The 143,805-nt window shown below is 46.6% G+C and overlaps 1 protein-coding gene, 1 long non-coding RNA gene and 14 other non-coding genes across 16 annotated transcripts; 14 read left to right on the top strand and 2 right to left on the bottom strand.

Annotated features, from left to right (window-relative positions):
• The first annotated feature begins 61,826 nt into the window (after positions 1-61,826).
• Positions 61,827-61,898, top strand: TRNAI-UAU (transfer RNA isoleucine (anticodon UAU)). The gene has a single exon. It is a non-coding gene; the product is annotated as a tRNA-Ile (tRNA).
• Positions 61,899-64,562: 2,664 nt separating this feature from the next.
• TRNAI-UAU (transfer RNA isoleucine (anticodon UAU)) lies at positions 64,563-64,634 on the top strand. Its single transcript has one exon. It is a non-coding gene; the product is annotated as a tRNA-Ile (tRNA).
• A 1,432-nt stretch (positions 64,635-66,066) lies between these two features.
• On the top strand, positions 66,067-66,138 carry TRNAI-UAU (transfer RNA isoleucine (anticodon UAU)). The gene has a single exon. It is a non-coding gene; the product is annotated as a tRNA-Ile (tRNA).
• Positions 66,139-72,223: 6,085 nt separating this feature from the next.
• TRNAI-UAU (transfer RNA isoleucine (anticodon UAU)) lies at positions 72,224-72,295 on the top strand. Its single transcript has one exon. It is a non-coding gene; the product is annotated as a tRNA-Ile (tRNA).
• Positions 72,296-80,583: 8,288 nt separating this feature from the next.
• Positions 80,584-83,250, bottom strand: LOC142817931 (uncharacterized). The gene is made up of 2 exons (XR_012895424.1): positions 81,384-83,250; positions 80,584-80,779 (listed from the first exon to the last, which is right to left on the bottom strand). It is a non-coding gene; the product is annotated as an uncharacterized LOC142817931 (long non-coding RNA).
• Positions 83,251-83,268: 18 nt separating this feature from the next.
• On the bottom strand, positions 83,269-84,997 carry LOC119175530 (uncharacterized). Its single transcript, XM_075895937.1, has one exon. The coding sequence runs from the start codon at positions 84,880-84,882 to the stop codon at positions 83,509-83,511; it is 1,374 nt and encodes a 457-aa protein (XP_075752052.1). The 5' UTR covers positions 84,883-84,997; the 3' UTR covers positions 83,269-83,508.
• Positions 84,998-89,624: 4,627 nt separating this feature from the next.
• On the top strand, positions 89,625-89,696 carry TRNAI-UAU (transfer RNA isoleucine (anticodon UAU)). Its single transcript has one exon. It is a non-coding gene; the product is annotated as a tRNA-Ile (tRNA).
• Positions 89,697-103,413: 13,717 nt separating this feature from the next.
• TRNAI-UAU (transfer RNA isoleucine (anticodon UAU)) lies at positions 103,414-103,485 on the top strand. The gene has a single exon. It is a non-coding gene; the product is annotated as a tRNA-Ile (tRNA).
• A 4,032-nt stretch (positions 103,486-107,517) lies between these two features.
• Positions 107,518-107,589, top strand: TRNAI-UAU (transfer RNA isoleucine (anticodon UAU)). The gene has a single exon. It is a non-coding gene; the product is annotated as a tRNA-Ile (tRNA).
• Positions 107,590-109,293: 1,704 nt separating this feature from the next.
• TRNAI-UAU (transfer RNA isoleucine (anticodon UAU)) lies at positions 109,294-109,365 on the top strand. Its single transcript has one exon. It is a non-coding gene; the product is annotated as a tRNA-Ile (tRNA).
• A 3,207-nt stretch (positions 109,366-112,572) lies between these two features.
• TRNAI-UAU (transfer RNA isoleucine (anticodon UAU)) lies at positions 112,573-112,644 on the top strand. The gene has a single exon. It is a non-coding gene; the product is annotated as a tRNA-Ile (tRNA).
• Positions 112,645-114,624: 1,980 nt separating this feature from the next.
• On the top strand, positions 114,625-114,696 carry TRNAI-UAU (transfer RNA isoleucine (anticodon UAU)). The gene has a single exon. It is a non-coding gene; the product is annotated as a tRNA-Ile (tRNA).
• Positions 114,697-118,040: 3,344 nt separating this feature from the next.
• TRNAI-UAU (transfer RNA isoleucine (anticodon UAU)) lies at positions 118,041-118,112 on the top strand. The gene has a single exon. It is a non-coding gene; the product is annotated as a tRNA-Ile (tRNA).
• A 4,443-nt stretch (positions 118,113-122,555) lies between these two features.
• TRNAI-UAU (transfer RNA isoleucine (anticodon UAU)) lies at positions 122,556-122,627 on the top strand. Its single transcript has one exon. It is a non-coding gene; the product is annotated as a tRNA-Ile (tRNA).
• A 2,387-nt stretch (positions 122,628-125,014) lies between these two features.
• Positions 125,015-125,086, top strand: TRNAI-UAU (transfer RNA isoleucine (anticodon UAU)). The gene has a single exon. It is a non-coding gene; the product is annotated as a tRNA-Ile (tRNA).
• A 1,977-nt stretch (positions 125,087-127,063) lies between these two features.
• On the top strand, positions 127,064-127,135 carry TRNAI-UAU (transfer RNA isoleucine (anticodon UAU)). Its single transcript has one exon. It is a non-coding gene; the product is annotated as a tRNA-Ile (tRNA).
• The last annotated feature ends 16,670 nt before the right edge of the window (positions 127,136-143,805 follow it).

The following is a 143,805-nucleotide window of genomic DNA, read 5'->3' as shown; positions in this document are numbered from 1 at the left end:
TTGGTTATGGGCCCAGCTCACTTCCACTGCACCACTCTGCTGCACTCTAGTTACTTGAAAAAATATGCAGTAAAAAACTGCGCACTAAAGCAAAAGAACATAAAATTAGTAGAGCGTGGTTTTGATCCACGGGCCTCTGGGTTATAGACCTAGCACGCTTTCATTGCGCCACTCTGCTGCATTCTAGTTACGTGGAAAAATGGTCAGAGAGAAAGTACGCACTAATGCAAAAGAAAATAAAATTAGCGGAGCGTGGTTTATATCCACGAACCTCTGGGTTACGGGCCCAGCACGCTTTCACTGCGCCACTTTGCATCATTCTAGGTACGTGAAAAAGTGTGCAGTAAGAAATGGCGCACTAATGCAAAGGAATATAAAGTTAGCAGAGCGTAGTTTATATCCACAGAACTCTGGGTTATGGGCCTAGCACGCTTCCACTGCACCACTCTTCTGCACTTTAGTTACGTGGAAATATAGGCAGTAAGAAAGTGCGCACTAATGCAAAAGAAAACAAAAGTAGTACAGCATGGTTTCGATCCACGGACCTCTGGGTTATGGGCCAAGCACGCTTCTACTGCGCCACTCTGCTGATCTAGTTGCATGGGAAAATGTGCAGTAAGAAAGTGCACACCGAAGCAAATTAATATAAAATTAGAGGAGCGCGGTTTTGATCCACGGACCTCTGGGTTATGGGCCCAGCACGGGTTCACTGCGCCACGCTGCTGCACTCTAGTTACGCGGAAAAATGTGCAGTTAGAATGTGCGCACTAATGCAAAAGAACATAAAATTAGTAGAGCGTGGTTTTGATCCACGGGCCTCTGGGTTATAGACCTAGCACGCTTCCATTGCGCCACTCTGCTGCATTCTAGTTACGTGGAAAAATGGTCAGAGAGAAAGTACGCACTAATGCAAAAAATATAAAATTAGCAGAGCGTAGTTTAGATCCACGGACCTCTTGGTTACGGGCCAAGCTCACTTTCACTGCACCACTCTGCTGCACTCTAGTTACGTGAAAAAATATGCAGTAAGAAACTGCGCACTAAAGCAAAAGAACATAAAATTAGTAGGGCGTGGTTTCGATCCACGGACCTCTGGGTTATGGGCCCAGCACGCTTCCGCTGCACCACTCTTCTGCACTCTTATTATGTGAGAAAATGTGCCGTAAGAAACTGCGCACTAATCAAATGAATATAAAATTAGCAGAGCGTGGTTTCGATCCACGGAACTCTGGAATATGGGCCCAGCATGCTTCCACTGTGCCAATCTGCCGCACTCTAGTTACGTGGAAAAATGTGCAGAAAGGAAGTGCACACTAATGCAAAAGAAAATAAAATTAGCAGAGCGTGGTTTCGATCCACGGACCTCTGGGTTAAGGGTCCATCACGCTTTCGGTGGGCCGCTCTGCTGCACTCTAGTTCCGTGAGTAAATGTGCAGTAAGGACGTGTGCACTAATGCAGAAGAATATAAAATTAGCTAAGCATGGTTTCGATCCACAGAACTCTGGAATATGGGCTCAGCACACTTCCACTGTGCCATTCTGCTGCACTCTTCTCACGTGAGAAAATGTGCAGTGAGGAACTGCACACTAATGCAAAAAAATAAATTTAGCAGATCGTGGTTTCGATCCTTGGACCTCTGAGTTTAAGGCCCAGCACGCTTCCACTGCGCCACTCTGCTGCACTATAGTTGTGTGGGAAAATGTGCAGTAAGAAAGTGCGCACTAATGCAAAAGAATAGGTAATTACCAGAGCGTGGTTTTGATCCATGGACCGCTGGGATAAGGCCTCAGCAAACTCTCACTGCGCCACTCTACTGCACTGTAGTTTTGTGGGAAAATGGGTAGTAACAATGTGCGCACTAATGCAAAAGAAAATAAAATTAGCACAGCGTGGCTTTAATCCACGGACCTCTGGATTATAGGCCAAGCACGCTTCCACTGCGCCACCCTGCTGCACTCTGGTAACGTGAGAAAACATGCAGTAAGAGACAGTGCACTAATGCAAAAGAATATAAAATTAGCAGAGCATGGTTTAGATTCACGGACCTCTGGGTTATGGGCATAGAACGCTTTCACTGCACCACTCTGCTGCATTCTAGTTTCGTGAGAAAATGTACACTAAGAAAGTGCACACTAATGCAAAAGAAAATATATCTAGCACAGCGTTTTTTTGATCCACAGACATATGGATTATGGGCCCAGCACGCTTCCACTGCGCCACTCTGCTACACTCTACGTACGTGAGAAAGTGTGCAGAAAGGAACTGTGCACTAATGCACGCTCTGCTAATTTATTTTTTTTGCATTAGTGCGTACTTTCTTTCTGGCCATTTTTCCACGTAACTAGAATGCAGCAGAGTGGCGCACTGCAAGCGTGCTAGGTCGATAACCCAGAGGCCCGTGGATCAAAACCACGCTCTACTAATTTTATGTTCTTTTGCATTAGTGCGCAGTTTTTTACTGCATATTTTTTTACGTAACTAGAGTGCAGCAGAGTGCTGCAGTGGAAGTGGGCTGGGCCCATAACCCAGAGGTCCGTGGATGTAAACCACGCTCTGCTAATTTTGTATTCTTTTGCATTAGTGCGAAGTTTCTTACTGCACATTTTCCCACGTATTTAGAACGCAGCAGAGTGGCACATTAGAAGCGTGCTGGGCCCATAACCCAGAGGTCCGCGGATCGAAACAACGCTCTGCTAATTTTATTTTCTTTTCCGTTAGCGCGCACTTTCATTCTGCACATTTTTTCACGTAACTACAATGCAGCAGAGTGGTGCAGTGAAAGCGTGCTGGGCCCATTGTCTAGAGTTCCGTGAATTGGAACCGCGCTCTCCTATTTTTATATTTTTTGCATTATAGCGCAGTTTCTTACTGCACATTTTCTCATGGAACCAGATTGCAGCAGAGTGGCGCATCGGAAGCGTGCTTGGCCTATTACCCAGAAGTCCGTGGATTGAAACCTCCCTTCGATAATTTCATTTTCTTTTTCATTAGTGCGCACTTTCTAACTGCACATTTTTCAACGTAACTAGAGTTCAGCAGAGTGGCGCAGTGGAAGCGTGCTGAGCCCATAACCCAGAGGTCCGTGGATCGAAAGCACGCTCTTGTAATTTTATATCCTTTTGCATTAGTGCGCAGGTTCTTACTGCATATTTTCTCACGTAACTAGAGTGCAGCAGAGAGGCGCCGTGGAAGTGTGCTGGGCCCAAAACTCAGAGGTCCGTGGATCGAAACCACGCTCTGCTAAATTTATTTGTTTTTGCATTAGTGCGCAGTTCCTCCCTGCACATTTTCTCACGTAACTAGAGTGCAGCAGAATGGCACAGTGGAAGCGTGCTGAGCCTATATTCCAGAGTTCTGTGGATCGAAACCACGCTCTGCTAATTTTATCGTCTTCTGCATTAGTGCACACTTCCTTACTGCACATTTTCTCACGCAACTAGAGTGCAGCAGAGTGGCCCACCAAAAGCGTGATGAACCCTTAACCCAGAGGTCTGTGGATCGAAACCACGCTCTGCTAATTTTATTTTCTTTTGCATTAGTGCGTACTTCCTTTCTGCACATTTTTCCACGTAACTAGAGTGGGCAGAGTGGCACAGTGGAAGCATGCTGGGCCCATAATCCAGAGTTCCGTGGACCGAAACCACGCTCTGCAAATTTTATATTCTTTTGCAGTAGTGCGCAGTTTCTTACGGCAGATTTTCTCACGTACCTAGAATGCAGCAGAGTGGCGCAGTGAAAGCGTGCTGCGCCCATAACCCAGAGGTCTGTGGATATAAACCACGTTCCGCCAATTATATTTTCTTTTGCATTAGTGCGTACTTTCTTTCTGACCATTTTTCCACGTAACTAGAATGCGGCAGAGTGGCGAAATGGAAGCGTGCTAGGTCTATAACCCAGAGGCCCGTGGATCAAAACCTCGTTCCACTAATTTTATGTTCTTTTGCTTTAGTGCGCAGTTTCTCACTGCATATTTTTTCACGTAACTAGAGTGCAGCAGAGTAGTGCACTGGAAAGGAGCTGGGCTCATAACCCAAAGGTCCGCGGATCTAAACCACACTCTCCTGATTTTATATTCTTTTGCATTAGTGCACAATTTCTTACTGCACACATTCCCACGCAATTAGAATGCAGCAGAGTGGCACATTAGAAGCGCGCTGGGCCCGTAACCCAGAGGTCCGTGGATCAAAACCACGCTCTGCTAATTTTATATACTTTTGCATTTGTGCACGATTTTACTGCAATTTTTCTCACGACACCTAAGTGCAGCAGCGTGACGCAGTGAAAGCGTGCTGGGCCCATAATCCAGAGCTCCGTGGATTGAAAGCACGCTCTGCTAATTTTGTTTTCTTTTGCATTAGTCCGCACTTTCTTACTGCTCATTTTCACAAGTATCTGGAGTGCAGCAGTGTGGCGCAGTGGGTGTGTGCTTGGCCCATAACCCAGAGGTCCGTGGATCAAAACCACGCTCTGATAGTTTTATATTCTTATGCATTAGTGCGCAGTCCCTTTCTGCATATTTTTCCACGTAACTAGAGAGGGCCAGAGTGGTGCAGTGGAAGCGTGCTGGGCCCATAATCCAGAGTTCCGTGGAGCGAAGCCACGCTCTGCTAAATTTATTTAATTTTGCATTAGTGTGCACTTTCTTAGTGCCCATTTTCCCACGTAACTAGAATACAGCAGCGTGGTGCAGTGGAAGCGTGCTTGGCCCATAACCCAGAGGTCTGTGAATCTAAACCACGCTCTGATAATTTTATATTCTTTTGCATTAGTGCACAGTTTCTTACTGCACGTTTTCTCACTTTACCAGAGTGCAGCAGGGTGGCGCAGTGGAAGCGTGCCGGGCCTATATTCCAGAGGTCTGTGTATGGAAATCACGCTGCGCTAATTTTATTTTCTTTTATATTAGTGCGCACTTCCTTACTGCAATTTTCCCAAGTGTCTGGAGTGCAGCAGAGTGGCGCAGTGGGAGTGTGCTGGGCCCATAACCCAAAGGTCCATGTATCGAACCCGCGCTCTGATAATTTTATTTTATTTTGCATTATAGCGCACATTCTAACTGCACATTTTCCAACGTAACTAGAGTGCAGCAGAGTGGCGATGTAGTAGCGTGCTGGGCCCATATCCCAAATGTCCGTGGATGGAAACCACGCTCTGGTAATTTTGTATCCTTTTGCATTAGGGCGCAGTTTCTTAAGGCACATTTCCTAACGTAACTAGAGTGCAGCAGAGTGGCGCACTGGAAGCGTGCAGGGCCCATAACCCAGAGGTCCGTGGATTGAAACCACGCTCTCTTAATTCTATATACTTTTGCATGTGTGCGCAGTTTTTTACTGCAAATTTTCTCACGTAACCTCAGTGCAGCAGGGTGACGCAGTGGAAGCGTACTGGGCCCATTACGCAGAGGTCCGTGGATCGAAAGCACGCTGTAATAATTTTGTTTTCTTTTGCATTAGTGCGCACTTTCTTAAAGCATATTTTTCCACGTAACTAGAGTGCAGCAGAGTGGTGCATTGGAAGCGTGCTTGGCCCATAACCCGGAGGTCCGTGAATTTAAACCACGCTCAGCTAATTTTATATTCTTTTGCATTAGTGCGCATTTTTTTACTGAACATTTTCCCACGTAACAAGAATGCAGCAGAGTGGCCCATTAGAAGTGTGCTGTGCCCATAACCCAGAGGTCTGCGGATTGAAATCACGCACTGCTAATTTTATTTTCTTTTGCGTTACTGCGCACTTTCTTTCTGCACATTTTTCCACGTAACTAGAATGCAGCAGAGTGGTGCAGTACAAGCGTGCTGGGCCCATAACCCATAGGTCCGTGGATCTGAACCACGCTCTGCTAATTTTATATACTTTTGCATTTGTGCGCAGTTTTTTACTGCACATTTTCTCACGTAACCTGAGTGCAGCAGGGTGACGCAGTGAAAGCGTGCTGGGCTCATATTCCAGAGTTTCGTGCATTGAAACCACGCTCTTCTAATTTTATTATCTTTTGCATTATAGGACTGTTTCTTACTGCACATTTTCTCACTTTACTAGAGTGAAGCAGAGAGGCGAAGTGAAAGCGTGCTGGGCCCATAACCCAGAGGTCTGTGTATCGAAACCACACTCTGCTAACTTTATATTCTTTCGCGTTCGTCCACACTTTCTTACTGCACAATTTCTCACGCAACTAGAGTGCAGCAGAGTGGCGCAGTGGGAGCGTGATGGGCCCGTAACCCAGAGGTCTGTGCATTGAAATTACGCCCTGCTAATTTCATTTTCTTTTGCAATAGCGCGCACTTTTTCACTGCATAATTTCTCACGTAACTAGAGTGCATCAGAGTAGCGAAGTGGAAGCGTGCTGGGCCCATAACTCAAAGGTCCGTGGATCGCAACCACGCTGTGCTAACTTTATGTTCTTTTGCATTAGTGCACAATTTCTTACTGCACATTTTTCCACGTAACTAGAATGCACCAGAGTGCCGCAGTGGAAGCGTACTGGGCCCATAATCCAGAGATCCGTGGATTAAAACCATGCTCTGCTAATATTATTTTCTTTTGCATTGGTGCGAACTTTCTTTCTGCACATTTTTCCACATAACTAGAATGCAGCAGAGTGGCGCAATGGAAGAGTGCTAGGTCTATAACCCAGAGGCCCGTGGATCAAACCATGCTCTACAAATTTTATGTTCTTTTGCATTAGTTCGCAGTTCCTTACTGCATATTTTCTCACGTAACTAGAATGCAGCAGAGTGGCGCAGCGGAAGCGTGCTGGGCCCATAACCCAGTGTTCCGTGGAGCGAAACCACGCTCTGCTAATTTTATTTTATTTTGCATTAGTGTGCACTTTCTTACTGCACATTTTCCCACGTAACTAGATTGCAACAGATTGGTCCAGTGGAAGCGTGCTGGGCCCATAAACGAGAGGTCCGTGGATTGAAACCACGCTGTGCTAATATTATATTTTTTTGCATTAGTGCACACTTTCTTACTTCACATTTTCTCACGTAACTAGAATGTAGCAGAGTGGTGCAGTAGAAGCGTGCTGGCCATAACCCCGCGGTCCGTGAATCTAAACGACGCTTTGCTAATTTTATATTATTTTGCATTAGTGCACAGTTTTTTACTGCACGTTTTCTCACGTTACCAGAGGGCAGCAACTGGCGCAGTGCGAGCGTGCTGGGCCCATAACCGAGAGGTCCGTGAATCGAAACCACGCTGTGCTAATTTTATATTCTTTTGCATTAGTGCACACTTTCTTACTGCACATTTTCTCACGTAACTAGAGTGCAGCAGAGTGGGCAATGGAAGCGTGCTGGGCCCATAATCCAGAGATCCGTGGATCGAAACCACGCTCTGCTAATTTTATTTTCTTTTGCATTAGTGCGTACTTTCTTTCTGCACATCTTTCCACGTAACTAGAATGCCGCATAGTGGCGCAATGGAAGCGTGCTAGGTCTATAACTCAGAGGCCCGTGGATAAAAACCACGCTCTACTAATTTTATGTTCTTTTGCATTAGTGCGCAGTTTCTTACTGCATATTTCCTCACGTAACTAGAATGCAGCAGAGTGGCGCCGTGGAAGCGTTCATGGCCCATAACGCAGTGTTCCGTGGAGCGAAACCACGCTCTGCTAATTTTATATTTTTTGCATTAGTGCACAGTTTCTTACTGCCCGTTTTCTCACGTTACCAGAGTGCAACATGGTGGCGCAGTGGAAGCGTGCTGAGCCTATAATCCTGAGGTCCGTGGATCGATGGAACGCTGTGCTAATTTTATTTTCTTTTGCATTAGTGCGAACTTTCTTACTGCACATTTTCCCAAGTATCTGGAGTGCAGCAGAATGGCGCAGTGGGAGTGTGCTGGGCCCATAACCCAGAGGTCCTTGGATCGAAACCTCGCTCCGATAATTTTATTTTCTTTTTCATTAGTGCGCACTTTCTAGCTGCACATTTTTCCACGTAACTAGAGTTCATCAGAGTGGCGCAGTGGAAGCGTGCTGAGCCCATAACCCAGAGGTCCATGGATTGAAACCACGCTCTGGTAATTTTATATCCGTTTGCATTAGTGCGCTGTTTTTTACTGCACAATTTCCCACGCAACTAGAATGCAGCAGAATGGTGCAGTGGAAGCGTGCAGGGTCCTTAACCCAGAGGTCCGTGAATCTAAACCACGCTCTGCTAATTTTATATTCTTTTGCATTAGTGCACAGTTTCTTACTGCACATTTTCTCACGTAACCAGAGTGCAACAGGGTGCTGCAGTGGGAGCGTGCTGGGCCCATAACCCAGATGTCCGTGGATCGAAACCACGCTCTGCTAGTTGCATGTTCTTGTGCATGGGTGCGCAGTTTCTTACTGCAAAATTTATCACGTAACTAGAATGCAGCAGGGTGACACATTAGAAGCGTTCTGTGCCCATAATTCAGAGGTCCGCTGATCTAAACCACGCCCTGCTAATTTAATTTTATTTTGCGTTGTGCGCACTTTATTCTGCACACTTTTCCACGTATCTAGAATGCAGCAGAGTGATGCAGTAGAAGCGTGCTGGACCCATAACCCAGAGGTCCGTGGATCTAAACCACGCTCTGCTAATTTTATATACTTTTGCATTTGTGCGCAGTTTTTTACTGCACATTTTCTCACGTAACTGGAGTGCAGCAGGGTGACGCAGTGAAAGCGTGCTGAGCCCATAACCCAGAGGTCCATGGATTGAAACCACGCTCTGGTAATTTTATATCCTTTTGCATTAGTGCGCAGTTTCTCTCTGCACTTTTTCTCACGTAACTAGAGTGCTGCAGAGTGGCGCAGTGGAAGCGTGCTGGGCCTATATTTCAGAGGTCCGTGGATCAAAACTACGCTCTGCTAATTTTATAATCATTTGCATTGGTGCGCAATTTCTTACTGCACACTTTCCCACGTAACTAGAATGCAGCAGAGTGGTGCAGTGGAAGCGTGCTGTGCCCAAAACTCATAGGTGCGTGGATTGAAACCACGCTCTGCTAAATTAATTTTTTTGCATTAGTGCGCACTTTCTTTCTGCACATTTTTCCACGTAACTTGAATGCAGCAGATTGGCGCAGTGGAAGCGTGCTGGGCCTATAACCCAAAGGCCCGTGGATCAAAACCCCCCTCTACTAATCAAATGTTCTTTTGCATTAGTGCGCAGTTTCTTACTGCACATTTTCTCACGTAACTAGAGTGCAGCAGAATGGCGCAGTGGAAGCGTGCGTGGCCCATATTCCAGAGTTCTGTAGATCAAAACCACGATCTGCTACTTTTATATTCTTTTGCGTTATAGCGCAGTTTCTCACTGCACATTTTCTCACGTAACTAGTGCGTAGCAGTGTGGCGCAGTGAAAGCGTGCTGGGCTCATAACGCAGAGGCGGTGGATCGAAACCACGCTCTGCTAATTTTATATTTTTCTGCATTAGTGCACACTTTCTTACGCACACACATGACACGACGACGACGAAGATAGAGAAGAGGCTTGATGCACACAGGCTCCGCTGTTTCGCTGCAAAACGTCAGCTATTCTGTCTTCCGGCTCTCCGAATTTATTCAGGGGTTGCTTTCGAACACCTTGGGATTCCGTTCGACATGGACTCGAGGCTCTCTCAGTGGCCATTCAGCCGCAATTACCAGTCGTACTATTGGCCGCCGGCTGCCGGTTTCAACATGGCTGGCTCATACCCGCTCAGGTATGTCTGAGCCACAGGCCGTTTCTGTACAGCCTCCAATGGCAGGCAGTCACCCTGCTCCGGGGGATTCGCCTCGATCGAATGTTTCGACATTTTCGCCGGACGGGGACAGGGCGCTGCTCGATGTAGATTTGGAGAATGCGCCAGTTACTTCCGTTCCCGCAATCATCGACGTTCCTGACATCCAGTTGCCTGCTGCAGCTGGTGTGGCGCAAAATGCAAGGCTGCCTGCCGAAAGTGGTCAAATGACGCAAGCTTCTTTTCACTGCGTGATTGCACATCAGAAACAGATCCACGATATTTTATTCGATGCCTCATGTAAGGTACCTAATACCCATAGGTCCCAGATCATTGGTTTGCTCCGACAAATTGTACAGGAGTGGCTGATATCCGAGCAATTGCAGAAAACCAGGGTGGGCGAATGGACGAACTTCGTCACCAGTTGGCCCTGTCAAGACATTCGGCTTCTCTCGGTGCGGCACTCTCGGTTCCTCGTCCTGTGACTTATGCGGCGGCAGCCGCGCGGAGCACGGCGTGTTCTACCGCGGTCCCGCCCGTTTGGCCTGAGACTTGTTCTCACCCTGTACTGCCATCGCACTGGTCTGAAATATCTGACCAACACACAACGCACACCACCAGGCGAGAGCATGAACATATTATGTTTCTAACCCCACTCATTCCGTCTACCAGTCCTGCCAACGAGGTCACGAAGATTATTAAGTCAAACATTGACCCCATTAGGGAAACCATTGGCGAACTGACTATCAGAAAGACACGTCATAGATTAACAATATTAACAAACGACCATAACGCCATTACTGGGTTAAAGAATGCACTTGAAAAGAACGCAATCACAAGCATGTCATTATCAGTCCGATTGCCCCAAAAGCGAATACCCCGCGTCAAAGTCACTGGTGTAGACTCCGATATTCCAGCCGCCAACATCATCTCACAGCTAAACATGCACAATCCGAACCTACATTTATACCCGACCACATGCCGAGTGGCGGTATCGTACAAGGAGCGATCAGGCAACTTTACACATGTGCTCGAAGTGGATCCTTCCACCTGTCGCTCACTGCTTGCTCAGGAACAAGTTCGTCTCCGTTGGACAGCATGTAGCGTGAGTGAGGACTTTCATGTGCCATTGTGCACATATTGCCGTGAACCATGCATTGGGTTTGTTTATTTGTGTTTTATTTTTTCGGCCTGACTCCGCCGGCCTGTGCTATTGCCGTTTTTACAGCGTTTCGAACAAACGCTATCGAACAACGCTTCAGGCGTTGTTCGATAGAAACAACGCTTCAAGCGTTGTTTGTTAGAAACGCTGTTCGAACGAACAGCGTTTCTAACAAACGCTATCACGGCGTTCTCGATACAATTCGACTATTCGAGAAACCCTCGCGCCGAGGGATAAATCCCGCACAGCCGATGCCGCGTCATTCGATCACCGACGCTCACTAGCGTGCCCGTCGTTTTGCTGGCCGCTGGTTCGCCGCCTGTGTATTTTTTCAGTTGTTAGGGGAGCACAGGTTCGCTCCAATAAACTTGTTTTCCTCATAGACAACTGCGTCGTCCTTTGCTGCGTGATATCTGGTGGAGGTGCGGGGTACATGAACCTTAAGCCATTGCCAAGCCGACAAGCACGCCCAACTCGTGTCAGCCGCCGACAGCAAGGCCTTCAGCCAGAGTTTGGACTGCTCCCGGATAAAAAAAGGAAAGAAGACGTAAAAACCATGATGATCACGCAGGCACCATGACCAGCGCTACCAACCCTCCCGTCGTTCTGCAACAGCCTCGTGAGCCCCCATCATTCCGAGGATCTCCTGGTGAAGACCCGGAAGAGTGGCTGGAGAAGCTGGAGCGCATCCGCATCTTTAACAGGTGAAATGATGAAGAAACGTTTCGTCATGTCTTCTTCTACTTGGAGGATGCAGCTCGAACGTGGTTTGAGAACCATGAAGGCTCCCTAACCGACTGGACTGTCTTTAAGAGTGAATTCCTCAAAACGTTCGCTACGGTTGTGCGGAAAGAACGAGCCACCCTTTTGTTGGAGACGCGAATGCAACACCCTATCGAAGGTGTACTGTTCACTGAGGATTGAAGATGCTGTTCCGGAAAGCTGACCCCGAAATGGCAGAAGAGAAGAAGGTGCGCTTTCTGAGGCGGGGAGTTAAACAAGAGCTCTTCGCTGGACTCATCCGCAACCCCCCTAAGACCGTCGCTGAGTTCGTCACCGAGGCTTCGATGATCGAGAGGACATTGGATATGCTTTCGCGGCAATACGATAGACCACTCAACACCCTTTCGGTGAACCCGGTAAACGCCCCTGGATTGGCGACGGAAGACTTGCGGGAGACCATCCGCGCCGTCGTTTGCGAGCAACTGAGGAAATTGTTCCCAGCAATGCCGCAGCCCCAAGTCGCCTCCCTCACTGACGTCGTCCGCGAGGAGGTTCAGCAATCACTGGGGAATTCCACGCCGTCGGAAGCATCTTGCGAACCACAAGCGATGACCTACTCCACTGCTGCTCGTCGACCCCGACCCGTCCCAACCCGTTATCAAGAGGCCCCGCCGTACCGCCGCCCAATGTCGCCCGCCCGACCCCCTGTAACCCGAAACCAGGCGCCCAGGAAGACCGAGGTGTGGCGAACGCCAGATAATCGTCCGCTGTGCTACCACTGCGGAGAGGCCGACCACGTCTACCGCCACTGCCCGTACGAGAGGCTGGGTTTGCGTGGGTTCTCCGTCGACGCACCCAGCCCGCGAGCCGGCCAGCGCCCATTTGAGATCGAAGAATACCTGTCGAACACCAGCCGTGGACCAACCCGTTTCAACTGTTCGCCGTCGCCCTACCCGTACCAATCCCCCAACCGTCGCAGCCATGCTGACTTCGCCCGTGGAAGGTCCCCCAGCCCACGAGGGGGAAACTAAAAGCAGCAGCTTCTGGAGGTGAAGTTGCACAACGGCGAGAAAATGAAAACCCTCCAACGACGCAAGACCGTGACTCACGACATGCCCTCATCCCGACGACTCGACGACACCCTGACGAGACCCCCGAAAACGACGACAGCTACGCTGCGCGACGCGTACCCGAAATGACGAAGCCTGCGCTGAGAAGACGACGATGACGACGCATAGTGCCCGACCATCAACACGTGCAAGCCGCGATACGACGCCCCGACGCACCCAAAATTCGAGGAAAGCGGCATCTGACGTCCAGTTGTCCATCGACGGCCTTGACCTAGTCGCCCTCATCGACACGGGAGCCGACTACTCGGTCATGAGCGGGTCATTCGCGTCCAAGCTAAAGAAAATTACGACCAGATGGGACAGTCCGCACATACGCACATGGCTGCTTGAACCGGCGGTTTAATGGGAGTGGACTTAGCGCGAGGACTAAGCTTGGACGTAGCTGGCGTAGCCACCTGGACAGAGGAGGCAATACCGGATGGCCTTGCAGTACACTGTTTTTGGGGTTGAAGTCGCTTATTTAAGAGTTCGAGTTGTTTAGTTAAAAGAGAATTTTGCTTTTGAAGTGCCGCAACTTGCTGGCGAAGGGCCGCAAGTTCGGGAGAAGGAGGATCGACAGAAGGGGGTGAGAGAGGCTTAGAAGCAGCTTTCCCTGCCCAACTGCTCACCTGAGGTACCGCCGCTGGTGCTTCGAGCAGTGAGAATGCTTGAGTGTCGGCGTGGAGTGGTGGAGCCGAATGATGCAAGTTGGTGCTGCTGTCTGGCTGTGACGAACATGAGGTGGTCCTTCGAGGAGGTGTTGAGGGCTGCTTGCGTTTCCGATATTTTTGATATTTTGCCGTGCAGCCACTGGTCCCAGTCTCATGGGCGCCGTGGCAGAGGATGCACTTGGGGTGGCAGTCGTGGGCATTGAGACCTGCAGGTGCGGGGGTTCCACATTTGGCACACTGGGTTAGAGCGGTGTGAGGACACTGAGGTGGTCGATGACCGATGGTACTGCACTTGGTGCAAACAGGGACCGTTTTCTTGTAGGCGCGGATATGCGTCGCCACGCAGTGGTAGAAGAGAAAGCGGGGTAACTTCGTTCCCTCGAAAGTCACCACCGCCGCCGTGGAATCTCCGAGTTTGTGAACCGCAAGGATAGTACCTCGAAGCCAATACAGTTCAGACTTTATCTTCTCCGGGCTTTCAGCAGGGCTTACGTTGATGACGCCCTTGCATGCATCCCCTGGTGCCTTGGCGTGGCCTCGAACGGGCAGCTGCTGATCCCCCACTTGCAGCTGGAAGTCCCCGAGGAGTCGCGGTGCCATAGGCAAAATGATGGTGCTACAGATCAAGATGTTTTGTTCCCAGATTGGCCACACTTGAATTTGCGTGGTAGTCCGGTCGCCGAGGTAGCTGCGGATGGCGTCGCCCACGCGATCGGCAGGGACGAATGTGCGTAGCTCGCAGGGAACGCGAGGTTTCACTATTACGATGTAGTCGTCGCGAGAGAGGCGAGGAGTTTGACGCGGACGCCACTTGCGTTGCTTCGCTGGCTGCGAGGACGGAGCAGAGGTAGGCACACCACCGGAGGGATGGCGCGCCGGCGTTCCTTGCAAGGCTGGGGAATGGTGGCCTGCCGTGGCGTCTCGTTGTTGTTGAGACGCAGACTTCGATTTCGCTTGCTTGCGTTGCCACAGTCTCACCATGTCTTCGAGGTATTCGTCTTCTGATGGCATACTGTTTACGGAGGATGAAATCTCCATGGACTGCATTTGGCTTGAGGTAGGATCATAGCCCGTAACCACGTTAGCGGCCGCCATCGCCGGGCTGAGAGCCCTTAGCGAAGCGGCGTTGTAGCCGGAAGTGAAGGACGTCCCTCAAGTTGTCAAAACTGGACCCACCTGGACGAAGGTGTTGTCTAGGCGAAGCGGAGAACTTGGCGGTGACGATAAATCCAAGTTTCAGGGGTACCAAGGTGGATGTCCACAGAAATAGCATAAAATCTACGGAGGCGATGTGGAGTGCGTCCGTCACCATCGAGCGCTCGCAGCGCCCCCCCCCCGTACCCTTCGGAGTTCGTCATTTTGCCTAACTGCTCCCGCGACGTAATTCTCGGAATGGAATTTTCGACGGACAATGGCGCAATAATTGATCTTCAGACCAGGTCGATAACGTTTTCTTCCGATCACTCCACGACGCCGCAGCCGAACCTCGGACACCATGCTGCTGTAAGGATCGCCGACGATCACGTCACCCTGCCACTCCGCGCAAGCTTGATGATCGCCGTCTATTGTGAAGGTGCTGCTCCTGACGTCGACGCTATCGTGGAGACTGACCAAAGGTTGCTTCTAGACCGTGGTGTCTGTCGCAAGAGGCATTGCGCGGTTTATGCAACGCAGATCCCACGTTTTGGTCACCAATTTCACCGAGGAGTACCAGCATCTAAACAAGGGCGCTGCAATTGGGTTCCTCGAAGAAACGCAAGAAGCGAGTCAAGTGATCGCGGTCGCCACCTCTGAACGCGCACGCGCAGATGCTTCCAGGCTGCCACATTCTTTCGACGTGAACCCTGCGCTGTCGCAAGAAAATCGGGACAGATTACTGAAGTTGCTCTGTCACTAAAGCGAGTGTTTTTTTCGAACTCGAAGTTACGTCAGACACCTTTGGCGAAGCACCGGATAATAACCGAAGATGGAGCCCGACCTACCAGACAGTCACCATACCGCATTTCTTCACACGAGCGTGAAACCATCCGGACTCAAATTGATGACATGCTCAGCGACGACATAATACAGCCATCAAAAAGTCCATGGGCTGCGCCGGTTGTACTTGGGAAGAAAAAAGATGGCACTTTAAGATATTGCGTTGACTACCGGAGACTAAACAAAATCACCAAAAAGGAAGTGTACCCCCTGCCACGAATCGATGACGCCCTCGACCACCTCTGCCACGCCAAGTACTTCTCATCCATGCATCTGAAGACCGGCTACTGGCAAATTGAAGTGGACGAGAGAGACCGAGAGAAGACTGCATTTATAACCCCGGACGGTCTATACGAGTTCAAGGTGATGCCGTTTGGGCTGTGCACGGCGCCCGCAACGTTTCAGAGAGTCATGGACACTGTGCTAGCAGGCCTGAAGTGGCACACTTGCCTCGTATACCTCGACGACGTTGTCGTATTCGCCCAGACTTTCGACGAACACCTCACAAGGTTGGAATCTGTACTCGAGGCCATTCGTACGTCGGGGTTAACGCTGAAGCCTGAGAAGTGCCGTTTTGCGTACGAGGAACTCAAGTTCTTGGGTCACGTCGTGAACGCCGCGGGAGTCCTACCTGACCCGGCAAAAACATCAGCCATTGCGAACTTCCAGAGGCCGAAAGATAAGAAGGGTGTGCGAAGGTTTCTCAGACTGTGCGCATACTACCGGCGCTTCGTCGCAAACTTCGCACGCATTGCAGAGCCACTCACGCGCCTGACGAAAGAAAGCACCCCTTTCAGCTGGAAAAACGACCAAGAAAAGGCATTCTGCGAGCTGCAACAACGCCAGCAAAACCCGCCCGTGCTCGCTCATTTCGACGAAAACGCCGAAACGGAAATGCACACGGACGCCAGTGATATCGATTTGGGTACCGTCCTCGTCCAAAAGCAAAGCGGTTACGAAAAGGTAATCGCCTATGCAAGCCGTGGTCTGTCGAAGGAGGAGAGAAACTACTCTGCTTCCGAGAAAGAGTGCCCGGCTATCATATGGGCCATTTCAAAATTTCGCCCATACATCTATGGTAGACCGTTCAAGGTTGTGACAGACCATCATGCGCTGTGTTGGCTCGCCAATTTGAAGGACCCCTCTGGCCGTCTTGGGCGGTGGAGCTTGCGCCTGCAAGAGTTTGACGTTACAATATTCTACAAATCCGGCAGGAAACACTCCGACGCCGACTGCCTGTCCCGTGCCCCCGTTGACCCATCACCACAGGACTCCGATGAAGACAGCACGCTCTTCGGAGTCATGACAGAGAGCAACCTAGCCGCCCAGCAGCGTGCCGACCATGACCTGCGCGCCATGATCAACTACATCGAAGGACGCAACGTCGCCGTGCCTAGGGCGTTCAAGCGCAACTTACCAGCATTCATCCTCAAAAACTCCATCCTAGTGAAGAAGAATTTCAACCCCGGAACAAGAACGAATTATCTACTTGTCATCCCCGCAGACCTTCGTGACGAAATTTTGGAAGCGTGCCACGACGACCCGTCTTCCGGACATCTCGGAACAGCTCGCACGATTACAAAAATCAAGGTTAAATACTTCTGGCCCCGCCTTACATCCGATGTCACCCACTACGTCCGGAGCTGCCGTGACTGCCAGTGACGAAAAACACCACCAACGAGACCAGCCGGACTTCTGCAGCCGATCGCCGTCCCAACGAGGCCCTTCCAACAGATCGGAATAGACCTTCTGTGCCCGTTCCCTACATCCCGATCCGCGAACAAATGGATTGTCGTAGCGACAGACTACATGACACGCTACGCAGAGACCACCACTCTTCCTAGGGGAACTGCACAAGAAGTTGCAAAGTTCATTATTAACCAAATTGTGCTGCGTCATTGAGCCCCTGAGGTCCTAATCACGGACCGCGGAACGACCTTCACTGCGGAGCTCATGCAAGGAATCTTAAGCTACAGCAACACAGATCACCGAAGAATGACGGCGTACCAGCCCCAAACGAACGGACTAACGGAACGGCTCAATAAGACAATCGCGGATATGCTGTCTATGTACGTCGACGTTGAACATAAGACGTGGGACGAAGTCCTCCCGTACGTCACGTTTGCGTACAACACGGCTATTCAAGAAACCACGCAGATGACACCGTTCGAGCTCGTCTACGGAAGACGGCCAACTACGATGTTCGACGCTATGCTTCCGCACGTAGAAGGCGACGACCTCAACGCCGGCGTCCAAGGATACCTCCAACGTGCGGAGGAGGGCAGCCAGCTCACTCGAGCTCGTATAACGGACCAGCAACTGGTGGATGCCAGACGCTACAATCTCCGACGCCAAGACGCCGAGTACCATCCTGGAAATCGTGTGTGGGTTTGAACTCCCATTCGACGACGTGGACTCAGTGAGAAACTTCTACGACGCTATTTCGGACCCTACCAGATTCTACGACGTATTGGCGAACTAACGTACGAAGTGATCCCCGACGGGGACTCCCGTACATCACGACGACGCACGCGGCCCGAAGTCGTCCATGTGGTTCGCTTAAAACCTTTCTATGGACGATGACAAACTTTTAATTTGTGTGGACTGTCCCTTAGGTTAGCATCGGGTCGATGCACTCTTAGAGGGGGGGGGGGGGGGGGTAATGCCGCGAACCATGCATTGGGTTTGTTTATTTGTGTTTTGTTTTTTCGGCCTGGCTGCGCCGGCCTGTGCTATCGCCGTTTTCACAGCGTTTCGAACAAACGCTACCACAGCATTTCGAACAAACGCTATCGAACAACGCTTCAGGCGTTGTTCGATAGAAACAACGCTTCAAGCGTTGTTTATTAGAAATGCTGTTCGAACGAACAGCGTTTCTAACAAACGCTATCACGGCGTTCTCGATACAATTCGACTATTCGAGAAAGCCTCGCGCCAAGGGATATAAATTCCCGCACAGCCAATGCCGCGTCATTCGATCGCCGACGCTCACTAGCGTGCCCGTCGTTTTGCTGGCCGCTGCTTCGCCGCCTGTGTATTTTTTCAGTTGTTAGGGGAGCACAGGTTCGCTCCAATAAACTTGTTTTCCTCATAGACAACTGCGTCGTCCTTTGGTGCGTGACGATATTGTGCAACGTACGGCCATACAAGAAAGTCCTGTCCTGTTGCCAACGAACCTGACAAAGTGGTGTGTACGAAGTGCACGGGTACACATCTCGGCGAAGCATGCACTCTTAGAATGAACGATCCAGGAACTGTTTGCAACGAAAGCGAAAAGGTCGCAAGACTTAGATCCAACTGGACACGAAATGTGTCCGATAATACGAGAACGTGTCGCCCGCATGAGGGCCAGAACAGACTATGGATAATCTAGGAGGCGTGTACATCAAAGAAGGACGCAGCGGCCTGTATAACGTGCAGTGTTATTTACGGTTCCCTGCCTTAGTGCCCGCATCCATTTCGACTCATTTATATGGACCACATGGAGGTCGCTGCTTTTGCCGCTATTCTTCTAATTACGGCATATCCATACACGAAATTACACCATATGACACACACTTACAAGTAACTACACATCCCACAAAATTACACAATATTTCTTTCCTCAAGATATTTGCTGGTTGCGTGGGTCCCACTGCAATACATGAAAAAAGGCTCCTTACAGCTTTTCGCATTGTTGTTTTAGGAAAGGCGTTGCGCTTATTATTTAATATTGATCAGAACTATCATGACTCACAGTAATAACATAAAAATTTTACAGACTAATCTAGACCATACACGTGATGCCACAAAATTATTGATAGAACACATGACGCAACAACACTTCAATTTCGCCTTCGTGTGTGACCCGCACATCTGCGCAGGCACTGTTCAAGGCATACCACACACCATAACAAAGTTCCACGCACCAAACGATTCTCGCGTCATGCTCCTAGTACACAACACTAATTTTGACTTCTTCTCATTACACGTAACAGATGTGGTTGTTGCAGTAAAGTGTGAAAGCCATGACCAAACATTAATACTGATAGCTGTGTATGCACCGCCGCAAAGACCTATTGACCCCGTTCTGGATGAGTTGCAATGTGTAGTTTCATTGATTACAGGTTGTACTGTTATCATAGCCGGAGATTTCAATTCTAAGCGTAGAATGTGGGTGCCAGCTATAGGGGATGTTCGAGGCTCTCAAGTAGTCCAATTCGTAACGGCGAATGACTTAGTCTTATTGAACAACCCCAACTCCCCTCCAACTTTCACAACTCCGTATGCAGATTTATGGATAGATTTAACCATGGTTTCGCATAACCTCACTCTCGATGCTTACCGTTGAAAGGTTCTCTAAATTCCTACCCTCTCGGACCACAACTACATTGAATTCTCGTTCTCGCAAGCCCATACCAGCAGTGCTAAACGATTAACTAATCTAGAAAGAGCGAAAATTCTTAACAACAAAAAGGACGACACTTGGTTCACAAAGATACTTGGCTGCAACATTGGCTCACCTGAAGCCCTAACATGGTTGTAGACAAGTTTTATTCCATATACTCCGCTTTAAGCCAACGTTACTCACGACGCATAACATCGCGTAGTAAATTAGGTAATGGTGGTGGACACCAGAATTGACTATTGAACGTAAGCGTGTTCGGACTATGCGACGACGATACCAGCGAACAGCTGACCCTCTCCTTCGAGACATCTATCGCAAATTGTACGTTGATGCATTCTCAACCTACAAGGACAAAATCAGGAAAGCAAAATCATCGTTTGATAAAGACATTTTTGACTTTATCTGTAAGAAATGTTTATATGGTGATGTTTTCAAAACCGCATTTCAAAAACACCACCAAGTAACTTTCCTTCCTCCTCTAGATTTACCTAACGGCACTCGCACAGCTTCTGTAATTGAGTCCGCCCGGCTACTACTCAATACATTGGTAGTAGTGGACAGCTGTTCTGAAGACAACATGCACCACACTATCATGCGTAACATTGCGGCTAGTCCTTACCCGTAGCATACTTCTGACCCTCCTTTTACAATATCTGAGATCCTGGACACGACGGATTAACCTACTTGTTCATTAAAGGATTATTTCAATACCATCCTCAATTTTTCTATTTTATCTTCAATACCGCCTTAAGAATCGGACACTTCCCACAGGCTTGGAGTAGAGGGAAAGCAATATTCATACCAAAGCCAGGACGTCCGCTCCATTCGCCTAATGCATATAGACCAGCAGTTATGAACTCTGTATTCAGTAAAGTGTTAGAAAGACTCCTAAATGCTCGTCTGTATTATTTCCTGCACAATAATAATCTTCTTCACAATAATCAATACGGTTTTACGCATAATAAAAGTGCTACTTTAGCACTATACACACTGCGAAGCAAATTGGCTGCATACAAGGCAGCCAAACTTCCTACCATACTCATATCTCTTGATTTTGTAGGAGCATTCGATAGTGTTTGGCATCGTGCAGTCTTGAACTTTTTACGCAAGCACAGGTGTCCACAAAGCTTGTACTTTCTACTCAAATCCTCTTTATCGAACCGCACTGTAACTTTTTCAACCAACGTTGCAGAAGAGACAGTTTGTACAACAATTGGCAGCCCGCAAGGATCTCCTATCAGTCCGCTACTGTGGAACATAGTCATATACAGCTTACTCAATCTTCCCGTGCCACCCGACGTACACATACAGGCGTACGCGCACGATACCATCATCGTTATCACAGATAAGTCAAGACTCCGATTACAAGCAAAGGCTGAGCATATCCTGGCTTTGGTATCTGGTTGGGCACGAGAACAAAAAGTTACCGTAAGCGCCGAGAAGTCGTTCTTTGTGTTCTTTAATAACGTACACATGGGTACATCAAAACGCTGCCCATCTATCCGCATGGATGGCATTTTTCTCAAACAAAAGAAAAAAATTTATATTCTAGGCGTATTATTTGACCCCTCTTTAAATTTTCATACCCACATTGACTATATTAAAGGAAAGGCTGAAGTGTCCACGTCCCGGCTCCTCGCATTTGTTAAATCGCACCGTTCAATAAAAAGTACACTCATTAGACGACTCCACCGTCAAGTGATATTGCCCTCTCTCACGTATGCCTCTCCGGTATGGTGGCCTATGTTCCCATCAAAATTTATTAGGGCGCGAGTTTTATCAGTTCAGCGAACCGTCTTAATTTCCTTAACAGTTGCATTTTACACCACACGTACGTCATCTCTACAGATTCTTGCTAACGCGCCTCCGTTACCACTAGAGTTGGACAGACAATCTGCGGAATTTTCCTTTTTCATACTCCGGAACGTAACTTATTATGGTGTAAAAACATTCAAACCGGCTGACATACTTTATCCATGCAGTCCGTGGGCTCATCACCCCAGTAAAAAATATAAATTTACTTTCACTAAACTCTCACCATCACAAGAAGCGGTTATTTTTTCAAACAAAAGCAATTCACGTATACACTGACGGCTCATACACGTCCTACGCGGCGGGTGCGGCATATATTGCTTTGACAAAGGATGGAAAAATCATAACTGTTAGAAAATTTCAGATCCGCAACGCTTCAAGCGCATACGACACGGAATTATTAGCATTCCAAGAAGCCTTTCATTTTGTTTTTACAAACAATTTTAATACGCCAGCCCACATTTACACAGACTGTCTATCGCTTCTAATGAAACTTTCAAGTCTCACTGATAACGATGAAAGAATTCGGAACATTAAGCTGCTTCTTAACCATATAATCTCGTCAGGCAAAATTATAAAATTGTTTCATATACCTGGCCATATGGGAATTTTGGGAAATGAGCTAGCTGGCGCTAGAGCTGCATTAGGAGGGAAATCAGGCTTCTTGCGTTACGCCAAAATATCTATTCGGTCAGTATGAACTCAGTTCCATAAAATCTTGAATTCATATTGGCACACCCATTGGCAGACTGAGGGACCTGAGACAACGCTATTTCATTGGATCATAAGTCCGTACAAAATTCCCCCCTCCTAAAAACCTAACACACTTATTATCTGGTCACGGACACTTTCAGTATTATCTTCATCGATTCAATATAACTGCATCAGACCGGTGCATGTGTGGTGCACCTTGCTTGAGTGAACAACACTACTTTAACGAATGCCCAAACACGCAACACATTGTGACCCATTTACGCGTGCACAAAAGTGATACAACATTACGTGCGCATTATTATGAGCTATTTACCAATAGAAAATCTCGCGCGTATCTACTTCAGCTAATGACTGTCATGCGCAACTCTGTTTCTATGATATCCACATGACACGCATTAGCTACCAACACTTTATCAGGACGTCGCTTCATACTCCGAATCACCTCCCTATCACAACTTTTGCGTAAATGCTCTCGATTACAGTTGCAGTTATGCCAACAAAGGTGGGGGAAAACCTCGGCGACTGATAACGATAGCACCACTGCTCCATTTTCCCTAAGTACTCGAACCATAGCATTCGCAACGCTTGCGCAAGTACCTAATCCTGCCCACCCCCCCCCCGCCTTTTTTTTAAAGCTTGTTACTATTGCGAATGGCGCCTTGTCTAAGTTCGCAGCGGCAAACAGGCTGCCCAAGGTTCCCTGCTGCATCGCTCGTTAGAACGACAGATCGACGCGCCTGGCTACATGACTCCTGGTGAAGAAATGGGCTTCGACATCACAGAGGCCACTGCTACCATCCTCGTCAACGTTTACCCATCTTCAAGACCACTGGCTCGCATCCCACTTCGTTGTTTGTTTTTGGACTTTCTGCATTCGACGACAATGCGTTTAAAACAAACACACACACACAACACACACACACACACGCACACACACACACACACACACAAGCTCAAGTGGGGGAAATACATTGCTGCTGCATATCGACCTGCTCACTCCTGAGAAGCTAACTTGTTTATTTATTACAGTTTCATGTTGCACTCACTAGGTTTTACCCATGTTAATTTTTTAACTAACTGGCTTTTTCAAAAAAAAATTTGGGAAGTTTCCCCTCTTCATTTATGTTAGAATGGCTTGAGCCCGTTACACCTCCTGATGGTACGGGCTACCCCCCTTTTTCCTTTTAGTCATTTTTAAATATAGAGGGGGAAAAACACACACACACTTTCTTACTGCACATTTTCTCACGCAACTACAGTGCAGCAGAGTGAACCACCGAAAGCGTGATGGGCCCTTAACCCAAAGGTCCATGGATCAAACCACGCTCTACTAATTTTATGTTCTTTTGCATTAGTGCGCAGTTTCTTACTGCACATTTTCCCACGTAACTAGATTGCAGCAGAGTGGTGCAGTGGAAGCGTGCTGCGCCCATAACCCAGATGTCCGTGAATCTAAACCACGCTCTGCTAATTTTATATTCTTTTGCATTAGTGCAAAGTTTCTTACTGCGCATTTTCCCCAGAAAGCAGAGGGCAGCAGGGTGGCGCAGTGGAAGTGTGCTGGGCCCATAATCCAGAGGTCCGTGGATCGAAACTACGCTGTGCTAATTTTATATTCTTTTGCATTAGTGCGCACTTTCTTACTGCTCATTTTCACAAGTATCTGGAGTGCAGCAGAGTGGCGCAGTGGGTGTGGGCTGGGCCCATAACCCAGAGGTCCATGTATCAAAACCACGCTCTGATAATTTTATATTATGCATTAGTGCGCAGTTCCTCAATGCATATTTTTCCACGGAACTAAAGTGCGGCAGAGTGGCACAGTGGAAATATGCTGGGCCCGTATTCCAAAGTTCCGTGGAGTGAAACCACGCCTTGCAATTTTTATATTCTTTTGCATTAGTGCGCAGTTTCTTACTGCAGGTTTTCTCACGTTACTAAAGTGCAGCAGGGTGGCGCAGTGGAGGCGTGCTGGGCCTATAATCCAGAGGTTGGTGGATCGAAACCACGCTGTGCTAATTTTATTTTCTTTTGCATTAGTGCGCACGATCTTACTGCACATTTTTCCGCGTATCTAGAGTGCAGCAGAGTGGCGCAGTGGGAGTGTGCTGGACCCATAACCCAAAAGTCTGTGGATCGAAACCATGCTCTGCTAATTTTATTTTGTTTTGCGTTAGTGCGCAGTTTCTTACTGCACATTTTCCCACGTAACTAGAATGCAGTAGAATGCCACATTAAAAGCGTGCTGCGCCCATAACCTAGAGGTCCGTGGATCGAAACCATGCTCTGCTAATTTTATTTTGTTTTGCGTTAGTGCGCACTTTCTTTCTGCATATTTTCTCAAGTGACCTGAGTGCAGCAGGGTGACGCAGTTAAAGCGGCTTGAGCCCATATTCCAGAGTTTCGTGGATTGAAACCACGCTCTGCTAACTTTACATTCTTTTGCATTAGTGCGCAATTTCTTTCTGCACATCTTTCCACGTAACTAAAATGCAGCAGAGTGGCGCAATGGAAGCGTGCTAGGTCTATAACTCAGAGGCCCGTGGATCAAAACCATGCTCTACTATATGTTCTTTTGCATTAGTGCGCAGTTCCTTACTGCATACTTTCTCACGTAACTAGAATGCAGCAGAGTGGCGCAGTGGAAGCGTGCTAGGCCCATAACCCAGTGTTCTGTGGAGCGAAACCACGCTCTGTTAAATTTATTTTTTTGCATTAGTGTGCACTTTCTTACTGCACCTTTTCCTACGTAACTAGAATGCAGCAGATTGGTACAGTGGAAGCGTGCTGGGCCCATAAGCCAGAGGTCCGTGAATATAAACCACGCTCTGCTAATTTTATATTCTTTTGCATTAGAGCGCAGTTTCTTACTGCACATTTTCTCACGTAACTAGTGTGCAGCAGAGTGGAGCAGTGAAAGCGGGCTGTGCATATAACTCAGAGGTCCGTGGATCAAAACCACGCTGTACTAGTTTTATATTCTTAGCAGAGTCGTGCAGTGGAAGCGTGCTGGGCCCATAACCCAGAGTTCCGTGGAGCGAAACCACGCTCTGCTAAATTTATTTTATTTTGCAATAGTGTGCACTTTCTTAGTGTACGTTTTCTCACAAAACTAAGAGAACTTGCTGTTGGGCTAGTTGGTAGATCATTTCGAAAAGTTAATTAGAGCACGAAAACTTGACACGATCACTCACACACGCACACACCCATGCATCAAACACACAGCGCTCACTTCCAACTGATTTATTCATAGCTCGAAGGCTTGAATATATACCGGACACATTGTGCACACACACACCAAAGAAGGCCAACAGCATACATTATCAAAACGTAAAGGTAATCAATGTCATCGTCTTAGAGCGATAAACTGATGTTCGTTTGTTAACAACGAAATTGAAGGGGCGCTTACACAGTTATCTTTATTTTTTCAATGAAAAAGGCTTCTAACACTTCACGTGCAGTTTTACTTGCGCTTCTGCCCAGAATTTTTGTTTCAGAAAATCGTGTGTCACAACCACACGAGATGACATGCGCAACCAGGTGCGCATACTTGTCATCTCTTTTCGTTATTTTTGGGCGTGTTCCCTTAATCGGTCATTAATACACCGTTCGGTTTGGCCAATGTTCACTTTTCCGCAGGATAAGGGTATAGAGTACACAGCCCCCATGGAACACTTAACAAAGGCCCTCTCATGTTACTTCTGACAGCCGCGCTTCTTTCTATCGCACACATTTTGGCACAGTCTTCCAATTTTTTCTGGTGCGGAAAACACCATCGGTACGCCGTGCCTGGCCGCGACTTTCTTAAGGTTGTGCGAGACCTTATGAATATATGGCACAACTTGTGGCCTACTCCTTAAGGGCTGGGTAGCAGTCATCGCTTCCCGTGTTCCACGTTTAAACTTCTGCAGAAGTGATTCAGCAACGGCCGTAATGACCGATCGAGGGAACCCAGCAGCCTCTAGTCGGCTCACCTGATTAAGGAAACTAAGTTTCATGCTGTGTGGGCACGACCTTTTTAGCGCTGATTCTAAGCAAAGAGACGCAACGCCCCTCTTCACAATCTTTCAGTGGGCAGAATCGTACGGCAACAGCTGCTTCTCAACACGAGGATGATAAGACCACCACATATGCTTATCGTTCTACGTGAGGATTAAGTCTAAAAACTGCAGACAAGCTTCTTGAGGCAATTCGACATTAAAGGAAAGCCCTCGTCCTAGTTTTATGAAAATGTTTAAAATAAAATCAGGGGATGTAAGGTCACCTTGTTTATCTAAAAGAATTAAAAAATCGTCAACGTACCTAAAAACATTTAAAACCTTCCCCCCTTTAAAAGCATTGTCCGAATCCCTGTCTACATCCGCTAGAAAAATACCGCAAATGACCGGGGCAACACAGGAACCAATGCAGATTCCTTGCCGCTGAAGAAAGGGCTTTTCGTCAAACATAATAAATGTTGCATTCAGATAAAATTCTAAAAGCGATAAAAAATTGTCTACATTAACGCCCGCGTCATTCATAAAATCGACGTCACCATTCTCTCCTATGCAGGATTTTACAGAGGCTAGAAGCTTGTCATGCGGCACGGAATAATACAGATCTACAACATCCACTGAAAAGGCCTTGCCTGTGGTAACGCGAGACCGCAAAGAGTCGCACACATCACTTGAGCCCTTCGCACGGAAAGGGTCATTCACCACGAGATTCTTTAGCTTGCTCTGAAGAAATCTGCTAACGTTAATCTGCCAAGACCCTCCTTCACTAACAATAGTGCGAAAAGGTACATCCGGTTTGCGTCTCTTGGCCGAGAAAAAAACGTTCAGGTTGCTCCCTTTGCTGTTCTTTATGTTCTTAGCTAACGTTGTAAGCCCAGCATTCTTGCAAAAATCAGCGAACTTAGACTTAACGCGAGTCGCTCCCAACTTAACTGGGCGGAAGTTCTTCTTGATAGCCGCTAAAGCCTTTTCTTTGTAAGCTCCCTCAGGCATGACCACAAAGCAACTTTCTTTGTCGGCTAGCAATAATGTTAATTTCTGGTTTTTAAAGAACGACACGATGTTATTCAAGCCTGTAACTTTCGATCTATCTTGATTATGCAGTGCACATTTCGATAAACAGTTCATACCATCTTGTAGGCATCTGTCCCGGTCTTGGTTGGAAGACTGTGCCAAAGTGTGTGCGATAGAAAGAAGCGCGGCTGTCAGAAGAAACATGAGAGGGCCTTTGTTAAGTGTTCCATGGGGGTTGTGTACTCCATACCCTTATCCTGCGGAAAAGTGAACATTGGCCAAACCGAACGGTGTATTAGTGACCGACTAAAGGAACACGCCCGAAAATTAACGAAAAGAGATGATAAGTATGCGCACCAGGTTGCGCGTGTCATCTCGTGTGGTTGTGACGCACGATTTTCTGAAACAAAGATTCTGGGTAGAAGCGCAAGTAAAACTGCACGTGAAGTTTAGAAGCCTTTTTCATTGAAAAAAAATAAAAATAACTGTGTAAGTGCCCCTTCAATTTCGTTGTTACCAAGCGAACATCACTTTATCGCTCTAAGGCGATGACGTTGATTAACTGTACGTTTTGATAATGTATGCTGTTGGCCTTCTTTGGCGTGTGTGCGCACAATGTGTCCGGTGTATATTCAAGCCTTCGAGCTATGAATAAATCACTTGGACGTGAGCGCTGTGTGTTTGATGCATGGGTGTGTGCGTGTGTGAGTGATCGTGTCAAGTTTTCGCGTTCTAACTAACTTTTCTCACGAAACTAGAATGCAGCAGAGTGGTGCAGTGGAAGCGTGCTGGGCCCATAACCCAGAGGTCCGTGAATCTAAACCACGCTCTTCTAATTTTATATTCTTTTGCATTATTGCACAGTTTCTTAGTGCACGTTTTTTCACGTTACCCGAGTGCAGCAAAGTGGCGCAGTGGGAGTGTGCTGGGCCCATAACCCAGAGGTCCGTGGATCAAAACCACGCTCTGCTCATTTTATTTTCTTTTGCCTTAGTGCGCAGTTCCTTATTGCACATTTTCTCACCTAACTATAGTGCAGCAGAGTGGCGCGGTGAAAGCGTGCTGGGCCCATAACCAAGAGATCTGTGGATTGAAACCACGCTCTGTTAATTTTATATTCTTTTGCATTCTTGCGCATTATCTTACTGCACATTTTCCCACGTAACTGGAATGCGGCAGAGTGGCGCAGTGGAAGCGTGCTGGAACCAGATGCCAGAAGTCCGTGCATCGAAACCACGCTCTGCTAAATTTATTTTATTTTGCATAAGTGTGCACTTTCTTAGTGCACATTTTCCCACGTAACTAGAATGCAGCAGAGTGGCGCAGTAGAACCGTGCTGGGCCTATAATCCAGAGGTCCGTGGATCGAAACCACGCTGTGCTAATTTAATTTTCTTTTGCATTAGTGCGCACTTTCTCAATGCACATTTTCCACGTAACTAGAATGCAGAGCATGATGCAGTGGAAGCGTGCTGGGCACATAACCCATAGGTCCGTGTATCTAAACCACGCTCTGCTAACTTTATATACTTTTGCATTAGTGCACAATTTTTAATGCACTTTTTCCCACGTAACTAGAATGCAGCAGAGTGGTGATGTGGAAGCGTGCTGGGCCCATAACTCAGAGGTCCGTGGATTGAAACTACACTCTGCTAAATTTATTTCCTTTTGCACAAGTGCGCACTTTTTTTCTGCACATTTTTCCACATAACTCTATTGCAGCAGAGTGGCGCAGTGGAAGCGTGCTGGGCCTATAACCCAAAGGCCCGTGGATCAAAACCACACTCTACTAATTTTATGTTCTTTTGCATTAGTGCGCAGTTCCTTACTGCACATTTTATATGTAACTAGAGTGCAGCAGAGTGGCGCAGTGGAAGCGTGCTAGGCCCATATTCCAGAGTTCCTTGGATCAAAACCATGCTCTGCTGAGTTTATATACTTTTGCATTATAGCGCAGTTTCTTACTGCACATTTTCTCAAGTAACTAGAGTGTACCAGAGTGGCGCAGTGGAAGCGTGTTGGGGCCATAACCCAGAGGTCCATGCACCGAAACCACGCCCTGCTAACTTTATTTTTTTTGCAATAGCGCGCACTTCTTACTGCTTATTTTCACAAGTATCTGGAGTGCAGCAGAGTGGCGCAGTGGGTGTGTGGTGGGCCCATAACCCAGACGTCCGTGGATCAAAACCACACTCTACTAATTTTATGTTCTTTTGCATTAGTGCGCAGTTCCTTACTGCACATTTTATATGTAACTAGAGTGCAGCAGAGTGGTGCAGTGGAAGCGTGCTAGGCCCATATTCCAGAGTTCCTTGGATCAAAACCATGCTCTGCTGAGTTTATATACTTTTGCATTATAGCGCAGTTTCTTACTGCACAATTTCTCAAGTAACTAGAGTGTACCAGAGTGGCGCAGTGGAAGCGTGTTGGGGCCATAACCCAGAGGTCCATGCACCGAAACCACGCCCTGCTAACTTTATTTTTTTTGCAATAGCGCGCACTTCTTACTGCTTATTTTCACAAGTATCTGGAGTGCAGCAGAGTGGCACAGTGGGTGTGTGGTGGGCCCATAACCCAGACGTCCGTGGATCAATACCACGCTCTGATAATTTTATATTCTTATGCATTAGTGCGCAGTTCAGTTCCTTACTGCATATTTTTGCACGTAACTAGAGTGCGGCAGAGTGGCACAGTAGAAGCATGCTGGGCCCACATTCCAGAGTTCCATGGATCAAAAGCACGCTCTGCTAATTTTATATTCTTTTGCATTAGTGCGCAGTTTCTTACTGCACATTTTCTCACGTAACTAGAGTGCAGCAGAGTGGCGCAGTGAAGGCATGCTTGGCCAATAACCCAGAGGTCCTTGGATCGAAACCACGCTCTGCTAATTTTGCATTATAGCACAGTTTCTTACGGCACGTTTTCTCACGTCACCAGAGTAAAGCAGGGTGGGGCAGTGGAAGCTAGCTGGGCCTATATTTCAAAACCACGCTCTGATAATTTTATATTCTCATGCATTAGGGCGCAGTTCAGTTCCTTACTGCATATTTTTGCACGTAACTAGAGTGCGGCAGAGTGGCACAGTAGAAGCATGCTGGGCCCACATTCCAGAGTTCCATGGATCAAAACCACGCTCTGCTAATTTTATATTCTTTTGCATTAGTGCGCAGTTTTTTACTGCACATTTTCTCACGTAACTAGAGTACAGCAGAGTGGCGCAGTGAAGGCATGCTTGGCCCATAACCCAGAGGTCCTTGGATCGAAACCACGCTCTGCTAATTTTATAATCTTTTGCATTAGTGCACACTTTCTTACTGCAAATTTTCTCACATAACTAGAGTGGAGAAGAGTGGCGCAGTAGAAGCGTGCTGGGCCCATAACCCAGAGGTCCTTGAATCTAAACCACGCTCTGTTAATTTTATATTCTTCTGCATTATAGCACAGTTTCTTACAGCACGTTTTCTCACGTCACCAGAGTAAAGCAGGGTGGGGCAGTGGAAGCTAGCTGGGCCTATATTTCAGAGGTCCGTGGATGGAAACAACGCTGTGCTAGTTTTATTTTCTTTTGCATTAGTGCACACTTTCTTACTGCACATTTTCCCAAGTATCTGGAGTGCAGCAGAGTGGCGCAGTGGGAGTGTGCTGGGTCCATAACCCAGAGGTCCATTGATCGAAACCACGCTCTGATAATTTTATTTTATTTTACATTAGTGCGCTAATTCTAACTGCACATTTTCCCAAGTAACTATAATGCAGCAGAGTGGCGCAGTGGAAGCATGCTTGCACCATATCCCAGAGGTCCGTGGATAGAAACCACGCTCTGCTAACTTTAGTTTCTTTTTCAATAGTGCGCACTTCCTTACTGTACGTTTTCTCACGTCACAAGAGTGCAGCAGAATGGTGCAGTGGAAGCGTGCTTGGCCAATAACCCACAGGTCTGTGGATCGAAATCACGCTCTGCTAACTTTATATTCTTTTCCATTAGTGCACAGTTTCTTACTGCACGTTTTCTCACGCAACTAGAAAGCGGCAGAATGGTGCAGTAGAAGCGTGATTGGCCCGTAACCCAGAGGTCCGTGGATCGAAACCACGCTCTGCTGATTTTATTTTCTTTTGCATTAGTGCGCAGTTCTTACTGCACATTTTCTCACATAACTACGGTGCAGCAGAGTGGCGCAGTGGAAGCGTGCTGGGCCCATAACCAAGAGGTCTGTGGATAGAAACCACGCTCTTTTATTTTATTATCTTTTGCATTGGTGCGCAATATCTTACTGCACATTTTCCCACGTAACTGCAATGCAGCAGAGTGGCGCAGTGGAAGCGTGCTGGGACCATATGCCAGAGGTCCGTGCATCGAATTCACGCCCTGCTAACTTTGCTTTCTTTTGCAATAGCGCGCACTTTCTTACTGCACGTTTTCTCACGCAACTTACGTGCAGTAGAGTGGCGCAGTGGAAGCGTGCTGGGCCCATAACCCAGAGGTCCGTGGATCGAAACCACGCTCTCCTAATTTTATATTCATTTGCACTAGTGCGCAATTTCTTACTGCACACTTTCTCACGTAACCAGAGTGCAGCAGGGTGGCGCAGTACAAGCGTGTTGGGCCCATAACCCAGAGGTCCATGGATCGAAGCCACGCTCTGCTAATTTTATTTTCTTTTGCATTAATTCGTACTTTCTTTCTGCACATTTTTTCACATAACTAGAATGCCGCAGAGTGGCCCAATGGAAGCCTGCTAGGTCTATAACCCAGTGTTCCGTAGAGCGAGACCACGCTCTGCTAACTGTATTTTCTTTTGCATTAGTGCGCACTTTCTTACTGCACATTTTCCACGTAACTAGAATGCGGCAGCGTGGTGCAGTGGAAGCGTGCTGGGCACATAACCCATAGGTCCGTGAATCGAAACCACGCTCTGCTACCTTTATATACTTTTGTATTAGTGCACAATTTCTTACTGCACTTTTTCCCACGTAACTAGAATGCAGGCGAGTGGCGAAGTGGAAGCGTGCTGGGCCCATATTCCAGAGTTCCTTGGATCGAAACCACGCTCTGCTGAGTTTATATACTTTTGCATTATAGCGCAGTATCTTACTGCACATTTTCTCACGTAACTAGAGTGTAGCAGAGTGGCGCAGTGGAAGCTTGCTGGGCCCATAACCAAAAGGTCCGTGGATCGAAACCACGCTCTGTTAATTTTATATTCTTTTGCATTGGTTAGCATTTTCTTACTGCACATTTTCTCACGTAACTAGAGTGCAGAAGAGTGGCGCAGTGGACGCGTGCTGGGCCCATAACCCAGAGTTCCGTGGAGCGAAACCACGCTCTGCTAATTTTGTTTTATTTCGCAATAGTGTGCACTTTCTTAGTGCACATTTTCCCACTTAACTAGAATGCAGCAGAGTGGCGCAGTAGAACCGTGCTGGGCCTATAATCCAGAGGTCCGTGAATCTAAACCACGCTCTGCTAATTTTATAATCTTTTGCATTAGTGCACACTTTCTCACTGCACTTTTTCTCACGTAACTAGAGTGGAGAAGAGTGGCGCAGTGGACGCGTGCTGGGCCCATAACCCAGAGTTCTGTGGAGCGAAACCACGCTCTGCTAATTTTGTTTTATTTCGCAATAGTGTGCACTTTCTTAGTGCACAATTTCCCACGTAATTGGAATGCAGCAGAGCGGTGCAGTGGAAGCGTGCTGGGACCATATCCCAGAGGTCCGTGAATCTAAACCACGCTCTGCTAATTTTATAATCTTTTGCATTAGTGCACAATTTCTTACTGCATATTTTCTCACGTAACTAGAGTGGAGAAGAGTGGCGCAGTGGACGCGTGCTGGGCCCATAACCCAGAGTTCCGTGGAGCGAAACCACGATCTGCTAATTTTGTTTTATTTCGCAATAGTGTGCACTTTCTAAGTGCACATTTTCCCACGTAACTAGAATGCAGCAGAGCAGTGCAGTGGAAGCGTGCTGGGACCATATCCCAGAGGTCCGTGGATCGAAATCACGCTCTGCTAATTTTGTTTTATTTCGCAATAGTGTGCACTTTTTTAGTGCACATTTCCCCACGTAACTATAATGCAGCAGAGTGGCGCAGTGGAATCGTGCTGGGCCTATAATCCAGATGTCCGTGTATGGAAACCACGCTGTGCTAATTTAATTTTCTTTTGCATTAGTGCGCACTTTCTCACTGCACATTGTCCACGTCACTAGAATGCAGAGCATGGTGCAGTGGAAGCGTGCTGGGCACATATTCCATAGCTCCGTGGATCTAAACCACGCTCTGCTAACTTTATATATAGTTTTGCATTAGTGCAGAATTTATAATGCACTTTTTCCCACGTAACTAGAATGCAGCAGAGTGGTGATATGGAAGTGTGCTGGGCCCATAACTCAGAGGTGCGTGGATTGACACTACGCTCTGCTAAATTTATTTTCTTTTGCACAAGTGCGCACTTTTTTTCTGCACATTTTTCCACATAACTCTAATGCAGCAGAGTGGCGCAGTGGAAGCGTGCTGGGCCTATAACCCATAGGCCCGTGGATCAAAACCACGCTCTACTAATTTTATGTTCACCCGCAGGGGCGCCTGCGCAAGTAGGCGTTTGGTGTGTAGCGACACCACGGACCCGAGCTAACGGGGGAGTTTCGGCTCCCTCCCATGCCTAGCCGTGCGTGGCTTTGCCGTGTCCGGGGAAAAGGGGATCCTGGGGGTTGAGCCAAAGCTGGGTGATTGGACCTTGAAGGCCCCCCGGCAGAGGCAACACATCTCTTTGGCCCCGGCTTCACGTAGACGGCACCCCTGGGCTGACCCACCCAGGGGAAATCGGCAGTCGCCTTTTCCTATCTCTCTCTTCCTACATCTTAGTCTTTTCTCGTCTTTAAATCTGTCCTGTCTTCTTCTCTCTTCCATTTACTTCCAATTTTTCATGGCGGCAAGGGTTAACCTTGTGTAATTACTCAACCTTGAGTAGTTATAGTTGGTTATAGTGGCAATGTACGGCTGGCGTCTGCAGCCTTATGCTATTAAGTGCTTCAGCATCCCCTGGTTGGACTCCATGGTGGGTGGTCGCCATTGCTGCCGAACAAAAAGTACACTACTATGGGAACACCTGCATTTCCCCGTCTCCTAGATCGTCTCCCGCCTAAGAGGGGACGCACCGATGACATATCAATTTTCAGCCAACCCAGACAATGCTTTCCCAAATTCCATGTTGTGCACAGCGAAAACCCAACAAAACAAGCCAGAGTAATATCTCCATTTCTTGTTGCTAAATCCCTGACAGAGGTCTTTGGCCCAGGATACAAGGTTACAAAGATGGCTAGCGGAGACCTTCTCCTTGAGCTGTTTGAAAAACACCACTATAAAAAACTTGGCAGTCTCGTAGCATTTGGAAATATCCCAGTATCTATTTCACCTCATAGATCAATGAACACCTCACGCGGAGTTGTTTCAGAAGCAGACCTTCTTGAAATGTCTGAACAGGAACTGCTTGAAGGGTGGAAAGAGCAAAATGTCACAGATGTGAAACGAATCGTCATCAGACGAGACAACAAAGAAATACCTACCAAACATTTAATACTCACCTTCGCATCTAGCACACTGCCTTCATCTATAGACACAGGATACATCAAACTCTCTGTCCGTCCCTACATTCCCAATCCAAGACGGTGTTATAAATGTCAACGATTTGGTCATGGCTCGCAGAACTGCCGGGGTCAGGAAACTTGTGCAAGATGTGGTAGCCACGGCCACCCATCTGATAACTGTGTTACTACGCCTCACTGCGTGAATTGTGACAGGGAACACGCCGCGTATTCGCGTTCGTGTCCTAACTGGAAGAAAAAAAAATAATCACTCTTAAAGTCAAAGAAAACATCACATTCAAAGAAGCAAGACGAAGAGTGTCGCCATTCTACGGCGCAACATATGCGGATGCGGCGCGTCAGGGGGCAACGCCGCACCAGCCCTCGCCACCCCTTCGGCCTGCGCAGAGCGAGCCGTCGGCTGTGGCACCTGCCCCCAAGGCGGCTGTAGCCCAGGCTACACCGCCTACTCCCAAACAGAGACCGGAGACTCCAGAGTCTTCGGGTCTCAAGGCCTCCCCTCACCAGGCGAGGCCCAAAATCCAAACTAACAGCCCGCACGTGCGGGCATCCAGTGCCTCCGAGAAGGCAATGGATACGTCGGCACCCTTGGTGCCGAAAGAGCGGCGTGGCTCCTTGGAGCGCGCCAAGAAAACAAAAAAGCAAATAACAAGCAAGCGGTGGATGTCTGTACCCGAGGCGGGTCGATTTTGGATTTACTCTTTCTAAGTGAAATATTTTCTGTTGGCCATGTTGCAATCGAACCGGGCATTTCTGATCATAAACTGATTTTTTTTACTTGGAATAAGGCTTTACATCATGCTAAAAATACTCAGCCTGCCACACTTATAAAGGAATTTACTAGGGCGAATGATGTAGCTATAATTGACTACCTTGAAACGCATATCGGATCCTTGTTACACAATGTTGAGACCTCTTGGCAATTGCTTGTTAGAACCATACGTCATTGTGTTGAAAATTTTGTACCGTGTCGAAAAACTTATAAGCATCGTGCAAACCCTTGGATTAGCCGTGAAATAATCCACATGAAGCGTAAAATTAAAAGGCTTCGCAAGAAGCATGTGCCAATGACACCCCAGCTTAACGTACTGAAAGACAAACTAAAAACAAGCTTGGCACATGCAAGAAACACTTTTTATAGTAATACGCTGACTGAATTTCTTCAGAATAGCCCTCAAAAAGTTTGGAGGTATTTAAGCGAGTCTAAGACAGGGAGTAGTAAAATGAAGGTTAATGGTGTAATAATAACTGATGCTCCAACTATTGCTGAACACTTTAATACATACTTCCAGAGCGTTTTTTCTCAAACCGATGATTATGAACTTGAGAATTCATTCGTTGACTCAGACAATGACCTATTAGTGACGCAAGAAGGCGTTTTGCACATGCTATTACAACTTGATCCCAAAAAACCTCCGGGGCCTGACGGCATTCCTAATGCTTTTTTTTACCGCTACGCTGAATACTTATCGGAATTCCTAACTGGACTTTTTAATCTTTCAATTGCTACGGGGGAAATACCGGCTGATTGGGGTATAGCACGTGTGAAACCAATTCATAAAAAAGGTGACCCCTTATCATTTGAGAATTACCGCCCTATTTCTATTACGAGCAGTTGTTGCAAGCTTCTTGAGCACGTTATTGCTAATTACGTGTATGAATTTCTCAGTGAACACAATGTTCTATCAAAGCATCAGCATGGCTTCAGAAGGGGGTTATCTACTGTTACCCAGTTAGTTACAACTGTCCATGAGTTTGCACGTGTGCTTGATGTTTCTGGGCAAACCGATGTACTGTTTTTAGATCTTTGTAAAGCCTTCGATAAAGTGCCACACGGGAAATTGTTACACAAATTACAGCGTATTGGACTACCTACAAAAATTGTTCTGTGGATTCAGGCTTACCTTCAAGATAGACGTCAGTATGTAGTGATTGGTAATTCTTCATCGACTGTTCTTCGTGTGTCCTCTGGAGTCCCACAGGGAAGCGTGCTAGGGCCACTTTTGTTTTTAATTTATGTTAATGATTCAGCTTCTCTTATTCCTGAAAATGTGTCTGTGCGTTTGTTCGCGGATGATTGCGTTATTTTTAAGCAAATTTCCTCACCGTGTGATCATGTGGCTTTACAAGATGCACTTATCGCTATCGATAACTGGTGTCAGAACGGGGGCATGCAGTTAAACACTAACAAAACTGTGCTTCTGCGCATCACCAGGAAGCTACGTCCTAGTCAATTCCACTATACTCTAAGAGGCACTAACATAAATAATGTAGACAAATATAAGTACTTGGGCGTCACACTCTCAAGCAATTTAACTTGGTCGACCCACATAACTGACATTACCACTTCTGCATTACGTAAGCTATGGTTTCTAAAAAGAAAACTAGCATCTGCACCCTCGCGTACTAAAATTCTAGCCTATATTGCCTGTGTTCGTTCTAAGCTTGAGTATGCTTCTATTATCTGGGATCCGCATACCAAGAAAGATATTATGAATCTGGAACGTATTAACAGAAAGGCTGTAAGGTTTATTTTTGGCAAATATTGAAGGTTTGATTCCCCGACCACCTTAATGCAATTAAACGACATTTCTACTTTAGAAGCTCGGAGAAAGTTCAGTCGTCTTTCCTTTCTTTACAATTGTTTGTGTGGTATTGTAAAAATTGATCTCCCTGACTGTGTTAAACCGCTCTCAGTACGACGTACTCGTCATGGTCATGAACATGCTCTAACCCCAATTTTTGCCCGATCAAATGCTTTTAAATATAGTTTTTTTCCTAGAACTGTCGATGACTGGAATTGTTTGCCGTGTGACATCTTTCATTCTAATAAGTTTCTTGTTGACCTTGAGCGTCACCTTCTTTCTTAACCTTTTGTTTCTTTTGCATTGTTGTCTGTTGTTTTCTACAATTACGTTTTGATGTATCCACTCCTGCTTGGGCCAGCACATTGGCCTGCAGTATTGTGAAATAAATAAATAAAAACAGGGCCTGGTGACGGCCCTGTTAAGTGAACTCAAACTCCCCGTCTAAACAGCCACTCGCTTTTCGTACACACAGCATTATTTTACATTCACCATGAACACTCAAATTATACAATGGAACCTCAGGGGCCTTCTCAGAAACCTTGACGACATCCAAGAACTCCTACACGAACACTCACCAAAAGTGCTGTGTGTACAAGAAACACACCATAATTCAAAACACACAAATTTTCTTCGCAAATACGTTATTTTTCGAAAGGACCGTGATGATGCCATGACATCATCCGGAGGTGTTGCCATCATAGTGAATCAAGGAATTGCATGCACACACTTACAACTCCAAACACCCCTTGAGGCAGTGGCTGTTCGAGCAGTTCTTTTTGATAAACTGATCACAATCTGCACTATTTACATTCCTCCTAGCTATCAGCTGCAAAACCGCAATTTACACTCTCTAATTGATGAACTTCCGGAGCCTTATGTTCTCCTTGGAGACTTTATTGCGCAATGCAGGCTATGGGGTGACTCTCGGTATGACGCGCGAGGTCGACTGATCGAACAGTTCCTTATCTCGTCGAGCGCGTGTCTCCTAAATCGAAAAGAACCAACCAATTATAACCTCGCTAATAACACCTACTCCTCCATAGACCTGAGCATAGTATCTCCATCTCTTGTGCCTCTACTCCAGTGGAAAGTCGTCAGTAATCTGTACGGAAGTGACCACTTCCCCGTAGTTTTGAGCACAACGACAGTAACTGAGTGTCCACCACGTGTTCCCAAGTGGCTCATAAACAGAGCCGACTGGGAACAGTTTCATACTATCGCTTGTCTAGGTTGGAATGACATCTGTACTCTGAACATTGATGGCGCTGTGAACTACTTCACAGCGTTTTTGATTGATGCTGCAACAAAATGCATCCCACAAACAAATGGACACCCTGGAAAACGAAGTGTGCCATGGTGGAACTCTGAATGCCGAAACGCGCGCAAACAGCAAAACAGAGCTTGGAGGCTGCTTCGGAACTCGCCGACAGCCGAAAATCTTGAAATATTCAAGAAAATAAAGTCTCAAGGCAGGAGAACGCGTCGGCAAGCCAGAAGAGAAAGCTGGCAGAAGTTTTTATCAGGGGTTAATTCATACACACAGGAGCCTAAAGTCTGGAGCATGGTCGGTAGGATAGCAGGGAAACAAGTACACACACTTCCACTCGTAAACACTCAGGGTGATACCTTGGAAGATCAGACAAACTTCCTCGGTGCACACTTCGAACAGGTATCCAGCTCATCCCACTATACTGACACCTTCCAAAAATACAGAACAAGAATTGAAAAGCAGAAACTCGAACAAAAATCCACCAGATACGAGGCATATAACCAAGCTTTCAGTCTAGCTGAGCTCCGAACATCTCTAAACTCCTGCAGTACTTCTGCCCCAGGTTCTGACCGTGTGATGTATGAAATGTTAAAAAACCTACCAAACGAAACCCGAAAAACCTTACTTTGTTTGTACAATGCTATTTGGTCTTCTGGCACTATTCCTACCTCCTGGAAAGAGGCTATTGTTATTCCCATTTTGAAAGAGGGCAAGGACCCTTCTTTACCCTCGAGTTATAGGCCTATAGCACTTACAACCTGCTTGTGCAAAGTCTTCGAAAAAAATGATAAACTGCCGACTTGTACATTTTCTTGAAACAAATAATTTGCTCGACCCATTTCAGTGCGGGTTTTGAGAAAATAGATCCACCACAGACCACCTTGTTCGTATCGAGGCACAGATCAGAGACGCGTTCGTCCATAAACAATATTTTCTCTCAGTGTTCCTCGATATCGAAAAGGCTTATGATACAACATGGCGTTTCGGAATTCTAAGAGACCTGTCCCACCTTGGTGTGCGCGGAAGAATGTTTCATATAATCGAAAGTTACCTGTCAAACCGGACATTCCGTGTCCGTCTGGGCAGTGTGCTCTCCCAAACATTTGTCCAGGAAACAGGCGTGCCACAAGGTGGTGTGCTTAGTTGCACACTTTTTATTATTAAAATGAATTCTTTGCACTTGTCCATTCCCTGCAAGATGTTCTATTGTACATATGTCGACGACGTCCAGCTTGGCTTCAAGTCATGCAACTTGGCCATGTGTGAGCGGCAGGTGCAGCTGGGTTTAAATAAGGTCTCTAAATGGGCAGATGAAAACGGATTTCGACTTAACCCACAAAAAAGCACGTGTGTCTTGTTCTCTCGAAAGAGAGGCATGCACTCGGAGCCCGACATTCAACTGAACGGGCAACAACTGTCCGTCAAAGCTGAGCATAAATTCTTAGGCTTAATCTTGGACAACAAGTTGACCTTCGTACGCCACATAAAGTATTTAAAAACAAAATGTTTAATAATAATAATAATAATAATAATAATTTTTATTTCCATCAGCGATGGAGGAGACTGCGGGTAAAAGTTGCTTGAAGGCACAAGCAACTTGACAGAGGCCCGCAGCCACCCCTACAGTGCAGGCAGCGATGGCAAACATTCACATAAAGAGAAAAAAGAAAATCACAAGAAACACATATTCGGCATACAGATATGTCTAAAAAAACACATCAGTAAGGAAGAATGAAAAAAAGCAATATTTTACACTATTTACTATGTTAGCATGAATTGATGAAATGCTCGCGCAGTGTTCGTGCAGAAGTTATTTTCAATTCAATGTGTAATTTATGAAATGAATTTAAAAGGGTTGGCAGCGTGTATGATAGCTTCTGCATAGAATAGCTTGTCCGCGCAGTGACCACCTTCCACTGTTCTATGTAACGAGTGCCGTATGAATGGGTGTTTTTGGCAAGATGAGATAACTCGTGGAAAAACTTTAGGTTTTCTTTTATCTCTCGTTTGAACGCTATACTTAACTTGTAATTGTATAGGGTAAACACGCGGATGACATTTCCCTTCAAGAATAAATCTGAAGTATGGGAATTGTAGGGTACATTGAAAAGCGCCCGTAGAAATTTTTTCTGCAGTACATGAAGTCTTTCAAGATTTGTATATGTCGTCGTACCCCATACCAAAAAACAATAATACAAGGAAGAAAAAAAGAGCGCATTGTAAACAAGAAGCTTTATTTTAAAAGGTAATATCAATCTGTGACGCGCCATCATACCAACCACACGAGATAGCTTGCCTAAAACTGATTCGATGTGTAAATCCCAAAGCATATTTTGTGTGAAGGTAACTCCCAGTATTTTCACACTACTCACTATTTCTATTGCTTCATTTGTGTAAAGAAGGGTGATGTGATCGCAGGTTATCTGCTTAGATTTTGGTCTGAAAATCACGGCTTTTGTCTTTTTAGTATTAATTTGCAAAACGTTTGCTGCTGACCATTCTTGGAGCGCCCTTAGAGCAGTGTTGGTGTTATTCTGAAGGCTACCAAGTTCAGGTGACGAAAAAAATAGGCTAGCGTCGTCAGCGTACATAACGTATTTCGCATCACTGTAGATATTTACTAGGTCATTGATGTAAACTATAAAAAGAAATGGGCCGAGAATACTACCTTGAGGAACGCCTCTGCTGATGTGTTTTAAGTCTGAACGGTAATGCTCAATCTGGACGTACTGATGGCGATGATCTAGATACGACTTCACGAGGTTTAAGCAGTGCCCGCAAATACCATAGGTTTCAAGTTTTTTAAGTAGTATGGAATGATGGATACAATCAAATGCTTTACTGAAATCAATGTAAAGGCCGAGCACAAGATTCTTGCTTTCAAATTGTGTTAAAATGAATTCTTTTTGTTGTAGCAAGGCTAACTCAGTAGAAAGGTGTTTTCTAAATCCAAATTGGGCTGTAGATATAAGATTGTGCTTATCGAAAAAATTAGACATTTGCACGTGTATAAGTTTCTCCAGCCCTTTGGATAATACTGGTAATATCGAAATAGGTCTATAATTTTTGATATCGTTTATGTCACCTTTCTTAAAAAGCACAGAAACTCTTGCGATCTGCATCCTCCTGGGAAAGATAGCGCTCGCCAAAGACAGATTAAAGATGTAGGTAAGATATGGACAAACTAAATCAAGCACATACTTGATTGGACGAACCTGCATGCCCTCAACGTCACAACTTGAGCTATTTTTAAGCGAAAGAAAAACTGACAGTACTTCAGACTCTGTAAATGGGCGAAGGAAAAAGGAAGATGGATTGCTATCAGGCATAAATTTTGTAATATCAGCAGATGCACAAGAATTAGAATTGCTCACAAAATAATCATTAAATGTATTCGCCAAATCATCGCCCCATATTTCGTGGCCACCAAGAAATAGCTTTTCTACACGTGGAGACGATTTACGGCGATTTAAGACAGTATTAAGTTTGAATGTTATAAAAGTGTTGTCACGTACTACGTGGGGTAGTGACAAGAAATGCCTCATGAACCTGTATAGAAGCCTTATTTGCACCCGCTTAGATTATGGGGCCATTATTTATCAGTCAGCGACTCAAAGTGCTTTGAAGATGCTGGATCCCGTGCACCATTCGGGCATCCGCCTTTCTACGGGTGCTTTTCGCACCAGCCCCGTAGAAAGCCTTTACGTTGAGTCAAATGAGGGGTCGCTTCATCTGCAAAGAACCTACATGTCCTTTGTATATTTCCTTAAGGTGAAAGCAGACAAGAGGCACCCCTCATACTCTACTATTAATGACTTGTCGAGCTCCATTCTTTTTCAAAACAGGCCTTCAATGAGGCAGCCCTTCTCAGTTCGCCTGAAGGGTCTAGCTGAGGACACTGGAGTGTCACTCGAACACAGTTTAATGGCTCCTGTAGCATACCCGCCACCATGGCAGTGGCAGACTATAGATTGCGATGTGTCTTTTTTAGAAGTTACTAAACATGCGCCTATTGCCCATATTCGAACATACTTCTTGGAACTTCAACACAAATACACACGTCCTGAGTTTTTTACAGATGCCTCTAAGTCTAACTCCTCTGTGTCCTACGCTGCTGTTGGCCCTTCCTTTTCGGATGCTGGCCCTCTACATCCAGGCACAAGTATCTTCACAGCGGAAGCTTACGCGATACTTGTGGCAGCTAAACACATCAAACAATCACAAATACAAAAAGCAGTAATTTATACAGACTCCCTCAGTGTGGTAACGGCTCTGCACAGTCTTAAAAACAAAAAAACCCTGTCCTAGTTTCACTTTACTCCATTTTATGCACCCTCCACACACTCAACAGACATGTTGTTGTGTGCTGGGTGCCAGGGCACCATGAGAATCAAGGCAACGTGATGGCGGATCCGCTTGCTGCATCCGCCCACGAAAGCACCGCCATTACACCGACATCAATCCCGGCCCTTGATCTTAAGCCGTCTCTCAAACGAAAACTCAGGGACTACTGGCAGAGCAAGTGCGATACACACACACAAAACAAACTACACGTTATCAAGCCACACCTTGGCCATTGGCCACCAGTATCAAAATCACGTCTAACAGAGGTAACACTAACAAGACTCAGGATAGGACACATATACACGACACACACGCATCTTTTGTCCGGTGGTGATCCACCATTGTGTGACAGATGTGGAGAGGCATTGACGGTCCTTCACATATTAATCCAGTGCAAACACTTAGAAACTCTAAGAAAACGACATTTTCCATTACCCTACCGACAGCATATACCTTTACACCCTGCAATGTTCGTCGGTAGGGAACCGCTTTTTAGTCATAAATCATTGTTAGCGTTTTTAAAAGAAATTAATAATTTTCATATCATACACCCGGGCATTCCATAGCACGACCTCTCTAGAGAGGTTTTCGCTGCGGCGGTTACACAAGAAAGCACTTGCCTCACGGCCCTTGGACGCAAGGGTATGAACGAGTGAGGCACTTGTGCTAATGCCTTTCATATCCACCATCGTTTTTTATAATCACCAACTCTTGTCATCTATCCTCACCACACACACCTTTCATGGCATGGTCATGATTTTATTACTTGTATGTTTTTACCCGCCCTACCGCGAGGAATTTTATGGCCTTTATACAGCCGCTTATCACAATCATTGTCCATATTCTTAGTAACATGAACTGGCGCTCTTTGGTCGTGAAACGGCCCTTGCGCCACAAAACGTCAAACATCATCATAATTTTATGTTCTTTAGCATTAGTGCGCAGTTCCTTACTGCACATTTTCTAACGTAACTAGAGTGCAGCAGAGTGGCGCAGTGGAAGCGTGCTAGACCCATATTCCAGAGTTCCTTGGATCGAAACCACGCTCTGCTGAGTTTATATACTTTTGTATTATAGCGCAGTTTCTTACTGCACATTTTCTCACGTAACTAGAGTGTAGCAGGGTGGCACAGTGGAAGCGTGTTGGGGCCATATCCAAGAGGTCCGTGCACCGAAACCACGCCCTGCTAACTTTATTTTCTTTTGCAATAGCGCGCACTTCTTACTGCTCATTTTCACAAGTATCTGGAGTGCAGCAGAGTGGCGCAGTGGGTGTGTGCTGGGCCCATAACCCAGAGGTCCGTGGATCAAAACCACGCACTGATAATTTTATATTCTTATGCATTAGTGCGCAGTTCAGTTCCTTACTGCATATTTTTGCACGTAACTAGAGTGCGGCAGAGTGACACAGCAGAAGCATGCTGGGCCCACATTCCAGAGTTCCATGGATCAAAACCGCGTTCTGCTAATTTTTTATTCTTTTGCATTAGTGCGCAGTTTCTTACTGCACATTTTCTTTCGTAACTAGAGTGCAGCAGAGTGGCGCAGTGAAGAAATGCTTGGCCCATAACCCAGAGGTCCGAGGATGGAAACCACGCTCTCCTAATTTTACTTTCTTTGCATTTTTGCGCAGTTTCTTATTGCACATTTTCTCACGAAACTATAGTGCAGCAGAGTGGCGCCGTGGAAGCGTGCTGGGCCCATAATCAAGAGGTCCGTGGATCAAAACCACGCTCAGCTAATTATATATTCTTTTGCATTATAGCACAGTTTCTCACGGCACGTTTTCTCACGGCACCAGAGTAAAGCAGGGTGGGCAGTGGAAGCTAGCTGGGCCTATATTTCAGAGGTCCGTGGATCGAAACCACGCTGTGCTAATTTTATTTTCTTTTGCATTAGTGCGCACTTTCTTACTGCACATTTTCCCAAGTATCTGGAGTGCAGCAGGGTGGCGCAGTGGGAGTGTGCTAGGCCCATAACCCAGAGGTCCATTGATCGAAACCACGCTCTGATAAATTTATTTTCTTTTGCATTAGTGCGCAAATTCTAACTGCACATTTTTCAACGTAACTAGAGTGCAGCAGAGTGGCGCACTGGAAGCGGGCTGGGCCCATAACCCAGAGGTCCGTGGATTGAAACCGCGCCCTGCTAACTTTAGTTTCTTTTGCAATAGTGCGCACTTCCTTACTGCACGTTTTCTCACGTCACAAGAGTGCAGCAGAGTGGTGCAGTGAAAGCGTGCTGGGCCAATAACCCACAGCTCCGTGGATCGAAATCACGCTCTGCTAACTTTGTATTCTTTTAAATTAGTGCGCAAATTCTTACTGCACATTTTTCCACGTAACTAGAATGCAGCAGAGTGGCGCAATGGTAGCGTGCTGGGCGCTTGACTCAGAGGTCCGTGGATCGAAACCACGTTCTGCTAACATTATTTTCTTTTTCATTAGTGCACACTTTCTTTCTGCACATTTTTCCACGTAACTGGAATGCAGCAGAGTGGCGCAGTGGAAACGTGCTTGGCCTATAACCCAGAGGTCCGTGAATCTAAACCACGCTCTGCTAATTTTATAATCTTTTGCATTAGTGCACACTTTCTTACCGCACTTTTTCTCACGTAACTAGAGTGGAGAAGAGTGGCGCAGTGGACGCGTGCTGGGCCCATAACCCAGAGTTCCGTGGAGCGAAACCACGCTCTGCTAATTTTGTTTTATTTCGCAATAGTGTGCACTTTCTTAGTGCACATTTTCCCACGTAACTAGAATCCAGCAGAGCGGTGCAGTGGAAGCGTGCTGGGACCATATCCCAGAGGTCCGTGGATCGAAATCACACCCTGCTAACTTTATATTCTTTTGCATTAGTGCGCACTTTCTTACTGCACGTTTTTTCACGTCACAAGAGTGCAGCAGAGTGGCGCAGTGAAAGCGTGCTCCGCCCATAACCCAGAGCTCCATGAATCTAAACCACGCTCTGCTAATTTTATATTCTTTTGCATTAGTGCACAGTTTCTTAGTGCACGTTTTTTCACGCAACTAGAGTGCAGCACAGTGGTGCAGTGGAAGCGTGATGGGCCCGTAACCCAGAAATCCGTGGATCGAAACCACGCTCTGCTAATTTTACTTCCTTTTGCATTAGTGCGCAGTTTCTTACTGCACAATTTCTCACGTAACTATAGTGCAGCAAAGTGGCGCACTGGAAGCGTGCGGGGCCCATAACCAAAAGGTCCGTGGATCGAAACCACGCTCTGTGTATTTTATATTCTTTTGCATTGGTGCGCATTATCTTACTGCACATTTTCCCACGTAACTAGAATGCAGCAGAGTGGCGCAGTGGAAGTGTGCTGGCAACATACGCCAGAGGTCCGTGCATCGAAACCACGCCCTGCTAACTTTATTTTCTTTTGCAATAGCGCGCACTTTCTTACTGCACGTTTTCTCACATAACTTACGTGCAGCACAGTGGCACAATAGAAGCGTGCTGGGACCATATGCCAGAGGTCCGTGCATCGAAACCACGCCCTGCTAACTTTACTTCCTTTTGCAATAGCGCGCACTTCCTAACTGCACGTTTTCTCACGCAACTTACGTGCAGTAGAATGGCGCTTTGGAAGCGTGCTGGGCCCATAACCCACAGGTCCGTGGATCGAAATCACGCTCTGCTAACTTTATATTCTTTTGCATTAGTGCGCAGTTTCTTTCTGCACATTTTCTCACGTAACTAGAGTGCAGCAGAGTGGCTTAGTGAAGGCATGCTTGGCCCATAACCCAGAGGTCCGTGGATCGAAATCACGCCCTGCTAACTTTATATTCTTTTGCATTAGTGCGCACTTTCTTACTGCACGTTTTCTCACGTCACAAGAGTGCAGCAGAGTGGTGCAGTGAAAGCGTGCTCCGCCCATAACCCAGAGCTCCATGAATCTAAACCACGCTCTGCTAATTCTATATTCTTTTGCATTAGTGCACAGTTTATTACTGCACGTTTTTTCACGCAACTAGAGTGCAGCAGAGTGGTGCAGTGGAAGCGTGATGGGCCCGTAATCCAGAAATCCGTAAATCGAAACCACGCTCTGCTAATTTTATATACTTTTGCACTAGTGCACACCTTCTTACTGCACATTTTCTCACGTGACTAAAGTGCAGCAGAGTGGTGCAGTGGAAGCGTGCTGGGCCCATAACCCAGAGTTCCGTGAAGCGAAACCATGCTCTGCTAAATTTATTTTATGTTCCATTTGTGTGCACTTTCTTAGTGTACATTTTCTCACGAAGCTAGAATGCAGCAGAGTGGTGCAGTGAAAGCGTGCTCCGCCCATAACCCAGAGCTCCATGAATCAAAACCACGCTCTGCTAATTCTATATTCTTTTGCATTAGTGCACAGTTTCTTACTGCACGTTTTTTCACGCAACTAGAGTCAAGCAGAGTGGTGCAGTGGAAGCGTGATGGGCCCGTAACCCAGAAATCCGTGGATCGAAACCACGCTCTGCTAACTTTATTTCCTTTTGCATTAGTGCGCAGTTTCTTACTGCACAATTTCTCACGTAACTATAGTGCAGCAGAGTGGCGCTGTGGAAGCGTGCTGGGCCCATAACCAAGAGGTCTGTGGATCGAAACCACGCTCTGTTAATTTTATATTCTTTTGCATTGGTGCGCATTATCCTATTGCACATTTTCCCACGTAACTGGAATGCAGCCGAGTGGCGCAGTGGAAGCGTGCTGGGACCATATGCCAGAGGTCCGTGCATCGAAACCACGCCCTGCTAACTTTACTTTCTTTTGCAATAGCGCGCACTTTCTTGCTGCACGTTTTCTCACGCAACTTACGTGCAGTAGAGTGGCGCAGTGGAAGCGTGCTGGGCCTATAAACCAGAGGTCCGTGGATCGAAACTACGCTCTCCTAATTTTATATTCTTTTGCACTAGTGCGCAATTTCTTACTGCACAATTTCTCACGTAACCAGAGTGCAGCAGGGTGACGCAGTACAAGCGTGTTGGGCCCATTATCCAGAGGTCCATGGATCGAAGCCACGCTCTGCTAATTTTATTTTCTTTTGCATTAATTCGTACTTTCTTTCTGCACATTTTTTCACATAACTAGAATGCAGCAGAGTGGCCCAATGAAAGCGTGCTAGGACTATAATCCAGTGTTCCGTAGAGCAAAACCATTCTCTGCTAGCTTTATTTTCTTTTGCATTAGTGCGCACTTTCTTACTGCACATTTTCCACGTAACTAGAATGCAGCAGCGTCGTGCAGTGGAAGCGTGCTGGGCACATAACCTATAGGTCCGTGAATCGAAACCACGCTCTGCTACCTTTATATACTTTTGTATTAGTGCACAATTTCTTACTGCACTTTTTCCCACGTAACTAGAATGCAGCAGAGTGGCAATGTGGAAGCGTGCTCGGCCCATATTCCAGAGTTCCTTGGATCGAAATCACGCTCTGCTGAGTTTATATACTTTTGCATTATAGCGCAGTTTCTTACTGCACATTTTCTCACGTAACTACAGTGCAGCAGAGGGGCGCAGTGGAAGCGTGCTGGGACAATAACCAAAAGGTCCGTGGATCGAAACCACGCTCTGTTAATTTTATATTCTTTTGCATTAGTGAGCATTTTTTACTGCATGTTTTCTCCCGTAACTATAGTGCAGCAGAGTGTCGCAGTGAAGGCATGCTTGGCCCATAACCTAGAGGTCCGTGGATCGAAACCACGCTCTGCTAATTTTATAATCTTTTGCATTAGGGCACACTTTCTTACTGCACATTTTCTTACGTAACTAGACTGGAGAAAAGTGCGCAGTGGACGCGTGCAGGGCCCATAACCCAGAGTTCCGTGGAGAGAAACCACGCTCTGCTAATTTTGTTTTATTTCGCAATAGTGTGCACTTTCTTCGTGCACATTTTTCCACGTAACTAGAATGCAGCAGAGTGGCGCAGTGGAACCGTGCTGGGCCTATAATCCAGAGGTCCGTGGATCGAAACCATGCTGTGCTAATTTAATTTTGTTTTGCATTATTGCGCACTGTCTGACTGCACATTTTTCACGTAACTAGAATGCAGAGCATGGTGCAGTGGAAGCGTGCTGGGTACATATCCCAGAGGTCCGTGCACCGAAACCACGCCCTGCTAACTTTATTTTCTTTTGCAATAGCGCGCACTTCTTACTGCTCATTTTCAAAAGTATCTTGAGTGCAGCAGAGTGGCGCAGTGGGTGTGTGCTGGACCCATAACCCAGAGGTCCGTGGATCAAAACCACGCTCTGATAATTTTATATTCTTATGCATTAGTGCGCAGTTCAGTTCCTTACTGCATATTCTTGCACGTAACTAGAGTGCGGCAGAGTGGCACAGTAGAAGCATGCTGGGCCCACATTCCAGAGTTCCATGGATCAAAACCACGCTCTGCTAATTTTATATTCTTTTGCATTAGTGCGCAGTTTCTTACTGCACATTTTCTCACGTAACTAGAGTGCAGCAGAGTGGCGCAGTGAAGGCATGCTTGGCCCATAAGCAAGAGGTCCGTTGATCAAAACCACGCTCTGCTAATTTTATATTCTTTTGCATTATAGCACAGTTTCTTACGGCAAGTTTTCTCACGTCACCAGAGTAAAGCAGGGTGGGCTGTGGAAGCTAGCTGGGCCTATATTTCAGAGGTCCGTGGACCGAAACCACGCTGTGCTAATTTTATTTTCTTTTGCATTAGTGCGCACTTTCTTACTGCACATTTTCCCAAGTATCTGGAGTGCAGCAGGGGGGCGCAGTGGGAGTGTGCTGGGCCCATAACCCAGAAGTCCATTGATCGAAACCACGCTGTGATAATTTTATTTTCTTTTGCATGAGTGCGCAAATTCTAACTGCACATTTTTCAACGTAACTAGAGTGCAGCAGAGTGGCGCAGTAGAAGCGTGATGGGACCATATCCCAGAGGTCCCTCGATCGAAACCACGCCCTGCTAACTTTATTTTCTTTTGCAATAGTGCGCACTTTCTTACTGCACGTTTTCTCACGTCACAAGAGTGCAGCAGAGTGATGCAGTGAAAGCGTGCTCGGCCCATAACCCAGAGCTCTATGAATCTAAACCACGCTCTGCTAATTTTATATTCTTTTGCATTAGTGCACAGTTTCTTACTGCACGTTTTTTCCCGTAACTATAGTGCGGCAGAGTGGCGCAGTGGAAGCGTGCGGGGCCCATAACCAAGAGATCCGTGAATTGAAACCACGCTCTGTTAATTTTATATTCTTTTGCAATAGCGCGAACTTTCTTACTACACGTTTTCTCACATAACTTACTTGCAGCAGAGTGGCACAGTGGAAGCGTGCTGGGCCCATAACCCAGAGTTCCGTGGAGCAAAACCACGCTCTGCTAAATTTATTTTATTTTGCATTATTGTGCACTTTCTTACTGCACATTTTCCTACGTAACTAAAATGCAGCAGCATGGTGCAGTGGAAGCGTGCTGGGACCATATCCCAGAGGTCCGTGGATCGAATTCACGCCCTGCTAACTTCATCTTCTTTTGCAATAGTGTGCACTTTCTTACTGCACGTTTTCTCATGTCACAAGAGTTCAGCAGAGTGGCGAAGTGGAAGCGTGCTGGGCCCATAACCCACAGGTCCGTGGATCAAAATCACGCTCTGCTAACTTTATACTCTTTTGCATTAGTGCGCAATTTCTTACTGCAAATTTTTTCACGTAACTAGAAGGCAGCATAGTGGCGCAGTGGTAGCGTGCTGGGCCCATAACTCAGATGTCCGTGGATCGAAACCACGTTCTGCTAAAGTTATTTCCTTTTGCATTAGTGCGCAGTTTTTTTCTGCACATTTTCTCACGTAACTAGAGTGCAGCAGAGTGGCGCAGTAAAGGCATGCTTGGCCCATAACCCAGAGGTCCGTGGATCAAAACCGCGCTCTGCTAATTTTATAATCTTTTGCATTAGTGCGCACTTTCTTACTGCACGTTTTCTCACGTCACAAGAGTGCAGCAGAGTGGTGCAGTGAAAGCGTGCTCTGCCCATAACCCAGAGCTCCATGAATCTAAACCACGCTCTGCTCATTTTATATTCTTTTGCATTAGAGCACAGTTTCTTACTGCACGTTTTTTCACGCAACTATAGTGCAGCAGAGTGGTGCAGTGGAAGCGTGATGGGCCCGTAACCCGAAGGTCCGTGCATCGAAACCACGTCCTGCTAATTTTATTTTATTTTGCATTAGTGTGCACTTTCTTAGCGCACATTTTCCCACGTAAATAGAATGCAGCAGAGTGGCGCAGTGGAAGCGTGCTGGGACCATATCCCAGAGGTCCGTGGATCGAAACCACGCCCTGCTAACTTTATTTTGTTTTGCAATAGTGCGCACTTTCTTACTGCACGTTTTTTCACGTCACAAGTGTGCAGCAGAGTGGCGCAGTGGAAGCGTGCTGGGTCCATACCCCCAGGTCTATGGATCGACACCACCTTCTGCTAAATTTATTTTCTTTTACATTAGTGCGAACATTCTTTCTGCACATTTTTTCACGTCACTTGAATGCAGCAGAGTGGCACAGTGGGTGCGTGCTGGGCCCATAACCCAGAGGTCCATGGATCACAACCACGCTCTCATAATTTTATATACTTATGCATTAGTGCGCAGTTTCTTACTGCATATTTTTCCACGTAACTAGAGTGTGGCAGAGTGGCACAGTAGAAGCATGCTGGGCCCACAATCCAGAGTTCCGTGGATTAAAACCACGTTCTGTTAAATTTATTTTCTTTTGCAATAGTGCGCACTTTCTTTCTGCACATTTTCTCACGTAACTAGAGTGCAGCAGAGTGGCGCAGTGAAGGCATGCTTGACCAATAACCAAGAGGTCCGTGGATTGAAACCACTCTCTGCTAATTTTATAATCTTTTGCATTAGTTCACACTTTCTTACTGCACGTTTTCTCACGTAACTTACGTGCAGCAGAGTGGCGCAGTGGAAGCGTGCTGGGCCCATAACCCAGAGGTCCGTGTATGGAAATCACGCTGCGCTAATTTTATTTTCTTTTATATTAGTGCGCACTTTCTTACTGCAATTTTCCCAAGTGTCTGGAGTGCAGCAGAGTGGCACAGTGGGAATGTGCTGGGCCCATAACCCAGAGGTCCGTGTATAGAACCCGCGCTCTGCTAAATTTATTTTATTTTGTATTAGTGTGCACTTTCTTACTGCACATTTTCCCACGTAACTGGAATGCAGCAGAGTGGCGCAGTGGAAACGTGCTGGGCCTATAATCCAGAGGACTGTGGATCGAAACCACGCTGTGCTATTTTAATTTTCTTTTGCTTTAGTGCGCACTTTCTTACTGCACATTTTCCACGTAACTATAATGCAGCAGTGTGGTGCAGTGGAAGCGTGCTGGGCACATAACCTATGGGTCCGTGGATCGAAACCACGCTCTGCTACCTTTATATACTTTTGCATTAGTGCACAATTTCTTACTAAACTTTTTCCCACGTAACTAGAATGCAGCAGAGTGGCGATGTGGAAGCGTGCTGGGCCCATATTCCAGAGTTCCTTGGATCGAAATCACGCTCTGCTGAGTTTATATACTTTTGCATTATAGCGCAGTTTCTTACTGCACATTTTCTCACGTACCTAGAGTGTAGCAGAATGGCGGAGTGGAAGCGTGCTGAGCCCATATCACAGAGTTCCGTGGAGTGAAACCACGCTCCACTAATTATATGTTCTTTTGCATCAGTGCGCAGTTTCTTACTGCACATTTTCTCACGTAACTATAGTGCAGCAGAGTGGCGCAGTGGGAGCGTGCTGGGCCCATAACCAAAAGTTCCGTGGATCGAAACCACGCTCTGTTAATCTTATACTCTTTTGCATTGGTGAGCATTTTTTACTGCATGTTTTCTCCCGTAACTATAGTGCAGCAGAGTGTCGCAGTGAAGGCATGCTTGGCCCATAACCTAGAGGTCCGTGGATCGAAACCACGTTCTGCTACTTTTATAATCTTTTGCATTAGTGCACACTTTCTTACTGCACATTTTCTCACGTAACTAGACTGGAGAAAAGTGGCGCAGTGGACGCGTGCTGGGCCCATAACCCAGAGTTCCGTGGAGCGAAACCATGCTGTGCTAATTTTGTTTTATTTCGCAATAGTGTGCACTTTCTTAGTGCACATTTTCCCACGTAACTAGAATGCAGCAGAGTGGCGCAGTGGAACCGTGCTGGGCCTATAATCCAGAGGTCCGTGGATCGAATCCATGCTGTGCTAATTTAATTTTGTTTTGCAACATTGCGCACTGTCTGACTGCACATTTTTCACGTAACTAGAATGCAGAGCATGGTGCAGTGGAAGCGTGCTGGGCACATATCCCAGAGGTCCGTGCACCGAAACCACTCCCTGCTAACTTTATTTTCTTTTGCAATAGCGCGCACTTCTTACTGCTCATTTTCACAAGTATCTTGAGTGCAGCAGAGTGGCGCCGTGGGTGTGTGCTGGACCCATAACCCAGAGGTCCGTGCATCAAAACCACGCTCTGATAATTTTATATTCTTATGCATTAGTGCGCAGTTCAGTTCCTTACTGCATATTTTTGCACGTAACTAGAGTGCGGCAGAGTGGCACAGTAGAAGCATGCTGGGCCCACATTCCAGAGTTCCATGGATCAAAACCACGCTCTGCTAATTTTATATTCTTTTGCATTAGTGCGCAGTTTCTTACTGCACATTTTCTCACGTAACTAGAGTGCAGCAGAGTGGCGCAGTGAAGGCATGCTTGGCCCATAACCCAGAGGTCCGAGGATCGAAACCACGCTCTCCTAATTTTACTTTCTTTGCGTTTTTGCGCAGTTTCTTATTGCACATTTTCTCACGTAACTATAGTGCAGAAGAGTGGCGCCGTGGAAGCGTGCCGGGCCCATAACCAAGAGGTCGTTGTAAATAATACACGCTCTGCTACCTTTATATACTTTTGCATTAGTGCACAATTTCTTACTTCACTTTTTTCCACGTAACTAGAATGCAGCAGAGTGGCGATGTGGAAGCGTGCTGGGCCCCTAACTCAGAGGTTTGTGGATCGAAACTACGCTCTGCTAATTTATTCTCTTTTGCACTAGTGCGCACTTTTTTTCTGCACAATTTTCCACATAACTTTAATGCAGCAGAGTGGCGCAGTTTAAGCGTGCTGGGCCTATAACCCAGAGGCCCGTGGATCAAAACCACGCTCTACTAATTTTATGTTTTTTTGCATTAGTGCGCAGTTCCTTACTGCACATTTTCTAACGTAACTAGAGTGCAGCAGAGTGGCGCAGTGGAAGCGTGCTAGGCCCATATTCCAGACTTCCTTGGATCGAAACCACGCTCTGCTGAGTTTATATACTTTTGCATTATAGCGCAGTTTCTAACTGCACATTTTCTCACGTAACTAGAGTGTAGCAGAGTGGCGTAGTGGAAGCGTGTTGGGGCCATATCCCAGAGGTCCGTGCACCGAAACCACGCCCTGCTAACTCTATTTTCTTTTGCAATAGCGCGCACTTCTTACTGCTCATTTTCACAAGTATCTTGAGTGCAGCAGAGTGGCGCAGTGGGTGTGTGCTGGATCCATAACCCAGAGGTCCGTGGATCCAAACCACGCTCTGATAATTTTATATTCTTATGCATTAGTGCGCAGTTCAGTTCCTTACTGCATATTTTTGCACGTAACTAGAGTGCGGCAGAGTGGCAAAGTAGAAACATGCTGGGCCTACTTTCCAGAGTTCCATGGATCAAAACCACGCTCTGCTAATTTTATATTCTTTTGCATTAGTGCGCAGTTTATTACTGTACATTTTCTCACGTAACTAGAGTGCAGCAGAGTGGCGCAGTGAAGGCATGCTTGGCCCATAACCCAGAGGTCCGAGGATCGAAACCACGCTCTACTAATTTTACTTTCTTTGCGTTTTTGCGCAGTTTATTATTGCACATTTTCTCACGTAACTAAAGTGCAGCAGAGTGGCGCCGTGGAAGTATGCTTGGCCCATAACCAAGAGGTCCGTGGATCAAAACCACGCTCTGCTAATTTTATATTCTTTTGCATTATAGCACAGTTTCTTACGGCAAGTTTTCTCACGTCACCAGAGTAAAGCAGGGTGGGCAGTGGAAGCTAGCTGGGCCTATATTTCAGAGGTCTGTGGACCTACACCACGCTGTGCTAATTTTATTTTTTTTGCATTAGTGCGCACCTTCTTACTGCACATTTTCCCAAGTATCTGCAGTGCAGCAGAGTAGCGCACTGGAAGCGGGCTGGGCCCATAACCCAGAGGTCCGTGGATCGAAACCACGCCCTGCTAACTTTGGTTTCTTTTGCAATAGTGCGCACTTCCTTACTGCACGTTTTCTCACGTCACAAGAGTGCAGCAGAGTGGTGCAGTGAAAGCGTGCTCCGCCCATAACCCAGAGCTCCATGAATCTAAACCACGCTCTGCTAATTCTATATTCTTTTGCATTAGTGCACAGTTTCTTACTGCACGTTTTTTCACGCAACTAGAGTGCAGCAGAGTGGTGCAGTGGAAGCGTGATGGGCCCGTAACCCAGAAATCCGTGGATAGAAACCACGCTCTGCTAATTTTATTTCCTTTTGCATTAGTGCGCAGTTTCTTACTGCACAATTTCTCACGTAACTATAGTGCAGCAGAGTGGCGCAGTGGAAGCGTGCGGGGCCCATAACCAAGAGGTCCGTGGATCGAAACCACGCTCTGTTAATTTTATATTCTTTTGCATTGGTGGGCATTATCTTACTGCACATTTTCCACGTAGCTGGAATGCAGCAGAGTGGCGCAGTGGAAGTGTGCTGGCACCATACGCCAGAGGTCCGTGCATCAAAACCACGCCCTGCTAACTTTATTTTCTTTTGCAATAGCGCGCACTTTCTTACTGCACGTTTTCTCACATAACTTACGTGCAGCAGAGTGGCACAGTGGAAGCGTGCTGGGCCCATAACCCAGAGGTCCGTGGATCGAAATCACGCTCTGCTAACTTTATATTCTTTTGCATTAGTTCGCAATTTCTTACTGCACATTCTTCCACGTAACTAGAAGGCAGCATAGTGGCGCAGTGGTAGCGTGCTGGGCCCACAACTCAGAGGTCTGTGTATTGAAACCACGTTCTGCTAAATTTATTTTCTTTTGCATTAGTGCGCAGTTTCTTTCTGCACAATTTCTCACGTAACTAGAGTGCAGCAGAGTGGCGCAGTGAAGGTATGCTTGGCCCACAACCGAGAGGTCCGTGGATCGAAATCACGCTCTGCTAACTTTATATTCTTTTGCATTTGTGCGCAATTTCTTACTGCACATTTATCCACGTAACTAGAAGGCAGCATATTGGCGCAGTGGTAGCGTGCAGGGCCCATAGCTCAGAGGTCCGTGGATCGAAACCACGTTCTGCTAAATTTATTTTCTTTTGCATTAGTGCGCAGTTTCTTTCTGCACATTTTCTCACGTAACTAGAGTGCAGCAGAGTGGCGCAGTGAAGGCATGCTTGGCCCATAACCCAGAGGTCCATGAATCTAAACCACGCTCTGCTAGTTTTATACTCTTTTCCATTAGTGCACAGTTTCTTACTGCACGTTTTCTCACGCAACTAGAAAGCGGCAGAGTGGTGCAGTAGAAGCGTGATTGGCCCGTAACCCAGAGGTCCGTGGGTGGAAACCACGCTCTGCTGATTTTATTTTCTTTTGCATTAGTGTGCAGTTCTTACTGCACATTTTCTCAGGTAACTATAGTGCCGCAGAGTGGCGCAGTGGAAGCGTGCTGGGCCCATAACCAAAAGGTCTGTGGATCGAAACCGCGCTCTGTTAATTTTATATTCTTTTGCATTGGTGCGCATTATCTTATTGCACATTTTCCCACGTAACTGGAATGCAGTCGAGTGGCGCAGTGGAAGCGTGCTGGGACCATATGCGAGAGGTCCGTGCATCGAAACCACGCCCTGCTAACTTTACTTTCTTTTGCAATAGCGCGCACTTTCTTGCTGCAGGTATTCTCACGCAGCTTACGTGCAGTAGAGTGGCGCAGTGGAAGCGTGCTAGGCCCATAAACCAGAGGTCCGTGGATCGAAACCACGCTCTACTAATTTTATATTCTTTTGCACTAGTGCGCAATTTCTTACTGCACACTTTCTCACGTAACCAGAGTGCAGCAGGATGGCGCAGTACAAGCGTGTTGGGCCCATTATCCAGAGGTCCATGGATCGAAGCCACGCTCTGCTAATTTTATTTTCTTTTGCATTAATTCGTACTTTCTTTCTGCACATTTTTTCACATAACTAGAATGCAGCAGAGTGGCGCAGTGGAAGCATGCTGGGGCCATATCCCAGAGGTCCGTGCATTGAAACCACGCCTTGCTAACTTTATTTTTTTTTTCCAATAGCGCGCACTTACTTACTGCTCATTTTCTCACGTAACTACAATGCAGCAGAGTGGCGCAGTGAAAGCGTGATGGGACCATATCCCAGAGGTCCCTCGATCGAAACCACGCCCTGCTAACTTTATTTTCTTTTGCAATAGTGCGCACTTTCTTACTGCACGTTTTCTCACGTCACAAGAGTGCAGCAGAGTGGTGCAGTGAAAGCGTGCTCGGCCCATAACCCAGAGCTCCATGAATCTAAACCACGCTCTGCTAATTTTATATTCTTTTGCATTAGTGCACAGTTTCATACTGCACGTTTTTTCACGCAACTAGAGTGCAGCAGAGTGGTGCAGTGGAAGCGTGATGGACCCGTAACCCAGAGGTCCGTGGATCGAAACCACGCTCTGCTAATTTTATTTTCTTTTGCATTAGTGCGCAGTTTCTTACTGCACAATTTCTCACGTATCTATAGTGCAGCAGAGTGGCGCAGTGGAAGCGTGCGGGGCCCATAACCAAGAGATCCGTGGATCGAAACCACGCTCTGTTAATTTTATATTCTTTTGCAATAGCGCGCACTTTCTTACTGCACGTTTTCTCACATAACTTACTTGCAGCAGAGTGGCACAGTGGAAGCGTGCTGGGCCCATAACCCAGAGTTCCGTGGAGCAAAACCACGCTCTGCTAAATTTATTTTATTTTGCAATAGTGTGCACTTTCTTACTGCACATTTTCCCACGTAACTAAAATGCAGCAGCATGGTGCAGTGGAAGCGTGCTAGGACCATATCCCAGAGGTCCGTGGATCGAAATCACGCCCTGCTAACTTCATCTTCTTTTGCAATAGTGTGCACTTTCTTACTGCACGATTTCTCACGTCACAAGAGTTCAGCAGAGTGGCGCAGTGGAAGCGTGCTGGGCCCATAACCCACAGGTCCGTGGATCAAAATCACGCTCTGCAAACTTTATACTCTTTTGCATTAGTGCGCAATTTCTTACTGCACATTTTTCCACGTAACTAGAAGGCAGCATAGTGGCGCAGTGGTAGCGTGCTGGGCCCATAACACAGAGGTCCGTGGATCGAAACCACGTTCTGCTAAAATTATTTTCTTTTGCATTAGTGCGCAGTTTCTTTCTTCACATTTTCTCACGTAACTAGAGTGCAGCAGAGTGGTGCAGTGAAAGCGTGCTCTGCCCATAACCCAAAGCTCCATGAATCTAAACCACGCTCTGCTCATTTTATATTCTTTTGCATTAGTGCACAGTTTCTTACTGCACGTTTTTTCACGCAACTATAGTGCAGCAGAGTGGTGCAGTGGAAGCGTGATGGGCCCGTAACCCGAAGGTCCGTGCATCGAAACCACGTCCTGCTAACGTTATTTTCTTTTGCAATAGTGCGCACTTTCTTACTGCACGTTTTCTCACGTAACCCACGTGCACCAGAGTGGCACAGTGGAAGCGTGCTGGGCACATAACCCAGAGGTCCGTAAATTGAAACCACGCTCTGCTAATTTTATATTCTTTTGCATTAGTGCGCAATTTCTTACTGCACACTTTCTCACGTATCTAAAGTGCACAAGAGTGGTGCAGTGGAAGCGTGCTGGGCCCATAACCCAGAGTTCCGTGGAGCAAAACCACGCTCTGCTAAATTTATTTTAATTTGCATTTGTGTGCACTTTCTTACTGCACATTTTCCCGCGTAACTAGAATGCAGCAGCGCGGTGCAGTGAAAGCGTGCTGGGCACATAACCCAGAGGTCCGTGGATCGAAACCACGCTCTGCTACCTTTATATACTTTTGCATTAGTGCACAATTTCTTACTGCACTTTTTTCCACGTAACTAGAATGCAGCAGAGTGCCGAAGTGGAAGCGTGCTGGGCCCCTAACTCAGAGGTTTGTGGATCGAAACTACGCTCTGCTAAATTTATTCTCTTTTGCACTAGTGCGCACTTTAATTCTGCAAATTTTTCCACGTAACTGTAATGCAGCAGGGTGGTGCAGTGGAAGCGTGCTGGGCCTATAACCGAGAGGTCCGTGGATCGAAACCACGCTCAGTTAATTTTATATTCTTTTGCATTAGTGCGCAGTTTCTTACTGCACAATTTCTCACGTAACTATAGTGCAGCAGAGTGGCGCAGTGGAAGCGTGCGGGGCCCATAACCAAGAGGTCCGTGGATCGAAACCACGCTCTGTTAATTTTATATTCTTTTGCATTGGTGGGCATTATCTTACTGCACATTTTCACACGTAGCTGGAATGCAGGAGAGTGGCGCAGTGGAACCATGCTGGCCCTATAATCCAGAGGTCTGTGGATCGAGACCACGCTGTGCTATTTTAATTTTCTTTTGCTTTAGTGCGCACTTTCTTACTGCACATTTTCCACGTAACTAGAATGCAGCAGCGTTGTGCAGTGGAAACGTGCTGGGCACATAACCCATAGGTCCGTGGATCGAAAACACGCTCTGCTAACTTTATATACTTTTGCAATAGTGCACAATTTCTTACTGCACTTTTCCCACGTAACTAGATTGCAGCAGAGTGGCGATGTGGAAGCGTGCTGGGCCCATAACCCAGAGGTCCGTGGATCGAAACCATGCTCTGCTAATTTTATATCCTTTTGCATTAGTGCGCAATTTGTTACTGCACACTTTCTCACGTAACTAGAGTGCACAAGAGTGGCGCAGTGGAAGCGTGCTGGGCCTATAACCCAGAGGCCCGTGGATCAAAACAACGCTCTACCAATTTAATGTTCTTTTGCATTAGTGCGCAGTTTCTTCCTGCATTATTTGTCACGTAACTATAGTGCAGCAGAGTGGCGCAGTGAAAGCGTGCTGGGCCCAAAACCAAGAGGTCCGTGGATCGAAACCACGCTTTGTTAATTTTATATTCTTTTGAATTTGTGCGCATTTTCTTACTGCACATTTTCTCACGTAACTAGAGTGTAGCAGAGTGGCGCAGTGGAAGCGTGGTGGGCTCATAACCCAGAGTTCCTTGGAGCGAAACCACGCTCTACTAATTTTATGTTCTTTTGCATTAGTGCGCAGTTTCTTACTGCATATTTTCTCACGTAACTATAGTGCAGCAGAGTGGCGCAGTGGAAGCGTGCTGGGCCCATAACTAAGAGGTCCGTGCATCGAAACCGCGCCCTGCTAACTTTATTTTCTTTTGCAATAGCGCGCACTTCCTTACTGCTCATTTTCACAAGTATCTGGAGTGCAGCAGAGTGGCACAGTGGGTGCGTGCTGGGCCCATAACCCACAGGTCCATGGATCAAAACCCCGCTCTGATAATTTTATATACTTATGCATTAGTGCGCAGTTTCTTACTGCATATTTTTCCACCTAACTAGAGTGCGGCAGAGTGGCACAGTAGAAGCATGCTGGGCCCACAATCCAGAGTTCCGTGGATTGAAACCACGTTCTGTTAAATTTATTTTCTTTTGCAATAGTGCGCACTTCCTTTCTGCACATTTTCTCACGTAACTAGAGTGCAGCAGAGTGGCGCAGTGAAGGCATGCTTGGCCAATAACCCAGAGGTCCGTGGATCGAAACCACTCTCTGCTAATTTTATAATCTTTTGCATTAGTGCACACTTTCTTACTGCACGTTTTCTCACGTAACTTACGTGCAGCAGAGTGGCGCAGTGGAAGCGTGCTGGGCCCATAACCATGAGGTCCGTGGATCGAAACGACGCTCTGCTAATTTTATATTCTTTTGCATTAGTGCGCACTTTTTTTCTGCAAATTTTTCCACGTAACTGTAATGCAGCAGTGTGGCGCAGTGGAAGCGTGCTGGGCCTATAACCCAGAGGCTCGTGGATCAAAACCATGCTCTACTAATTTTATGTTCTTTTGCATTAGTGCGCAGTTCCATACTGCACATTTTCTGACGTCACTAGAGTGCAGCATAGTGGCGCAGTGGAAGCGTGCTGGGTCATATTATAGAGTTCCTTGGATCGAAACCACGGTCTGCTGAGTTTCTTACTGCACATTTTCTCAGGTAACTAGAGTGTAGCAGAGTGGCGCAGTGGAAGCGTGCTGGGCCCATAACCCAGAGTTCCGTGGAGCGATACCACGCTCTACTAATTTTATGTTCTTTTGCATTACTGCGCAGTTTCTCACTGCATATTTTCTCAAATAACTAAAGTGCAGCAGGATAGCGCAGTGGAAGCGTGCTGGCCCTATAACCCAAAGGCCCGTGGATCAAATCCAAGCTCTACTAATTTTATGTCCTTTTGCATTAGTGCGCAGTTCTTTACTGCACAATTTCTAACGTAACTAGAGTGCAGCAGAGTGGCGCAGTGGAAGCGTGCTGTGCCCATATTCAAGAGTTCCGTGGAGCGAAACCACGCTCTACTAATTTTATGTACTTTTGCATTACTGCGCAGTTTCTTACTGCATATTTTCTCACGTAACGATAGTGCAGCAGAGTGGCGCAGTGGAAGCGTGCTGGGCCTATAACCCAGAGGCCCGTGGATCGAAACCACTCTCTGCTAATTTTATAATCTTTTGCATTAGTGCACACTTTCTTACTGCACATTTTCTCACGTAACTAGAGTGGAGAAGAGTGGCGCAGTGGACGCGTTCTGGGCCCATAACCCAGAGTTCCGTGGAGCGAAACCACGCTCTACTAATTTTATGTTCTTTTGCATTAGTGCGCAGTTTCTTACTGCATATTTTCTCACATAACTAAAGTGCAGCAGGGTGGCGCAGTGAAAGCGTGCTGGCCCTATAACCCAGAGGCCCGTGGATCAAAACAACGCTCTACTAATTTTATGTTCTTTTGCATTAGTGCGCAGTTTCTGACTGCATATTTTCTCACGTAACTATAGTGCAGCAGAGTGGCGCAGTGAAAGCGTGCTGGGCCCAAAACTAAGAGGTCCGTGGATCGAAACCACGCTTTGTTAATTTTATATTCTTTTGCATTTGTGCGCATTTTCTTACTGCACATTTTCTCACGTAACTAGAGTGTAGCAGAGTGGCGCAGTGGAAGCATGCTGGGCTCATAACTCAGAGTTCCTTGAAGCGAAACCACGCTCTACTAATTTTATGTTCTTTTGCATTAGTGCGCAGTTTCTTACTGCATATTTTCTCACGTAACTATAGTGCAGCAGAGTGGCGCAGTGTAAGCGTGCTGGGCCCATAACCAAGTAGTCCTTGCATCGAAACCGCGCCCTGCTAACTTTATTTTCTTTTGCAATAGCGCGCACTTCCTTACTGTCATTTTCACAAGTACCTGGAGTGCAGCAGAGTGGCACAGTGGGTGCGTGCTGGGCCCATAACCCAGAGGTCCATGGATCAAAACCACGCTCTGATAATTTTATATACTTATGCATTAGTGCGCAGTTTCTTACTGCATATTTTTCCACGTAACTAGAGTGCGGCAGAGTGGCACAGTAGAAGCATGCTGGGCCCACAATCCAGAGTTCCGTGGATTGAAACCACGTTCTGTTCAATTTATTTTCTTTTGCAATAGTGCGCACTTCCTTTCTGCACATTTTCTCACGTATCTAGAGTGCACAAGAGTGGTGAAGTGGAAGCGTGCTGGGCCCATAACCCAGAGTTCCGTGGAGCGAAACCACGCTCTGCTAAATATTTTTTCTTTTGCACTAGTGCGCACTTTTTTTCTGCAAATTTTTCCACGTAACTGTAAGGCAGCAGTGTGGCGCAGTGGAAGCGTGCTAGGCCTATAACCCAGAGGCCCGTGGATCAAAACCATGCTCTACTAATTTTATGTTCTTTTGCATTCGTGCGCAATTCCATACTGCACATTTTCTAACGTAACTAGAGTGCAGCATAGTGGCGCAGTGGAAGCGTGCTGTGCCCATATTCAAGAGTTCCTTGAATCGAGACCACGCTTTGCTGAGTTTATATACTTTTCCATTATAGCGCAGTTTCTTACTGCACATTTTCTCACGTAACTAGAGTGTAGCAGAGTGGCGCAGTGGAAGCGTGCTGGGCCCACAATCCAGAGTTCCGTGGATTGAAACCACGTTCTGTTAAATTTATTTTCTTTTGCAATAGTGCGCACTTTCTTTCTGCACATTTTCTCACGTAACTACAGTGCAGCAGAGTGGCGCAGAAAAGGCATGCTTGGCTAATAACCCATAGGTCCGTGGATCGAAACCACTCTCTGCTATTTTTATAATCTTTTGCATTAGTGCACACTTTCTTACTGCACATTTTCTCACGTAACTAGAGTGGAGAAGAGTTTCGCAGTGGACGCGTGCTGGGCCCATAACCCAGAGTTCCGTGGAGCGAAACCACGCTCTACTAATTTTATGTTCTTTTGCATTAGTGCGCAGTTTCTTACTGCATATTTTCTCACGTAACTATAGTGCAGCAGAGTGGCGCAGTGGAAGCGTGCTGGGCCCATAACCAAGAAGTCCGTGGATTAAAACCACGCTCTGCTAACTTTATTTTCTTTTGCAATAGCGCGCACTTCCTTACTGCTCATTTTCACAAGTATCTGGAGTGCAGCACAGGGACACAGTGGGTGCGTGCTGGGCCTATAACCCAGAGTTCCGTGGAGCGAAACCACGCTCTGCTAATTTTATTTTATTTTGCATTAGTGTGCACTTTCTTAGTGCACATTTTCCCACGTAACTAGAATGCAGCAGAGTGGCGCAGTGGAAGCGTGATGGGACCATATCCCTGAGGTCCGTGGATCGAAACCACGCCCTGCTAACTTTTTCTTTTGCAATAGCGCGCACTTTCTTACTGCACGTTTTCTCACGTAACTTACGTGCAGCAGAGTAGCGCAGTGGAAGCGTGCTGGGCCCATAACCCAGAGGTCCGTGGATCGAAACCACGCTCTACTAATTTTATGTTCTTTTGCATTACTGCGCAGTTTCTCACTGCATATTTTCTCAAATAACTAAAGTGCAGCAGGATAGCGCAGTGGAAACGTGCTGGCCCTATAACCCAGAGGCCCGTGGATCAAATCCAAGCTCTACTAATTTTATGTCCTTTTGCATTAGTGCGCAGTTCTTTACTGCACAATTTCTAACGTAACTAGAGTGCAGCAGAGTGGCGCAGTGGAAGCGTGCTGTGCCCATATTCAAGAGTTCCGTGGAGCGAAACCACGCTCTACTAATTTTATGTACTTTTGCATTACTGCGCAGTTTCTTACTGCATATTTTCTCACGTAACGATAGTGCAGCAGAGTGGCGCAGTGGAAGCGTGCTGGGCCTATAACCCAGAGGCCCGTGGATCGAAACCACTCTCTGCTAATTTTATAATCTTTTGCATTAGTGCACACTTTCTTACTGCACATTTTCTCACGTAACTAGAGTGGAGAAGAGTGGCGCAGTGGACGCGTGCTGGGCCCATAACCCAGAGTTCCGTGGAGCGAAACCACGCTCTACTAATTTTATGTTCTTTTGCATTAGTGCGCAGTTTCTTACTGCATATTTTCTCACATAACTAAAGTGCAGCAGGGTGGCGCAGTGAAAGCGTGCTGGCCCTATAACCCAGAGGCCCGTGGATCAAAACCACGTTCTACTAATTTTATGTCCTTTTGCATTAGTGCACAGTTCTTTACTGCACAATTTCTAACGTAACTTGAGTGCAGCAGAGTGGCGCAGTGGAAGCGTGCTGTGCTCATATTCAAGAGTTCCTTGAATCGAAACCACGCTCTGCTGAGTTTATATACTTTTGCATTATAGCGCAGTTTTTTACTGCACATTTTCTCACGTAACTAGATTGTGGCAGAGTGGCGCAGTGGAAGCGTGGTGGGCCTATAACCCAAAGGCCCGTGGATCAAAACAACGCTCTACTAATTTTATGTTCTTTTGCATTAGTGCGCAGTTTCTGACTGCATATTTTCTCACGTAACTATAGTGCAGCAGAGTGGCGCAGTGGAAGCGTGCTGGGCCCATAACCAAGAAGTCCGTGGATTAAAACCACGCTCTGCTAACTTTATTTTCTTTTGCAATAGCGCGCACTTCCTTACTGCTCATTTTCACAAGTATCTGGAGTGCAGCACAGGGACACAGTGGGTGCGTGCTGGGCCTATAACCCAGAGTTCCGTGGAGCGAAACCACGCTCTGCTAATTTTATTTTATTTTGCATTAGTGTGCACTTTCTTAGTGCACATTTTCCCACGTAACTAGAATGCAGCAGAGTGGCGCAGTGGAAGCGTGATGGGACCATATCCCTGAGGTCCGTGGATCGAAACCACGCCCTGCTAACTTTTTCTTTTGCAATAGCGCGCACTTTCTTACTGCACGTTTTCTCACGTAACTTACGTGCAGCAGAGTGGCGCAGTGGAAGCGTGCTGGGCCCATAACCCAGAGGTCCGTGGATCGAAACCACGCTCTACTAATTTTATGTTCTTTTGCATTACTGCGCAGTTTGTCACTGCATATTTTCTCAAATAACTAAAGTGCAGCAGGATAGCGCAGTGGAAACGTGCTGGCCCTATAACCCAGAGGCCCGTGGATCAAATCCAAGCTCTACTAATTTTATGTCCTTTTGCATTAGTGCGCAGTTCTTTACTGCACAATTTCTAACGTAACTAGAGTGCAGCAGAGTGGCGCAGTGGAAGCGTGCTGTGCCCATATTCAAGAGTTCCGTGGAGCGAAACCACGCTCTACTAATTTTATGTACTTTTGCATTACTGCGCAGTTTCTTACTGCATATTTTCTCACGTAACGATAGTGCAGCAGAGTGGCGCAGTGGAAGCGTGCTGGGCCTATAACCCAGAGGCCCGTGGATCGAAACCACTCTCTGCTAATTTTATAATCTTTTGCATTAGTGCACACTTTCTTACTGCACATTTTCTCACGTAACTAGAGTGGAGAAGAGTGGCGCAGTGGACGCGTGCTGGGCCCATAACCCAGAGTTCCGTGGAGCGAAACCACGCTCTACTAATTTTATGTTCTTTTGCATTAGTGCGCAGTTTCTTACTGCATATTTTCTCACATAACTAAAGTGCAGCAGGGTGGCGCAGTGAAAGCGTGCTGGCCCTATAACCCAGAGGCCCGTGGATCAAAACCACGTTCTACTAATTTTATGTCCTTTTGCATTAGTGCACAGTTCTTTACTGCACAATTTCTAACGTAACTAGAGTGCAGCAGAGTGGCGCAGTGGAAGCGTGCTGTGCTCATATTCAAGAGTTCCTTGAATCGAAACCACGCTCTGCTGAGTTTATATACTTTTGCATTATAGCGCAGTTTTTTACTGCACATTTTCTCACGTAACTAGATTGTGGCAGAGTGGCGCAGTGGAAGCGTGCTGGGCCTATAACCCAAAGGCCCGTGGATCAAAACAACGCTCTACTAATTTTATGTTCTTTTGCATTAGTGCGCAGTTTCTGACTGCATATTTTCTCACGTAACTATAGTGCAGCAGAGTGGCGCAGTGAAAGCGTGCTGGGCCCAAAACTAAGAGGTCCGTGGATCGAAACCACGCTTTGTTAATTTTATATTCTTTTGCATTTGTGCGCATTTTCTTACTGCACATTTTCTCACGTAACTAGAGTGTAGCAGAGTGGCGCAGTGGAAGCATGCTGGGCTCATAACTCAGAGTTCCTTGAAGCGAAACCACGCTCTACTAATTTTATGTTCTTTTGCATTAGTGCGCAGTTTCTTACTGCATATTTTCTCACGTAACTATAGTGCAGCAGAGTGGCGCAGTGTAAGCGTGCTGGGCCCATAACCAAGTAGTCCTTGCATCGAAACCGCGCCCTGCTAACTTTATTTTATTTTGCAATAGCGCGCACTTCCTTACTGTCATTTTCACAAGTACCTGGAGTGCAGCAGAGTGGCACAGTGGGTGCGTGCTGGGCCCATAACCCAGAGGTCCATGGATCAAAACCACGCTCTGATAATTTTATATACTTATGCATTAGTGCGCAGTTTCTTACTGCATATTTTTCCACGTAACTAGAGTGCGGCAGAGTGGCACAGTAGAAGCATGCTGGGCCCACAATCCAGAGTTCCGTGGATTGAAACCACGTTCTGTTCAATTTATTTTCTTTTGCAATAGTGCGCACTTCCTTTCTGCACATTTTCTCACGTATCTAGAGTGCACAAGAGTGGTGAAGTGGAAGCGTGCTGGGCCCATAACCCAGAGTTCCGTGGAGCGAAACCACACTCTGCTAAATATTTTTTCTTTTGCACTAGTGCGCACTTTTTTTCTGCAAATTTTTCCACGTAACTGTAAGGCAGCAGTGTGGCGCAGTGGAAGCGTGCTAGGCCTATAACCCAGAGGCCCGTGGATCAAAACCATGCTCTACTAATTTTATGTTCTTTTGCATTCGTGCGCAATTCCATACTGCACATTTTCTAACGTAACTAGAGTGCAGCATAGTGGCGCAGTGGAAGCGTGCTGTGCCCATATTCAAGAGTTCCTTGAATCGAGACCACGCTTTGCTGAGTTTATATACTTTTCCATTATAGCGCAGTTTCTTACTGCACATTTTCTCACGTAACTAGAGTGTAGCAGAGTGGCGCAGTGGAAGCGTGCTGGGCCCACAATCCAGAGTTCCGTGGATTGAAACCACGTTCTGTTAAATTTATTTTCTTTTGCAATAGTGCGCACTTTCTTTCTGCACATTTTCTCACGTAACTACAGTGCAGCAGAGTGGCGCAGAAAAGGCATGCTTGGCTAATAACCCATAGGTCCGTGGATCGAAACCACTCTCTGCTATTTTTATAATCTTTTGCATTAGTGCACACTTTCTTACTGCACATTTTCTCACGTAACTAGAGTGGAGAAGAGTTTCGCAGTGGACGCGTGCTGGGCCCATAACCCAGAGTTCCGTGGAGCGAAACCACGCTCTACTAATTTTATGTTCTTTTGCATTAGTGCGCAGTTTCTTACTGCATATTTTCTCACGTAACTATAGTGCAGCAGAGTGGCGCAGTGGAAGCGTGCTGGGCCCATAACCAAGAAGTCCGTGGATTAAAACCACGCTCTGCTAACTTTATTTTCTTTTGCAATAGCGCGCACTTCCTTACTGCTCATTTTCACAAGTATCTGGAGTGCAGCACAGGGACACAGTGGGTGCGTGCTGGGCCTATAACCCAGAGTTCCGTGGAGCGAAACCACGCTCTGCTAATTTTATTTTATTTTGCATTAGTGTGCACTTTCTTAGTGCACATTTTCCCACGTAACTAGAATGCAGCAGAGTGGCGCAGTGGAAGCGTGATGGGACCATATCCCTGAGGTCCGTGGATCGAAACCACGCCCTGCTAACTTTTTCTTTTGCAATAGCGCGCACTTTCTTACTGCACGTTTTCTCACGTAACTTACGTGCAGCAGAGTGGCGCAGTGGAAGCGTGCTGGGCCCATAACCCAGAGGTCCGTGGATCGAAACCACGCTCTGCTAATTTTATATTCTTTTGCATTAGTGCGCAATTTCTTAATGCACATTTTCAAACATAACTAGAGTGCAGCAGAGTGGCGCAGTAGAAGCGTGCTGTGCCCATATTCAAGAGTTTCTTGAATCAAAACTACGCTCTGCTGAGTTTATATACTTTTGCATTATAGCGCAGTTTCTTACTGCACATTTTCTCACGTAACTAGATTGTAGCAGAGTGGCGCAGTGGAAGCGTGCTGGGCACATAACCCAGAGTTCCTTGGAGCGAAACCACGCTCTGCTAAATTTATTTTATTTTGCATTAGTGTGCACTTTCTTACTGCACATTTTCCCACGTAACTGGAATGCAGCAGAGTGGCGCAGTGAAACCGTGCTGGGCCTATAATCCACAGGTCTGTGGATCGAAACCACGCTGTGCTATTTTAATTTTCTTTTGCTTTAGTGCCCACTTTCTTACTGCAAATTTTCCACGTATCTAGAATGCAGCAGCGTGGTGCAGTGGAAGCGTGCTGGGCACATAACCCATAGGTCCGTGGATCGAAACCACGCTCTGCTACCTTTATATACTTTTGCATTAGTGCACAATTTCTTACTGCACTTTTTTCCACGTAACTAGAATGCAGCAGAGTGGCGATGTAGAAGCGTGCTGGGCCCATACCTCAGAGGTGTGTGGATTGAAACTACGCTCTGCTAAATTGTTTTTCTTTTGCACTAGTGCGCACTTTTTTTCTGCAAATTTTTCCACGTAACTGTAAGGCAGCATTGTGGCGCAGTGAAAGCGTGCTAGGCCTATAACCCAGAGGCCCGTGGATCAAAACCATGCTCTACTAATTTTATGTTCTTTTGCATTCGTGCGCAATTCCATACTGCACATTTTCTAACGTAACTAGAGTGCAGCATAGTGGCGCAGTGGAAGCGTGCTGTGCCCATATTCAAGAGTTCCTTGAATCGAGACCACGCTCTGCTGAGTTTATATACTTTTTTATTATAGCGCAGTTTCTTACTGCACATTTTCTCACGTAACTAGAGTGTAGCAGAGTGGCGCAGTGCAAGCGTGCTGGGCCCATCACCCAGAGTTCCTTGGAGCGAAACCACGCTCTACTAATTTTATATTCTTTTGCATTGGTGCACATTTCTTACTGCACAATTTGCCATGTAACTTGAATGCAGCAGAGTGGCGCAGTGGAAGCGTGCTGGGGCCATATCCCGGAGGTCCGTGCATCGAAACCGCGCCCTGCTAACTTTATTTTCCTTTGCAATAGCGCGCACTACCTTACTGCTATTTTTCACAAGTATCTGGAGTGCAGCAGAGTGGCGCAGTGGGTGTGTGCTGGGCCCATAACCCAGAGGTCCATGGATCAAAACCACGCTCTGATAACTTTATATACTTATGCATTAGTGCGCAGTTTCTTACTGCATATTTTTCCACGTAACTAGAGTGCGGCAGAGTGGCACAGTAGCAGCATGCTGGGCCCACAATCCAGAGTTCCGTGGATTGAAACCATGTTCTGTTAAATTTATTTTCTTTTGCAATATTGCGCATTTTCTTTCTGCACATTTTCTCACGTAACTAGAGTGCAGCAGAGTGGCGCAGAAAAGGCATGCTTGGCTAATAACCCAGAGGTCCGTGGATCGAAACCACTCTCTGCTAATTTTATAATCTTTTGCATTAGTGCACACTTTCTTACTGCACATTTTCTCACGTAACTAGAGTGGAGAAGAGTGGCGCAGTGGACGCGTGCTGGGCCCATAACCCAGAGTTCCGTGGAGCAAAACCACGCTCTACTAATTTTATGTTCTTTTGCATCAGTGCGCAGTTTCTTACTGCATATTTTCTCACATAACTGAAGTGCAGCAGGGTGGCGCAGTGGAAGCGTGCTGGCCCTATAACCCAGAGGCCCGTGGATCAAAACCACGCTCTACTAATTTTATGTCCTTTTGCATTAGTGCGCAGTTCTTTACTGCACAATTTCTAACGTAACTAGAGTGCAGCAGAGTGGCGCAGTGGAAGCGTGCTGTGCCCATATTCAAGAGTTCCTTGAATCGAAACCACGCTCATCTCAGTTTATATACTTTTGCATTATAGCGCAGTTTCTAACTGCACATTTTCTCACGTAACTAGATTGTGGCAGAGTGGCGCAGTGGAAGCGTGCTGGGCTTATAACCCAGAGGCCCGTGGATCAAAACAACGCTCTACTATTTTATGTTCTTTTGCCTTAGTGCGCAGTTTCTTACTGCATATTTTCTCACGTAACTATAGTGCAGCAGAGTGGCGCAGTGGAAGCGTGCTGGGCCCAAATACAAGAGGTCTGTGGATCGAAGCCACGCTTTGTTAATTTTATATTCTTTTGCATTTGTGCGCAATTTCTTACTGCACATTTTCTCACGTAACTAGAGTGTAGCAGAGTGGCGCAGTGGAAGCATGCTGGGCTCATAACCCAGAGTTCCTTGGAGCGAAACCACGCTCTACTAATTTTATGTTCTTTTGCATTAGTACGCAGTTTCTTACTGCATATTTTCTCACGTAACAACAGTGCAGCAGAGTGGCGCAGTGGAAGCGTGCTGGGCCCATAACCCAGAGGTCCATGGATCAAAACCACGCTCTGATAATTTTATATACTTATGCATTAGTGCGCAGTTTTTTACTGCATATTTTTCCACGTAACTAGAGTGCGGCAGAGTGGCACAGTAGAAGCATGCTGGGCCCACAATCCAGAGTTCCATGGATTGAAACCACGTTCTGTTAAATTTATTTTCTTTTGCAATAGTGCACACTTCCTTTCTGCACATTTTCTCACGTAACTAGAGTGCAGCAGAGTGGCGCAGTGAAGGCATGCTTGGCCAATAACCCAGAGGTCCGTGGATCGAAACCACTCTCTGCTAATTTTATAACCTTTTGCATTAGTGCACACTTTCTTACTGCACGTTTTCTCACGTAACTTACGTGCAGCAGAGTGGCGCAGTGGAAGCCTGCTGGGCCCATAACCCAGGGTTCCGTGGAGCGAAACCACGCTCTGCTAAATTTATTTTATTTTGCATTAGTGTGCACTTTCTTACTGCACATTTTCCCACGTAACTGGAATGCAGCAGAGTGGCGCAGTGGAACCGTGCTGGGCCTATAATCCAGAGGTCTGTGGATTGAAACCACGCTGTGCCATTTTAATTTTCTTTTGCTTTAGTGCGCACTTTCTTACTGCACATTTTCCACGTAACTAGAATGCAGCAGCGTGGTGCAGTGGAAGCGTGCTGGGCACATAACCCATAGATCCGTGGATCGAAACCACGCTTTGCTATCTTTATATACTTTTGCATTAGTGCACAATTTCTTACTAAACTTTTTCCCATGTAACTAGAATGCAGCAGAGTGGAGATGTGGAAGCGTGCTGGGCCCATAACTCAGAGGTCCGTGGATTGAAACTACGCTCTGCTACATTTATTTTCTTTTGCACTAGTGCGCACTTTTTTTCTGCAAATTTATCAACGTAACTGTAATGCAGCAGAGTGGCGCAGTGGAAGCGTGCTGGGCTTATAACCCAGAGGCCCGTGGATCAAAACCACGCTCTACTATTTTTATGTTCTTTTGCATTAGTGCGCAGTTCCATACTGCACATTTTCTAACGTAACTAGAGTGCAGCATAGTGGCGCTGTGGAAGCGTGCTGGGTCCATATTCCAGAGTTCCTTGGATCGAAACCACGCTCTGCTGAGTTTATACACTTTTGCATTATAGCGCAGTTTCTTACTGCACATTTTCTCAGGTAACTAGAGTGTAGCAGAGTGGCGCAGTGGAAGCGTGCTGGGCCCTTAACCTAGAGTTCCGTGGAGCGAAACCACGCTCTACTAATTTTATGTTCTTTTGCATTACTGCGCAGTTTCTTACTGCACATTTTCCCACGTCACTGGAATACAGCAGAGTGGCGCAGTGGAAGCGTGCTGGGGCCAAATCCCAGAGGTCCGTGGATCGACACCACCTTCTGCTAAATTTATTTTCTTTTGCATTAGTGCGAACTTTCTTTCTGCACATTTTTCCACGTAACTTGAACGCAGCAGAGTGGCGCAGTGGAAGCGTGCTGGGCCTATAACCCATAGCCGATGGATCAAAGCCTAGCTCTACTAATTTTATGTTCTTTTGCATTAGTGCGCAGTTCCTTTCTGCATATTTTGTCACGTAACTAGAGTGCAGCAGAGTGGCGCAGTTAGAGCGTGCTGGGCCCATAACCCAAAGTTCCGTGGAGCGAAACCACGCTCTGCTAAATTTATATTCTTTTGCATTAGTGCACTGTTTCTTACTGCCCATTTTTTCACGTAACCAGAGTGCAGCAGAGTGGCGCAGTAGGAGCGTGCTGGGCCCATAATCCAGAGGTCCGTGGATTGAAACCACGCTGTGCTAATTTCATTCTCTTGTGCATTAGTGCGCACTTTCTTACTGCACATTTTCTCACGTTACCAGAGCGCAGCAGGGTGGCGCAGTAGAAGCGTGCTGGGCCTTTAATCCAGAGGTCCGTGGATCGAAACGACGCTGTGCTAATTTATTTTCTTTTGCATTAGTGCGCCCCTTCTTACTGCACATTTCCACGTACCTAGAATGCAGCAGCGGGATGCAGTGGAAGCGTGCTGGGCACATAACCCATAGGTCCGTGGATCGAAACCACGCTCTGCTAACTTTATATACTTTTGCATTAATGCTCAATTTCTTACTGCACTTTTCCCACGTAACTAGATTGCAGCAGAGTGGCGATGTGGAAGCGTGCTGGGCCCATAACCCAGAGGTCCATGGATCGAAACCACGCTCTGCTAATTTTATATTCTTTTGCATTGGTGCGCAATTTCTTACTGCACACTTTCTCACGTATCTAGAGTGCACAAGAGTGGCGCAGTGGAAGCGTGCTGGGCCTATAACCCAGAGGCCCGTGGATCAAAACCATGCTCTACTAATTTTATGTTCTTTTGCAATAGTGCGCACTTCCTTACTGCTCATTTTCACAAGTATATGGAGTGCAGCAGAGGGGCACAGTGGGTGTGTGCTGGGCCCAGAACTCAGAGCTCCATGGATCAAAACCACGCTCTGATAATTTTATATTCTTATGCATTAGTGCGCAGTTTCTTACTGCATATTTTTCCACGTAACTAGAGAGCGGCAGAGTGGCACAGTCAAGCATGCTGGGCCCACATTCCAGAGTTCCGAGGATCAAAACCACGTTCTGTTAAATTTATTTTCTTTTGCATTAGTGCGCACTTCCTTTTTGCACATTTTTTCACGTATCTAGAGTGCAGCAAAGTGGCGCAGTGAAGGCATGCTTGGCCCATAACCCTGAGGTCCGGGGATCGAAACCACTCTCAGCTAATTTTACAACCTTTTGCATTAGTGCACACTTTCTTACTGCACATTTTCTCACGTAACTAGAGTGGAGAAGAGTGGCGCAGTGGACGCGTGCTGTGCCCATAACCCAGAGTTGCGTGGAGCGAAACCACGCTCTGCTAATTTTATTTTATTTTGCATTAGTGTGCACTTTCTTAGTGCACATTTTCCCACGTAACTAGAATGCAGCAGAGTGGCGCAGTGGACGCATGGTGGGACCATATCCCAGAGGTCCGTGGATCAAAACCACGCCCCGCTAACTTTACTTTCTTTTGCAATAGTGTGCACTTTCTTACTGCACGTTTTCTCACGTCACAAGAGAGCAGCAGAGTGCCGCAGTGAAAGCGTGCTCGGCCCATAAACCAGAGCTCCATGAATCTAAACCACGCTCTGCTAATTTTATAATCTTTTGCATTAGAGCACACTTTCTTACTGTACATTTTCTCACGTAACTATAGTGCAGCAGAGTGGCGCAGTGGAAGCGTGCTGGGCCCATAACCAGAGGTCCTTGGACGGAAACCACGCTCTATTATTTTATATTCTTTTGCATTGGTGCGCATTATCTTACTGCACATTTTCCCACGTAACTGGAATGCAGCATAGTGGCGCAGTGAAAGCGTGCTGGGACCATATGCCAGAGGTCCGTGCATCGAAATCATGCCCTGCTAACTTTATTATATTTTGCAATAGCGCGCACTTTCCTACTGCACGTTTTCTCACGTAACTTACGTGCAGCAGAGTGGCGCAGTGGAAGCGTGCTGGGCCCATAACCAAAAGGTCCGTGGATCAAAACCACGCTCTGTTAATTTTACATTCTTTTGCATTGGTGCGCATTTTCTTACTTCGCAATTTCCCACGTCACTGGAGTGCAGCAGAGTGGCGCAGTGGTTCTGTGCTGGGTCCATAACCCAGGGGTCCATGGATCAAAACCACGCTTTGATAATTTTATATTCTTATGCTTTAGTGCGCAGTTCCTTACTGCATATTTTTCCACGTAACTAGAGTGTGGCAGAGTGGCAATGTAGAAGCATGCTGGGCCGACATTCCAGAGTTCCTTGTATCAAAAGCACGCTCTGCTAAATTTATTTTATTTTGCATTAGTGTGCACTTTCTTACTCCACATTTTCCCCTGTAACTAGAATGCAGTAGAGTGGCGCAGTGGAACCGTGCTTGGCCTATAATCCAGAGGTCTGTGGATCGAAACCACGCTGTGCTATTTTAATTTTCTTTTGCATTAGTGCGCATTTTCTTACTGCACTTTTCCCACGTCACAAGAGTGCAGCAGAGTGGCGAAGTGGAAGCGTGCTGGGCCCATAACCCGCAGGTCCGCGGATCGACACCACCTTCTGCTAAATTTATTTTCTTTTGCAATAGTGCGCAATTTCTTACTGCACACTTTGTCATATATCTAGAGTGCACAATAGTAACGCAGTGGAAGCGTGCTGGGGTCATAACCCAGAGTTCCATGGAGCGAAACCACGCTCTACTAATTTTATGTTCTTTTGCATTAGTGCGCAGTTTCTTACTGCATATTTTCTCACGTAACTATAGTGCAGCAGAGTGGCGCAGTGGAAGCGTGCTGGGCCCATAACCAAGAGGTGCGTGGATCGAAACCACGCTCGGTTAATTTATATTCTTTTGCATTCGTGCGCAATTTCTTACTGCACAATTTCCCATGTAACTTCCATGCAGCAGAGTGGCGCAGTGGAAGCGTGCTGGGGCCGTATCCCAGAGGTCCGTGCATCGAAACTGCGCCCTGCTAACTTTATTTTTTTGCAATAGCGCGCACTTCCTTACTGCACGTTTTCTCACGTCACAAGAGAGCAGCAGAGTGGCGCAGTGAAAGCGTGCTCAGCCCATAACCCAGAGCTCCATGAATCTAAACCACGCTCTCCTAGTTTTATATTCTTTTGCATTGGTGCACAGTTTCTTACTGCACGTTTACTCACGCAACTTGAATGCAGCAGAGTGGTGCAGTGGAAGCGTGCTGGGCCCATAACCAAGAGGTCCGTGGATGGAAACCACGCTCTGTTAATTTTATCTTCTTTTGCATGGGTGCGCATTTTCTTACTTCACTTTTTCCCACGTCACTGGAGTGCAGCAGAGTGGCGCAGTGGTTGTGTGCTGGGCCCATAACCCAGGGGTCCGTGGATCAAAACCACGCTCTGATAATTTTATATTCTTATGCATTAGTGCGCAATTCCTTACTGCATATTTTTCCACGTAACTAGAGTGCGGCAGAGTGGCACAGTAGAAGCATGCTGGGCCCACATTCTAGAGTTCCTTGTATCAAAACCACGCTCTGCTAACTTTATATTCTTTTGCATTGGTGCGCAGTTTCTTACTGCACATTTTTTCACGTAACTGGAGTGCAGCAGAGTGGCGCAGTGGACACATGGTGGGACTATATCCCAGAGGTCCGTGGATCAAAACCACGCCCCTCTAACTTTATTTTCTTTTGAATAGTGCGCACTTCCTTACTGCACGTTTTCTCACGTCACAAGAGAGCAGCACAGTGGCGCAGTGAAAGCGTGCTCGGCCCATAACCAGAGGTCCGTGGATCGAAACCACGCTTTGCTAATTTTATTCTCTTTTGCATTAGTGCGCACTTTCTTACTGCACATTTTCCTACGTAACTAGAATGCAGCAGAGTGGCGCAGTGGAACCGTGATGGGACCATATCCAAGAGGTTCGTGGATCGAAACCACGCCCTGCTAACTTTATTTTCTTTTGCAATAGCGCGCACTTTCTTACTGCACGTTTTCTCACGTAACTTACGAGCAGCAGAGTGGCGCAGTGGAAGCGTGCTGGGCCCATAACCCAGAGGTCCGTGGATCGAAACCACGCTCTGCTAATATTATATTCTTTTGCATTAGTGCGCAATTTCTTACTGCACACTTTCTCACGTATCTAGAGTGCAAGAGTGGCGCAGTGGAAGCGTGCTGGGCCTGTAACCCAGACCCGTGGATCAAAACCATGCTCTACTAATTTTATGTTCTTTTGCATTAGTGCGCAGTTCCTTACTGCACATTTTCTAACGTAACTAGAGTGCAGCAGAGTGGCGAAGTGGAAGCGTGCTGTGCCCATATTCCAGAGTTCCTTGGATCGAAACCACGCTCTGCTGAGTTTATATACTTTTGCAATATAGCGCAGTTTCTTACTGCACATTTTTTCACGTAAGTAGAGTGCAGCAGAGTGGCGCAGTGGAAGCGTGCTGGGCCCATAACCAAGAGGTCCTTGGATCGAAACCACGCTCTGTTAATTTTATATTCTTTTGCATTGGTGCGCACTTTCTTACTGCACATTTTCCCACATAACCTGAATGCAGCAGAGTGGCACAATGGAAGCGTGCTGGGCCCATGACCCACAGGTCCATGGATCGAAACCACGTTCTGCTAAATTTATTTTCTTTTGCATTAGTGCGCACTTTCTTTCTGCACATTTTTCCACGTAGCTTGAATGCAGCAGAGTGGTGCAGTGGAAGCGTGCTGGGCCTTTAATCTAGAGGTCCGTGGATCGAAATCACGCTGTCCTAATTTATTTTCTTTTGCATTAGTGCGCACTTTCTTACTGCACATTTTCCACGTAACTAGAATGCAGCAGCGTGGTGCAGTGGAAGCGTGCTGAGCACATAACCCATAGGTCCGTGGATCGAAACCACGCTCTGTTAATTTTATATTCTTTTGCATTGGTGCGCAATTTTTTACTGCACATTTTCCTACGTAACTTGAATGCAGCAGAGTGGCGCAGTAAAAGCGTGCTGGCGCCATATCCCAGAGGTCCGTGCATCAAAACCGCGCCCTGCTAACTTTATTTTCTTTTGCAATAGCGCACACTTTCTTACTGCACGTTTTCTCACGTAACTTACGTGCAGCAGAGTGGCGCAGTGGAAGCGGGCTGGGCCCATAACCCTGAGGTCCGTGAGTCGAAACCCCGCTCTGCTAAATTTATATTCTTTTGTATTAGTGCGCAATTTCTTACTGCACACTTTGTCACGTATCGAGATTGCACAAGAGTAGTGCAGTGGAAGCGTGCTGGGCCCATAACCCAGAGTTCCGTGGAGCGAAACCACGCTCTGCTAAATTTATTTTCTTTTGCATTAGTGCGCACTTTCTTACTGCACAATTTCCACGTAACTAGAATGCAGCAGAGTGGCGATGTGGAAGCGTGCTGGGCCCATAACTCAGAGGTCCGTGGATGAAAACTACGCTCTGCTAAATTTATTTTCTTTTGCACTTGTGCGCACTGTTTTTCTGCAAATTTTTCCACGTAACTGTAATGCAGCAGAGTGGCGAAGTAGATGCGTGCTGGGCCTACAACCCAGAGGCCCGTGGATCAAATCCACGCTCCACTAGTTTTATTTTCTTTTGCATTAGTGCGCAGTTCCTTACTGCACATTTTCTAACGTAACTAGAGTGCAGCAGAGTGGCGCAGTGGAAGCGTGCTGGGCCCATATTCCAGAGTTCCTCGGATGGAAACCACGCTCTGCTGAGTTTATATACTTTTGCATTATAGCGCAGTTTTTTACTGCACATTTTCTCACGTAACTAGAGTGTAGCAGAGTGGCGCAGTGAAAGCGTGCTGGGCCCATAACCCAGAGTTCCGTGGATCAAAACCACGCTCCGATAATTTTATATTCTTATGCATTAGTGCGCAGTTCCTTACTGCATATTTTTCCACGTAACTGTAATGCAGCAGAGTGGCGAAGTAGATGCGTGCTGGGCCTACAACCCAGAGGCCCGTGGATCAAATCCACGCTCCACTAGTTTTATTTTCTTTTGCATTAGTGCGCAGTTCCTTACTGCACATTTTCTAACGTAACTAGAGTGCGGCAGAGTGGCACAGTAGAAGCATGCTGGGCCCGCATTCCAGAGCTTCTTGGATCAAAACCATGCTCTGCTAACTTTATATTCTTTTGCATTAGTGCACACTTTCTTACTGCATATTTTCTCACGTAACTAGAGTTGAGAAGAGTGGCGCAGTGGACGCGTGCTTGGCTCATAACCGAGTTCCGTGGAGCGAAACCACGCTGTGCTAATCTTATTTTATTTTGCATTTGTGTGTACTTTCTTAGTTCACATTTTCCCTCGTAACTAGAATGCGGCAGAGTGGCGCAGTGGAAGCGTGCTGGGCCCATAACCCTCAAGTCCGTGGATCAAAACCACGTTCTGCTAAATTTATTTTCTTTTGCATTAGTGCGCAGTTCCTTACTGCATATTTTATCACGTAACTAGGATGCAGCAGAGTGGCGCAGTGGAAGCGTGCTGGGCCCATAACCCAGAGTTCCGTGGAGCGAAACCACTCTCTGCTAAATTAATTTTATTTTGCGTTAGTCCACAGTTTCTTACTCCACATTTTTTCACGTAACCAGGGTGCAACAGGCTGGTGCAGTAGAAGCGTGCTGGGCCCATAATCCAGAGGTCCGTGGATCGAAACCACGCTGTGCTAATTTTATTCTCTTTTGCATTAGTGCGCACTTTCTTACTGCACATTTTCTCAGGTTACCAGAGTGCAGCAGGGTGGTGCAGTGGAAGCGTTATGGGCCCGTAACCCGGAGGTCCGTGGATCGAAACTAAGCTCTGCTAATTTTATTTTCTTTTGCATTAGTGCGCAGTTTCTTACTGCACATTTTCTCACTTAAGTATAGTGCAGCAGAGTGGCGCAGTGGAAGCGCGCTGGGCCCATAACCAAGAGGTCCGTGGATCGAAACCACGCTCTGTTAATTTTATAATATTTTGCATTGGTGCGCATTATCTTACTGCACATTTTCCCACGTAACTGGAAATCAGCAGACTGGCGCAGTGGAAGCGTGCTGGGACCATATGCCGGAGGTCCTCGCATCGAAATCACGCCCTGCTAACTTTATTTTCTTTTGCAATAGCGCGCACTTCCTTACTGCACGTGTTCTCACGTAACTTACGTGCAGCTGAGGGGCGCAGTGAAAGCGTCCTGGGCCCATAACCCAGAGGTCCGTGGATTGAAACCACGCCTTAACTAATTTAATATTCTTTTGCATTAGTGCGCAATTTCTTACTGCACACTTGATTGATATGTGGGGTTTAACGTCCCAAAACCACTATATGATTATGAGAGACGCCGTAGTGGAGGGCTTCGGAAATTTAGACCACCTGGGGTTCTTTAACGTGCACCCAAATCTGAGCACACGGGCCTACGACATTTCCGCCTCCATCGGAAGTGCAGCCGCCGCAGCCGGGATTCGAACCCGCGCCCTGCGGGTCAGCAGCCGAGTACCTTAGCCACTAGACCACAGCGGCGGGGCGACTCTTACTGCACACTTTCTCACGTATCTAGAGTGCACAAGAGTGGCGCAGTGGAAGCGTGCTGGGCCTATAACCCAGAGGCCTGTGGATCAAAACCATGCTCTACAAATTTTAGGTTCTTTTGCATTAGTGCGCAGTTCCTTACTGCACATTTTCTAACGTAACTAGAGTGCAGCAGAGTGGCGCAGTGGAAGCGTGCTGTGCGCATATTCCAGAGTTCCTTGGATCAAAACCACGCTCTGCCGAGTTTACATACTTTTGCATTTATTTATTTATTTATTTATTTTCATACTCTCAGGGCCCGAGGGCATTACAGAGAGGAGTGGTCTGACAACAATATATCAATAACTGCAATTTTGAAGGCGGCAGATTCTTCGATTGCAGCAATGGAGGCAGGAAGGTGGTTCCAGTCACTGCTTGTTTGAGGCAAAAAAGAAGCATGGCAAGTGTTAGTGCGGCATATGGGAACTTTAACTTTAAGATGATGGTCTAACTATGGTGATACATAATCTGGGGGAAGGAAAAGATCATTTTTAAGTGTTGGATTCGTGTAAAAGATTTTGTGAAATAGGTTGAGACGGAAGTACTTACGGCGTGACTTAAGTGTTGGTAATCCTAGGGTAGCTTTCATTGAAGAAACACTGGCGTAGCGGTTGTAGTTAGAGAGCACAAAACGAGCTGCACGGTTCTGAACGGATTCAAGGGCTGTAGTTAATACGGAGCTAAATGGATCCCAAATAGAACAAGCGTATTCCAATTTCGATCTAACGAGTGTTGTGTACAATTTAAGTTTTAAATCTGAAGGAACGGATGAAAAATGACGGCGGAGAAATCCAAGCATGCGATCAGCGTTATTAATTACATGTTCAACATGCATATTCCAAGAGAGGTTGTGGGTTATATGCACGCCAAGGTAACGGTAACTAGTAACGGGGTTTAAAGAGGAGTTTTTGAGGGTATAGGAAAAATGGTTATTGACTTTATTGTGGTGAATTACTCTCATAACTTTACACTTACTGATGTTTAATTTCATGAGCCACTTGTCGCACCAGTTAGAAACAGCGTCAATGTCGGACTGCAATGTAGAAACGTCATGTTGATTATGAATGACACGATACAGTACGCAATCATCAGCAAAAAGCCTAATGGTAGAATTAATTCCGACAGGCAAATCATTAATATAAATAAGAAAAAGCAATGGACCTAAAACCGAACCCTGTGGTACGCCTGATGTTACAGCAACGGTAGGAGAGTTATAATTATTAGCATGAACATACTGCAGACGGTTTGTTAGAAAACAGTGAATCCAGTCAAGGATGTTAGGATCTATACTTAGCTTGCTCATTTTGAGAAGAAGGAGAGTATGCGAAACAGTGTCGAAGGCTTTAGCGTAATCTAAAAAGATGCAGTCGATAATGAAATTATTGTCGAAAGCACGAAAAAGATCGTTAGTAAAAGAAAGTAACTGCGTTTCACAAGAGAAGTGCTTCCTGAAACCGTGTTGCCAAGGGGAAAAAAATGAGTTGGATTCGAGAAAAGATACTAAGTTTGAATAGATGATGTGCTCGAGAAGTTTGCAGGGTACACTGGTTAAAGATATTGGCCTGTAATTGAGGGGAGAGTGGGTGTTACCCGATTTGTGAAGTGGAACCACCTTACCCACCTTCCAATCATCTGGCAAAGTGGAAGACTGCAAAGACTGCGAAAAAAGTTCAGCGAGTGTAATGGAAGAATAAAGTTTTGTGTTTTTTAAGAACTTTGAATTGATGCCATCGTTGCCTGCAGAGCTAGACAATTTCATTTTTTCTATTATACGGCACACTCCAGATGAATCAACAGATATGAAATCCATAGGAAAAAAAGAAAGGTCTTCGACAGAAGGCATAGAAAAGGGTGTTGCCCCAGAAAAACAAGAAACAAATACATCATTCATCACATTGCAGCAGTCACGATTGGAAACAGCATCACCATTGCTATCTAGTAGGTGAAACGTTGTAGATCTGCTGCCACGAACTACATTCCAAAATTGCCGGGGATTATCTTTCAGTAGGGTGGGTAGGGTAATGTTGTGGAATACATTTTTAGCCTGCGCAATGGCGTTTTTGTACTCTTTATCAGCGACGAAGTACGCGTGCCAACGCTCAGGCGTCATCACCACTTTTGCTCGGCGGAAAATCCTTTTCTTCTTGTTTAGTAAGCGCTTCAAATGGGCGTTAAACCAAGGGGCTTTAGAAGAAGAAAGGATCTGTTTTTTAGGAATGTAGCGGTCAATCAAAAAAGCGACCTTTTCTTTAAACATAAACCAATTTTCTTGAATGGTGCGTGTATAAAAACCAGGCATATAGTCTGTGATGAAATTAGCAAGTTCATTATTTATTGCAGCAAAATTGGCGTTTTTATAATCTTTAATAAATTTAACTTGCTTCGTGCAAGGTAAATGGGCATGAATACTACAGTGAATAAAACAGTGATCACTTAGACCGGGCATAAATACTAGGGGTGAGACGAGTTCTGGAGTGGTCGTAAGTAGCAAATCTAGTACATTGGCAGAATGAGGTGAGCAACGAGTAGGCTGAAGTACCAGTTGCTTAAGGTTAAAATCTAAACAAACATTCAAAAATGACGAACATTCTATTGAATTTTCCACAAGACTTGGCGGGTCAGTAGACCAGATTATAGAAGGCAAGTTAAAATCTCCAAAAAGAAATAAAGGACATTTGGGAAACCGCACAGTCAACTTATTTAGAACATCATGTAATTCTTGACAGAATGCTGTTGAAGACTGTGGCGGTTTATAGCACACACTGAAAATGAACTTTCTATGCCCTGTAAATACACATGCGCTAACAAATTCTAAGTTGGTGTCGACCATAATCGCACTAGAGATGAAAATATCCCGGACAGCTATCAACACACCACCGCCTCGACTACCAGTACGATCCGAACGATAAATTTTGTAGCCCGCTTCGCAGTGCAATATTTCAAAGTCATGAATAGCGGAAGAGAGCCAAGTTTCTGTGAGCAGTACCACATCCGCAGAACACGTGTCGATAACGGAAGATAAGTCGTCGCGCTTGTTACACACACTACGCACATTGGAATACAGCAGGGACACCTGACTGGCTGATTGCGTTCGTGCTAGCTATGTTGCTGGGGCGGGTAAACTGGCAGCAGCTGGAAGAGTGACGGGGGAAGTATTACCAATGTTACTGTTGTTGCGCTCCTCGCGTGTCTCAAGTTCGCACACACGGTCGGTAACATGGCAATACACATAGACAGTCTTGTTAATATACAATTTGTTTACTCGTAGCGAGTACGGCTGTCCAGAGTTTTTACCAAATTCATGTAACTTTTTTCGGCATTGTCGTGTTGCCCTCGAGAAATCTTCACTAACTGACACCTTAGAGGGTTGAAACTTCTTCCTCTGATAAAAAACGTTATCCTTTATTTTTGACGACTGAAATTTAACAATAATAGGCCGGCACTTATTGGGAACATAGGCACCAAGCCTATGCGCACGCTGTATTGCTTCATTTGATAGGTTGAGGTCAAGTTTTTGAGATATAAGGTCAGTGATTATTTTTTCACTCTGCGCCCAACCTTCAGAAACATTGTCAGCAATGCCAAAAAATATCAAATTATCTCTACGAGAGCGATCTTCCAACTCGTCAAGTCGGGAATGAAGAGCAGTCGTTTCGTTTCTTATGACTGTATTTACTGCTTGCGGAAGATCAAGAATATGGTGACCCGAGTCATATGATTCTACCATCGTCTCAACTGTCGCTAGCCTGCTAGAAAGGTCGGTTACTTTCTGTTCTAATAAAGATTGATTGGTTTGAACTTGGTTAAGTACGGCAAGAAGTTCCGCATGACGCGAGTCTACTTTAGCTGAAAGGCTAGCAATAGCTGTCAGCACCTTATCGTCCGGTCCTGGGTTTGATTCAATATCCCCGCACAAAAGTAACTTGAGGACATGAAAGCACTCAGAGACATTGTCATATATAACACTTGGGCCAGGGAAGAGCAGCAGACATGTATCACTGGAGCGCTTTGAGTACAAAGACGGGCGGTTACCAACCTGCACGATGAAGCAGAAAAAATTCACAACCGGTCCCATAGCTGCCGCTCTTTCCTGGCCACTGAAAGGCGCCGACGACGGGCTGACGTTTAAATCAGCAGGATGTGCTGACGTCGACGAAGGAATCGGCTGGTCCAAAAGGTGGAACGGTGCCATCCAGGCGGTTGTAGCACAGGCATCGGGTTGAGCAGCGGGGACAGCGATTAGGATGATCGTTGACGTAGACCCGTTCGTTGACGCCGCAGAAGCAGCGCATGGCCACGTGTAGACAAAAGACGAAATCTGCACGATGAAGCAGAAAAAATTCACAACCGGTCCCATAGCTGCCGCTCTTTCCTGGCCACTGAAAGGCGCCGACGACGGGCTGACGTTTAAATCAGCAGGATGTGCTGACGTCGACGAAGGAATCGGCTGGTCCAAAAGGTGGAACGGTGCCATCCAGGCGGTTGTAGCACAGGCATCGGGTTGAGCAGCGGGGACAGCGATTAGGATGATCGTTGACGTAGACCCGTTCGTTGACGCCGCAGAAGCAGCGCATGGCCACGTGTAGACAAAAGACGAAATCTGCACGATGAAGCAGAAAAAATTCACAACCGGTCCCATAGCTGCCGCTCTTTCCTGGCATTATAGCGCAGTTTCTTACTGCACATTTTCTCACGTAACTAGAGCTTAGCATAGTGGCGCAGTGGAAGCGTGCTGGGCTCATAACCCAGAGTTCCTTGGAGCGAAACCACGCTCTGCTACCTTTACATACTTTTGCATTAGTGCACAATTTCTTACTGCACTTTTATCACGTAACTAGAATGCAGCAGAGTGGCGATGTGGAAGCGTGCTGGGCCCAACACTCAGAGGTCGGTGGATTGAAACTAAGCTCTGCTAAATTTATATACTTTTGAATTATAGCGCAGTTTTTTACTGCACATTTTCTCACGTAACTAGAGTGTAGCAGAGTGGCGCAGTGGAAGCGTGCTGGGCCCATAACCCAGAGTTCCGTGGAGCGAAACCACGCTCTACCAATTTTATGTTCTTTTGCAATAGTGCGCAGTTTCTTACTGCATATTTTTTCACGTAACTATAGTGCAGCCGATTGGCGCAGTGGAAGCGTGCTGGGCCCATAACCAAAAAGTCCGTGGATCAAAACCACACCCTGCTAACTTTATTTTCTTTTGCAATAGCGCGCACTTACTTACTGCTCATTTTCACAAGTATCTGGAGTGCAGCAGAGTGGCGCAGTGGGTGTGTGCTGGGCCCATAACCCAAAGGTCCGTGGATCAAAACCACGCTCTGATAATTTTATATTCTTATGCATTAGTGCGCAGTTCCTTACTGCATATTTTTCCACGTAACTAGAGTGCGGCAGAGTAGCACAGTAGAAGCATGCTAGGCCCGCATACCAGAGTTTCTTGGATCAAAACCATGCTCTGTAAACTTTATATTTTTTGGCATTAGTGCTCACTTTCTTACTGCACATCTTCTCACGTAACTAGAGTGCAGAAGAGTGGCGCAGTGTACGCGTGCTGGGCCCATAACCGAGTTCCGTGGAGCGAAACCACGCTCTGCTAATTTTATTTTATTTTGCATTTGTGTGCACTTTATTAGTGCACATTTTTCCACGTAACTCAAATGCAGCAGACTGGCGCAGTGAAAGCGTGCTGGGACCCTACCCCAGAGGTCCGTGGATCAAAACCACTCCCTGCTAACTTTATTTTCTTTTGCAATAGTCCGCACTTTCTTACTGCACGTTTTCTCACGTCACAAGGGTGCAGCAGAGTGGCGCAGTGGAAGCGTGCTGGGCGCATAACCCACAGGGCCGTGGATCGAAACCACGTTCTGCTAAATTTATTTTCTTTTGCATTAAAGCGCATTTTCTGCACATTTTTCCAAGTAACTTGAATGCAGCAGTGTGGCGCAGTGGAAGCGTGCTGGGCCTATAACCCATAGCCCATGGATCAAAGCCTAGCTCTACTAATTGTATGTTCTTTTGCATTAGTGCGCGGTTACTTACTGCATATTTTATCACGTAACTAGGGTGCAGCAGAGTGGCGCAGGGGAAGCGTGCTGGGCCCATAACCCAGAGTTCCGTGGAGCGAAACCACTCTCTGCTAAATTAATTTTATTTTGCGTTAGTGCACAGTTTCTTACTCCACAATGTTTCACGTAACCATGGTGCAACCGGCTGGTGCAGTAGAAGCGTGCTGGGCCCATAATCCAGAGGTCCGTGGATCGAAACCACGCTGTGCAAATTTTATTTCCTTTTGCATTAGTGCGCACTTTCTTACTGCACATTTTCTCACGTTACCAGAGTGCAGCAGGGTGGCGCAGTGGATGCGTGCTGGGCCTTTAATCCAGAGGTCCGTGGATCGAAACCACGCTCTGCTAATTTTATAATCTTTTGCATTAGAGCACACTTTCTTACTGTACAATTTCTCACGTAACTAGAATGCAGCAGAGTGGCGCAGTGGAACCGTGATGGGACCATATCCCAGAGGTCCGTGGATCGAAACCACGCCCTGCAAACTTTATTTTTATTTGCAATAGTGCGCCCTTTCTTACTGCACATTTTCCCACGTAACTGGAATGCAGCAGAGTGGCGCAGTGGAAGCGTGCTGGGCCCATAACCCAGAGGTCCGTGGATCGAAACCACGCTCTGCTAATATTATATTCTTTTGCATTAGTGCGCAATTTCTTACTGCACACTTTCTCACGTATCTAGAGTGCACAAGAGTGGCGCAGTTGAAGCGTGCTGGGCCTATAACCCAGAGGCCCGCTGATCAAAACCATGCTCTACTAATTTTATGTTCTTTTGCATTAGTGCGCAGTTCCTTACTGCACATTTTCTAACGTAACTAGAGTGCAGCAGAGTGGCGCAGTGGAAGCGTGCTGTGCCCATATTCCAGAGTTCTTTGGATCGAAACCACGCTCTGCTGAGTTTATATACTTTTGCATTAGAGCGCAGTTTCTTACTGCACATTTTCTCACGTAACTAGAGTGCAGCAGAGTGGCGCAGTTGAAGCGTGCTGGGCCCATAACCAAGAGGTCCATGGATCGAAACCACGCTCTGTTAATTTTATATTCTTTTGCATTGGTGCGCACTTTCTTACTGCACATTTTCCCACGTAACTTGAATGCAGCAGAGTGGCACAGTGGAAGCGTGCTGGGCGCATGACCCACATGTCCGTGGATCGAAACCACGTTCTGCTAAATTTATTTTCTTTTGCATGAGTGCGCACTTTCTTTCTGCACATTTTTCCACGTAACTTGAATGCAGCAGAGTGGCGCAGTGGAAGCGTGCTGGGCCTATAACCCATAGCCCATGGATCAAAGCCTAGCTCTACTAGTTTTATGTTCTTTTGCATTAGTGCGCAGTTCCTTACTGCATATTTTGTCACGTAACTAGAGTGCAGCAGAGTGGCGCAGTAGAAGCGTGCTGGGCCCATAACCCAGAGTTCCGTGGAGCAAAACAACGTTCTGCTAAATTTATTTTCTTTTGCATTAGTGCGCACTTTCTTTCTGCACAATTTTCCACGTAACTTGAATGCAGCAGAGTGGTGCAGTGGAAGCGTGCTTGGCCCATAACTCAGAGGTCCGTGAATCTAAACCACGCTCTGCTAATTTTATATTCTTTTGCATTAGTGCACAGTTTCTTACTCAACATTTTTTCACGTAACCAGGGTGCAACAGGGTGGTGCAGTAGAAGCGTGCTGGGCCTTTAATCCAGAGGTCCGTGGATCGAAACCACGCTGTGCTAATTTATTTTGTTTTGCATTAGTGCGAACTTTCTTACTGCATATTTCTGACGTTACCAGAGTGCAGCAGGGTGGCGCAGTGGAAGCGTGCTGGGCCTTTAATCCAGAGGTCCGTGGATCGAAACTACGCTGTGCTAATTTATTTTCTTTTGCATTAGTGCGCACTTTCTTACTGCGCATTTTGCACGTAACTCGAATGCAGCAGCGTGGTGCAGTGGAAGCGTGCTCGGCCCATAACCCAGAGCTCCATGAATCTAAACCACGCTCTGCTAGTTTTTTATTCTTTTGCATTAGTGCACAGTTTCTTACTGCACGTTTTCTCACGCAAGTAGAGTGCAGCAGAGTGGTGCAGTGGAAGCGTGATGGGCCCGTAACCCGGAGGTCCATGGATCGAAACTACGCTCTGCTAATTTTATTTTATTTTGCATTAGTGCGCAGTTTCTTACTGCACATTTTCTCACGTAAGTATAGTGCAGCAGAGTGGCGCAGTGGAAGCGCGCTGGGCCCATAACCAAGAGGTCCGTGGATCGAAACCACGCTCTGTTAATTTTATATTCTTTTGCATTGGTGCGCATTATCTTACTGCACATTTTCCCACGTAACTGGAATGCAGCAGAGTGGCGCAGTGGAAGCGTGCTGGGACCATATGCCAGAGGTCCGTGCATCTAAATCACGCCCTGCTAACTTTATTTTCTTTTGCAATAGCGCGCACTTTCTTACTGCACGTTTTCTCACGTAACTTACGTGCAGCTGAGGGGCGCAGTGGAAGCGTCCTGGGCCCATAACCAAGATGTTCGTGGATTGAAACCACGCCTCCACTAATTCAATATTCTTTTGCATTAGTGCGCAATTTCTTACTGCACACTTTCTCACGTATCTAGAGTGCACAAGAGTGGCGCAGTGGAAGCGTGCTGGGCCTATAACCCAGAGGCCCGTGGATCAAAACCATGCTCTACAAATTTTATGTTCTTTTGCATTAGTGCGCAGTTCCTTACTGCACATTTTCTAACGTAACTAAAGTGCAGCAGAGTGGCAAAGTGGAAGCGTGCTGTGCCCATATTCCAGAGTTCCTTGGATCAAAACCACGCTCTGCTGAGTTTACATACTTTTGCATTATAGCGCAGTTTCTTACTGCATATTTTTTCACGTAACTAGAGCTTAGCAGAGTGACGCAGTGGAAGCGTGCTGGGCTAATAACCCAGAGTTCCGTGGAGCGAAACCACGCTCTGCTAAATTCATTTTCTTTTGCATTAGTGCACAATTTCTTACTGCACTTTTTCCCACGTAACTAGAATGCAGCAGAGTGGCGATGTAGAAGCGTGCTGGGCCCATAACTCAGAGGTCCGTGGATTGAAACTAGGCTCTGCTAAATTTATTTTCTTTTGCATTAGTGTGCACTTTCTTTCTGCACAATTTTCCACGTAACTTGAATGCAGCAGAGTGGCGCAGTGGAAGCGTGCTTGGCCTATAACCAAGAGGCCCGTGGATCGAAACCACGCTCTACTAATTTTATGTTCTTTTGCGTTAGTGTGCACTTTCTTACTGCACATTTTCCCACGTAACTAGAATGCAGCAGAGTGGTGCAGTGGAAGCGTGCTTGGCCCATAACTCAGAGGTCCATGAATCTAAACCACGCTCCGCTAATTTTATATTCTTTTGCATTAGTGCACAGTTTCTTACTGCATATTTTCTCACGTAAATATAGTGCAGCAGGGTGGCGCAGTGGAAGCGCTCTGGGCCCATAACCAAAAGGTCCGTGGATCAAAACCACGCTCCGTTAATTTTACATTCTTTTGCATTGGTGCGCATTTTCTTACTGCACAATTTCCCACGTAACTGGAATGCAGCAGAGTGGCGCAGTGAAAGCGTGCTGGGGCCTTATTCCAGAGTTCCTCGGATGGAAACCACGCTCTGCTGAGTTTATATACTTTTGCATTATAGCGCAGTTTTTTACCGCACATTTTTTCACGTAACTAGAGTGTAGCAGAGTGGCGCAGTGGAAGCGTGCTGGGCCCATAACCCTGAGTTCCGTGGAGCGAAACCACGCTCTACCAATTTTATGTCCTTTTGCATTAGTGCGCAATTTCTTACGGCATATTTTCTCACGTAAATATAGTGCAGCAGTGTGGCGCAGTGGAAGCGTGCTGGGCCCATAACCAAAAGGTCCGTGGATCAAAACCACGCTCCGTTAATTTTACATTCTTTTGCATTGGTGCGCATTTTCTTACGGCACAATTTCCCACGTAACTGGAATGCAGCAGAGTGGCGCAGTGGAAGCGTGCAGGGCCTATAACCCATACCCCATGGATCAAAGCCTAGCTCTACTAATTTTATGTTCTTATGCATTAGTGCGCAGTTCCTTACTGCATATTTTGTCACGCCACTAGGGTGCAGCAGAGTGGCGCAGTGGAAGCGTGCCGGGCCTATAACCCAGAGGCCCGTGAATCAAAACCATGCTCTACAAATTTTATGTTCTTTTGCATTAGTGCGCAGTTCCTTACTGCACATTTTCTAACGTAACTAGAGTGCAGCAGAGTGGCGTAGTGGAAGCGTGCTGCGCGCATATTCCAGAGTTCCTTGGATCAAAACCACGCTCTGCTGAGTTTACATACTTTTGCATTATAGCGCAGTTTCTTACTGCACATTTTCTCAGGTAACTAGAGCTTAGCAGAGTGGCGCAGTGAAAGCGTGCTCGGCTCATAACCCAGAGTTCCTTGGAGCGAAACCACGCTCTGCCACCTTTACATACTTTTGCATTAGTGCACAAATTCTTACTGCACTTTTTCCCACGTAACTAGAATGCAGCAGAGTGGTGCAGTGGAAGCGTGCTTGGCCCTTAACCCAGAGGTCCATGAATCTAAACCACGCTCCGCTAATTTTATATTCTTTTGCATTAGTGCACAGTTTCTTACTGCACATTTTCTCACGTAACTAGAGTGTAGCAGAGGGGCGCAGTGGAAGCGTGCTGGGCCCATAACCCAGAAATCCGTGGAGTGAAACCACGCTCTACTAATTTTATGTTCTTTTGCATTACTGCGCAGTTTCTTCCTGCATATTTTCTCACGTAACTATAGTGCAGCAGAGTGGGGCAGTGGAAGCGTGCTGGGCCCATAACCAAAAGGTCCGTGGATCGAAACCACGCTCTGTTAATTTTATATTCCTTTGCATTGGTGCGCAATTTCTTACTGCCCATTTTTTCACGTAACTTGAATGCAGCAGAGTGGCGCAGTGGAAGCGTGCTGGGCCTATAACCCATAGCCCATGGATCAAAGCTTAGCTCTACTAATTTTATGTTCTTTTGCATTAGTGCGCAGTTCGTTACTGCATGTTTTGTCACGTAACCAGAGTGCAGCAGGGTGGCGCAGTAGAAGCGTGCTGGGCCCATAATCCAGAGGTCCGTGGATCGAAACCACGCTGTGCTAATTTTATTCTCTTTTGCATTAGTGCGCACTTTCTTACTGCACATTTTCTCACGTTACCAGAGTGCAGCAGGGTGGCGCAGTGGAAGCGTGCTGGGCCTTTATTCCAGAGGTCTGTGGATCGAAACCACGCTGTGCTAATTTATTTTCTTTTGCATTAGTGCACACTTTTTTATTTATTTATTTATTTATTTATTTACAGTACCTACAGCGCCCGCGAGGGGCATTAGTGTAGGGGGGAGGTAACGTTTTCAAAATTCAGAAAGGCGACAGTCCATTAACACTGAGTTGAACATAAAAGAAATACAGATACATAATATAGCATCCAATGGTGACACGTAATAAACATTGACGTGTGTGAAGGTACAGCAGCAAGAAAAATATATATACATATATATAAAATGCATACGCACACACACACACATATATACATACATATATATACACACACAGATAAAAAGCAGGCGAAAAAAAAGATCTGAAGCGTAGATTGCTAGAGAGATGAGACGAAAGTGTAAGCAACCTTAATGTGTGCTCAGGCTACGATAAGATATGATGTTCCAGCGCAGTGGCGAAAGTTTCCCTGGACGCGGCTACAATTTCATGAGGTAGTTTGTTCCATTGCTTAATTGATCGCGGATAAAATGAATATTTAAAAAGGTTAATTCTAGTAGAGAACTCGCGCACTTTAAGGGGGTGATCAGTACGAGCAGATATATACGTAGGCTCCGATATGTAGTTTTCTTTGTGAATACCCGTTAAACCATGGAATATTTTGTGAAACAGAGATAAACGTAGGAATTTGCGCCTGTCTTCAAGAAGAGGCCATCCTAAAGTACTCCTGATTTCGAAAGATCTTTTAGAAAAGTTGTAATCACCCGTGACGAAACGGGCCGCTCTCCGCTGCACGCGTTCTAGAGCGTCGATGTTCACCTTAGTAAAAGGGTCCCACGTGCTGCACACGTATTCCAAAAGTGGGCGTACATTCGACATATACAAGATTTCTTTCAGGCTGGCCGGTGCTTGTTTAAAGTTACGTCTTAAGAAGTTTAATGTGTTGCTGGCCTTTGTTACGATGTAATTTGTGTGGGCATTCCAAGTCAAATTGCTGGAAAAAATGACTCCTAAGTACTTATATTCTGTTACAATGGACAGCTGTGTTGTATTCATGACATAGCTTGCCATCAGCGGGTGTCTTTTGTTTGTGAACCTTAAGAGGTTGCATTTGGACAGGTTGAGTGTCATGTTCCAAGTCGAACACCAAGACATGATTTTGTTCAGATCATTCTGTAGCAGTTGACTATCTGATTCACTTGAAACTTCACGGTAAATACAGCAATCATCTGCATATAACCTCACACGGCAAGACAAGTGTTCAGTAAGGTCATTAATAAATATAAGAAAAAGCAGGGGCCCTAAGACGGACCCCTGTGGCACTCCAGATAATACAGAGACATCAGAAGAGCGTACACCATGGAGTATCACGCGTTGGTTTCTATCTAACAGGTACGCTTCCAACCACTTCAGGAGGGTGTTCGGCAAGTTGAGGTAAGACAACTTTAGTAGTAACAGGGTGTGAGATACGGTATCGAAAGCTTTCCGAAAGTCTAAAAAGACGCCGTCAACTTGCAAACCTGAGTTAATAAATGCTGCGATGTCATGGCAAAATTCTACAAGCTGAGTGTCGCAAGAAACGCCAGCCCTGAAGCCATGTTGCGTTGGAATAATGAAGCTATTTTCTTGAAGGTGTGCCATTAAATTTGTATAAACAACATGTTCTAATGTTTTACAAGCAACGCTTGAGAGTGAAATTGGCCTGTAGTGGCACGTTCTTGTTTTTGAACCACTTTTGTGAATTGGAATAACATTTGCAGTTTTACAGTCCGAAGGTAGAGCACCAACTTGAAGAGATATCTTAAATAACAGTATTAAGAAAGGGGTGACAGACAATGCACAGTTTTTTAGCACAAAATTTGAAATAAAGTCAGGACCGGTAGCCGAGTGGATGTTTATATTCCGTAGTAATACTGCGATACCGTCTTCAGACAGCTCAATTTCCCTCATCTGAGTAAGCTCTCTGACGTCATGTGATTTCAAAAGTGCGGCTTTTGAGCATGGAAACACGGAGTCAAAATAAGCATTGAAGGCCTCTGCTTTTGCCAAAATATCTGCGCCGTAGGCTTTTTCATCTATGACGTCAGGGATAGCGTCACCAGAGTTCTTTTTGCTCTTGACATATTTCCACATTTCTTTTGGATTAGTTTTCACTTTGTGTCCTAGAGTGAAAAACTTTTTATGTGCATTGCGCATCAATCTCGCTATCGTTTTGCTCATTACCTTCATCTTTGCGAACAATGTAGGATTCGGCGAGTGGCAGTGCTTAAGAAAGGCTCTATTTTTCCTGTTTAACATCGTACGAATCTCTTTAGTAATCTATGGTTTATCGTTTCGACGCTGGGAAGTAATGACATGCGAGGGAATGAAGGTTTGTGTCAAGGACAGTATTTTAGTCTTAAAAAGATCCCACAATGCATTTATGTCTAGACACGAACATTGAGCCCTAAACTCTGGAAAAAAATTGTCTATTTCACATGATATTGTTGCGTAATCGCTTCTTTCATAAAAAAAGACCTTGCGAGGCTGCGCAGAACGACAATTCTTGGTGGCACAGGACATCTTAGCGACGACAACATCATGATCACTAATACCAGGAATCAAGGTAATCGAAGACACGAGATCAAGCACATTGCAAAAAAATAAATCAAGTACATTTGCACTACTAGCCATAATTCGCGTTGGTTTTTGCACAAACTGTAGTAACGAATGGGCATTTATCATTTCGCGGAAGGTCGTGTACAGGAGGGATGAATTGACTAACACTGGTGTAAGCTGCTGCCATATCACATCTGGTAAATTAAAGTCACCTGCCAAAACAATATAAGTAGTTTGTAGTGTCAGCAGCACATTGCTAAAATTGAAAAGGGGCTGAGGGTCTCTCGTGCTCGGTGACCTGTAGAAGGAAACGAATGCCACAGACGAGCCGTTGTTCAAGAGTACTTTGCAGCAAACAATTTCGGTTGAGCCAGCTTCAACGTCAACGAGGAAGCTAGATATAGTAATGTGAATCAAAATGAAAACACCTCCCCCATGCGCGTTTCTGTCCTTCCTGTTGACTGTGTAGCAGGTTGGAAAGATTTCAATGCCATTTATTGTGTCGTCTAACCAAGATTCAGAACCAAGTACTACATGTGGCTTTGTCGTTTCAATGAGGGCGGCGAGTTCTATAATTTTATTTTTTACGCTACGACAATTTACCAATATACACACGATGTCATCCGGGCTGGATGGTTGTCTAGAAGTTACGAGGGCCTTTTTTAGTTGCTATGTCTTGGTTTTAGTCACGCTGTCTGTTTCAGCATTATAAACAAAAGTTTCCTTGCCAATCTTTAGTTTGTTATACGATTGTCTGAAGTCCCCTCCCTTATTCTTCGCAAATTGAATTAATTTCCGCCTCTCTTGTCGAACTTTGTTGCTATAGTCCTCGCTAATAGCAAAGCTTGTACCTTTCAACCTCGAAGTAGTTGATAAAACACGCTGCTTTTCCTTAAACGACAGAAACCGAACTATTATAGGCCTGTTTTTTGTTGCCATGTAGCGACCTAGCCTGTGGGCCCTCTCAACCGCATCAGCCGAAATAGCGACTTTTAACTTTTCCTCGCAAAAGGCGATCACCTTAGTCTCCGAATCTTGCCAGTTTTCACCAGCTGCATCTTGAAAGCCAAAAAAGATAAGGTTGTTTCTTCGAGATCTATTTTCCATATCATCTTCCAATTCTTGCAGCTTCGAAAACGTGGCAGCAAGATTATCAGTCTCCGCAGTTAACTGCATCACCTTGTCTTTTAATGGAAGCACCGATAGCAATTTGTCCTCAAAGACGTTCAATTTGTCCTCCATCTGCGAAAACCTTTGCTCGAGTGCTTCTTGCCGGGACGCTACCGAACGAAGTTCCCCAAGAATTTCCGTCTGCTTTTGCAGTACCGTGGGAATCGCCATGACAGCGGTGAACATTTGTTGTTCTTGCTAAGAAGTCAGAGGGCCTGGGTTTTGTTCTACATCACCTGCAAGCTGCAGTAGCTTTCGCAGATAACGTACACATAACAAACACTTGGTTCGCACAAAAGTAATGCTGCGCGTACAAAAGTTCAAGGCGGAGTTGGGATCCGGTGCCAATTTTCGAAATGGTTTACCGTTAACAGGGCGATAGAAAAAACCAACCTGAAGAAGTACGAGGCGTAAGTGACCAGCAGCCATGTCGGCGCCAGATCCCAAGGTGGTATGCAGGGGCGGTAGCTTATGTAGTGTGACGTTGAGTTCCGATGTGCCAGGTTGCCAGTCACCGTAGCGACAGTCGAACAGCGACGGTAGCGCCGTCATATCCAAAGGAAGGTGCGCTTCAGTGAAAAAGTGCAGGGCAGGGCATACATCCCAGGCGGCACCGTCTGCGTGGTCGAAAAGCCGCTCCGCTCCGGATACGTGGAAAGTCGACACCATCTGCAGAACCTGAAGAAGTACGAGGCGTAAGTGACCAGCAGCCATGTCGGCGCCAGATCCCCACACACTGCACATTTTTCACGTAACTAGAATGCAGCAGCGTGGTGCAGTGGAAGCGTGCTGGGCACATAACCCAGAGGTCCGTGGATTGAAACCAAGCCCTGCTAACTTTATTTGCTTTTGCAATAATGCGCACTTTATTACTGCACGTTTTCTCACGTCACAAGAGTGCAGCAGAGTGGTGCAGTGAAAGCGTGCTCGGCCCATAACCCAGAGCTCCACAAATCTAAACCACGCTCTGCTAGTTTTATATTCTTTTGCATTAGTGCACAGTTTCTTACTGCACATTTTCTCACGCAACTACAGTGCAGCAGAGTGGTGCAGTGGAAGCGTGATGGGCCCGTAACCCAGAGGTACGTGGATCGAAACAACGCTCTGCTAATTTTATTTTCTTTTGCATTAGTGCGCAGTTTCTTACTGCACATTTTCTCCCGTAACTATAGTGCAGCAGAGTGGCGCAGTGGAAGCGTGCTGGGCCCATAACCAAGAGGTCCGTGGATCGAAACCACGCTCTGTTATTTTATATTCTTTTGCAATGATGCGCATTATCTTACTGCACATTTTCCCACGTAACTGGAATGAAGCAGAGTGGCGCAGTGGAAGCGTGCTGGGCCTATAACCCAGAGGCCCGTGCATCAAAACCATGCTCTACTAATTTTATGTTCTTTTGCATTAGTGCGCAGTTCCTTACTGAACATTTTCTAACGTAACTAGAGTGCAGAGGAGTGGCGCAGTGGAAGCGTCCTGTGCCCATATTCTAGAGTTCCTTGGATCGAAACCACCCTCTGCTGAGTTTATATACTTTTGCATTATAGCGCAGTTTCTTACTGCACATTTTCTCACGTAACTAGAGTGTAGCAGAGTGGCACAGTGGAAGCGTGCTGGGCTCATAACCTAGAGTTCCTTGGAGCGAAACCACGCTCTACTAATTTTATGTTCTTTTGCATTAGTGCGCAGTTTCTTACTGCATATTTTCTCACGTAACCAGAATGCAGCAGCGTGGTGCAGTGGAAGCGTGCTGGGCACATAACCCATAGGTCCGTGGACCGAAACCACGCTCTGCTAACTTTATATAATTTTGCATTGGTGCACACTTCCTTTCTCCACATTTTTTCACATAACTAGAGTGCAGCAGAGTGGCGAAGTGAAGGCATGCTTACCCCATAACCCAGAGGTCCGTGGATCGAAACCACGCTCTGCTAACTTTATAATCTTTTGCATTAGTGCACTCTTTCTTACTGCACATTTTCCCACGTAACTAGAGTGGAGAAAAGTGGCGCAGTGGACGCGTGCTGGGCCCATAACCCAGAGTTCCGTGGAACGAAACCACGCTCTGCTAATTTTTTTTATTTTGCATTAGTGTGCACTTTCTTAGTGCACATTTTCCCACGTAACTTGAATGCAGCAGAGTGGCACAGTGGAAGCGTGATGGGACCATATCCCAGAGGTCCGTGGACCGAAACCACGCCCTCCAAACTTTATTTTCTTTTGCAATAGTGCGCACTTTCTTACTGCACGTTTTCTAACGTCACAAGAGTGCAGCAGAGTGGTACAGTGAAAGCCTGCTCGGCCCATAACCCAGAGCTCTATGAATATTGTAACGGTAGGATGAAAACGACGAAGAAGACAAAGAGGAGGACGATGTTGTCAGATCTGTGAGCCAACTGGGCGCCATCTTGTCCACCACCGAGTTTATTCCTCGTTTTATAAAGTAAAGTTATTCTCCCGTAACATCATTGGTGGGAGGTGCGGGGTACTCACTTCACGCAAAACGGAGCTTCGTAGCGGGCGCCTAGTGGTCTCCCCCATGGCGACTGCAGTCAACAATGCCGACCCTTCCCCGTCTACCGTGCCTTCTCCAACTACGTCCGTGCTTTCTCCAACTGGACCGTCAACCCTCATCTTGGAGCCCCCGAGAGATCCAGGTACCTTTTCTGGCACTGATGGCATTGACGTAGAAGCCTGGCTGAAGTCATACGAACGAGTGGGTGTACGTATGCGATGGGATCCAACGCTCATGCTGGCCAACGTGATTTTTTATCTCAGAGGTACCGCAAAGGTCTGGTACGAGACGCACGAGGAAGAACTGACTAGCTGGGAGTTATGCAAGCAAAAGCTCCGGGAGCTATTTGGCAGGCCTGTGGCAAGTCAACGCGCCGCCCAAAACGAGCTCGCACGTCGAGTTCAGACGTGCACCGAATCATACCTCACGTACATTCAGGACGTGCTCGCTTTGTGCCGCAAGGTAGACTCGCAGATGTCCGAAGCCGATAAGGTTGGCCATATTATTAAGGGCATAGCAGATGACGCCTTTCACCTTCTTGTGTTCAAGAATTCATCTACGGTCCACGACATTATTTCTGAATGCCGGCGCTTTGAAGAAGCGAAGAGCCGCCGTGTTCTCCACCAGTTTGCCCGGCTTCCAAACACGGCTGCAACGTCCACATGCGAAGACCCTCGCCTGCCTTCTACGGAAAGTCCCGGTGACGTTGTCCGTATTGTCCGTCGGGAAATAGAAGCCGCAGCTCCACTCGTGTCAGCTTCCCCCAACTCCGAAAGCTATCACGCCACCGTCTCTCTCATACAGACCGTCGTGAGGCAAGAACTGGCCAACGCCGGCTTAAACGTCTGCTCCATTCATCGTCCAGACTACGCCACACCAAATCCACCCGTGACTGTCCCGCCCAACCGACGTTTTTCTGCCAGCCCACATTATCGCGACCCGGCGGTATGGCGCACCCCAGACGACCGGCCGATATGCTTCAATTGCGGTCGTATAGGCCACATTTCGCGTCACTGCCGTGCTTGGTCCAGCTCTGCTCCGTGGCCTCACCCTCCGCCCCATCGCCCACCTGTCTGGAATTCACGCTCATCACCGAAAACAGAGCCGCTAACGCCTGAGAATTCCTCGCGCCCCCGATCCAGCCGCTCCCCTTCGCCACAACGCCGTTTCTCCCGCTCGCCCCCATCTCGCCGATCGCCGTCCCCAAGCTCGTTCCGGCGTTCACCTCCGGAAAACTGACGGGAGCAGCTCTTGGAGGTGATGCTGCAATACCGACCCGATCCCAAAATCCTCTACTGACCTTGCCCGCACATCAGAACCTTATCAATGTTGACGTCGACGGTGTACCTACTACAGCCCTCATTGACACTGGCGCACACGTGTCTATCATGAACGCTGACCTTAGAGCACGGCTGAAGAAAGTCCTTACTCCTGGCCCAACTCCTGTGGTCCGAACGGCCGATGGTGGAAAAGTCGCCGTAATTGGTGTGTGCTCAGCTCGCGTCAGCGTCGCCGGACACCACACATCAGTTCTGTTTTATGTTTTAGAACACTGCCCTAATGACATAATTTTGGGCCAAGACTTTTTGTCTGAACATTCGGCCTTGATAGACTGCTCTGCCGGTATAGTGCAACTCGCTCTACCTAATGTTGTTGATCCTCCAAGTTGCCCTCCAAGTCGGCTTTGTTCTACAGAACACCTGCGTCTCCCTCAACGAACAGTAGCTTACATAGGCGTCTCCCCTGTTCCACCTGTCCCAGACGGTGTTTATATTGTGTCCCCCAATGTTGACGTCCTGCTTTCGCACAACGTTGCGTTTCCTCACACCGTCATCACTATTACGGCCAATGCATCCTGCCTACCCTTAGTGAATTTTTCACTATGTACACAAGTCCTCCCTCGTGGTATATCTCTAGCCGAGATCGTGCCGGCGGCAGAGTGCCATATTTGCACTCTAAGTTATGACAGCATCCCGAGTGCCGAAAAAACTTCGTCTACTCCTCCATCAGACCAAAGTGTGTTAACCAAGATGATTGCCCCCGACTTGCCGAAAGAACAAGCTAACGACCTGCGTTCCCTGCTTGCATCTTTTTGGGACATCTTCGACCTTGGCGACCGCCCACTCGGCCAGACGTCCGTTGTTAAGCACCGGATTGATACAGGCGATACGAGTCCAATCCATCGGAGACCCTACCGTGTTTCCCATGCAGAGCGGCGCATCATCCAACAGGAGGTCGACAAAATGCTTTCTCGGAATATCATCGAGCCTTCATGCAGTCCCTGGGCGTCCCCTGTTGTACTTGTAAAGAAGAAGGACAACAGCTGGAGATTTTGCGTCGATTATCGCCATTTAAACAAAATAACGAAGAAGGACGTCTACCCTTTACCACGCATAGACGATGCCCTGGATTGCCTTCACGGCGCAAAATATTTTTCCTCCATTGACCTCCGCTCTGGGTACTGGCAGATTGCCGTTGATGACATGGACCGTGAGAAAACGGCGTTTATCACTCCCGACGGCCTTTACGAGTTTAAAGTGATGCCATTCGGTTTATGTAATGCGCCCGCCACATTCGAACGTATGATGGACGCTCTGTTGCACGGCTTCAAGTGGTCCATCTGCCTGTGCTACCTGGACGACGTTATCGTTTTTTCGCCTTCTTTTGCGACGCACCTTGAAAGGCTATCGAAAATCTTATCTGTCTTTCGTAAGGCGGGCCTGCAACTCAATTCGGCAAAGTGCCACTTCGGCCGTCGTGAAATTTCTGTCCTCGGACACCTCGTTGATTCCGTGGGGGTTCGCCCTGATCAAGATAAAATACGCGCAGTAAGAGATTTCCCTGTACCAACCTGTACCAAAGACGTTCGCAGTTTCGTTGGCCTCTGTTCTTACTTCCGCCGCTTTGTTAAAAACTTCGCCGACGTAGCACGCCCTCTCACTCAACTTCTCAAAAAAGACGCTGGCTTCATTTGGGGCCCTGAGCAAGCAGATGCGTTTCAAAATCTAGTGTGTCTGCTTACGTCTCCGCCTATCCTCGCCCACTTTGATATTTCATCTCCAACAGAAGTTCGTACAGACGCAAGTGGCTATGGCATCGGTGCAGTCCTCGCCCAGAAACAACAAGGACGAGACCGTGTTGTTGCTTATGCCAGCCGCCTTCTTTCGCCTGCTGAAAGAAAATATTCAATAACCGAACGGGAATGTTTGGCACTTGTTTGGGCAGTCGGTAAATTTCGTCCCTATTTGTACGGCCGGCCATTCACAGTAATCACAGATCACCACGCCTTGTGCTGGCTTTCGTCCCTTAAAGACCCTTCAGGCCGTCTTGGCCGTTGGGCGCTGCGCCTTCAAGAATTTGATTACTCAGTCCTGTATAAAACCGGCCGCCTGCATCAAGATGCGGACTGCTTGTCCCGGTATCCTGTCGACCCTCCAGACGGCGACTCCTCTAAAACCACCCTTCCTATCGACGTTTTCTCTCTATCCGCGTTTCATGACATTGGAATCGAGCAGCGACGAGATACTTTCTTGGACGGTATTATCCGAAGGCTCACATCGGAGAGGCCCGACCCTTCCCTTCGAATGTTTGAAATACATGATGGTGTATTGTACCGTTGCAATATGCGTCCTGACGGCCCCGAAAGACTACTCGTCGTTCCCATTCAATTGCGTCACACTGTTCTCGCCCAGCTTCATGATGCACCTACAGCGGGTCACCTCGGCGTGTCACGGACCTACGACAGAGTTCGCCGGCGCTTCTTCTGGCCTGGCATGTACCGCGACGTCTGCCGTTATATTGCAGCCTGCGACCCTTGTCAACGACGGAAAAAACCAAATGCCCCTCCGGCCGGACGTCTTCAGCCACTGCACATCCCACAAGACCCATTCTACCGTGTTGGCGTGGACCTGCTTGGCCCTTTTCCTACGTCAGCTGCGGGTAATCGGTGGATTGCAGTAGCAACCGATTATGCTACCCGATACGCGATCACACGGGCCCTTCCAACCAGCTGTGCAACTGACGTGGCCGATTTCCTTTTGGAGGACGTCATCTTACATCATGGCGCCCCTCGACAACTCCTTACCGACCGAGGCAGCTACTTCCTTTCCAAAGTGGTTGATGACCTCCTCCGCTCCTGCGCCACTAAACACAAGCTCTCGACTGCTTACCATCCACAAACAAATGGTCTAACGGAGCGCCTCAATCGCACTCTCACCGACATGCTCTCCATGTATGTCTCCGCCGATCACCGCGACTGGGACACTACGTTACCGTTTGTAACATTCGCGTACAATTCTTCCAGACACGACACCGCTGGGTTCTCTCCTTTTTTTCTGTTGTTCGGCCGTGACCCTGCGCTACCTTTCGACACCCTCCTGCCGGCCGGACTAAATGACAAGTCTCAGTACGCTCGTGATGCAATAATGAAGGCCCAAGCGGCACGCCAAGTTGCTCGACGACGCTTACTGGACTCCCAGGACAATCAGAAGAGCGTATACGACGCCCGCCATCGTGACGTCCACTTCACACCCGGAGATCTCGTTCTGTTATGGTTCCCCTCGCGCCGCGTTGGACTTTCGGAGAAGTTACTCCCACGCTATTCAGGTCCCTACCGTATCTTACGCCAAGTAACTGACGTCACATACGAAATCACCCCTACGGACCCCGCCATCCTTCACCCTCACACTGACGTAGTGCATGTTACGCGACTCAAACCGTATTACTCCAGTGCCTCCTGATTAGCACCGGGTCGGTGCTCCAGCCGCCGGGGAAATCATGTAACGGTAGGATGAAAACGACGAAGAAGACAAAGAGGAGGACGATGTTGTCAGATCTGTGAGCCAACTGGGCGCCATCTTGTCCACCACCGAGTTTATTCCTCGTTTTATAAAGTAAAGTTATTCTCCCGTAACAATATAAACCACGCTCTGCTAGTTTTATATACTTTTGTATTAGTGCACAGTTCCTTACTGCACGTTTTCTCACGCAACTAGAGTGCAGCAGAGTGGTGCAGTGGAAGCGTGTTGGGCTCGTAACCCAGAGCTCCGTGGATTGAAACCACGCTCTGCTAATTTTATTTTCTTTCGCATTAGTGCGCAGTTTCTTACTGCACATTTTCTCACGTAACTATAGTACAGCAGAGTGGCGCAGTGGAAGCGTGCTGGGCCCAAAACCAAGAGGTCCGTGGATCGAAACCACGCTCTGTTAATTTTATATTCTTTTGCATTGGTGCGCATTATCTTACTGCACATTTTCCCACGTAACTGGAATGCAGCAGAGTGGCGCAGTGGAAGCGTGATGGGACCATATGCCAGAGGTCCGTACATCGAAACCACGCCCTGCTAACTTTATTTTCTTTTGCGATAGCGCGCACTTTTTTTCTGCAAATTTTTCCACGTAACTGTAATGCAGCAGAGTGGCGCAGTGGAAGCGTGCTGGGCCTATAACCCAGAGGCCCGTGGATCAAAACCACGCTCTACTAATTTTATGTTCTTTTGCATTAGTGCGCAGTTCGTTACTGCACATTTTCTAACGTAACTAGAGTACAGCAGAGTGGCGCAGTGGAAGCGTGCTGGGTCCATATTCCAGAGTTCCTTGGATCGAAACCACGCTCTGCTGAGTTTATATTCTTTTGCATTAGTGCGCAATTTCTTACTGCACACTTTCTCACGTATCTAGAGTGCACAAGAGTGGTGCAGTGGAAGCGTGCTGGGCCTATAACCCAGTAGCCCGTGGATCAAAACCATTCTCTACTAATTTTATGTTCTTTTGCATTAGTGCGCAGTTCCTTACTACACATTTTCTAACGTAACTAGAGTGCAGCAGAGTGGCGCAGTGAAAGCGTGCTGTGCCCATAACCCAGAGTTCCGTGGAGCGAAACCACGCTCTGCTAAATTTATATCTTTTTGCATTAGTGCACAGTTTCTTACTGCACATTTTTTCACGTAACCAGGGTGCAACAGGGTGGTGCAGTAGAAGCATGAGTGGCCCATAATCGAGAGGTCCATGGATCAAAACCACGCTGTGCTAATTTTATTCTTTTTTGCAATAGTGCGCACTTTCTTACTGCACATTTTCTCACGTTACTAGGCTGCAGCAGGGTGGCGCAGTGGAAGCGTGCTGGGCCTTTAATCCAGAGGTCCGTGGATCGAAACCACTCTGTGCAAATTTATTTTCTTTTGCATTATTGCGCACTTTCTTACTGCGCATTTTTCACGTAATCAGAATGCAGCAGCGTGGTGCAGTGGAAGCGTGCTGGGCACATAACCCATAGGTCCGTGGACCGAAACCACGCGCTGCTAACTTTATATGATTTTGCATTGGTGCACACTTCCTTTCTGCACATTTTCTCACATAACTAGAGTGCAGCAGAGTGGCGAAGTAAAGGCATGCTTAGCCCATAACCCAGAGGTTCGTGGATCGAAACTACGCTCTGCTAACTTTATAATCTTTTGCATTAGTGCACACTTTCTTACTGCACATTTTCCCACGTAACTAGAGTGGAGAAAAGTGGCGCAGTGGACGCGTGCTGGGCCCATAACCCAGAGTTCCGTGGAACGAAACCACGCTCTGCTAATTTTTTTTTATTTTGCTTTAGTGTGCACTTTCTTAGTGCACATTTTCCCACGTAACTTGAATGCAGCAGAGTGGCGCAGTGGAAGCGTGAAGGGACCATATCCCAGAGGTCCGTGGATCGAAACCACGCCCTGCTAATTTTCTTTTGCAATAGTGCGCACTTTCTTACTGCACGTCGTTTTCTAACGTCACAAGAGTGCAGCAGAGTGGTACAGTGAAAGCGTGCTCGGCCCATAACCCAGAGCTCCATGAATATAAACCACGCTCTGCTAGTTTTATATTCTTTTGCATTAGTGCACAGTTCCTTACTGCACGTTTTCTCACGCAACTAGAGTGCAGCAGAGTGGTGCAGTAGAAGCGTGATGGGCCCGTAACCCAGAGTTCAGGTGGATCGAAACCACGCTCTGCTAATTTTATTTTTTTTCGCATTAGTGCGCAGTTTCTTACTGCACATTTTCTCACGTAACTATAGTGCAGCAGAGTGGCGCAGTGAAAGCGTGCTGGGCCCAAAACCAAGAGGTCCGTGGATCGAAACCACGCTCTGTTAATTTTATATTCTTTTGCATTGGTGCGCATTATCTTACTGCACATTTTCCCACGTAACTGGAATGCAGCAGAGTGGCGCAGTGGAAGCGTGATGGGACCATATGCCAGAGGTCCGTGCATCGAAACCACGCCCTGCTAACTTTATTTTCTTTTGCAATAGCGCGCACTTTTTTTCTGCAAATTTTTCCACGTAACTGTAATGCAGCAGAGTGGCGCAGTGGAAGCATGCTGGGCCTATAACCCAGAGGCCCATGGATCAAAACTACGCTCTACTAATTTTATGTTCTTTTGCATTAGTGCGCAGTTCGTTACTGCACATTTTCTAACGTAACTAGAGTGCAGCAGAGTGGCGCAGTGGAAGAGTGCTGGGCCCATATTCCAGAGTTTCTTGGATCGAAACCACGCTCTGCTTAGTTTATATTCTTTTGCATTAGTGCGCAATTTCTTACTGCACACTTTCTCACGTATCTAGAGGGCACAAGAGTGGTGCAGTGGAAGCGTGCTTGGCCCATAACTCAGAAGTCCGTGAATCTAAACCACGCTCTGCTAATTTTATATTCTTTTGCATTAGTGCACAGTTTCTTACTGCACATTTTTTCACGTAACCAGGGTGCAACAGGGTGGTGCAGTAGAAGCGTGCTGGGCCTTTAATCCAGAGGTCCGTGGATCGAAACCACGCTGTGCTAATTTATTTTCTTTCGCATTAGTGCGCACTTTCTTACTGCACATTTTCCACGTAACTAGAATGCAGCAGCGTGGTGCAGTGGAAGCGTGCTGGGCACTTAACCTATCGGTCCGTTGATCGAAACCACGCTCTGCTAACTTTATATACTTTTGCATTAGCGCGCACTTCCTTTCTGCACATTTTCTCACGTAACTAGAGTGCAGCAGAGTGGTGCAGTGAAAGCGTTTTCGGCCCATAACCCAGAGGTCCGTGGATTGAAACCACGCCTCCACTAATTTAATATTCTTTTGCATTAGTGCGCAATTTCTTACTGCACACTTTCTCATGTATCTAGAGTGCACAAGAGTGGCGCAGTAAAAGCGTGCTGGGCCTAAAACCCAGAGGCCCGTGGATCAAAACCATGCTCTACAAATTTTATGTTCTTTTGCATTAGTGCGAAGTTCCTTACTGCACATTTTCTAACCTAACTAGAGTGCAGCAGAGTGGCGCAGTGGAAGCGTGCTGTGCCCATATTCCAGCGTTCCTTGGATAAAAACCACGCTCTGCTGAGTTTACATACTTTTGCATTATAGCGCAGTTTCTTACTGCACATTTTTTCACGTAACTAGAGCTTAGCAATGTGGCGCAGTGGAAGCGTGCTGGGCTCGTAACCCAGAGTTCCTTGGAGCAAAACCACGCTCGGCTAGCTTTATATACTTTTGCATTAGTGCACAATTTCTTACTGCACTTTTTCCCACATAACTAGAATGCAGCAGAGTGGCGATGTGGAAGCGTGCTGGGCCCAACACTCAGAGTTCTGTGGAGCGAAAGCACGCTCTGCTACCTTTATATACTTTTGCATTAGTGCACAATTTCTTACTGCACTTTTTTCCACGTAACTAGAGTGCAGCAGAGTGGCGCAGTGGAGGCGTGCTGGGTCATAACCCAGAGGTTCGTGGATCGAAACCACGCCCTGCTAACTTTATTTTCATTTGCAATAGTGTGCACTTTCTTACTGCACATTTTCTAACGTAACTAGAGTGCACCAGAGTGGCGCAGTGGAAGCGTGCTTGGCCTATAACCCAGAGTTCCGTTGAGCGAAACCATGCTTTGCTAAGTTTATTTTATTTTGCGTTAGTGTGCACTTTCTTACTGCACATTTTCCCACGTAACTAGAATGCAGCAGAGTGGTGAAGTGGAAGCGTGCTTGGCCCATAACCCAGGGGTCCGTGAATCTAAACCACGCTCTGCTAATTTTATATTCTTTTGCATTAGTGCACAGTTCCTTACTGCACATTTTCTAACGTAACTAGAGTGCAGCAGAGTGGCGCAGTGGAAGCGTGCTGTGCGCATATTCCAGAGTTCCTTGGATCAAAACCACGCTCTGCTGAGTTTACATACTTTTGCATTATAACGCAGTTTCTTACTGCACATTTTCTCAGGTAACTAGAGCTTAGCAGAGTGGCGCAGTGAAAGCGTGCTGGGCTCATAACCCAGAGTTCCTTGGAGCGAAACCACGCTCTGCCACCTTTACATACTTTTGCATTACTGCACAAATTCTTACTGCACTTTTACACACGTAACTAGAATGCAGCAGAGTGGCGATGTGGAAGCGTGCTGGGCCCAACACTCAGAGGTCGGTGGATTGAAACTACGCTCTGCTAAATTTATTTTCTTTTGCACTAATGCGCACTTTTTTCTGCAAGTTTTTTTACGTAACTGTAATACAGCAGAGTGGCGCAGTGGAAGCGTGCTGGGCCTATAACCCAGAGGCCCGTGGATCAAAACCACGCTCTACTAATTTTATGTTTTTTTGCGTTAGTGTGCACTTTCTTACTGCACATTTTCCCACGTAACTAGAATGCAGCAGAGTGGTGCAGTGGAAGCGTGCTTGGCCCTTAACCCAGAGGTCCATGAATCTAAACCACGCTCCGCTAATTTTATATTCTTTTGCAGTAGTGCACAGTTTCTTACTGCACATTTTCTCACGTAATTATAGTGCAGCAGAGTGGCGCAGTGGAAGCGTGCTGGGCCCGTAACCAAGAGGTCCGTGGATTGAAACCACGCTCTGTTAATTTTATATTCTTTTGCAGTGGTGCGCATTTTCTTACTGCACATTTTCCCACGTAACTTCAATGCAGCAGAGTGGCGCAGTGGAAGCGTGCTGGACCCATAACCCACAGGTCCGTGGATTGAAACCACGTTCTGCTAAATTTATTTTCTTTTGAATTAGTGCGCACTTTCTTTCTGCACATTTTTCCAAGTAACTTGAATGCAGCAGAGTGGCGCAGTAGAAGCGTGCTGGGCCTATAACCCATAGCCGATGGATCAAAGCCTAGTTCTACTAATTTTATGTTCTTTTGCATTAGTGCGCAGTTCGTTACGGCATATTTTTCACGTAACTAGAGTGCAGCAGAGTGGCGCAGTGGAAGCGTGCTGGGCCCATAACCCAGAGTTCCGTTGAGCGAAACCACGCTTTGCTAAATTTATTTTATTTTGCGTTAGTGTGCACTTTCTTACTGCACATTTTCCCACGTAACTAGAATGCAGCAGAGTGGTGCAGTGGAAGCGTGCTTGGCCCATAACCCAGGGGTCCGTGAATCTAAACCACGCTCTGCTAATTTTATATTGTTTTGCATTTGTACACAGTTTCTTACTGCACATTTTTTCACGTAACTAGAGTGCAGCAGGGTGGCGCAGTAGAAGCGTGCTGGCCCATAATCGAGAGGTCCATGGATCGAAACCACGCTGTGCTAATTTTATTCTCTTTTGCATTAGGGCGCACTTTCTTACTGCACATTTTCTCACGTTACCAGACTGCAGCAGGGTGGCGCAGTGGAAGCGTGCTGGGCCTTTAATCCAGAGGTCCGTGGATCGAAACCACACTGTGCAAATTTATTTCTTTTTCATTAGTGCGCACTTTCTTACTGCACATTTTTCACGTAACCAGAATGCAGCAGCGTGATGCCCTGGAAGCGTGCTGGGCACATAACCCATAGGTCCGTGGCCCAAAACCACGCTCTGCTAACTTTATAATATTTTGCATTGGTGCACACTTCCTTTCTGCACATTTTCTCACATAACTAGAGTGCAGCAGAGTGGCGAAGTGAAGGCATGCTTAGCCCATAACCCAGAGGTCCGTGGATCGAAACCACGCTCTGCTAACTTTATAATCTTTTGCATTAGTGCACACTTTCTTACTGCACATTTTCTCACGTAACTAGAGTGGAAAAAAGTGGCGCAGTAGACGCGTGCCGGGCTCATAACCCAGAGTTCCGTGGAACGAAACCACGCTCTGCTAAATTTTTTTTTATTTTGCATTAGTGTGCACTTTCTTAGTGCACAATTTCCCACGTAACTTGAATGCAGCAGAGTGGCGCAGTGGAAGCGTGATGGGACCATATCCCAGAGGTCCGTGGATCGAAACCACGCCCTGCTAACTTTATTTTCTTTTGCGATAGCGCGCACTTTTTTTCTGCAAATTTTTCCACGTAACTGTAATGCAGCAGAGTGGCGCAGTGGAAGCGTGCTGGGCCTATAACCCAGAGGCCCGTGGATCAAAACCACGCTCTACTAATTTTATGTTCTTTTGCATTAGTGCGCAGTTCGTTACTGCACATTTTCTAACGTAACTAGAGTACAGCAGAGTGGCGCAGTGGAAGCGTGCTGGGTCCATATTCCAGAGTTCCTTGGATCGAAACCACGCTCTGCTGAGTTTATATTCTTTTGCATTAGTGCGCAATTTCTTACTGCACACTTTCTCACGTATCTAGAGTGCACAAGAGTGGCGCAGTGGAAGCGTGCTGGGCCTATAACCCAGTAGCCCGTGGATCAAAACCATTCTCTACTAATTTTATGTTCTTTTGCATTAGTGCGCAGTTCCTTACTACACATTTTCTAACGTAACTAGAGTGCAGCAGAGTGGCGCAGTGAAAGCGTGCTGTGCCCATAACCCAGAGTTCCGTGGAGCGAAACCACGCTCTGCTAAATTTGTATCTTTTTGCATTAGTGCACAGTTTCTTACTGCACATTTCTTCACGTAACCAGGGTGCAACAGGGTGGTGCAGTAGAAGCATGAGTGGCCCATAATCGAGAGGTCCATGGATCGAAACCACGCTGTGCTAATTTTATTCTCTTTTGCATTAGTGCGCACTTTCTTACTGCACATTTTCTCACGTTACTAGGCTGCAGCAGGGTGGCGCAGTGGAAGCGTGCTGGGCCTTTAATCCAGAGGTCCGTGGATCGAAACCACACTGTGCAAATTTATTTTCTTTTGCATTATTGCGCACTCTCTTACTGCGCATTTTTCACGTAATCAGAATGCAGCAGCGTGGTGCAGTGGAAGCGTGCTGGGCACATAACCCATAGGTCCGTGGACCGAAACCACGCGCTGCTAACTTTATATAATTTTGCATTGGTGCACACTTCCTTTCTGTACATTTTCTCACATAACTAGAGTGCAGCAGAGTGGCGAAGTGAAGGCATGCTTAGCCCATAACCCAGAGGTTCGTGGATCGAAACTACGCTCTGCTAACTTTATAATCTTTTGCATTAGTGCACACTTTCTTACTGCACATTTTCCCACGTAACTAGAGTGGAGAAAAGTGGCGCAGTGGACGCGTGCTGGGCCCATAACCCAGAGTTCCGTGGAACGAAACCACGCTCTGCTAATTTTTTTTATTTTGCTTTAGTGTGCACTTTCTTAGTGCACATTTTCCCACGTAACTTGAATGCAGCAGAGTGGCGCAGTGGAAGCGTGAAGGGACCATATCCCAGAGGTCCGTGGATCGAAACCACGCCCTGCTAATTTTCTTTTGCAATAGTGCGCACTTTCTTACTGCACGTTTTCTAACGTCACAAGAGTGCAGCAGAGTGGTACAGTGAAACCCTGCTCGGCCCATAACCCAGAGCTCCATGAATATAAACCACGCTCTGCTAGTTTTATATTCTTTTGCATTAGTGCACAGTTCCTTACTGCACGTTTTCTCACGCAACTAGAGTGCAGCAGAGTGGTGCAGTAGAAGCGTGATGGGCCCGTAACCCAGAGTTCCGTGGATCGAAACCACGCTCTGCTAATTTTATTTTCTTTCGCATTAGTGCGCAGTTTCTTACTGCACATTTTCTCACGTAACTATAGTGCAGCAGAGTGGCGCAGTGAAAGCGTGCTGGGCCCAAAACCAAGAGGTCCGTGGATCGAAACCACGCTCTGTTAATTTTATATTCTTTTGCATTGGTGCGCATTATCTTACTGCACATTTTCCCACGTAACTGGAATGCAGCAGAGTGGCGCAGTGGAAGCGTGATGGGACCATATGCCAGAGGTCCGTGCATCGAAACCACGCCCTGCTAACTTTATTTTCTTTTGCAATAGCGCGCACTTTTTTTCTGCAAATTTTTCCACGTAACTGTAATGCAGCAGAGTGGCGCAGTGGAAGCGTGCTGGGCCTATAACCCAGAGGCCCGTGGATCAAAACTACGCTCTACTAATTTTATGTTCTTTTGCATTAGTGCGCAGTTCGTTACTGCACATTTTCTAACGTAACTAGAGTGCAGCAGAGTGGCGCAGTGGAAGAGTGCTGGGCCCATATTCCAGAGTTTCTTGGATCGAAACCACGCTCTGCTTAGTTTATATTCTTTTGCATTAGTGCGCAATTTCTTACTGCACACTTTCTCACGTATCTAGAGGGCACAAGAGTGGCGCAGTGGAAGCGTGCTGGGCCTATAACCCAGTAGCCCGTTGATCAAAACCATTCTCTACTAATTTTATGTTCTTTTGCATTAGTGCGCAGTTCCTTACAACACATTTTCTAACGTAACGAGAGTGCAGCAGAGTGGCGCATTGGAAGCGTGCTGGGCCCAACACTCAGAGTTCTGTGGAGCGAAAGCACGCTCTGCTACCTTTATATACTTTTGCATTAGTGCACAATTTCTTCCTGCACTTTTTTCCACGTAACTAGAGTGCAGCAGAGTGGCGCAGTGGAGGCGTGCTGGGTCATAACCCAGAGGTTCGTGGATCGAAACCACGCCCTGCTAACTTTATTTTCATTTGCAATAGTGTGCACTTTCTTACTGCACATTTTCTAACGTAACTAGAGTGCAGCAGAGTGGCGCATTGGAAGCGTGCTGGGCCCATAACCCAGAGTTCCGTGGAGCGAAACCACGCTCTGCTAAATTTATTTTCTTTTGCACTAGTGCGCACTTTTTTTCTGCAAATTTTTGCACGTAACTGTAATGCACCAGAGTGGCGCAGTGGAAGCGTGCTTGGCCTATAACCCAGAGGCCCGTGGATCAAAACCACGCTCTACTAATTTTATGTTCTTTTGCGTTAGTGTGCACTTTCTTACTGCCCATTTTCCCACGTAACTAGAATGCAGCAGAGTGGTGCAGTGGAAGCGTGCTTGGCCCTTAACCCAGAGGTCCATGAATCTAAACCACGCTCCGCTAATTTTATATTCTTTTGCAGTAGTGCACAGTTTCTTACTGCACATTTTCTCACGTAATTATAGTGCAGCAGAGTGGCGCAGTGGAAGCGTGCTGGGCCCGTAACCAAGAGGTCCGTGGATTGAAACCACGCTCTGTTAATTTTATATTCTTTTGCATTGGTACGCATTTTCTTACTGCACATTTTCCCACGTAACTTCAATGCAGCAGAGTGGCGCAGTGGAAGCGTGCTGGACCCATAACCCACAGGTCCGTGGATTGAAACCACGTTCTGCTAACTTTATTTTCTTTTGCAATAGCGCGCACTTTTTTTCTGCAAATTTTTCCACGTAACTGTAATGCAGCAGAGTGGCGCAGTGGAAGCGTGCTGGGCCTATAACCCAGAGGCCCGTGGATCAAAACCACGCTCTACTAATTTTATGTTCTTTTGCATTAGTGCGCAGTTCGTTACTGCACATTTTCTAACGTAACTAGAGTGCAGCAGAGTGGCGCAGTGGAAGCGTGCTGGGTCCATATTCCAGAGTTCCTTGGATCGAAACCATGCTCTGCTGAGTTTATATTCTTTTGCATTAGTGCGCAATTTCTTACTGCACACTTTCTCACGTATCTAGAGTCCACAAGAGTGGCGCAGTGGAAGCGTGCTGGGCCTATAACCCAGTAGCCCGTGGATCAAAACCATTCTCTACTAATTTTATGTTCTTTTGCATTAGTGCGCAGTTCCTTACTACACAGTTTCTAACGTAACTAGAGTGCAGCAGAGTGGCGCAGTGGAAGCGTGCTGTGCCCATAACCCAGAGTTCCGTGGAGCGAAACCAGGCTCTGCTAAATTTATTTTATTTTGCGTTAGTGTGCACGTTCTTACTGCACATTTTCTCACGTACTTAGAATGCAGCAGAATGGTGCAGTGGAAGCGTGCTTGGCCCATAACGCACAGGTGCGTGAATCTAAACCACGCTCTGCTACTTTTATATTCTTTTGCATTAGTGCAAGTTTCTTACTGCACATTTTTTCACGTAACCAGGGTGCAACAGGGTGGTGCAGTAGAAGCGTGCTGGGCCCATAATCGAGAGGTCCCTGGATTGAAACCACGCTGTGCTAATTTTATTCTCTTTTGCATTAGTGCGCACTTTCTTACTGCACATTTTCTCACGTTACCAGGCTGCAGCAGGGTGGCGCAGTGGAAGCGTGCTGGGCCTTTAATCCAGAGGTCCGTGGATCGAAACCACACTGTGCAAATTTATTTTCTTTTGCATTGTTGCGCACTTTCTTACTGCACATTTTTCACGTAACCAGAATGCAGCAGCGTGGTGCAGTGGAAGCGTGCTGGGCACATAACCCATAGGTACGTGGACCAAAACCACGCTCTGCTAACTTTATAATATTTTGCATTGGTGCACACTTCCTTTCTGCACATTTTCTCACATAACTAGAGTGCAGCAGAGTGGCGAAGTGAAGGCATGCTTAGCCCATAACCCAGAGGTCTGTGGATCGAAACCACGCTCTGCTAACTTTATAATCTTTTGCATTAGTGCACACTTTCTTACTGCACATTTTCTCACGTAACTAGAGTGGAAAAAAGTGGCGCAGTAGACGCGTGCCGGGCCCATAACCCAGAGTTCCGTGGAACGAAACCACGCTCTGCTAAATTTTTTTTATTTTGCATTAGTGTGCACTTTCTTAGTGCACATTTTCCCACGTAACTTGAATGCAGCAGAGTGGCGCAGTGGAAGCGTGATGGGACCATATCCCAGAGGTCCGTGGATCGAAACCACGCCCTGCTAACTTTATTTTCTTTTGCAATAGTGCGCACTTTCTTACTGCACGTTTTCTAACGTCACAAGACTGCAGCAGAGTGGTGCAGTGAAAGCCTGCTCGGCCCATAACCCAGAGCTCTATGAATATAAACCACGCTCTGCTAGTTTTGTATACTTTTGCATTAGTGCACAGTTCCTTACTGCACGTTTTCTCACGCAACTAGAGTGCAGCAGAGTGGTGCAGTGGAAGCGTGTTGGGCCCGTAACCCAGAGTTCCGTGGATCGAAACCACGCTCTGCTAATTTTATTTTCTTTCGCATTAGTGCGCAGTTTCTTACTGCACATTTTCTCACGTAACTATAGTACAGCAGAGTGGCGCAGTGGAAGCGTGCTGGGCCCAAAACCAAGAGGTCCGTGGATCGAAACCACGCTCTGTTAATTTTATATTCTTTTGCATTAGTGCGCATTATCTTACTGCACATTTTCCCACGTAACTGGAATGCAGCAGAGTGGCGCAGTGGAAGCGTGATCGGACCATATGCCAGAGGTCCGTACATCGAAACCACGCCCTGCTAACTTTATTTTCTTTTGCAATAGCGCGCACTTTTTTTCTGCAAATTTTTCCACGTAACTGTAATGCAGCAGAGTGGCGCAGTGGAAGCGTGCTGGGCCTATAACCCAGAGGCCCGTGGATCAAAACCACGCTCTACTAATTTTATGTTCTTTTGCATTAGTGCGCAGTTCGTTACTGCACATTTTCTAACGTAACTAGAGTGCAGCAGAGTGGCGCAGTGGAAGCGTGCTGGGTCCATATTCCAGAGTTCCTTGGATCGAAACCATGCTCTGCTGAGTTTATATTCTTTTGCATTAGTGCGCAATTTCTTACTGCACACTTTCTCACGTATCTAGAGTCCACAAGAGTGGCGCAGTGGAAGCGTGCTGGGCCTATAACCCATAGCCAATGGATCAAAGCCTAGTTCTACTAATTTTATGTTCTTTTGCATTAGTGCGCAGTTCGTTACGGCATATTTTTCACGTAACTAGAGTGCAGCAGAGTGGCGCAGTGGAAGCGTGCTGTGCCCATAACCCAGAGTTCCGTGGAGCGAAACCAGGCTCTGCTAAATTTATTTTATTTTGCGTTAGTGTGCACTTTCTTACTGCACATTTTCTCACGTACTTAGAATGCAGCAGAGTGGTGCAGTGGAAGCGTGCTTGGCCCATAACTCAGAGGTCCGTGAATCTAAACCACGCTCTGCTAATTTTATATTCTTTTACATTAGTGCACAATTTCTTACTGCACATTTTTTCACGTAACCAGGGTGCAACAGGGTGGTGCAGTAGAAGCGTGCTGGGCCTTTATTCCAGAGGTCCGTGGATCTAAACCACGCTGTGCTAATTTAATTTCTTTTGCATTAGTGCGCACTTTCTTACTGCACATTTTACACGTAACTAGAATGCAGCAGCTTGGTGCAGTGGAAGCGTGCTGGGCACTTAACCCATAGGTCCGTTGATCAAAACCACGCTCTGCTAACTTTATATACTTTTGCATTAGTGCGCACTTCTTTTCTGCACATTTTCTCACGTAACTAGAGTGCAGCAGAGTGGTGCAGTGAAAGCGTGCTCGGCCCATAACCCAGAGCTCCATGAATCTAAACCACGCTCTGCTTAGTTTTTTATTCTTTTGCATTAGTGCACAGTTTCTTACTGCACGTTTTCTCACGCAACTAGAGTGCAGCAGAGTGGTGCAGTGGAAGCGTGATAGGCCCGTAACCGGGAGGTCCGTGGATCGAAACCACGCTCTGCTAATTTCATTTTCTTTTGCATTAGTACGCAATTTCTTACTGCACATTTTCTCACGTAAGTATTGTGCACCAGAGTGGCGCAGTGGAAGCGCGCTGGGCCCATAACCAAGAGGTCCGTGGATCGAAACCACGCTCTGTTAATTTTATAATCTTTTGAATTGGTGCGCATTATCTTACTGCACATTTCCCCACGTAACTGGAATGCAGCAGAGTGGCGCAGCAGAAGCGTGCTGGGACAATATGCCAGAGGTCCGTGCATCGAAATCCCGCCCTGCTAACTTTATTTTTTTGCAATAGCGCGCACTTTCTTACTGCACGTTTTCTCACGTCACAAGAGTGCAGCAGAGTGGCGCAGTGGAAGCGTGCAGGGCCTATAACCCATACCCCAAGGATCAAAGCCTAGCTCTACTAATTTTATGTTCTTATGCATTAGTGCGCAGTTCCTTACTGCATATTTTGTCACGTCACTAGGGTGCAGCAGAGTGGCGCAGTGGAAGCGTGCTGTGCGCATATTCCAGAGTTCCTTGGATCAAAACCACGCTCTGCTGATTTTATATTCTTTTGCATTGGTGCGCATTATCTTACTGCACATTTTCTCACGTAACTGGAATGAAGCAGAGTGGCGCAGTGGAAGCGTGCTGGGCTTATAACCTAGAGTTCCTTGTAGCGAAACCACGCTCTACTAATTTTATGTTCTTTTGCATTAGTGCGCAGTTTCTTACTGCATATTTTCTCACTTATTAGAGTGCAGCAGAGTGGCGCAGTGGAAGCGTGCTGGGCCAGTAACCAAGAGGTCCGTGGATCAAAACCACGCTCTGTTAATTTTCTATTCTTTTGCATTGGTGCGCATTTTCTTACTGCACATTTTCCCACGTAACTTCAATGCAGCAGAGTGGCGCAGTGGAAACGTGCTGTACCCTTAACCCACAGGTCCGTGGATTGAAACCACGCCCTACTAACTTTATTTTCTTTTGCAATAGCGCGCAATTTCTTACTGCACGTTTTCTCACGTAACTTACTTGCAGCGGAGTGGCGCAGTGGAAGCGTGCTGGGCCCATAACCGAGAGGTCCGTGGATTGAAACCACGCTCTGCTAATTTTATATTCTTTTGCATTAGTGCGCAGTTCCTCACTGCACATTTTCTAACGTAACTAGAGTGCAGCAGAGTGGCGCAGTGGAAGCGTGCTGTGCTCATATTCCAGAGTTCCTTGGATCGAAACCACCCTCTACTGAGTTTATATACTTTTGCATTATTGCGCAGTTTCTTACTGCACTTTTTCTTACGTAACTAGAGTGTAGCAGAGTGGCGCAGTGGAAGCGTGCTGGGCTTATAACCTAGAGTTCCTTGTAGCGAAACCACGCTCTACTAATTTTATCTTCTTTTGCATTAGTGCGCAGTTTCTTACTGCATATTTTCTCACTTATTAGAGTGCAGCAGAGTGGCGCAGTGGAAGCGTGCTGGGCCAGTAACCAAGAGGTCCGTGGATCAAAACCACGCTCTGTTAATTTTCTATTCTTTTGCATTGGTGCGCATTTTCTTACTGCACATTTTCCCACGTAACTTCAATGCAGCAGAGTGGCGCAGTGGAAACGTGCTGGACCCATAACCCACAGGTCCGTGGATTGAAACCACGCCCTACTAACTTTATTTTCTTTTGCAATAGCGCGCAGTTTCTTACTGCACGTTTTCTCACGTAACTTACTTGCAGCGGAGTGGCGCAGTGGAAGCGTGCTGGGCCTATAACCCAGAGGCCCGTGGATCAAAACCATGCTCTACAAATTTTATGTTCTTTTGCATTAGTGCGCAGTTCCTTACTGCACATTTTCTAAGGTAACTAGAGTGCAGCAGAGTGGCGCAGTGGAAGCGTGCTGTGCACATATTCCAGAGTTCCTTGGATCAAAACCACGCTCTGCTGAGTTTACATACTTCTGCATTATAGCGCAGTTTCTTACTGCACATTTTCTCAGGTAACTAGAGCTTAGCAGAGTGGCGCAGTGAAAGCGTGCTGGGCTCATAACGCAGAGTTCCTTGGAGCGAAACCACGCTCTGCCATCTTTACATACTTTTGCATTAATGCACAAATTCTTACTGCACTTTTTCCCACGTAACTAGAATGCAGCAGAGTGGCGATGTGGAAGCGTGCTGGGCCCAACATTCAGAGGTCCGTGGATTGAAACTACGCTCTGCTAAATTTATTTTCTTTTGCACTAATGCGCACTTTTTTCTGCAAATTTTTTTACGTAACTGTAATACAGCAGAGTGGCGCAGTGGAAGCGTGCTGGGCCTATAACCCAGAGGCCCGTGGATCAAAACCACGCTCTACTAATTTTATGTTTTTTTGCGTTAGTGTGCACTTTCTTACTGCACATTTTCCCACGTAACTAGAATGCAGCAGAGTGGTGCAGTGGAAGCGTGCTTGGCCCTTAACCCAGAGGTCCATGAATCTAAACCACGCTCCGCTAATTTTATATTCTTTTGCAGTAGTGCACAGTTTCTTACTGCACATTTTCTCACGTAATTATAGTGCAGCAGAGTGGCGCAGTGGAAGCGTGCTGGGCCCGTAACCAAGAGGTCCGTGGATTGAAACCACGCTCTGTTAATTTTATATTCTTTTGCATTGGTACGCATTTTCTTACTGCACATTTTCCCACGTAACTTCAATGCAGCAGAGTGGCGCAGTGGAAGCGTGCTGGACCCATAACCCACAGGTCCGTGGATTGAAACCACGTTCTGCTAAATTTATTTTCTTTTGAATTAGTGCGCACTTTCTTTCTGCACATTTTTCCACGTAACTTGAATGCAGCAGAGTGGCGCAGTGGAAGCGTGCTGGGCCTATAACCCATAGCCAATGGATCAAAGCCTAGTTCTACTAATTTTATGTTCTTTTGCATTAGTGCGCAGTTCGTTACGGCATATTTTTCACGTAACTAGAGTGCAGCAGAGTGGCGCAGTGGAAGCGTGCTGGGCCCATAACCCAGAGTTCCGTTGAGCGAAACCATGCTTTGCTAAGTTTATTTTATTTTGCGTTAGTGTGCACTTTCTTACTGCACATTTTCCCACGTAACTAGAATGCAGCAGAGTGGTGCAGTGGAAGCGTGCTTGGCCCATAACCCAGGGGTCCGTGAATCTAAACCACGCTCTGCTAATTTTATATTGTTTTGCATTTGTACACAGTTTCTTACTGCACATTTTTTCACGTAACTAGAGTGCAGCAGAATGGCGCAGTGGAAGCGTGCTGTGCGCATATTCCAGAGTTCCTTGGATCAAAACCATGCTCTGCTGAGTTTACATACTTTTGCATTATAGCGCAGTTTCTTACTGCACATTTTCTCAGGTAACTAGAGCTTAGCAGAGTGGCGCAGTGAAAGCGTGCTGGGCTCATAACCCAGAGTTCCTTGGAGCGAAACCACGCTCTGCCACCTTTACATACTTTTGCATTAGTGCACAAATTCTTACTGCACTTTTTCCCACGTAACTAAAATGCAGCAGAGTGGCGATGTGGAAGCGTGCTGGGCCCAACACTCAGAGGTCGGTGGATTGAAACTACGCTCCGCTAAATTTATTTTCTTTTGCACTAGTGCGCACTTTTTTTCTGCAAATTTTTTCACGTAACTGTAATGCAGCAGAGTGGCGCAGTGGAAGCGTGCTGGGTCTATAACCCAGAGGCCCGTGGATCAAAACCACGCTCTACTAATTTTATGTTATTTTGCATTAGTGCACAGTTTCTTCCTGCATATTTTCTCACGTAACTATAGTGCAGCAGAGTGGCGCAGTGGAAGCGTGCTGGGCCTATAACCAAAAGGTCCGTCGATCTAAACCACGCTCTGTTAATTTTATATACCTTTGCATTGGTGCGCAATTTCTTACTGCACAATTTTTCACGTAACTTGAATGCAGCAGAGGGGCGCAGTGGAAGCGTGCTGGGCCTATAACCCATAGCCCAAGGATCAAAGCCTAGCTCTACTAACTTTATGTTCTTTTGCATTAGTGCGCAGTTCGTTACTGCATATTTTGTCACGTAACCAGAGTGCAGCAGGGTGGCGCAGTAGAAGCGTGCTGGGCCCATAATTCAGAGGTCCGTGGATCGAAACCACGCTGTGCTAATTTTATATTCTTTTGCATTGGTGCGCATTATCTTACTGCACATTTTCTCACGTAACTGGAATGAAGCAGAGTGGCGCAGTGGAAGCGTGCTGGGACCATATGCCAGAGGTCCATGCATCGAAACCACGCCCTACTAACTTTATTTTCTTTTGCAATAGCGCGCAATTTCTTACTGCACGTTTTCTCACGTAACTTACTTGCAGCAAAGTGGCGCAGTGGAAGCGTGCTGTGCTCATATTCCAGAGTTCCCTGGATCGAAACCACCCTCTGCTGAGTTTATATACTTTTGCATTATAGCGCAGTTTCTTACTGCACTTTTTCTCACGTAACTAGAGTGTAGCAGAGTGGCGCAGTGGAAGCGTGCTGGGCTTATAACCTAGAGTTCCTTGTAGCGAAACCACGCTCTACTAATTTTATGTTCTTTTGCATTAGTGCACAGTTTCTTACTGCACATTTTCTCACGTAATTATAGTGCAGCAGAGTGGCGCAGTGGAAGCGTGCTGGGCCCGTAACCAAGAGGTCCGTGGATTGAAACCACGCTCTGTTAATTTTATATTCTTTTGCATTGGTACGCATTTTCTTACTGCACATTTTCCCACGTAACTTCAATGCAGCAGAGTGGCGCAGTGGAAGCGTGCTGGACCCATAACCCACAGGTCCGTGGATTGAAACCACGTTCTGCTAAATTTATTTTCTTTTGAATTAGTGCGCACTTTCTTTCTGCACATTTTTCCACGTAACTTGAATGCAGCAGAGTGGCGCAGTGGAAGCGTGCTGGGCCTATAACCCATAGCCAATGGATCAAAGCCTAGTTCTACTAATTTTATGTTCTTTTGCATTAGTGCGCAGTTCGTTACGGCATATTTTTCACGTAACTAGAGTGCAGCAGAGTGGCGCAGTGGAAGCGTGCTGGGCCCATAACCCAGAGTTCCGTTGAGCGAAACCATGCTTTGCTAAGTTTATTTTATTTTGCGTTAGTGTGCACTTTCTTACTGCACATTTTCCCACGTAACTAGAATGCAGCAGAGTGGTGCAGTGGAAGCGTGCTTGGCCCATAACCCAGGGGTCCGTGAATCTAAACCACGCTCTGCTAATTTTATATTGTTTTGCATTTGTACACAGTTTCTTACTGCACATTTTTTCACGTAACTAGAGTGCAGCAGAGTGGCGCAGTGGAAGCGTGCTGTGCGCATATTCCAGAGTTCATTGGATCAAAACCACGCTCTGCTGAGTTTACATACTTTTGCATTATAGCGCAGTTTCTTACTGCACATTTTCTCAGGTAACTAGAGCTTAGCAGAGTGGCGCAGTGAAAGCGTGCTGGGCTCATAACCCAGAGTTCCTTGGAGCGAAACCACGCTCTGCCACCTTTACATACTTTTGCATTAGTGCACAAATTCTTACTGCACTTTCTCCCACGTAACTAAAATGCAGCAGAGTGGCGATGTGGAAGCGGGCTGGGCCCAACACTCAGAGGTCGGTGGATTGAAACTACGCTCTGCTAAATTTATTTTCTTTTGCACTAGTGCGCACTTTTTTTCTGCAAATTTTTTCACGTAACTGTAATGCAGCATAGTGGCGCAGTGGAAGCGTGCTGGGTCTATAACCCAGAGGCCCGTGGATCAAAACCACGCTCTACTAATTTTATGTTATTTTGCATTAGTGCACAGTTTCTTCCTGCATATTTTCTCACGTAACTATAGTGCAGCAGAGTGGCGCAGTGGAAGCGTGCTGGGCCTATAACCAAAAGGTCCGTCGATCTAAACCACGCTCTGTTAATTTTATATTCCTTTGCATTGGTGCGCAATTTCTTACTGCACAATTTTTCACGTAACTTGAATGCAGCAGAGGGGCGCAGTGGAAGCGTGCTGGGCCTATAACCCATAGCCCAAGGATCAAAGCCTAGCTCTACTAACTTTATGTTCTTTTGCATTAGTGCGCAGTTCGTTACTGCATATTTTGTCACGTAACCAGAGTGCAGCAGGGTGGCGCAGTTGAAGCGTGCTGGGCCCATAATTCAGAGGTCCGTGGATCGAAACCACGCTGTGCTAATTTTATAATCTTTTGCATTGGTGCGCATTATCTTACTGCACATTTTCTCACGTAACTGGAATGAAGCAGAGTGGCGCAGTGGAAGCGTGCTGGGACCATATGCCAGAGGTCCATGCATCGAAACCACGCCCTACTAACTTTATTTTCTTTTGCAATAGCGCGCAATTTCTTACTGCACGTTTTCTCACGTAACTTACTTGCAGCAAAGTGGCGCAGTGGAAGCGTGCTGTGCGCATATTCCAGAGTTCCTTGGATCAAAACCACGCTCTGCTGAGTTTACATACTTTTGCATTATAGCGCAGTTTCTTACTGCACATTTTCTCAGGTAACTAGAGCTTAGCAGAGTGGCGCAGTGAAAGCGTGCTGGGCTCATAACCCAGAGTTCCTTGGAGCGAAACCACGCTCTGCCACCTTTACATACTTTTGCATTAGTGCACAAATTCTTACTGCACTTTTTCCCACGTAACTAAAATGCAGCAGAGTGGCGATGCGGAAGCGTGCTGGGCCCAACACTCAGAGGTCGGTGGATTGAAACTACGCTCTGCTAAATTTATTTTCTTTTGCACTAGTGCGCACTTTTTTTCTGCAAATTTTTTCACGTAACTGTAATGCAGCAGAGTGGCGCAGTGGAAGCGTGCTGGGCCTATAACCCAGAGGCCCGTGGATCAAAACCACGCTCTACTAATTTTATGTTATTTTGCATTAGTGCACAGTTTCTTCCTGCATATTTTCTCACGTAACTATAGTGCAGCAGAGTGGCGCAGTGGAAGCGTGCTGGGCCTATAACCAAAAGGTCCGTCGATCTAAACCACGCTCTGTTAATTTTATATTCCTTTGCATTGGTGCGCAATTTCTTACTGCACAATTTTTCACGTAACTTGAATGCAGCAGAGGGGCGCAGTGGAAGCGTGCTGGGCCTATAACCCATAGCCCAAGGATCAAAGCCTAGCTCTACTAACTTTATGTTCTTTTGCATTAGTGCGCAGTTCGTTACTGCATATTTTGTCACGTAACCAGAGTGCAGCAGGGTGGCGCAGTAGAAGCGTGCTGGGCCCATAATTCAGAGGTCCGTGGATCGAAACCACGCTGTGCTAATTTTATATTCTTTTGCATTGGTGCGCATTATCTTACTGCACATTTTCTCACGCAACTGGAATGAAGCAGAGTGGCGCAGTGGAAGCGTGCTGGGACCATATGCCAGAGGTCCATGCATCGAAACCACGCCCTACTAACTTTATTTTCTTTTGCAATAGCGCGCAATTTCTTACTGCACGTTTTCTCACGTAACTTACTTGCAGCAGAGTGGCGCAGTGGAAGCGTGCTGTGCTCATATTCCAGAGTTCCCTGGATCGAAACCACCCTCTGCTGAGTTTATATACTTTTGCATTATAGCGCAGTTTCTTACTGCACTTTTTCTCACGTAACTAGAGTGTAGCAGAGTGGCGCAGTGGAAGCGTGCTGGGCTTATAACCTAGAGTTCCTTGTAGCGAAACCACGCTCTACTAATTTTATGTTCTTTTGCATTAGTGCGCAGTTTCTTACTGCATATTTTCTCACTTATTAGAGTGCAGCAGAGTGGCGCAGTGGAAGCGTGCTGGGCCAGTAACCAGGAGGTCCGTGGATCGAAACCACGCTCTGTTAATTTTCTATTCTTTTGCATTGGTGCGCATTTTCTTACTGCACATTTTCCCACGTAACTTCAATGCAGCAGAGTGGCGCAGTGGAAACGTGCTGGACCCATAACCCACAGGTCCGTGGATTGAAACCACGTTCTGCAAAATTTATTTTCTTTTGCATTAGTGCGCACTTTCTTTCTGCACATTTTTCCACGTAACTTGAATGCAGCAGAGTGGCGCAGTGGAAGCGTGCTGGGCCTATAACCCATAGCCGACGGATCAAAGCCTAGCTCTACTCATTTTGTGTTCTTTTGCATTAGTGCGCAGTTCGTTACTGCACATTTTCTCACGTAACTAGAGTGTAGCAGAGGGGCGCAGTGAAAGCGTGCTGGGCCCATAACCCAGAAATCCGGGGAGCGCCATCACGCTCTACTAATTTTATGTTCTTTTGCATTACTGCGCAGTTTCTTCCTGCATATTTTCTCACGTAACTATAGTGCAGCAGAGTGGCAGAGTGGAAGCGTGCTGGGCCCATAACCAAAAGGTCCGTGGATCGAAACCACGCCCTGCTAAATTTATTTTTTGCAATAGTGCGCCCTTTCTTACTGCACGTTTTCTCACGTCACAAGAGTGCAGAAGAGTGGCGCAGTGGAAGCGTGCTGGGCCCATAACCCACAGGTCCGTGGATCAAAACCACGTTCTGCTAAATATATTTTCTTTTGCATTAGTGCGCACTTTCTTTCTGCACAATTTTACACGTAACTTGAATGCAGCAGAGTGGCGCAGTGGAAGCGTGCAGGGCCTATAACCCATACCCCATGGATCAAAGCCTAGCTCTACTAATTTTATGTTCTTATGCATTAGTGCGCAGTTCCTTACTGCATATTTTGTCACGTCTTTAGGGTGCAGCAGAGTGGCGCAGTGGAAGCGTGCTGGGCCTATAACCCAGAGGCCCGTGGATCAAAACCATGCTCTACAAATTTTATGTTCTTTTGCATTAGTGCGCAGTTCCTTACTGCACATTTTCTAAAGTAACTAGAGTGCAGCAGAGTGGCGCAGTGGAAGCGTGCTGTGCGCATATTCCAGAGTTCCTTGGATCAAAACCACGCTCTGCTGAGTTTACATACTTTTGCATTTTAGCGCAGTTTCTTACTGCACATTTTCTCAGGTAACTAGAGCTTAGCAGAGTGGCGCAGTGAAAGCGTGCTGGGCTCATAACCCAGAGTTCCTTGGAGCGAAACCACGCTCTGCCACCTTTACATACTTTTGCATTAGTGCACAAATTCTTACTGCACTTTTTCCCACGTAACTTAAATGCAGCAGAGTGGCGATGTGGAAGCGTGCTGGGCCCAACACTCAGAGGTCGGTGGATTGAAACTACGCTCTGCTAAATTTATTTTCTTTTGCACTAGTGCGCACTTTTTTTCTGCAAATTTTTTCACGTAACTGTAATGCAGCAGAGTGGCGCAGTGGAAGCGTGCTGGGCCTATAACCCAGAGGCCCGTGGATCAAAACCACGCTCTACTAATTTTATGTTATTTTGCATTAGTGCACAGTTTCTTCCTGCATATTTTCTCACGTAACTATAGTGCAGCAGAGTGGCGCAGTGGAAGCGTGCTGGGCCTATAACCAAAAGGTCCGTCGATCTAAACCACGCTCTGTTAATTTTATATTCCTTTGCATTGGTGCGCAATTTCTTACTGCACATTTTTTCACGTAACTTGAATGCAGCAGAGGGGCGCAGTGGAAGCGTGCTGGGCCTATAACCCATAGCCCAAGGATCAAAGCCTAGCTCTACTAACTTTACGTTCTTTTGCATTAGTGCGCAGTTTGTTACGGCATATTTTGTCACGTAACCAGAGTGCAGCAGGGTGGCGCAGTAGAAGCGTGCTGTGCTCATATTCCAGAGTTCCTTGGATCGAAACCACCCTCTGCTGAGTTTATATACTTTTGCATTATAGCGCAGTTTCTTACTGCACTTTTTCTCACGTAACTAGAGTGTAGCAGAGTGGCGCAGTGGAAGCGTGCTGGGCTTATAACCTAGACTTCCTTGTAGCGAAACCACGCTCTACTAATTTTATGTTCTTTTGCATTAGTGCGCAGTTTCTTACTGCATATTTTCTCACTTATTAGAGTGCAGCAGAGTGGCGCAGTGGAAGCGTGCTGGGCCAGTAACCAAGAGGTCCGTGGATCGAAACCACGCTCTGTTAATTTTCTATTCTTTTGCATTGGTGCGCATTTTCTTACTGCACATTTTCCCACGTAACTTCAATGCAGCAGAGTGGCGCAGTGGAAACGTGCTGGACCCATAACCCACAGGTCCGTGGATTGAAACCACGTTCTGCAAAATTTATTTTCTTTTGCATTAGTGCGCACTTTCTTTCTGCACATTTTTCCACGTAACTTGAATGCAGCAGAGTGGCGCAGTGGAAGCGTGCTGGGCCTATAACCCATACCCCATGGATCAAAGCCTAGCTCTACTAATTTTATGTTCTTTTGCATTACTGCGCAGTTTCTTCCTGCATATTTTCTCACGTAACTATAGTGCAGCAGAGTGGCAGAGTGGAAGCGTGCTGGGCCCATAACCAAAAGGTCCGTGGATCGAAACAACGCCCTGCTAAATTTATTTTTTTGCAATAGTGCGCCCTTTCTTACTGCACGTTTTCTCACGTCACAAGAGTGCAGAAGAGTGGCGCAGTGGAAGCGTGCTGGGCCCATAACCCACAGGTCCGTGGATCAAAACCACGTTCTACTAAATATATTTTCTTTTGCATTAGTGCGCACTTTCTTTCTGCACAATTTTCCACGTAACTTGAATGCAGCAGAGTGGCGCAGTGGAAGCGTGCAGGGCCTATAACCCATACCCCATGGATCAAAGCCTAGCTCTACTAATTTTATGTTCTTATGCATTAGTGCGCAGTTCCTTACTCCATATTTTGTCACGTCTTTAGGGTGCAGCAGAGTGGCGCCGCGGAAGCGTGCTGGGCCTATAACCCAGAGGCCCGTGGATCAAAACCATGCTCTACAAATTTTATGTTCTTTTGCATTAGTGCGCAGTTCCTTACTGCACATTTTCTAACGTAACTAGAGTGCAGCAGAGTGGCGCAGTGGAAGCGCGCTGTGCGCATATTCCAGAGTTCCTTGGATCAAAACCACGCTCTGCTGAGTTTACATACTTTTGCATTTTAGCGCAGTTTCTTACTGCACATTTTCTCAGGTAACTAGAGCTTAGCAGAGTGGCGCAGTGAAAGCGTGCTGGGCTCATAACCCAGAGTTCCTTGGAGCGAAACCACGCTCTGCCACCTTTACATACTTTTGCATTAGTGCACAAATTCTTACTGCACTTTTTCCCACGTAACTTAAATGCAGCAGAGTGGCGATGTGGAAGCGTGCTGGGCCCAACACTCAGAGGTCGGTGGATTGAAACTACGCTCTGCTAAATTTATTTTCTTTTGCACTAGTGCGCACTTTTTTTCTGCAAATTTTTTCACGTAACTGTAATGCAGCAGAGTGGCGCAGTGGAAGCGTGCTGGGCCTATAACCCAGAGGCCCGTGGATCAAAACCACGCTCTACTAATTTTATGTTATTTTGCATTAGTGCACAGTTTCTTCCTGCATATTTTCTCACGTAACTATAGTGCAGCAGAGTGGCGCAGTGGAAGCGTGCTGGGCCTATAACCAAAAGGTCCGTCGATCTAAACCACGCTCTGTTAATTTTATATTCCTTTGCATTGGTGCGCAATTTCTTACTGCACATTTTTTCACGTAACTTGAATGCAGCATAGTGGTGCAGTGGAAGCGTGCTTGGCCCTTAACCCAGAGGTCCATGAATCTAAACCACGCTCCGCTAATTATATATTCTTTTGCATTAGTGCACAATTTCTTCCTGCATATTTTCTCACGTAACTATAGTGCAGCAGAGTGCCGCACTAGAAGCGTGCTGGGCCCATAACCCACAGATCCGTGGATCGAAACCACGCTCTGCGAAATTTATTTTGTTTTGCATAAGTGCGCACTTTCTTTCAGCACAATTTTCCACGTAACTTGAATGCAGCAGAGTGGCGCAGTGGAAGCGTGCAGGGCCTATAACCCATACCCCATGGATCAAAGCCTAGCTCTACTAATTTTATGTTCTTATGCATTAGTGCGCAGTTCCTTACTGCATATTTTGTCACATCACTAGGGTGCAGCAGAGTGGCGCAGTGGAAGCGTGCTGCGCCTATAACCCAGAGGCCCGTGGATCAAAACCATGCTCTACAAATTTTATGTTCTTTTGCATTAGTGCGCAGTTCCTTACTGCACATTTTCTAACGTAACTGGAGTGCAGCAGAGTGGCGCAGTGGATGCGTGCTATGCGCATATTGCCGAGTTCCTTGGATCAAAACCACGCTCTGCTGAGTTTACAGACTTTTGCATTATAGCGTAGTTTCTTACTGCACATTTTCTCACGTAACTAGAGCTTAGCAGAGTGGCGCAGTGGACGCGTGCTGGGCTCATAACTCAGAGTTCCTTGGAGCGAAACCACGCTCTGCTACCTTTACATACTTTTGCATTAGTGCACAATTTCTTACTGCACTTTTTCCCACGTAACTACAATGCAGCAGAGTGGCGCAGTGGAAGCGTGCTGGGCCTATAACCCATAGCCCATTGATCAAAGTCTAGCTCTACTAATTTTATGTTCTTTTGCATTAGTGCGCAGTTTGTTACTGCATATTTTGTCATGTAACCAGAGTGCAGCAGGGTGACGCAGTAGAAGCGTGCTGGGCCCATAATCCAGAGGTCCGTGGATCGGAACCACGCTGTGCTAATTTTATTCTCTTTTGCATTAGTGCGCACTTTCTTACTGCACATTTTCTCACGTTACCAGAGTGCAGCAGGGTGGCGCAGTGGAAGCGTGCTGGGCCTTTATTCCAGAGGTCTGTGGATCGAAACCACGCTTTGCTAATTTATTTTCTTTCGCATTAGTGCGCACTTTTTTACTGCACATTTCTCACGTAACTAGAATGCAGCAGCGTGGTGCAGTGGAAGCGTGCTCGGCCCATAACCCAGACCTCCATGAATCTAAACCACGCTCTGCTAGTTTTATATTCTTTTGCATTAGTGCACAGTTTCTTACTGCACGTTTTCTCACGCAACTACAGTGCAGCAGAGTGGTGCAGTGGAATCATGATGGGCCCGTAACCCAGAAGTCCGTGGATCGAAACCACTCTCTGCTAATTTTATTTTCTTTTGCATTAGTGCGCAGTTTCTTACTGCACGTTTTCTCACGCAACTACAGTGCAGCGGAGTGGTGCAGTGGAAGCGTGATGGGCCCGTAACCCAGAGGTCCGTGGATCGAAACCACGCTCTGTTAATTTTATATTCTTTTGCATTGGAGCGCATTTTCTTACTGCACATTTTCCCACGTAACTTCAATGCAGCAGAGTGGCGCAGTGGAAGCGTGCTGGGCCCATAACCAAGAGGTCCGTGGATCAAAACCACGCTCTGTCAATTTTATATTCTTTTGCATTGGTGCGCATTATCTTACTGCACATTTTCCCACGTAACTGGAATGAAGCAGAGTGGCGCAGTGGAAGCGTGCTGGGACCATATGCCAGAGGTCCGGGCATCGAAACCACGCCCTGCTAACTTTATTTTCTTTTGCAATAGCGCGCAATTTCTTACTGCACGTTTTCTCACGTAACTTACTTGCAGCAGAGTGGCGCAGTGGAAGCGTGCTGGGCCCATAACCCAGAGGTCCATGGATTGAAACCACGCTCTGCTACTTTTATATTCTTTTGCATTAGTGCGCAATTTCTTGCTGCATACTTTCTCACGTATCTAGAGTGAACAAGAATTGCGCAGTGGAAGCGTGCTGGGCCTATAACCCAGAGGCCCGTGGATCAAAACCATGCTCTACTAATTTTATGTTCTTTTGCATTAGTGCGCAGTTCCTTATTGCATATTTTCTAACGTAACTAGAGTGCAGCAGAGTGGCGCAGTGGAAGCGTGCTGTGCCCATATTCCAGAGTTCCTTGGATCGAAACCACCCTCTGCTGAGTTTATATACTTTTTCATTATAGCGCAGTTTCTTACTGCACTTTTTCTCACGCAACTAGAGTGGTGCAGAGTGGCGCAGTGGAAGCGTGCTGGGCTCATAACCTAGAGTTCCTTTAAGCGAAACCACGCTCTACTAATTTTATGTTCTTTTGCATTAGTGCGCAGTTTCTTACTGCATATTTTCTCACGTATTTATAGTGCAGCAGAGTGGCGCAGTGGAAGCGTGCTGGGCCAGTAACCAAGAGGTCCGTGGATCGAAACCACGCTCTGTTAATTTTATATTCTTTTGCATTGGAGCGCATTTTCTTACTGCACATTTTCCCACGTAACTTCAATGCAGCAGAGTGGCGCAGTGGAAGCGTGCTGGACCCATAACCCACAGGTCCGTGGATTGAAACCACGTTCTGCTAAATTTATTTTCTTTTGCATTAGTGCGCACTTTCTTTCTACACATTTTTCCACGTAACTTGAATGCAGCAGAGTGGCGTAGTGGAAGCGTGCTGGGCCTATAACCCATAGTCGACGGATCAAAGCCTAGCTCTACTAATTTTATGTTCTTTTCCATTAGTGCGCAGTTCGTTACTGCATATTTTTCACGTAACTAGAGTGCAGCAGAGTGGCGCAGTGGAAGCGTGCTGGGCCCATAACCCAGAGTTCTGTTGAGCGAAACCACGCTCAGCTAAATTTATTTTATTTTGCGTTAGTGTGCACTTTCTTACTGCACATTTTCCCACGTAACTAGAATGCAGCAGAGTGGTGCAGTGGAAGCGTGCTTGGCCCATAACCCAGAGGTCCGTGAATCTAAAGCACGCTCTGCAAATTTTATATTGTTTTGCATTTGTGCACAGTATCTTACTGCACATTTTTTCACGTAACCAGAGTGCAGCAGGGTGGCGCAGTAGAAGCGCGCTGGGCCCATAATCCAGAGGTCCATGGATCGAAACCACGCTGTGCTAAATTTATTCTCTTTTGCATTAGTGCGCACTTTCTTACTGCACATTTTCTCACGTTACCAGAGTGCAGCAGGGTGGCGCAGTGGAAGCGTGCTGGGCCTTTATTCCTGAGGTCCGTGGATCGAAACCACGCTGTGCTAATTTATTTTCTTTTGCATTAGTGCGCACTTTCTTACTGCACATTTTTCACGTAACCAGAATGCAGCAGCGTGGTGCAGTGGAAGCGTGCTGGGCACATAACCCATAGGTCCGTGGACCGAAACCACGCTCTGCTAACTTTATATAATTTTGCATTGGTGCACACTTCCTTTCTGCACATTTTCTCACATAACTAGAGTGCAGCAGAGTGGCGAAGTGAAGGCATGCTTAGCCCATAACTCAGAGGTCCGTGGATCGAAACCACGCTCTGCTAACTTTATAATCTTTTGCATTAGTGCACACTTTCTTACTGCACATTTTCTCACGTAACTAGAGTGGAGAAAAGTGGCGAACTGGACGCGTGCTGGGCCTATAACCCAGAGGCCCGTGGATCAAAACCATGCTCTACTAATTTTATGTTCTTTTGCATTAGTGCGCAGTTCCTTACTGCACATTTTCTAACGTAACTAGAGTGCAGCAGAGTGGCGCAGTGGAAGCGTGCTGTGCCCATATTCCAGAGTTCCTTGGATCGAAACCACGCTCTGCTGAGTTTATATACTTTTGCATTAGAGCGCAGTTTCTTACTGCACATTTTCTCACGTAACTAGAATGCGGCAGAGTGGCGCAGTTGAAGCGTGCTGGGACCATAACTCAGAGGTCCGTGGATCGAAACCACGCTCTGCTAAATTTTTTTATTTTGCATTAGTGTGCACTTTCTTAGTGCACATTTTCCCACGTAACTAGAATGCAGCAGAGTGGCGCAGTGGAAGCGTGATGGGACCATATCCGAGAGGTCCGTGGATCGAACCCACGCCCTGCTAATTTTATTTTCTTTTGCTATAGTGCGCACTTTCTTTCTGCACGTTTTCTCACGTCACAAGAGTGCAGCAGAGTGGTGCAGTGAAAGCGTGCTCGGCCCATAACCCAGAGCTCCATGAATATAAACCACGCTCTGCTAGTTTTATATTCTTTTGCATTAGTGCACAGTTCCTTACTGCACGTTTTCTCACGCAACTAGAGTGCAGCAGAGTGGTGCAGTGGAAGCGTGATGGGCCCGTAACCCAGAGTTCCGTGGATCGAAACCACGCTCTGCTAATTTTATTTTCTTTCGCATTAGTGCGCTGTTTCCTACTGCACATTTTCTCACTTAGCTATAGTGCAGCAGAGTGGCGCAGTGGAAGCGTGCTGGGCCCAAAACCAAGAGGTCCGTGGATCGAAACCACGCTCTGTTAATTTTATATTCTTTTGTATTGGTGCGCATTACCTTAATGCACATTTTCCCACGTAACTGGAATGCAGCAGAGTGGTGCAGTGGAAGCGTGATGGGACCATATGCCAGAGGTCCGTGCATCAAAACCACGCCCTGCTAACTTTATTTTCTTTTGCAATAGCGCCCACTTTTTTTCTGCAAATTTTTCCACGTAACTGTAATGCAGCAGAGTGGCGCAGTGGAAGCGTGCTGGGCCTATAACCCAGAGGCCCGTGGATCAAAACTACGCTCTACTAATTTTATGTTCTTTTGCATTAGTGCGCAGTTCGTTACTGCACATTTTCTAACATAACTAGAGTGCAGCAGAGTGGCGCAGTGGAAGCGGGCTGGGCCCATATTTCAGAGTTCCTTGGATCGAAACCACGCTCTGCTGAGTTTATATACTTTTGCATTAGTGCATAGTTTCTTACTGCATATTTTGTCACGTAACTATAGTGCAGCAGAGTGGCGCAGTGGAAGCGTCCTGGGCCCATAACCAAAAGGTCCGTGATCAAAACCACGCTCTGTTAATTTTACATTCTTTTGCATTGGTGCGCATTTTCTTACTGCACATTTTCTAACGTAACTTACGTGCAGCAGAGTGGCGCAGCTGAAGCGTGCTGGGCCCATAACCCCGAGGTCCGTGGATCAAAACCACGCTCTGCTAATTTTATATTCTTTTGCATTAGTGCGCAATTTCTTACTGCACACTTTCTCACGTATCTAGAGTGCACAAGAGTGGCGCAGTGGAAGCGTGCTCGGCCTATAACCCAGAGGCCCGTGGATCAAAACCATACCCTACTAATTTTATGTTCTTTTGCATTAGTGCGCAGTTCCTTACTACACATTTTCTAACGTAACTAGAGTGCAGCAGAGTGGCGCAGTGGAAGCGTGCTGTGCCCATATTCCAGAGTTCCTTGGATCGAAACCACGCTCTGCTGAGTTTATTTACTTTTGCGTTAGTGCGCAGTTTCTTACTGCATATTTTCTCACGTAACTATAGTGCAGCAGAGTGGCGCAGTGGAAGCGTGCTGGGCCCATAACCAAGAGGTCCGTGGATCGAAACCACGCTCTGTTAATTTTATATTCTTTTGCATTGGTGCACATTTTCTTACTGCACAATTTTCCACGTATCTATAGTGCACAAGAGTGGCGCAGTGGAAGCGTGCTGGGCCTATAACCCAGAGGCCCGTGGATCAAAACCATGCTCTACTAATTTTATGTTCTTTTGCATTAGTGCGCAGTTCCTTACTGCACATTTTCTAACGTAACTAGAGTGCAGCAGAGTGGCGCAGTGGAAGCGTGCTGTGCCCATATTCCAGAGTTCCTTGGATCGAAACCACGCTCTGCTGAGTTTATATACTTTTGCATTAGAGCGCAGTTTCTTACTGCACATTTTCTCACGTAACTAGAATGCGGCAGAGTGGCGCAGTTGAAGCGTGCTGGGACCATAACTCAGAGGTCCGTGGATCGAAACCACGCCCTGCTAACTCTATTTTTTTTTGCAGTAGTGCGCACTTTCTTACTGCACGGTTTCTCACGTCACAAGAGTGCAGAAGAGTGGCGCAGTGGAAGCGTGCAGGGCCCATAACCCAGATGTTCGTGGATTGAAACCACGCCTCCACTAATTTAATATTCTTTTGCATTGGTGCGCAATTTCTTACTGCACACTTTCTCACGTATCTAGAGTGCACAAGAGTGGCGCAGTGGAAGCGTGCTGGGCCTATAACCCAAAGGCCCGTGGATCAAAACCATGCTCTACAAATTTTATGTTCTTTTGCATTAGTGCGCAGTTCCTTACTGCACATTTTCTAACGTAACTAAAGTGCAGCAGAGTGGCGAAGTGGAAGCGTGCTGTGCCCATATTCCAGAGTTCCTTGGATCAAAACCACGCTCTGCTGAGTTTACATACTTTTGCATTATAGCGCAGTTTCTTACTGTACATTTTTTCACGTAACTAGAGCTTAGCAGAGTGGCGCAGTGGAAGCGTGCTGGGCTCATAACCCAGAGTTCCTTGGAGCAAAACCACGCTCTGCTACCTTTATATACTTTTGCATTAGGGCACAATTTCTTACTGCACTTTTTCCCACATAACTAGAATGCAGCAGAGTAGCGATGTGGAAGCGTGCTGGGCCCAACACTCAGAGGTCGGTGGATTGAAACTACGCTCTGCTAAATTTATTTTCTTTTGCACTAGTGCGCACTTTTTTTCTGCAAATTTTTTCACGTAACTGTAATGCACCAGAGTGGCGCAGTGGAAGCGTGCTTGGCCTATAACCCAGAGGCCCGTGGATCAAAACCACGCTCTACTAATTTTATGTTCTTTTGCGTTAGTGTGCACTTTCTTACTGCCCATTTTCCCACGTAACTATAATGCAGCAGAGTGGTGCAGTGGACGCGTGCTTGGCCCATAACCCAGAGGTCCATGAATCTAAACCACGCTCCGCTAATTTTATATTCTTTTGCATTAGTGCACAGTTTCTTACTGCACATTTTCTCACGTAACTAGAGTGTAGCAGAGGGGCGCAGTGGAAGCGTGCTGGGCCCATAACCCAGAAATACATGGAGTGAAACCACGCTCTACTAATTTTATGTTCTTTTTCATTACTGCGCAGTTTCTTCCTGCATATTTTCTCACGTAACTATAGTGCAGCAGAGTGGCGCAGTGGAAGCGTGCTGGGCCCATAACCAAAAGGTCCGTGGATCGAAACCACGCTCTGTTAATTTTATATTCCTTTGCATTGGTGCGCAATTTCTTACTGCCCATTTTTTCACGTAACTTGAATGCAGCAGAGTGGCGCAGTGGAAGCGTGCTGGGCCTATAACCCATAGCCCATGGATCAAAGCCTAGCTCTACTAATTTTATGTTCTTTTGCATTAGAGCGCAGTTCAGTACTGCATATTTTGTCACGTAACCAGAGTGCAGCCGGGTGGCGCAGTAGAAGCGTGCTGGGCCCATAATCCAGAGGTCCGTGGATCGAAACCACGCTGTGCTAATTTTATTCTCTTTTGCAGTAGTGCGCACTTTCTTACTGCACATTTTCTCACGTTACCAGAGTGCAGCAGGGTGGCGCAGTGGAAGCGTGCTGGGCCTTTATTCCAGAGGTCTGTGGATCGAAACCACGCTGTGCTAATTTATTTTCTTTTGCATTAGTGCGCACTTTTTTATTTATTTATTTATTTATTTACAGTACCTACAGCGCCCGCGAGGGGCATTAGTGTAGGGGGGAGATAACGTTTTCAAAATTCAGAAAGGCGACAGTCCATTAACACTGAGTTGAACATAAAAGAAATACAGATACATAATATAGCATCCAATGGTGACACGTAATAAACATTGACGTGTGTGAAGGTACAGCATCAAGAAAAATATATATACATATATATAAAATGCATACGCACACACACACACATATATACATACATATATATACACACACAGATAAAAAGCAGGCGAAAAAAAAGATCTGAAGCGTAGATTGCTGGAGAGATGAGACGAAAGTGTAAGCAACCTTAATGTGTGCTCAGGCTACGATAAGATATGATGTTCCAGCGCAGTGGCGAAAGTTTCCCTGGACGCGGCTACAATTTCATGAGGTAGTTTGTTCCATTGCTTAATTGATCGCGGAAAAAATGAATATTTAAAAAGGTTAATTCTAGTAGAGAACTCGCGCACTTTAAGGGGGTGATCAGTACGAGCAGATATATACGTAGGCTCCGATATGTAGTTTTCTTTGTGAATACCCGTTAAACCATGGAATATTTTGTGAAACAGAGATAAACGTAGGAATTTGCGCCTGTCTTCAAGAAGAGGCCATCCTAAAGTACTCCTGATTTCGAAAGATCTTTTAGAAAAGTTGTAATCACCCGTGACGAAACGGGCCGCTCTCCGCTGCACGCGTTCTAGAGCGTCGATGTTCACCTTAGTAAAAGGGTCCCACGTGCTGCACACGTATTCCAAAAGTGGGCGTACAGTCGACATATACAAGATTTCTTTCAGGCTGGCCGGTGCTTGTTTAAAGTTACGTCTTAAGAAGTTTAATGTGTTGCTGGCCTTTGTTACGATGTAATTTATGTGGGCATTCCAAGTCAAATTGCTGGAAAAAATGACTCCTAAGTACTTATATTCTGTTACAATGGACAGCTGTGTTGTATTCATGACATAGCTTGCCATCAGCGGGTGTCTTTTGTTTGTGAACCTTAAGAGATTGCATTTGGACAGGTTGAGTGTCATGTTCCAAGTCGAACACCAAGACATGATTTTGTTCAGATCATTCTGTAGCAGTTGACTATCTGATTCACTTGAAACTTCACGGTAAATACAGCAATCATCTGCATATAACCTCACACGGCAAGACAAGTGTTCAGTAAGGTCATTAATAAATATAAGAAAAAGCAGGGGCCCTAAGACGGACCCCTGTGGCACTCCAGATAATACAGAGACATCAGAAGAGCGTACACCATGAAGTATCACCCGTTGGTTTCTATCTAACAGGTACGCTTCCAACCACTTCAGGAGGGTGTTCGGCAAGTTGAGGTAAGACAACTTTAGTAGTAACAGGGTGTGAGATACGGTATCGAAAGCTTTCCGAAAGTCTAAAAAGATGCCGTCAACTTGCAAACCTGAGTTAATAAATGCTGCGATGTCATGGCAAAATTCTACAAGCTGAGTGTCGCAAGAAACGCCAGCCCTGAAGCCATGTTGCGTTGGAATAATGAAGCTATTTTCTTGAAGGTTTGCCATTAAATTTGTATAAACAACATGTTCTAATGTTTTACAAGCAACGCTTGAGAGTGAAATTGGCCTGTAGTTGCACGTTCTTGTTTTTGAACCACTTTTGTGAATTGGAATAACATTTGCAGTTTTACAGTCCGAAGGTAGAGCACCAACTTGAAGAGATATCTTAAATAACAGTATTAAGAAAGGGGTGACAGACAATGCACAGTTTTTTAGGACAAAATTTGAAATAAAGTCAGGACCGGTAGCCGAGTGGATGTTTATATTCCGTAGTAATACTGCGATACCGTCTTCAGACAGCTCAATTTCCCTCATCTGAGTAAGCTCTCTGACGTCATGTGATTTCAAAAGTGCGGCTTTTGAGCATGGAAACACGGAGTCAAAATAAGCATTGAAGGCCTCTGCTTTTGCCAAAATATCTGCGCCGTAGGCTTTTCCATCTATGACGTCAGGGATAGCGTCACCAGAGTTCTTTTTGCTCTTGACATATTTCCACATTTCTTTTGGATTAGTTTTCACTTTGTGTCCTAGAGTGAAAAACTTTTTATGTGCATTGCGCATCAATCTCGCTATCGTTTTGCTCATTACCTTCATCTTTGCGAACAATGTAGGATTCGGCGAGTGGCAGTGCTTACGAAAGGCTCTATTTTTCCTGTTTAACATCGTACGAATCTCTTTAGTAATCCATGGTTTATCGTTTCGACGCTGGGAAGTAATGACATGCGAGGGAATGAAGGTTTGTGTCAAGGACAGTATTTTAGTCTTAAAAAGATCCCACAATGCATTTATGTCTAGACACGAACATTGAGCCCTAAACTCTGGAAAAAAATTGTCTAGTTCACATGATATTGTTGCGTAATCGCCTCTTTCATAAAAAAAGACCTTGCGAGGCTGTGCAGAACGACAATTCTTGGTGGCACAGGACATCTTAGCGACGACAACATCATGATCACTAATACCAGAAATCAAGGTAATCGAAGACACGAGATCAAGCACATTGCAAAAAAATAAATCAAGTACATTTGCACTACTAGCCATAATTCGCGTTGGTTTTTGCACAAACTGTAGTAACGAATGGGCATTTATCATTTCGCGGAAGGTCGTGTACAGGAGGGATGAATTGACTAACACTGGTGTAAGCTGCTGCCATATCACATCTGGTAAATTAAAGTCACCTGCCAAAACAATATAAGTAGTTTGTAGTGTCAGCAGCACATTGCTTAAATTGAAAAGGGGCTGAGGGTCTCTCGTGCTCGGTGACCTGTAGAAGGAAACGAATGCCACAGACGAGCCGTTGTTCAAGAGTACTTTGCAGCAAACAATTTCGGTTGAGCCAGCTTCAACGTCAACGAGGAAGCTAGATATAGTAATGTGAATCAAAATGAAAACACCTCCCCCATGCGCGTTTCTGTCCTTCCTGTTGACTGTGTAGCAGGTTGGAAAGATTTCAATGCCATTTATTGTGTCGTCTAACCAAGATTCAGAACCAAGTGCTGCATGTGGCTTTGTCGTTTCAATGAGGGCGGCGAGTTCTATAATTTTATTTTTTACGCTACGACATGTTACCACAATACACACGATGTCATCCGGGCTGGATGGTTGTCTAGAAGTTACGAGGGCCTTTTTTAGTTGCTATGTCTTGGTTTTAGTCACGCTGTCTGTTTCAGCATTATAAACAAAAGTTTCCTTGCCAATCTTTAGTTTGTTATACGATAGTCTGAAGTCCCCTCCCTTATTCTTCGCAAATTGAATTAATTTCCGCCTCTCTTGTCGAACTTTGTTGCTATAGTCCTCGCTAATAGCAAAGCTTGTACCTTTCAACCTCGAAGTAGTTGATAAAACACGCTGCTTTTCCTTAAACGACAGAAACCGAACTATTATAGGCCTGTTTTTTGTTGCCATGTAGCGACCTAGCCTGTGGGCCCTCTCAACCGCATAAGCCGAAATAGCGACTTTTAACTTTTCCTCGCAAAAGGCGATCACCTTAGTCTCCGAATCTTGCCAGTTTTCACCAGCTGCATCTTGAAAGCCAAAAAAGATAAGGTTGTTTCTTCGAGAACTATTTTCCATATCATCTTCCAATTCTTGCAGCTTCGAAAACGTGGCAGCAAGATTATCAGTCTCCGCAGTTAACTGCATCACCTTGTCTTTTAATGGAAGCACCGATAGCAATTTGTCCTCAAAGACGTTCAATTTGTCCTCCATCTGCGAAAACCTTTGCTCGAGTGCTTCTTGCCGGGACGCTACCGAACGAAGTTCCCCAAGAATTTCCGTCTGCTTTTGCAGTACCGTGGGAATCGCCATGACAGCGGTGAACATTTGTTGTTCTTGCTAAGAAGTCAGAGGGCCTGGGTTTTGTTCTACATCACCTGCAAGCTGCAGTAGGTTTCGCAGATAACGTACACATAACAAACACTTGGTTCGCACAAAAGTAATGCTGCGCGTACAAAAGTTCAAGGCGGAGTTGGGATCCGGCGCCAATTTTCGAAATGGTTTACCGTTAACAGGGCGATAGAAAAAAACCAACCTGAAGAAGTACGAGGCGTAAGTGACCAGCAGCCATGTCGGCGCCAGATCCCAAGGTGGTATGCAGGGGCGGTAGCTTATGTAGTGTGACGTTGAGTTCCGATGTGCCAGGTTGCCAGTCACCGTAGCGACAGTCGAACAGCGACGGTAGCGCCGTCATATCCAAAGGAAGGTGCGCTTCAGTGAAAAAGTGCAGGGCAGGGCATACATCCCAGGCGGCACCGTCTGCGTGGTCGAAAAGCCGCTCCGCTCCGGATACGTGGAAAGTCGACACCATCTGCAGAACCTGAAGAAGTACGAGGCGTAAGTGACCAGCAGCCATGTCGGCGCCAGATCCCCACACACTGCACATTTTTCACGTAACTAGAATGCAGCAGCGTGGTGCAGTGGAAGCGTGCTGGGCACATAAGCCAGAGGTCCGTGGATCGAAACCAAGCCCTGCTAACTTTATTTTCTTTTGCAATAATGCGCACTTTATTACTGCACGTTTTCTCACGTCACAAGAGTGCAGCAGAGTGGTGCAGTGAAAGCGTGCTCAGCCCATAACCAAGAGGTCCGTGGATCGAAACCACGCTCTGTTAATTTTATATTCTTTTGCATTGGTGCGCATTATCTTACTGCACATTTTCCCACGTAACTGGAATGAAGCAGAGTGGCGCAGTGGAAACGTGCTGGGACCATATGCCAGAGTTCCGTGCATCGAAACCACGCCCTGCTAACTTTATTTTCTTTTGCAAAAGCGCGCACTTTCTTACTGCACGTTTTCTCACGTAACTTACTTGCAGCAGAGTGGCGCAGTGGAAGCGTGCTGGGCCCATAACCCAGAGGTCCGTGGATTGAAACCACGCTCTGCTACTTTTATATTCTTTTGCATTAGTGCGCAATTTCTTATTTCACACTTTCTCACGTATCTAGAGTGCACAAGAGTGGCGCAGTGGAAGCGCGCTGGGCCTATAACCCAGAGGCCCGTGCATCAAAACCATGCCCTACTAATTTTATGTTCTTTTGCATTATTGCGCAGTTCCTTACTGAACATTTTCTAACGTAACTAGAGTGCAGAGGAGTGGCGCAGTGGAAGCGTGCTGTGCCCATATTCTAGAGTTCCTTGGATCGAAACCACCCTCTGCTGAGTTTATATACTTTTGCATTATAGCGCAGTTTCTTACTGCACATTTTCTCACGTAACTAGAGTGTAGCAGAGTGGCGCAGTGGAAGCGTGCTGGGCTCATAACCTAGAGTTCCTTGGAGCGAAACCACGCTCTACTAATTTTATGTTCTTTTGCATTAGTGCGCAGTTTCTTACTGCATATTTTCTCACGTAATTATAGTGCAGCAGAGTGGCGCAGTGGAAGCGTGCTGGGCCCGTAACCAAGAGGTTCGTGGATTGAAACCACGCTCTGTTAATTTTATATTCTTTTGCATTGGTGCGCATTTTCTTACTGCACATTTTCCCACGTAACTTCACTGCAGCAGAGTGGCGCAGTGGAAGCGTGCTGGACCCATAACCCACAGGTCCGTGGATTGAAACCACGTTCTGCTAAATTTATTTTCTTTTGAATTAGTGCGCACTTTTTTCTGCACATTTTTCCACGTAAATTGAAGGTTGATTGATTGATTTGTGGGGTTTAACGTCCCAAAACCACCATTTGATTATGAGAGACGCCGTAGTGGAGGGCTCCGGAAATTTTGACCACCTGGGGTTCTTTAACGTGCACCCAAATCTGAGTACACGGGCCTACAACATTTCCGCCTCCATCGGAAATGCAGCCGCCGCAGCCGGGAATCGAACCCGCGACCTGCGGGTCAGCAGCCGAGTACCTTAGCCACTAGACCACCGCGGCGGGGCCGTAAATTGAAGGCAGCAGAGTGGCGCAGTGGAAGCGTGCTGGGCCTATAACCGATAGCCGATGGATCAAAGCCTAGCTCTACTAATTTTATGTTCTTTTGCATTAGTGCGAAGTTCGTTACGGCATATTTTTCACGTAACTAGAGTGCAGCAGAGTGGCGCAGTGGAAGCGTGCTGGGCCCATAACCCAGAGTTCCGTTGAGCGAAACCACGCTCTGCTAAATTTATTTTATTTTGCGTTAGTGTGCACTTTCTTACTGCACATTTTCCCACGTATCTAGAATGCAGCAGAGTGGTGCAGTGGAAGCGTGCTTGGCCCATAACCCATAGGTCCGTGGATCGAAACCACGCTGTGCTAATTTATTTTCTTTTGCATTAGTGCGCACTTTCTTACTGCACATTTTTCACGTAACCAGAATGCAGCAGCGTGGTGCAGTGGAAGCGTGCTGGGCACATAACCCATAGGTCCGTGGACCGAAACCACGCTCTGCTAACTTTATACAATTTTGCATTGGTGCACACTTCCTTTCTGCACATTTTCTCACATAACTAGAGTGCAGCAGAGTGGCGAAGTGGAAGCGTGCTGGGCCCATATTCCAGAGTTCCTTGGATCGAAACCACGCTCTGCTGAGTTTATATTCTTTTGCATTAGTGCGCAATTTCTTACTGCACACTTTCTCACGTATCTAGAGGGCACAAGAGTGGCGCAGTGGAAGCGTGCTGGGCCTATAACCCAGGAGCCCGTGGATCAAAACCATTCTCTACTAATTTTATGTTCTTTTGCATTAGTGCGCAGTTCCTTACTACACATTTTCTAACGTAACTAGAGTGCAGCAGAGTGGCGCAGTGAAAGCGTGCTGTGCCCATAACCCAGAGTTCCGTGGAGCGAAACCACGCTCTGCTAAATTTATATTCTTTTGCATTAGTGCACAGTTTCTTGCTGCACATTTTTTCACGTAACCAGGGTGCAACAGGGTGGTGCAGTCGAAACGTGCTGGGCCCATAATCGAGAGGTCCATGGATCAAAACCACGCTGTGCTAATTTTATTCTCTTTTGCATTATTGCGCACTTTCTTACTGCACATTTTCTCACGTTACCAGGCTGCAGCAGGGTGGCGCAGTGGAAGCGTGCTGGGCCTTTAATCCAGAGGTCCGTGGATCGAAACCACACTGTGCAAATTTATTTTTTTTTTGCATTATTGCGCACTTTCTTACTGCACATTTTTCACGTAACCAGAATGCAGCAGCGTGGTGCAGTGGAAGCGTGCTGGGCACACAACCCATAGGTCCGTGGACCGAAACCACGCTCTGCTAACATTATATAATTTTGCATTGGTGCACACTTCCTTTCTGCACATTTTCTCACATAACTAGAGTGCAGCAGAGTGGCGAAGTGAAGGCATGCTTAGCCCATAACCCAGAGGTCCGTGGATCGAAACCACGCTCTGCTAACTTTATAATCTTTTGCATTAGTGCACACTTTCTTACTGCACATTTTCCCACGTAACTAGAGTGGAGAAAAGTGGCGCAGTGGACGCGTGCTGGGCCCATATTCCAGAGTTCCTTGGATCGAAACCACGCTCTGCTGAGTTTATATTCTTTTGCATTAGTGTGCAATTTCTTACTGCACACTTTCTCACGTATCTAGAGGGCACAAGAGTGGCGCAGTGGAAGCGTGCTGGGCCTATAACCCAGGAGCCCGTGGATCAAAACCATTCTCTACTAATTTTATGTTCTTTTGCATTAGTGCGCAGTTCCTTACTACACATTTTTTAACGTAACTAGAGTGCAGCAGAGTGGCGCAGTGAAAGCGTGCTGTGCCCATAACCCAGAGTTCCGTGGAGCGAAACCACGCTCTGCTAAATTTATATTCTTTTGCATTAGTGCACAGTTTCTTGCTGCACATTTTTTCACGTAACCAGGGTGCAACGGGGTGGTGCAGTGGAAGCGTGCTGGGCCCGTAACCCAGAGTTCCGTGGAACGACAGCACGCTCTGCTAAATTTTTTTTATTTTGCATTAGTGTGCACTTTCTTAGTGCACATTTTCCCACGTAACTTGAATGCAGCAGAGTGGCGCAGTGGAAGCGTGATGGGAAAATATCCCAGACGTCTGTGGATCGAAACCACGCCCTGCTAACTTTATTTTCTTTTGCAATAGTGCGCACTTTCTTACTGCACGTTTTGACGTCACAAGAGTGCAGCAGAGTGGTGCAGTGAAAGCCTGCTCAGCCCATAACCCAGAGCTCCATGAATATAAACCACGCTCTGCTAGTTTTATATTCTTTTGCATTAGTGCACAGTTCCTTACTGCACGTTTTCTCACGCAACTAGAGTGCAGCAGAGTGGTGCAGTGGAAGCGTGATGGGCCCGTAACCCAGAGTTCCGTGGATCGAAACCACGCTCTGCTAATTTTATTTTCTTTCGCATTAGTGCGCAGTTTCTTACTGCACATTTTCTCACGTAACTATAGTGCAGCAGAGTTGCGCAGTGGAAGCGTGCTGGGCCCAAAACCAAGAGGTCCGTGGATCGAAACCACGCTCTGTTAATTTTATATTCTTTTGCATTGGTGCGCATTATCTTACTGCACATTTTCCTACGTAACTCGAATGCAGCAGAGTGGCGCAGTGGAAGCGTGATGGGACCATATGCCAGAGGTCCGTGCATCGAAACCACGCCCTGCTAACTTTATTTTCTTTTGCAATAGCGCGCACTATTTTTCTGCAAATTTTTCCACGTAACTGTAATGCAGCAGAGTGG

This window comes from Rhipicephalus microplus, chromosome 5, assembly GCF_043290135.1.
Source record: "Rhipicephalus microplus isolate Deutch F79 chromosome 5, USDA_Rmic, whole genome shotgun sequence".
Classification (NCBI taxonomy): Eukaryota; Metazoa; Arthropoda; class Arachnida; order Ixodida; family Ixodidae; genus Rhipicephalus; species Rhipicephalus microplus.
The sequence above is the reverse complement of the archived record's forward strand: the minus strand, read 5'-3'. Positions and strand labels throughout refer to the sequence as shown.

Excerpts from the sequence above, each read along its gene's own strand:
- LOC119175530 (XM_075895937.1), bottom strand. The coding sequence starts at position 84,882 with ATGGCACCGTTCCACCTTTTGGACCAGCCGATTCCTTCGTCGACGTCA.